The sequence below is a fragment of the Falco punctatus genome (assembly GCF_963210335.1).
Source record: "Falco punctatus genome assembly, chromosome: 14".
NCBI classification, from domain to species: Eukaryota; Metazoa; Chordata; class Aves; order Falconiformes; family Falconidae; genus Falco; species Falco punctatus.
In genome coordinates, this window is record NC_137594.1 from 3,744,682 (window position 1) to 3,866,577 (window position 121,896).

The 121,896-nt window shown below is 48.7% G+C and overlaps 4 protein-coding genes and 1 long non-coding RNA gene across 9 annotated transcripts; 3 read left to right on the forward strand and 2 right to left on the reverse strand.

The window, feature by feature from the left end:
- Positions 1 to 3,789: 3,789 nt before the first annotated feature.
- LOC308073061 lies at positions 3,790 to 46,407 on the reverse strand. Of its 2 annotated transcripts, none has more exons than XR_013931881.1 (3): positions 46,034 to 46,407; positions 34,460 to 34,597; positions 3,790 to 28,695 (listed from the first exon to the last, which is right to left on the reverse strand). It is a non-coding gene; the product is annotated as an uncharacterized lncRNA (long non-coding RNA). The 2 variants fall into 2 exon arrangements; XR_013931882.1 differs by lacking the exon at positions 46,034 to 46,407 and adding an exon at positions 45,747 to 46,002.
- Positions 46,408 to 47,134: 727 nt separating this feature from the next.
- Positions 47,135 to 51,356, forward strand: FOXF1 (forkhead box F1). The gene is made up of 2 exons (XM_080410727.1): positions 47,135 to 48,293; positions 49,876 to 51,356. The coding sequence occupies exons 1-2, from the start codon at positions 47,234 to 47,236 to the stop codon at positions 50,034 to 50,036; spliced, it is 1,221 nt and encodes a 406-aa protein (XP_080266853.1). The 5' UTR covers positions 47,135 to 47,233; the 3' UTR covers positions 50,037 to 51,356.
- A 5,098-nt stretch (positions 51,357 to 56,454) lies between these two features.
- Positions 56,455 to 77,062, reverse strand: MTHFSD (methenyltetrahydrofolate synthetase domain containing). Of its 4 annotated transcripts, none has more exons than XR_013931869.1 (9): positions 76,973 to 77,062; positions 76,663 to 76,766; positions 75,131 to 75,244; positions 74,421 to 74,534; positions 72,683 to 72,773; positions 71,673 to 71,785; positions 71,336 to 71,461; positions 60,646 to 63,166; positions 56,455 to 56,628 (listed from the first exon to the last, which is right to left on the reverse strand). XR_013931869.1 is itself a non-coding variant. In XM_080410751.1 (8 exons), exons 1-8 carry the CDS (start codon positions 76,998 to 77,000, stop codon positions 62,651 to 62,653), a joined length of 1,206 nt encoding a protein of 401 aa, XP_080266877.1. In that variant the 5' UTR covers positions 77,001 to 77,062; the 3' UTR covers positions 56,455 to 62,650. The 4 variants fall into 4 exon arrangements, 2 of the variants coding, with proteins under 2 accessions (XP_080266877.1, XP_080266878.1); XR_013931870.1 differs by having other exon boundaries at positions 56,455 to 59,234; XM_080410751.1 differs by having other exon boundaries at positions 56,455 to 63,166.
- A 5,759-nt stretch (positions 77,063 to 82,821) lies between these two features.
- On the forward strand, positions 82,822 to 85,673 carry FOXC2 (forkhead box C2). The gene has a single exon (XM_080410740.1). The coding sequence runs from the start codon at positions 83,498 to 83,500 to the stop codon at positions 84,971 to 84,973; it is 1,476 nt and encodes a 491-aa protein (XP_080266866.1). The 5' UTR covers positions 82,822 to 83,497; the 3' UTR covers positions 84,974 to 85,673.
- Positions 85,674 to 88,928: 3,255 nt separating this feature from the next.
- On the forward strand, positions 88,929 to 99,692 carry FOXL1 (forkhead box L1). Its single transcript, XM_080410770.1, has 2 exons — positions 88,929 to 90,169; positions 91,441 to 99,692. Exon 2 carries the CDS (start codon positions 91,593 to 91,595, stop codon positions 92,475 to 92,477), a length of 885 nt encoding a protein of 294 aa, XP_080266896.1. The 5' UTR covers positions 88,929 to 90,169; positions 91,441 to 91,592; the 3' UTR covers positions 92,478 to 99,692.
- Positions 99,693 to 121,896: the final 22,204 nt, after the last annotated feature.

Sequence of the window (121,896 nt, forward strand, 5' to 3'; positions counted from 1 at the left end):
TTATTCCGTGGTTTTAATTAGGTAGTTGGGAGCATACCAAGATGGAATTACCGCACATTTGGAAGCATCTCAGGCAGCAGTACAAATTACTTAGCTAAAACTAAAAGCTTCAGAACTCCCATGGATTATGTGGAGGCCCAACTAGAGCTTCACAGGACAAGTCAGACGAGGAAAAGCTGGTTTTATTTACATTTATTAAAGTGCTTATAGGGGTAGAATATACAATACAGCAGGATGATAGTCTTTTCATATTTTTTTTTTACATGTGTGTATAGATTATTTTTTTCCCAAAGATGGCATCAAAACTCTTGGAGTCCAAGACAGTAAAATGAAGAATGTCAGAACTGGAAAAGAAAGCTGGGAGGACTGAAACGAGCTCTCTCTATCCAGTACATCTTGGTTGTTTTCTCCCAGAGTTTCCTGTGATGTGCTCTGACAAACTGGAGAACTTCCCCCCCCATGACAGCATTCGTGAAAAAGTTGCCTGCAACTTAATTAAAAGACAGTTAATAAACAGCTGGGATGTCTGTGGATATGCAGGGTTTTTGTAGGTGTCAACAAGTGTTGTTTCTAGCTCCAGAGGTAAAACAGGGTGCACAGGTGGGAGGACATGCAGATGCTTTGGGTTAGGGCATCTTCTGTGGGCAAAGTGTGCAGATGAGCCCAGAGGCTGGACCCCAAAGTGTCTTTTGATGTCAGCTGAGCTTTCTAGGTTTGCTCATAACCACAGGCTTTTTTTTTCCAACCCATTTGTGTTGCCCATATTTTGAGGGATGCTTTTACTCTTTCAAAAAAGATCAGCCCAAAACCGGTTAAAATTTTTTAAAAAGGATAGAGAAAGACAAGAAAGACAAAATACTCTGTAGAAATTATATGGGCATCCCATTTTTCTCCACCAATAAAAAGGAAGGAAAAAGGAAAAAAAAAAAACCAATAAAAATCCATGCCCAGGGAAAGCAAATGACTTCTCCCAAATGTCTTTGGTTAGTCAAAGCCTTGTTGTCTTAGAAAGGGAAAAATGTGTCTTGAATAGTTTCCAGCTAGTTTTAATTGGGATATCACTGCTTACGTTCCTTAGAGGTTTATGTCAGGGTCACCTAGAGCAGATGGATGAGTAGCCTGTTGTAGCATCAGTTCGAGTCCAAGGTAAATAACAATGGATGTTAATGACACTTTGTTTCCAGCCCTGATGTGCTAGGGAGCCCAGCGCTCCGAGGAGGGGAGGGGGAGCAGCGGACGGATGCCCGCTCCAGGCACTGTACCATTTCTTCATCTTGACGTGTTTGGGTGTTTTCTCAAGCCAAGTTTCCTTGCTTTTGTCCTGCTCCCCTGCTCCTTTCCTGGTACAATTCACACACACACACACACACAAAAAAAAATCTGTTTATAGTGCCTAAGACACCTCGTAAATAAGCCAGGAGGTCTGTAAGAATTTACTGGAGCTTTGCCGATACCTGCCGACCTCTTGTGTTTAGATGTGGGTGTCCTCTGAAAGAATTTTTGGATCCTTTCAGGCACAGGGGGTGTTTGGAAGGACCCTAGAAAAAGTCCGGGTGACGGAGGTTTGGATCTCGATGCCTCCAGGTTTCTAGAGCCCAGCTACCTGGTTGCCCCCCAGCCTCCCTCTCCCCACTTCTCTGATTCAAGGTTCACTTTAAGTCATCTTTCACGACATATCGAGTCCCTTTGGGGCTGGAGCACTGCAAATCAGAGCCTACCTCTGGGCTTTATCATCTTATGAACACTGAGACTCCTGTGCTTAAGCAGTTGTGATAGCCACAGAATAATTGACGTTGGAAGGGACTTCTGAAGATCCCCTGGTCTGTCAAAGTGAGACCAGCTTTCAAGTTGCATGAGGTTGCTCAGGTCTGTTGAATTTCTTCTAGGCAGGTATCACACTGGAAAACCTTCTGCCAGAGCTGGCAGTGATCAGCTGCTTTCTGGCAGAAAGGCTGAGCACTTTAAGCATCCCAGAAAGCCAGATGGTTTCCTTAGTCCCCCCAGAGCAATCCCTCCAGGCTGCATTGGAGGTAGCTCAGCAGAAGGGCACGGTGGGTTGAAGCTTTCATTCCCGATTCCAAAGACTAACGCTCATAACACCTTGCCCTGCTCAGGAGGAGGGGGAAAAATTAAATATTAATAAAAAGCAAAGATCAGTTGGCCAGTTAAATCATCCAAAAGCAAAGCAGATGCAAAAGGATGACAGTTTCTTGTTTGTCTGCTGGCCAATTCTGTTCCTCAGGATTTCAATTACAAACCTCAATGCCTGGAGGTGGCAGGAAAGGCTTAAATTGTTCCGTGTAGAATTGCGGCTCAGATGGAAGAAAACATATTTATTTTTCCTGATGAGGATGGGGTCACGGTGATTTCTCCTTGCTGGGTTTCTCGCCATGAGCACGCTACAGGGGGAAGTGTGGGCTCTTGTTGGGCTTCCAGAGAATTTACTTTGAAACCTTTCGCAATGCTTCTGAAAGTAAGAAAAATGTTCCCATTCATTAACGCTCTGGTGCAAGAGGGAGGCAGAGGCAAAGGAAAGTACATGGTCAACTAGAATAAATGCAGCATTGCTGGGATTAAAGGTAGAGAAAAGGCAGGGGGAACATGATTTTTCACAGGGAAAGAAAAGAGCTGAACTTTAAAAGACATGTTTTTGCCAGAGCTCAGTGCTGCCTTTTTATTATTCTAACTGTTGTGAGTTGAAAGTGATCTTCGAAGATTTATTCTAGTCTGTGGTTTTGGATTCCTAGCTGATAGCTGACCACCTCTGAAACATGAATAATCCAGACTGGATCAAGCCTCTACCCATGTGCAGAGCAGTCTGTGCCGTTGCCGAAGCGGTTGTAACTTGGACAAAATGGGAGAAAAAACAGCCCCACCTGTCACAGCTCTTCTCTGCCCCATCTTTTCTCTGTCCCCTGAAAAGCTCTCTATCCAGACTTGAGGAGTAAGCTCCTGTTCTAAGAATATTTTTTAAAATAAAAAATTCAACCAGATCAGCCAAATTTTTGTCCTACATTGGTGGGTTCTCTGCTGGAAATGTGTGATGGCTCCAGTTTTTGTTGTGGTGGTGAGAAGCCACTGGCTTTTTGTGCGTGTGAGCAGGAGTTAAGAAACAACCAGAAAAAAATGATAGGGCCAGAGATGGGACTTTGCCTGGTGCAGCCAGGGCTACACTGCTGCGTCCCCTCTGCAGCTGCCTCTGTCCATCCTCATCACCTCGGTGAGGAAGGCAGACCGACCAGCCTCAGACCATGGCTGGCACTGGGCTCAGGCCATCTGCCTGGAAAAGTGCCTGGCAAAGCCAGCAACAAAATTAGTTTTCTCAGCTTGCCAGTAAAAGAAGAAGTATTATCACGTTCTTCGTAACCATAATTAAGGCAAGATTGAAAAGGACCATGTGAAGCTGTTGGTGTTGAAATTATATAAGGTCTGATTAAATGCCTTTATTAAAATCCCATTTAACCTGCACATGCAGGCAGGGGAAAGTTTCTGTGTGCAGAAATCTTATTTACCCCTCGTAAGCTGAACTTGGCATTTGTTTGACCATCTGCAAAGACCAGATTTTATATACATGTATTTATATATATATATCTTTAAAACATGTGGAGAGATTTTCCTGTTTTTCTGGCTATTGAAGCTTGCAGGAAATGTACCACCACATTAATTTATTCTTTTTTAACTTTTCAAAGGTCTGTAATCGCTTAGACTGATGCTGCTCCTTACAAACATATTCCCATCCAATTTTACCCTTGTAGTTCAATGTGTGTTATACCGTTAGACAGAAATTGTGAATGGAAGAGAGAGGACCTGGCAGCAGCATCTTGCCCTGGTTTTGCTTTCAGTAAACTCGTTAATTGTTGAACGAATCAAAGCAGAAATTTCCAAGAAGAATTAATCTCTCATAATAACATTATCCTGAGCACTCCTAAGGATCAAGGTATCAAAGAAGCTTTTATTTTTTAACTTACAGAGGAAGTCGCAGGAAGATGGTGATCCAACACCTGATCCTGAAATTGTCTCCGCTGTACTGGCCCCCAGCCAGCTGAAATTTTGTCAGCGGCAGTTCTTCCCATTGGGTTGTGTCCTGTAGGGAAAGTTTTACCGAAAATCATAGCGTACCTTGCGCCTGCATGAATCGCCAAACTGGATCAGGCACAGCCCTGCGCCCGTGCTATGGCCTGGAGTGACTGACACCTGCCAGTCAGAAAGGCAGTGACTTCTTCATTTGGGACTGGAGATATTTAGCTACAGATACAAGAACGAGGACAGCTTGGTGGGAAGAGTGGAGCAAGATCCTCTTAAAAAGAAGGCTGGCAGAGCTACAGCAGACCTATTTGTGCGCAGGGCCACAGGCACGCTGGAAGGGGCCGGAGAGCATGGGGTGATGGTGAGGAGATGGGGTTCCTCTCCAAGAGGTAGAGCTGGATTCTACACTTACTGTTACATACGTGCATGTTGTGCAATGTGGAAAAATGGGTTAGTGCCATCCACGTGCTTCTCGTGGCCCTAATTCCAACCTCTGAAGTCAGTGAGAAACTTTCCGCTGACCTTGGGAAGACTCAGGGAGGACCCTCTGGCTGTGCTGTGGTTAGGGAAATGTCTGGTCCCTTCCTTGACCCGCCGTGCAAACCTCGTGCTGGCCGTGCTAATGGGAAGGCAAATGCCCAGGGGTGTCTTTAACGCGTCTGTCACTGCTGCCTCCTGGCTGTTCCGGTAAGGGTAAGGCACAGAAAGGGATGCTGCTCTCTGATGACTTTCTGTGCTCCTGAGGTTGCATTGTTTTAAGTGTGGAATTATCAACACCTTTCACGTGGACCTATGTCTGCTCCAGGTCACGCTAGCAGGAGGCAGCAGGGGTAGCACCGCCGAGTGGGACAGTTAGCCCTGGGTGCATACTGCCATTTGGTTTTTGCTTAAATATCAACACACTTTTTTTTTTTTTTGTAAGTGGGAACATTGCAAAAACATAAAAGCTTAGAAATCAAAGGTTTCCTGTTATAAATAATCTTGTATCCCTTAGGCATTGAAGGGGAAAATATAGCCAAGATTAGATTAAAAGATTTTGGGGGCTTTTTGTGGTTTTTTGTTTTTTTCTTCTAATTTTTTTTTTTAAATCTAAAAATAACCTGTGGGTGGGAGGTCGAGGTAAATGTTTCTTTTCAATTGTTTCAGAATATGTTTATTAGTGTGGAGTGTCAGTTTGTCTTTCTGGCAAAAATGTTAGAAATACATATGTCTCCACCTCCAGGGGTCCCGAATCTCATGCTAATGGGGATCCTTTTTCTGGAATGAAAATTTCACTCTAGTAAACACACAGTAAAAAGCTGAAGTATTTGATCACTTCAAAAATCAGTTGCAAAACATGGGGAACTTGAAATCTGTGGTAACAGAGCTGAGATCCAAAAGTCCTAAGAGTTTTTTTGATACAAATACACTGATTTTATTCAATGCTACGTGCCTGTACTCAGATTTATAATTCTTTTCCCAGTGGCAGCAGAGAGGACGCTAGATTTTTGGATCCATTTGTACACTTGGTACCCAAAACAGCCACCGGGCAGGATTTTTTACAGCGTATAATGATGAGGTGTAAAAAAACTCCGTACTCTTACTTATTTCAGGACCACTGCCTGATCATTTCATTTGAAATTTCCAGCTTCTGAGCAATAGGGAGAAATTGTTCCTTATGCCCTTTGCCTGCCACTCATAATTAAATGTTTGTCAAATCTTCCTCCTCTCCTTTGAGCTTTCTCTTTTCCTAAGCTGTAATTCAGGTTTTTCTTCAAGTGTAAAAATTCAAGCTGAGTTACAGTGAATTTTGTCTGCCATTTTTTCATTCATTCATACAGTAGGATCTTTCTTTAATCCTCTACAAAAGCTATTAGTTTTGGGAATATGTTTGGTATCAGGAAAATCTATCACCTGGCTTATCTGTTTTCTTTAATAAAAATGTATTAAAACATCTGCTGATCTGCTGGTTTAAACAGCATCTCTCTCCTATCCCTTTAGAAATACTGCACAGATGAAGGCATGTACCCTCAGTTGGGAAAAGTGTAGTTGCATCCTGGGAAGGATGGGAGAATGGTGCTTGTTTATCAGTTCTGCTCTGGACTGTGGGGTGATGCTTCTGCTGATAGCCTAGAAGGAAGCATTTTGACAATTAATGAAGTAAATGTATCCACTGCCCCAAGGTTGTGTTATACCAGCAGCTGTGACGGCATGCTGAGGTTGGGTTGATCTGTAATTAATACTAGGAGAGAAAATTAAATACTTGGAACCTACGTAAAAATAAGTTTGGGTGTGAAAACCTGTAATCTGTGCAAGAAGAAAGAGGTAATGTTTCCATTTATGAAAGGCATTTTACAGAGCAGCAGTAAAAACCTGCACAAGCCCCGTTAAACCTGAGCTCGCTGAGGCACGGCGGCTTTATTGCCCGCGAAGGTCGCGGCACGTGCTGACACCATGCAGGTGGCTCGTGTCAAAGCAGAGTCCGTGACCTCCTCCTTTTGGGGAGAGGGGTCTCCTCCCGGCCGTACATCCTTCTGTTGTGCCTTCTAGGGTTTGCTGTAGATGACGGGTGCCCATCGTGGGGTGAGCAGGTTGGACTGGCATCAGAGGTCGGAGGCTGTTGCTCTTCCACAAAGGATGGATGAGGAAGCAACTGCTGAAGCTTCAATGAGAAACTCAGTGGTCCCATGGGAGGATGCAAAAATGTGGGTCCTTGGCTCCACCACTGCGCCACTGGGAGGTCTTGGGCATTTCCCCCTGGTTGCCAGATGTATCTATTCAAGGAAATTCTCTTGGGCAAGACCCTGTAGTCCTTCCGTGCTCACCCATGGCCGCCTCTAAAGCCTCCAGTTCGTGTGGCTGTACAAATAGTGCTGTGCTGCAAGGCACAACGGTGCTCCTCAGGGGGCCGTGATGGTTCGCAGGAACATTGCTAGGTGTGGCGTTGATCATTCAGAGGACGATTAAGCCTATTCCTGCTATAAATAGCATTGAAGATCTTTCTCTTTTTCATCTTGATCACCTGTAGAGATTCTTCATTCGCAGTCAAATACCTTACTGCCTGATCCCTATGGCAGACCTCACACCAAATATTCGTTGCCTTATGACACCCAAGAGTTATGTATGGGCAGGAGCAAGGCTTGGAGTCAGGAGGAGAAAAGGAGGAGGAAGAATTGGACTCAGGCCAACATTTTCGAAACTGCCAGGGTGACCGTATCCTCAAGTTCTCATATCCTTTACCTCAACATCTACGTAGCTTTGCAATTTCAAGGCACATGGAGATGAGACTTTTGTCATTGTAGAGTGGTTCTGATCCCCTCTGATTCCCACTGGCAGGAATTTTCATTTGTTACTGTTAATGGAAATGACTCCAGTGATGTAGATATCAGTAGAAACAAGTGCCCTTAGATATTTTTTTTTCTGGAAAACCTCCAAAACGTTTTGGTAGGATTATGTTTCTGTTTTATTTCCAGGTTTTATAGTCTTGTAGATAATATAAAGTTAAATAAACTAGTCTCGCTCCTTTAGTCTGCATTTATTTATATCTATCATTTCCATGAAAATCAAGAAAACACACACGCGTAGGATCAGAGGTTTGTTCCATATCGAATTTGCCTGAAGTTAATTGAATTGCAGGGAATATCTAAGAATGTTGCAAAAGTAACTTCTGGAGAGAGTAACCTGAACATGTCTTGAGATAAATTTTCAGTGGGTATAAAAAACTGTATGTTTGCTTCGGGAGACTATTTACCCTTTCATGTTTTCTTTTTTTTTTTTTTTTAAATTTCATATACACACAAGGAACACAGCTTGAATCCATTTTAGCAAGTTCTTCTCTGGTGAAAATTAAAAAATATTAAGGGCATGTGCCAGTTTGTTGGCTTTTTGATACTAGATCCAAAGAAAGAAATTCAGCTCGGTAAAATGACCTGGTGCAAATATTTTTAGATCTTGCACATTAGACTCGTAGCCAGCTACGTTACGATGTGATTCTTTATGACACAGCTGCAATAGCAAGTTACTAATAAAAGGATTAATGGTTAGAATAATAGTAATTCTCAGCAAACTATGTGATATGGGAATACTGGAATACGCAATATGAAAACGCAGTCGTATTACTGTAAAAAATCTTGCCCACTATGCACACATCCACACGCACACATGTGGTTTCATAATATCCTAGATTGCAAAGAACAAATGGAATTTAGGAATGATTTGGTTTACAGTTCCCTTAAGTAACATTATCTTGTTAAAGACATTAACCTCAGGCCTTTACTGTTATATATTTGCTTTTATTGTTTTCATCCTGGGGAGCAACCTGTAGGAGAGACACTCAACAGGAAAAGAAGGTTCAAAGGGCATCAAAACATTGATTTTCAAGATGGCTGAACAGCTGTCTTGGGAGCACTGTGCAATTATGAAAAACAGACATCTCTGTTTAGCCTTCCTTATTATTAAAAATCTTCACATACCTTGGAAACCCTAATAACTGGGGTAAGATTTAGCCCAGCATCACCAGTGTTGCTCCACGGGCTTCGATACCTCCGCTAAGCAGAATTTAACCAGGTGAAGCATAGTCTCCTGTGCGCTATTTACCACCGAGTGCTGGCAGGAAGGCTGAAACCGAGTCAAACAGCCCCTTCCAAAAAGATTTCCCCCAACACAACTGTAGTGATCTACATGGGATTTGTTCTTTCTATTTACCCTTGGGGTTTTTAGACGGTGTTTGTTTGCTGTAGGTTTAGGGGTTAAGTATGCACAAATCTTAGAATAAACTTTGGGAGTAACGTTTCCATTTAAGTTGCTTGACAAGTCCATTTTAAAACCCCTCTGGAAGCCTCTGCATATGCTTTCCAGAATTGCTCCTATTCCTTAAAACAGGTGTTCTTCCTTGGTTTCTCTTTTCCCTGCTGAAGGCCAAAGCTTTTTAAATGCCTTTGGCAAACCCTACACTGGCTAACATGCTGTCTAGGGACAAATTATATCGCGTGATGAGTTATGTCGTTTCCAGAGCATTTGCCACAGCTTCTCACCTGTGCTTTAAATGAGCTGGGGATGGGGTAATGCTGCATGCTCCCAATTGCATCATTCCTCATGGGCTCAGCTGCGCAAAATGCTCCGAGCAGAGAGGTCCTAAGCTGCCTCCCGTTTGACTAGATGTGCCCACGTGTCCAAATACCTGCTGGCTCCTCGGCTGCCCTCCCTGAGCACGTCGCCCAACGCGCAGCACCGTGCTCACAGGTGGAGGCAGTCTGCATCTCACGGGCAGGGGGTGGAAGGAGCTGGGCTGTCTGTGGAGCCCTCCTCCCTGAGGCAAAGCAAGTGAAACAGAGGTGACGCCAAAATAGACAAGACCATGAGAATGGGATATTCTGGGGAAAACCCAGCTGCTCCCGAGGGAAGGGGGGAAAAAAAATCCCCATGTAAAATATATACATTCTTTGAGTTCCATTATTCAAAGAGAACTCAAAGTCCCATTAATTTCTTGTGCAAGTAAAATAGCTTCCTCTGGAACATACTCAGTACGCAGATGCCCCAGACACAATGAATTCTGAGCTCTTGCCTCAAGGTTTCTAATCAGAGTCAGCTTATTCACGTAGTCACAGATTCAAAGGTCATTTTGAGCAGGCAATGCTTTTTTTTTTTCCCATTTGCAGTTGTCCTCTTAGTTAAGGCAAGGACTCTGTTAAGTGACATCCATTCAAGAGGTCACTGCACATGGTTCACAAGGACAAGCAGGCTCTTCAAATTTCTACCAGCTCTCATTTCAGGCTGCTTGCAAACTCAAGCACCAACCTCTTTAATCAGTTACAGCTGAAGGGTTATTTCTTTCCCACGACCACAAGAGATAGAAACAGAATTTAAAAAAAAAAAAAAAAAGTACATATGCCTGAAACTGTGGGTTCTGGAACAGAAAATAGCAGCTGAGAAGATGGATTGTCAGATGGTGTTGCTGTTACTGCCTCCACTGGTGTGAGTGCTTGGGGCTCTGTCTTTGCTGTTCCCCAAGGATGTAATTAGGATGCAGCGCCGTAGGTCTCCATTCATGGAGTTTCCTGGAGGCCAGCAGCTGTCCAAGGGCTTTCCCTTCTGTCTTTTCAATAGCCTAAGACTTGGGAATTTAGAATTATTCCTTACTGTCATAGCAATTTACTGCAGAGAGAAAATGAACAAATCATGTGGCAACTGACTGAGGAAAAATCAGTATTTATTCTGCATTGATTATGAATCAAAACATGTTTCCTAAAGCACAGATGAATAATGCTATAGTCAGATGCCGGCTCTGTATCTAAAGGTACACTCACAGTATTTAAGAACGTGCTTGCCTTTTAAACACATGGAATTGTGGTTTCATCAATGAATGGTATTATTTCTACCTTTAAAAAAAAATACAAAAACTGGAATACAAAGATTCAGGAATGGTGTATGTGAATGTGTGAAGTCACCAAAATCCATTTTCTCCCCATTTATGCAGCATGTCCCAATGATCTTTTCTCCAATGTGCTCAGAATGGAACTGTAGGATTGTGTTGTTGGATGCTGACTGGTGGAAAATTGGTTATTTAAATTCCAGGAAATGTCTGATTTTTCAACTACAACTGGTTTCTAATTAGGGAAGAATCCAGCTGTCAGGCAGCAGAGGAATTATGAAATGTTAAAATCACTGGGGGCGATGGAGAACAATTAACATTCTCAGCCGTAGCGTCGTCGTTGTGCTCTCCAAATGCTGGGCTGCTTACCTTGCAAACGCCCGTGGTCTGCTTGGCTGAGGGATCCTATGGGAGTTGCACATGACAAGAGAACAGTTTATTACTTAAACTCTTCTGGGGTCAGCAAAAGGTCATGGAGGCCTGGAGTTTCTTCTCATTGAAGTCACAATAATCAAAGGTTTAGAGCCAAGTGAGTCAGGTGGCGTGTTTCAGCACAGCCCCGTTGGCTTCGGTGGCTTCAGTGGGATGTGCAGCCACCAAGGACCTGACACACTGGCCTTGGTGGGAGTGGGATTATTGGAAAGCAGTTCAAGATTTCTCGTCAGTTTAGGCAAAGCTGCATGTTGTGGTCCAAAGGCTCAGGAACCAGAGCCAAGCTGGGCTCTTGCTGCTGTTGTGTTGGAAGGAGGAACTGGAGGAGGAAGGTGAAGGCAGAGAGACAGAGCCATGAGGTAATGGCCAGCCTTATGGTTGAGTTGGCACGAACAGAACAGCTGCAGCTGCTCAGCTAGAGCTGGCCCCGACTTGTGACTCTGCAAAGCTTTTGGTGGAACCACCTGGGTGAGGGCAGGTCATCTGCCCTTCATGCTTGAATTTGAGTTACAGCGGCTGGTTCCTTGCTGAGTCTGTGGAAACCAGTGAAAGGCCCCGAACTGTGGAGGTCCATCCAAAGGCAGCCAACCAACCCAGCAGGAATTTGTATGAGGCAGCTTGGGGAGATGTTATCTTATTCCGGAGTGATTGTCCTTGTTTTCTTAGTCCATACCTTCAGTTCGGATTTCTAACAGCCTAGTAATCAAACTGAATGTATTGATAATTTTGAACTGCTATTAATTTAAAGCTGCCTTTGTATTAGTCCAGGTTTGTGTTATATGTGATGTTTTGGCACTCTCGCATTGTGCCCACGTGCCTTGAGTGAGAAGCCAGGCTGGTGAGATACAAGATACATGCATCTCACTTCAGCTTGAGAAGGTACTGGCTGGAAGACAAAGTAGCTTGGAAGAAGTTTCGATGTTATCTGAAAAGTCAAAAAATCAAGAATGTGTTATAGTTGGAAACAATCAGCAGAGATAATGCTGGACTCCAGGAGGTGGAAAAGAAGCAGCCAAAAGGTGACCTTGAGGGAGCGCATATGTGTAAATACAGAAAGCACTGAGTGTTAGAAACTATGGTTGTTGCCTGGGACAGCGATGACTCTTTGGACAGGCTGGGAAAGGAGACAAAGTCAGGCAAGTTCTGCTCTGCGGTTCTCATTGCCCAAGCTGGATGTTACTTACAGCAAAGCTCAAGCCAACAAGTTGGATCTGAGCACCCTTGTCCAGATCCAAGTTTCATCTGCTTGATTTTGTTCTTGTTTATGTGGGAATGACTTGGCTAGTGTCAGCACTTTTTGCAATGTTGCAAAATCAGTGGAAGTGTGATCAGAATTTGGTCCGACCTGATCTATAGCGAGTCAATCCTACAATGTCGTGTTAGAAACTCAACGCTGAACTTGCAGTCATATCCCTTCCTGCTTCTTCTGAGATCGTGGACCACAGAGCACCCGACTAGTCACGCTCTTGGCCCTTGAGGATCTCCCACCCCACAGGACTGGCCCTACAGAGGGTGTGCTAGATTCCCCCGAGCCAAGCCCAGAGGCAAGCTTTTGGTGCCCAGGTCTGACCCTTCTAGAAAATGCAGAGTGAGCTGGGAACTTGGGCTCTAAACCTGGATGTGAGCCTTGGCTCAGATCTATTGATACCAGTCCTATCTCTCTTTTGGGGATGAGATAAATATTTAAGAGTGCTCAGCTGTGTGTTTTTGTAAGGAATATGTATATTCTTGGATAAGAAGATAAGTCACGTTTATGAGATAGTGCCTGGCTGTTACTGCAACACTGTAAAGCAGCTATGTTAAGACTATATTAAGCAACAAGTTGAATAATTATTTAAAGATGAAAAGTCACATTTCTCCACTAAATGAAAATGTTAAGAGCTCTGTGACTTACCGTCTTCTTTCCAACATGAAGAGTTTTACAGGAAAGGACTGATAACCCAAAAGAAAAAGAAAAAAAAAAAACAAACAACAAAAAAACAAGGAACGAGGCAGAAAGTGTGTCCCACATGCAGTGCCAGGAAATCAGATTACTGTTATTTGCTTATTAGATAACGCTGCCTTGGTAGGTAAGAGATACAGGTATGAATTAAGAAAAGGCATTTGTGGCCAAGGCTTGATACCGCAGAGCAACAAGTGTCTTGGTGAAATGCTGCATTCAGTCCTGTGCACGGAGCACAGGCTCGGTAGGCAGTGAGGAATGGCAGTGCAATCTCATACCAAGTCTGGTGGAGCAGGGCCTGGAAAGGCTGAAAAAGGTGGATTTTGGGAAAAGTAACCATATCCAAGGATCTATCTCCTTAGTATGGTCTAGAAAAATGTATAGAAGCAGGGCAGGTTAAGGGATGTACTGTACGGTGCTCGGAGGATGTGTAAAACCAAGCAGCATCATGCAAAGGACTGCTGTGACTTCAGGACCAGTCCAGTACGGGTGGTGTAACTGGAAAATGCTGAGACTCTAAAGGCTTATAGATTTATAGTTGGAAGTTCGGAAGGGACCATCACTGAGAACACCATGCCTCATTCTTCCCATTGCTGCAGACTTGTGTCTGGTGGAAAACAGGACTCGGGGTGACAGCACCAGAGTTTGCAAAATGTGCTTGGAGGAGCTGGCACAACAGAGCAGCCCCTGTGCGGGGATGCGGTGCTGCAGCCAGCACCCTTGTGGGTGCGCAGCTCCTTAGCGTGGAGAGGATGCTGCCGAGAAAGTATACGACAACCTAGTATATATTTTCTAGGCTTTAATTACTCTAATTTTTTGCACCTGAATAGGTTGTGAGTATTAATTGATGTGACAGTATACATAAAATACATATGAAGCAAAAGCCTGAGCATTTTTAATGTGGAATGCATGCAGAGGCTGCTGTGGGTAGATGGTGAACTGGGCACCCAGTGACCACAGACATTTGCTCGTCTGAAGAACAGCTTGAGTTCAGGTCATGTTGATTAATAATCACCTGTGTCGACCTGTTTGTTAGGTTAGGACCAAAAACAATCCCCTTAAAAAACTTTAAAAGTGAAATAACCCCCCTCCCACTTCCACCGGAACAGCCCTCCGTGCAGCCCGCTGGATTTCCAAGCTTGGAACGGGATTTAAAGCAGAGAGATGACATTACACACAGCCTGTCAGCACGCCCTTCCAGAGCCCAGGCAAAGCAAGACAGCCTCTCTCATTACAGGTGGAAAAACATTTTTTAAGCAAAGCTCTCTATAGAATTACCACCGTGTGCACGCAGCGGAAGACAGCGGAGGGTTTTGCACTTTATCAGCCGTGTTTCCGATGCGCGTGGTCCCACAGTGTCAGCTCGTCCGCTGGGATGGGATGTCAGATAAACAGGTAGTTTGTACTTTGCTGGAGCCTTCCTCATCCTCGGCCAGGGAAGTCGGCTGAAATCTGAGGTATAAAAAATAGGAGACCAGATTCCTGAATAGGTGTAAGCTGGCGTGCCTCCATGGCATCGGTGGAGCTGCGCTGATTTATGCAAGCTGAGAAATCTGCTCCACGGTGTGCTGGAATAGATAATTTTTCTTTGCCTTGCTCTTGGAGGGGTGGGAAAAGGAAAAAAGTTATAATGAGGATGAAATTGTCATGGTTTTGAACAATGGCTTTGGAAATTTCTATTCTTGCAGCTCATGGGGAATATCACTTCTCAGGGGAGAGGGGAATGGCTTCTGGAGGATGACACGGCTTCCTCCAGTTCCGTTTTGGAAAAGTCTGTGCTCGTTTCTTCAACACCAACCAAACAACACAATAAAACGAGTCATCGAGCACACCTACTGCTGATGTCTTCTGCATTTCACGGGAAGGTGCCAGACCCTAATAAAGCATCCAGCTGCGGACCATCCCAGGCTGTGGGCCTGATCCAGTGGCAGGACTGCAGGAGAGTGGTCTTCCATGGCCTCGATACTTGTACTGCTGTGCTCCCCGGGGGCTGCAGCTTCCAGGCTTGCTGGAAGCACCCTCAGAGTGGCTGACACCTGGGGCATCTCCTGGGGCATCTCCTGGGGCATCCTCCCAGCAGGCTCCCAAGATGCTGAAAGGTGCTGCCAGCACAACAGACTGAACCAGGGTTTGGGTATCTTTCATCTCTGCGCTGTTTTAGAGCTCATCCTGAAACCATGGCTGGCTGACAGGTGTAGGACTTCCCTGGCATGGTTCTGCTCAAGGAGCTGCGTGGTTTTGGCAAACGTTTGTGAGGGAAAAAAAAAAAAAAGCCAAATGAAAGGATATGACATAACTGATTTAGTTACCTTAGGTTGGTAATTAGCAAAGATGCGATGTAGCCTCATATTGTGGTAAGAAATACGTAATTAATCTGTGGAACTCACCACCGCAAGACACCACTGAAGCTGAAGGGCTTAATGATTTCAAACCCAGCCTGTAGGATTATGTGACCATGGTTGTGTTCAATTTGATTAGTTTGGGAAAAAATCAAAACCACAGCAGCTTGGATGAAATGAAATCCTACATGTTTTGGTGCAGGACTGAAACCTGAGCCAAAGGGTAGAAGATGACAGGGAGATTTTTTGACAGGTTATTCCATAACTTCCCAATTTGGGATTTCTTCTTGGAAGCGAGATGCCAGAGAACAGAAAAAACAGCTCCAATCCAGTTCGGAAGTTACCTAGGAATGTGGAGACCTAAACTCCTCGGTTTCAAGAGGTAGAAAGCTCTTCCTTGCTCCTTCCCTGATTTCCCAAGCAGAAACCATGGACATTTGCTAATGCTTTTGCTTATCGCAGCCTTCCCCCATCAGCAGATCTCTGCCGTGCACTTCAACTTGAACTTGACCACAAGTCAACAGGAGGCCTTGATAGATAGACAGATAGATTTTGCATGTCTTTTCAAGCCGGTTCCCTTCAACAGGTGTTTGCTGTGTCTGAGGTTACTTTGTTTATATAATCCTTGTTCCATTTGGAAGGATGAAAAATATCAGTCCATTTTATTGTAAACAGACTTAGGTTCTCTTAAACACTAAAAGGAAAGGTTACAAGATTAGTCATAGGCTTCTCCCCCCGCCGCCACCACCTTGCTTTGTTCCCCCCTTGCAAAATGCATGGGAGCCAGCAACCCTCCCCTCGCGCTGCCGTCGGGGTGCGTGGCGCGGCTGCTGGTGGGGGCGAAGCCTCCCCGGGCTCCAGCCCTGCGTGCTGCACCGTGCTCCAGATGAGGGCTGGTTTGCTACGTGGGGGGTCTTTGCGTGCCGCCTGAGCACTGGCTATCAGTTTCCAAATACAAGCTTGGATGAGTGTCCAGGTTTTATCTTCCGTTTGCTGCCAACAATTCTCATTTTGATTTTTTTTTTGCCTTTTTTTTTCCCCCCTCCTCTTTTTTTTTTTTTTTTCTTGACAAGCATCCATGAGTGAAAGCTCCATCATGGAAAGACAATCTTTTATAATGACAGAAGCAGAGCCAGGGATCTGTGTCAAAGGGCTGAGATACTGCCTTGCTGAGAAAGCAGAGCAAGGGCTGGCCTGAGCTTGGTGCATGTACAAGGTGCATTTGGAGAAGAGATGGGAAGGATGGAGCCCACTGGAATAAGTGTGGGATGTAGCAAAAACAGGCTAGCAGCCAGAACTGGGTGGCTTTACTGCGTTCCCAGTGAGCCTCATATATAACAGGGCTCCCCATGCCTTTCTTCAAGAGGTTGGCCCATGGCACAGCCATACCCCAACACCAGGACAGCCGGTGTCCGGGGCTCTGGTTTCCCCTGGGCTCTGCAGAAAGCCCCGGTGATGTGTATAAATGAGATCTGTGCAAAGCCTGTGCTCGAGTCCGTGAACTGCAAAGGGGCATGAGCATCTTGACAGGGCCTCCTAACATAAGGCATGTGTGCGTGAGCCATGGTATGAATCATTGGGGCCTGGAACGGAGCTTTATTTAGGATGCAGAGTCAGAGAAAATTCCACCCTTGTCCTGGGAGCAGGGGAAAGCAGGTGTTTTTTTCCATAAACTGTCCTTAGCCCTGAAGTTAACGGCCATAAATTAAACAGGGGAGGGGAACAGCAGATGTTACTCTAAGAATCCACGTGTGTGTGTGTGTGTGTCTGAAGGTGAAAGCTAAATATAGGGGGTTTATTTCTTTTTAAATCAAAATCCAAAGAAACATCCATACCTTTTTCCTTTCTGGCTTGACAGGTCACACAGTTTTGAGAAACGCACCTTTCCCCCCTCCCCCCCAGGACTGGCTCACCCCTCGCCCCCCGCATGGTCCCGTGGCTGAGCAGGATGCGGGCATCCCGCTGCCCCTGCTCCCCTCTGCATCTGCCTTCAGCCACCACATCACTCCCAAGAGCCAGTAGTGAGAGATCTGTTGCAGCCTTTTGGTTGAAAGAAACCCCCTGTATTCTTGATGAGATCTATTTCTTCCCTTTTTTCCTAAAACGGCCCAGTTCTCTTTCTCCCAGTTCCTCTCACCCGTGAATCCCTGGGGAGGATGCACTGGGAGCTTGGCACCCAGAATCACCCAGGCACAGCCCACTGTTGCTGTCCCCGCGTCCCCAGTGCCAACGCAGGGAAGGGCTGGTGGTGTCAAGGCTACCTAAGCTGCCTGTCCCCGTACCCTGTGCCTTCGTGGCTCAACCCCGGTGGGATGCTTCCATCCCAGCTACCCCTTCCTGCCCGGGATGCAGGCTGCAGCGCTGAGACAGCTGCCCAGCTGGACCTCACCATCACCTCCCATGCTTTTGCCCTCCTCCCCATGGCCGGTTTACCTAATGGCCTTTATAAACACAGGAAACATGGTTATTTTCTAAAAAAAATCTTTGCACGGCTGTTCACAAGAGGCACGCCATCAGGCAAAGCAGCGCTGATGGGGTGTGGGCAGTCCTGGGTTCATGGTTGGACTTGATGGTCTTAAAGGTCTTTTCCAACCTAAATGATTCTATGAAATACAGCAGGGGGGACAAGCCCACGCACTGTCCCGTGGTGGGGAGGGGGGGCACAAAAGCCCCAGGGAAGCATCTGAGGGCAGGATGAAGAGGGATTGCTGATGAGACAGCATTTAAGTCCTTTTCGGGTGTGTGGAGGGCTTTTGGGGCAGGTGGGGGGTGGGGTGGGGGGTGCTTTGCTATTCAGATTGCCTGATGGGCTGTGTGTGCACCTGGGCGAGGTGGGCTGCACACCTGCTGAATAAATAAATGGGAAAACTGAGGCACACTGGAGGCGCATCAAAATAGCCCTGTTCCCAGTATCCCCAGCCCCAGTCCTTGCTGGATCCAACCATAGCTCTTCACCAAGCCTTGCAGCTGTGCATGCAAACACCAGGCACCCAGAGGCCGGGGCGATGGCCTCAGTGTGTCCTCTCAGGCTGCCCTCTGCCCACTCACAGATGTCTCACAGTGAGTGAAGCTGGTTTAGGTTTCTCCAGCCAAGATGATTTTGTGCCCTGCAAGGGCAGAAGGGGATGCTGCTAGCCACAGAGACCATTCAGCCCAAGGTTCGTGCTCTGTGGCCACCTTGCCTTGGAAAAAGCTGTCCAAAGGATGCTGCTTCAAGCTGGGCATTTAGGAGCACCCCAAAACACCCTCGGCTTTGCAGTTCTCTGTGAATTGCTTTAAATTGTTTCTTTGCAAACCGGGCCAGGGATACAGGACCACTGGGGTCCACTCCCAGAGCTGGGAAGGGGCCATCTTCACCTACTCCTTTGGACCTTATTTCCACATGCTTTTCCTAGTAGATCTGCATCTTTCCCACGCGCTGCAACTCCCAACTCCTCCAAAGCAGGCAGGAGGAGAGGAAAGGAGGAAAAAATAGAAAAGGAAAAAAAAAAGGAAGAAGAAAAAAAAAAGCAAAAAAAAAAAGCCCTGGGGCTAAATTGAAGCCATTAGTAGCCTCGAACTGATGACAGCGCAATAAATTACTAATTAACCTTCAGGGCGAGTTCAACACCTTGGGGATAAGTGTGAAAACACGGAGTAATAAGCCCTGACAAAGTCAGGGAGCAGCAGCTCCTGCCGCGCCAGGGCATGGTGCACTGCCTTTGCTTTAATGGGGATTGCTGTGCGGTGTAGGGCGGACAGAGAGCAGCAAAGTGGGGGCACCACGGCTGGGACCTTGCCTGGCCTCAGTCCCAAGACCTTAAAAAAATATATAACCGCATTTCTGCCTTGTTTTTGCAAAACTGCATCTTACTCGGATGTCTGGTTTAGCGCAGCCACGCTTGAAAAAAAAAATATGCCACCCGCCTATGGGAAATGTCTTCAATTACAGAGAACAAGGGCTGGCTCTGGGGGATGTTGTTGCTGTTGTAATTGCACCAACCGATCAGTCCCTCGGACTGACTTTTCCAGAGCAGGCAATTGCCTTGAACCCCTTGGCCATCCCTGCGGGAGGTTTCTCTCGGATCTGAGAGCAGCCCAGGCCTGGAGGGCTCTGCCCGCGTCCACGGGGGATGGGGCACCCAGCACCAGCCCCCCTTGGCTGAGCCCTCCTGTGTGGTGATTTGCCCTTGCAGAGATTTCAGCACAGAAATGCTTACAGTGATTAATGCTGTGCAATGCCAACCTGATTAGGGCAATACACCTCATTAGGAGAAATGACCACATATTGCAAAGAATTATTATATATATATTTATATTTAGATATATATATAACAATCACTGTGTTGCAAGAAGTGGAAGGAAATTATAATTACCCCAACCTGAGCCTAGTCTCTGCAGGTTTCTGTGGTTGTTGTTTGGATTTTATTCTCTGGCAAGGGGGGAAATGCAATCCTGACCACCCATGAAGTGTGCGGAGCTCTTGGAAATGTGAATATGTTGGGAACAGGGAGCTGCAGTTGCTGGGGTCTGGGAGGGGGGGCTGTGGCAGAGGACAATCCCCACCTGGGTGAAGATGAAGATGTAACGTGTGCTTGAGGCAGCAAAGAGATTCACACATCAGGAAAAAAAATGTGCAAGCTTTCAGCTCTTGCCTGCCCTAAGGAGGAGCCCAAAGCCACCCCAATCTGTACAACCGAGAGCTCTGAGACACCACCACCCCCTCTTTAATTTCCCTCCTAGCACTGGAGCAAGTATTTGCAAGGTTCATTCTTTGGCATCTCGCTGCTGATCAAGCAGGGGACGTTGCCAATAGAATTGCATCAAGGTCTTTTCAGTTGTAATGGTGTATGACATTTCTGAGACCAGATATGGCTCAACTAATCATATTTTAATAGCCCTACCTTTTAGGAATGGACTGGCTTGGAGTGTACACAGTAATATTTTAATTTCTGAGCTCTGATGAGCATAATTTTGAGCAGGTATTCAGTTTCTGCATGTTCTGAATCGTGCTCCCAGATGTTCAATGCCAACGGACTATAAAGAGCAACTGCAAAAATATAATATTTAATACCAAATGTCAGTTTGGGTGTTCCACTCAATTTCCTGGAAAGATCTTTAAACTCGTCTTATTTAGCTTGAATACCCAATCAGTTCCATACTCCAGCCCGAGCTATGTAATTCCGCATAACTAAGTTCTCTAATTTCTGAGATGCAAATGTAGAGCAGATGTAAAAGGGGAGTGGAGGGAAAGGGGGATGTTCCTGCATTTTCAGCAGCACCGGTTATCAGTGCTGGTTGGATCAGAGGGAAAGAACTGTCAGGCTTTGCAAAAAATGCAGCCCCCAAATGCTTTGGACCTTAAACAAGGGCTGTTGGAGAGGGGGTGGGTCAACCAGATGGCCCTAGTCCTGAGAAATCAGCCTGTTGGGGTGGCCAGTTCAGAGCAGGAATGAGCCCACTCGGTGGACCTGCCCTGCTAGCAAAGCCCCATCCTGTTAAATGAACCTGAGCTGCTGAAAGGAGCACTGAGATTTCAGGGGACTGAGGATGAAGGTGAGCTTATGGCTTTCTTGGCACTGGAATGGGACAGAGAAGAAGCTGTGATCCTCCGCGGTAGACCCAGACTCACTTCTTGCTGATTGCCCTGTTGTCCCACATGTAGATACTCTGATGGTCTGTGGCCATCAATTTGACTCATTACCTATGAGTAACCCCTTTGGTCAGCTGAACATCTGCAATCACTGCCCGTACAGCTCCTAGCACTGTCCTGGCATTACTGTCACGAGGGGAATCAGTAACAGCAGAAGAAAGATCCTTTCCTTCCTTGGAGCCCTGGCCCCTACCAGCCAGCAGCTGTCCCCGCCGCAGTCACCACAGCTCTGGTCCAGAGGGTTCGTGCGTCAGACCCAACGCAGTTCCCCACCAAGCTGGTCCATGTGGGTCAAAATCTGAGCTAGGGGAGTCCCAAGGGAGCAGGAGCAGAGAGGCCACCCAGTCTAAGGGCTCACTGGTCTGGCAGAGGGCAAGGCGGGGAGCATAACCCCTGTGGCAGCCCCTGCGAGCGCTCCCAGGGCTCGAAACGGAGCAGCTGCCACTCGCAGCACTATCCATCACCACGGGCTCTTTGAGTGCGGTGAAGTTATTTGACCTTTTTTCTGCTTTAAAAAAGAAATACAATAAAAATGCGATTCTGGCTACAGCTTCTAAAGCAGAACTGACCAAATACCATATATAGTATCAACTAAGGACAGCCACAGACTTCCTTCCATCTTTTTAAGCCATCCCCCTTCCTACAGCACTATCCAAGTTGCATTAATCATGGGCTTCTTCAGAGTAAACGAGATTAATCTGCCCTCTCGCCATTTCCCTGATGTTTTGCAGCAAATCTTGGATGCATGCAGGATCCTGTGCATCTCGCAGGCTCGGTGGCCGTACGATGCAAAGGAAACAGTAGCTATTTCTATCAGGTCAAGCCTCACAGTGTTTCCTGCTCCTCCGAGCAGATCAGTCCCAGGTGGTCAGAGCCCCATACACAGTTAGGTCAAAAATGCTCACTTTCTCCATGCTTGCTTGGCAAAAATAAAAGCCTTTTGCTGAGTGACCCATCCTACTTCTTTGATTCAAAGATCTCAGCAGCTTCAAAGACTGCTTCTGTGTCCTGGTCTTTGGACATTTGTTTTGAAAAAAGCTCAGAACAAGCTTCAGGAATTGAGCTGGGTGAATGTTTCTAGCTACCTGTTGGTGTCTGGCTCCCTGGGAGTTTCTTCCTTTTCTTGTTCCCAAACACATTTGCCAAAGAACTCCCTGGAGATGTGCTCAGTGTTAAGCAGACATGTGTAATGTAATGCATGTATTCAGAAACCATTAAAAAAAAACACACCAAACCCTCCGTGCTTTATCTAAGCTCATCACAGTCTTTCTCTCACATGGGGGATACAGGTCCTTCATGTCATGTCCTAGTATTGTTATAAACAAAACTCTTTAAAATGTCTTTTTCTCTTCTTTCCTTTTATTATAATGGGAAAACTGCTCTTGTATTCTGCCACATGAAAGTAGATTTGCCTTCATTTGTGGCCATGCTGATTACAAAGCCTTGGAGATCTTTAATTAAATCGCTTGGGTTTTGTGTATTTCTTTCAAAGAAAACCATCAAAATAGCATTTGTGACTCATTACAATTATAACAGCGATGCTATCGTATTTGCCTTCTTATATTACTTATTTTGATCAAAAACGCTGCATGCCACGCATACCTTTAGCAGCTCGCGGGTGTGCATCCCTCCTGCACCGGGAAGGCGATGCTCCCCAGCAGCGCTGAGGCATGGCTGGCCTTGGCATCCGCCAAGGGGAACCGAGCACATCTCTAGCTGGTTTATCACTCTGCTGAAAGCCACGAAGTCAAGACATTTTACACATACTCAAAGCCAACACCTACAAGTGACTGGAATAAGCACAGAATTTATTCTTGATATATCTGTATCATTGGGGTGTCCTGAAAGCTGTTGCATGTTGCATTCAGTACACTGGTGCTAACCTGCCTTGCTCAAAATTGCTCTCCAGAGGGTTTATCTCTTGCCTTTTCCCCTGTTTTTTTTAAGAGCAACAGGGCCCTGGCAAGATAATTCAGTGTCTGCATTGCCTTCTCTGGCCCTTCAGCCCACCAGCTGAAGTAACCAGCTATATCGACCGCAGAGCCCCTGTTCTGCTGGAGATCGTTGTACGTGGGCGCCTGTGTTAACTGTGCTGAGTTTCTTGCTCTCTGTTTTTTTTACCCCCTCTGTTACATCAGTACAATGCAACTTTTTTAGACCAGGGATGGGACTCATTGACTCCTGCAGGGACACTGCATCCCAGCAGATAACTGGTGCCACGACAGCCCCCAGCAAAGGATAACATCAGAGTTACAAGCTTTCTGGGGAGATTAATCCCACCAAAACTAGCCATGCCCTATGACTGTCACTGTGAGGAGCCATCCCAGCTCCTGGGGCACAGACCTCTTCTTAAAGACAGAGGTTACTGTGGAGAAAGACCAGAAATGAGAGCAAGGCTTTGAAGGGCTCTATGATGAGGATGAGAAAAGGGCTATCTCCCACCCGTGGTAATCTGGGACACTTTGTGGGTTATATTTTAAGGGCAGACATGCCCTGGGTTTTACTCCTTAAGATGGGATCAGGATATTCCCCTGCTGTTGTTCCTAATGAAGTTGCAACAGAGGTCCCTCTGCTTTTGCCTGAGGTTCTGGGTAGGTCTGGCTGCAAACGGGGTGGACCATGAGGGCTTTTTAAGAGAGGACAGGGATGGAGTTGCTGACTCCCCAGCTGATCTCACAGGTCCCACCTGTGGGAGAAATTGCAGAGGGGCTTCATGACTATGCAGGCGTGATTTATCAAAGCTTGATAACCACATTGCTCATTTGTCCATAGTCCTTGCAGGACTCCTCGTCTGTGGTGGCCTCAAAAGCCACCCTTCATGTGATCATGTCCGAGTGGCAGGGGGGAGCGACACATCCCTTTTCCCACTGCTGCTTCCACTTGCTGGGGCTGGGGAGAAGGCAGTCCTGGCCCCAGTGCTGTCGCACTGATGATGATTGCCACTGGCACGTGTTTCCTCGTGTTTGGTTTCCGATACTGCGGGACATCCCTGCTGCCTGGCGAGTGGCATGTGGGTATAATCAGTCTCAGGCAATTTATTTTTACTACCCTGCGTAAACACTGTGCTGAAATTGTCACTGTGATTTAGGAGGTGCCAGATTTTTCTGTTAGTGATTTTTTTTTTCTTTTTTTTTCTCGACACCTTCCATTCCATCTCTGGAATAACACTTCACAAGCAGCTTTCACCAAGGCTTTCCCCGGTGATGGGACATGTCATTGAAGTCTGAGCTCTGCCTCTCCAGCCTTCCCTAGGCGCTTTCTTGGAGACTGTAAGAAGAAGAGACAAAATTACCTTTCTTTTTTGCCCAACAACCATTTTATGTGCTGAAAATAGAAGTATCATTTTAAATGAGCCACTCAGAGAGACATAATCACCCAAATACAGATGAAATCACTTAAAAATTTTGAAACTGGCAACCTCATATATTTTAATTATAGACTACAGTGATATTCTGCTGAAAGCAATTATGTTGTAGCTCTTCCCACACACAGGCAGTCCCAGTTGTGCTTCACAAAGACCAGCAGTTAAGCATATAAGGCATCATGTATGGGTTTGTTTTTTTTTTAACATCCATTTTTTTCAGCACTTTGAAATAAGGCAAGAGATTCAATGTCTGGACATGGCCTTATTGCATGTATGTGGGGTGCATTTAGGTAGGCGAGCCTAGGTGCGTTGATTGCAGCAGCAGAAACACGTATCTGCTGCGAGAACAAGTTTTTTCCCCCCACTTTTTGAAAGGCCTCTTGTTTTTGCAATGAAAATGGCCGTCCCTGCTTCGTCAGGACTTTTTAAACTTGCCACGGCCAGAAAAGATACTTCTGTTTAAAATCAGAGAAATGATCCACTAAAAAGCTTCAAATGAAAGATATCTATTTCACCGCGTTGGACTGGCCAACAAGCGTGGCTTGCTGAAATGTGGTTGAGACACTCAGATACAGTTCATGCTACTGATACCCCTTGCTCGCCCTTCAAAATTAGCCCAGATGAATGGGGCCTTTTGTAGTGAGGAAAGAAACGGGCAGAAATCACAATAATCTCTTTCTAGCCAGGCTTCTGTAGTGCGGGGTGAGTCAACGGCTCTGCCTGGTGCTGGAGAAGAAGGAAAACAGCAATTTCTCAGCGGTTTCCCTGGCATGTTGGAAACTGAAGGCGATCTTCTCACACGTAGCTCATTGCACCTCGGGCTGGTCGCTCCCGTTGACTCAGTTCCAGCCATTCAAGGGCCACGAGGCTGTGGAGCATGAACCACATCCTTCACAGCCCAGCACCATGGCTGAGCAGGTTTGGCCCAGCCTGGCACGCTGGTACACCTCGGTGGTGGGAGGTGGCGAGCATCTTCTGGCTTTGGAGCACGGTGGCTTTTGACTTTTCCATGCACACTTCCCAAGCCAAAGCCTTTGCTCTCAGTGAGAAGTTTTACTTCTTTCCTGTTATTCTAAAACTAAGTACTTTGCACATTTGGGAAGTATTATTAAGTAATAGTCTGAGTGACGGTCTGTGGTTGGAGTTAATTTCTTCCAGTTCTCGAAGTGTCTAATTACACTTTCTTCAATGCTAACTGTACAGATTGTTTCAAATGTGCAAAGACCTCTTGTTTAAATAAAAAAAAAAAGAAAAAAAAAAAAAAAAAGAAAGAAAACCCTCAGTTCATCCATCCAGAATGCAGGTCTGGGACTAGAGGCATAATCCAGATGTCTTCTGACTTCAACACCCTTCCGGGTTCTGTACATCTTCCCCCCAGTACCTTTGAAAGAATAAAAAAACAACAAGCCAGATGCTACCTGATGTAAATCCAGATCATCCCTTTTACACAGTTCCAATATTCCCCACCTTAAAGCTACGTCTGTCTTTAACTTTGATCCATGTCAACTGACGAGATGGTTAGGCAGATCTAGACAAGCCTGTGCCCCACTTCACTTGCGATCCCCGTGGTGAGGATGCTGTGCCTGGCTGCCTGGTCCTAGCCCAAGGCAATGCCAAGTGAAGTGGGCACTGGGAAAGGGCTTCGGGCTGGTGTGTTTCACCACAGGGTAGGAGAACATACATGGGATCTCTGGCACATTAGCTGAAAACATCAATTTGGCAAGCCACCATAATTTGGTTGTGCTTAGAGATCGTTTGAGCCTTCCTTTAATGGTTGATGGAAGAGCAACACAGCTTTTACGTGGATACATCTCTCAGAAGGAGAAATTCCCATTGGAGGCACATTTCTACCTCTTTGCTACGGCCACTTTTCAAAAACAAACACATCCTGCAGCTGATTTTTCTGATTACAGTTTAAAATGCATTAGGAGGGCGGCAAGGGGGAGATGAGAGGGACAGAGCCACAGGTGGGGCTGTGAGAAAAGCCAGCGATACCCATCGCCCTTCGGTGTCCAGGGGACAAGCTCCGGGAAGGCACCAACAGCTTGCTGCTGCCGATGACCTTCACATCAGCCTCGGCTCAGGCTGATCACAAGTTCTTGGTCAGTCCTTGACGTTGGCCATGCTCAAAACGAGGGTTCCATGGTGATCAGATCTATTTCCCGTTGTCAGATCATGAGGGGAAAAATAACACGGAGAGTTGGGAAGAGGGGGGTGAGATGGGCATCCAGCTCACGGCAACGCACGGGGCTTTGCTTTGCATGGGTGGTTTCACATGACAGCACGGGCTGATGCTGCTGATGTGTTTGCTGAGTTCTCTAAGGGATGGACACGTCCGATTGGAATGGTGGCCTACAGGACTAGGCATGGTATCCTTCCAGACTGGGCAAGCTCACACTGTGATTTATTTTTCTTTCCTGGGCTTTGTGACTGAATCAGACGGGAGAGAGGAAGTGAAGGTTTGTTCTTTCTAAAGATTTATTTCGTTACATCTGCAACAAGTCAAGAAGAGAACAGGGTAGAAAGGCTTTTGGTTTTGGGCCTGGAACAAAGCTCAGTACTTGAGATAAACAAATGGGGGGAAAGGAATTATCAAAGAAAGAGCTGGCCACAGACTTTGTTATGAGCTTTACTGTAACAAGCTGAGAAATTTTGGTAACTTAAACCAAACTGAAAGCGGACCGGACTTGCAGGGTAAAAGGAAAAGCAGATGACTGAGGTACCTCGAGGAAGAAAATGTTCTGTCTGCCTGCCTGCCTATCTGCCTCTCCTACATTGCTCGTATATGTAGATACCTGATATGGAAAATATCCCAAGCTTTGGATTAGAGGACCCAGCAGATTTCTGCAGTGTGTGAGTTGTCCTGCCATTGACTTTGATAGTCATGAACAAGCTCTGTTGACTCATCCATCAGATGAAGTAGTGGTGCTCTATTCATTTTTACAAGATACGGAATGTGAGACAAAATGTAGGTACTGATACGGCCAGGCACTGTGTACCGGTGTGTTTTACCTGCCAAGTGTGACGTGTGATTACACACACAGCCAGAAACTACATCTACACACAAGACTTGTCTCTGAGTTGGCTGCAAAATTTTCTGGTCTTCTATTGCAAGTGATCTTTGAAAAACGTTGCAGAACAACAACAATACCTTGTCCAAGTTTCTTTGGTAAGCAGGTGTTAATGATTCCTACCTAGTTCTGAGGCCTGTGTAGGAGCTGAATTACTTCGCGTAGGTCAGCAGAGGTGGTAAAAGATAACAAAAGATCTGAGAGATACCGTGTTTGTGAAAAAAACATAATTTATTTTTTTTTGTGGGGAAAAAGAAAAAGGAAGGGAGGGGGAGGAGAAATGATGAAACCTTCATTTCTAGAGTGTTAAATTAACAACAGCAAAAACCACTCAAAAGAACAAACTGCATGTTAAGTAAATTTAAAAGAATTACTATAAAATGAATGCCAGCTTGCTTTCCCAGTGTTTGCAAATTCTGAGTCACCAAAATCCCTTATAGCACCTCCTAAAAAGCTTTGAGGAGCGTGCCGATCGCAGCTTCCCTCCGCTTACCCTTAGGACCACCGTGTCCCCCTTCAGGAGGCCGGTGCCTCAGGCTCTCAGCAGGAGATAACCCCTCCAGAAGGCAGCTCACCCCACCGCAGGTCCCACATTCACCAGTTACCTGTGCTGAGTGCTCTTTATCTCACTGATACCCTATCAGCCCTGTTCAGGGCAAGGCTAGTGAGATAGCAAAGTGGCACAATTAGCAGTAATTAGCCTAGTGAGAAACCTGTTCTATAGTGGTTCCTGAGATGGAGCAGGTCCATGTCTCCTGGTCCATCCAGAGAAGCTGGTGGGGTTGGGTGGCCATTGGCCTGGTAGCCAGGATGGGGTTTGTGCTGCCACATCCCTGTGCATGATGGGGCTGCGTTTAGGGGCAGAATCCCCAGGCAAATCAGGGGTTGGTGCAGGTGCCTTCACCCTGGGGTGGGAGGGTGTGTGGGATGCTCACACCTCCACATGGGTGCACAGGCAGCCCACCCCATGGCATTGTAGAACCATTGGTCTTACTAAAACTGGCCTGGCTGATCTTGCACATGATGCTCCATAACCGTAAAGTACCTTGCTAGGACCTGCTGCTCCTCGCTGGGACGCCTGGGATGAGGAAATCTTGGTCTGGTGGCAAATTCAGAGAAGTGGAAAATGTGAGTCTCTCTAGTACAGTGATACTGGGGGTTTCTACAACAGCAAAGCCCTAGAGATGACCCAGCAATCAGTACACCCTAGAGAAGAAGAGGGGAAAACCTCACTAAAGGTGAGGTTTGGGATATTTTGGGCGCACGCAGCCTGATTTGCATGGCAGTCTATCTTGATTGCCCGGGGCTGGAGAGGGTCACCTCAGTTACTTGCTCCAAAAGCTGGCCTTGCCTACACTCCTTAAGCACTCACCCTTGAGGTGAGGGTTGTCCTGCCTCCAACCCACAGCTCAGTCCTGCAGCGTGGACGTCCTCCCTCCTCCTGCACGCACACAGCTCACGCATGATTAAAGCCCCTGTCCATGACATCTCCGAATTAGTGGCTTGGCCATGACAGTCATTGGTGCTGCTGGCCAGAAACCTGTAAAGCAGAAGGGAAATGGGTTTGGTGGCAGAACTACAAATACTCAATAAAACACAGCTTGTTTCGGTGCTTTTTTATGTGGTTCTGCGATGACTTTTCATCCCCTAATTCACAGCAGAAGTCAAGCAGAGTGTAGTAGAGATTGAGCATGAATCCTTTGCGCTTGGTTAATGGGAACAATTACAGAAGTTTCTTCTTTTTCTTTTGCCAAGCTGCGATATGAAATCATTTGCTGGGTTCCTGTTTCCATGGAAACAATTAGTTTCATACCCTCTTTCATATTACACACCAATGAAGTGATTAACTAAATGAAGGCCAACACTTCGTAAATGTATTGTCTCATGCAATAATCAAGTAGCTACCAAGTACCACAATTAAATGCACTTAAAATGCAATGAAACCAGCACCATAAAACGCTTACGAGTGTGTGAATATTTACTGAGCTGATACGGCACATCATTTACGAGCCAAAAATGCCAACAATACCAAACGTGGGTGTTTAGGTGTTGCAGCACTTACTGGCTTTTGAGTAAAGCCTCATTTTCTCAAAGGAGCTGGTCACCTTGAGCCATCTCCAGGAAAGGGTTTAGGGACCTGTTGTGTGATGCAGATGGACTTCAGCTGCTGGCGGTGCCGAGGGCTGCCTGCCAGCCACGGGTCCATCTTGCAGGCAAAGGGTAAGCCAAGGGCAAATGACTTGCAAGACCTCCTAGCCCTGTGGTTACTGCACTCACAGGGACGTGCCTGGTCCTCAGCCTTTCTCCAAGGACTCTCTACATATTTTCTCCTTAAAACAAAATATACAAAGAGTCCACCCGGCATGGAGTGGAATTCAGGACTCTGCCCGCTCCCTCCCAAGCACATCTGGGAGCCTTTCCTTCGCAGAGCTGAGCAGCTGCACGGTGAGAGAGGGAGGGAGGACAGGAGGGAGGGAGGGAGGAAGGGAGACTCCCATGCTCTGCCACAGAGGAAAGCGAGGGCTGAAGTCGGAATTTAATTCATGGATGCTGCAGTAGATGGCTCAGCCCGAGGCTCTTCTGTGGGACAGGGACAGGACGGCAGTGAGGTGCAGCCTGGGCTGGGTGATGGGCAGGGCCGACTTCCCAGACTTCAGACTTACAAATTCAGTTCTGAAAATGAGCCACTTGCTTAAAAGGCTCAGTAGGAGCTGGAGTAGCTTGTTTTAATGAGTAGTTAGGGAGGAATTCACAGTAAAATCCTCCATATTGGACCCTGTTTCTTTGTTTCACTGGGCAATGGATTGGAGTCTTCACTGGTACCAGCCCTTAGAGAAAAGGAAATTACATTTTCCCCTTCATTCACAAAGGATTTATACACAAGCAGTTGTGCAAAAAATAACAACCTGATTTCAGTTTAGCTACTTCAGAAAATCAGAATTTTGCTTGGAGCATTCTCTTTTTTTCCCCTTTCCCTCTCTTGAAATACATCCTGGGAAGGCACTGTGATGCCCACAGAAACAGTCTCTCCCTGTTCCTGACAGTCGGCCCACGTTCAGTGACCCCTTCCACAGCTACTTCTTGGATGAAGCCAGTTAGTTGGCCCTTCCAGACAAATGCAACAGAAATTTCACAGTGACGCTTCACATGAAATCATTTTTTGACCATAAATCCCAAGGATAACTTTTGCACAGGGGTGAATGGTTCATCGATGTGTACGAGGACCCTAGCTATCTAGTGCAATGGTATTTTCTGTAACCCTTTCTACTGACAAGCTAGCAGATGGTGAGTACCACAACATGGCACAAAAAGAAATGTTCTGTGATGGATGAAAGCCATAGACAGTGCTGCAGCTCCATCCACCTGAGATGGACACCCATCTACTTCCATCTGACAGAGCTGTTTCTCCCCTTCTCCTACGTGCTCCCCTGCTTATTTATACTTTCCTTTGATTATACCACAGCATCTCAGCTGCAGCTCGTGCTAAAAGCACCCTTGTTGCCCTACAAAAGGGTAAGATGATGCCTAGTAGGGCTGGCTGCCTTACCAGATCCGTCCTTGGTCCCATTGGACCAAGCTGCATGACCAAGGACCAAGGGTGCAGAGCACGCATGGGCCACCCTCATCCAGAAGACTCTGAAGCTGGGACTGCATCTGTGCCTGATGCATGTTTGCATGCAAACGACGCAGATGGGCAGCAAATCTGGAGAGAACAGGCTCAAGCCTGCACTTAATGGCCAGCGTAAACATCCCCCTGAAAGCTCTTTGCAGAGCCAGCCTCAACTCTCCCTCTGCTATTCCCCACTCCCCTTTCGCCACCCAACCTCCTGACCTTGCAAAAATATGTCTCTGAAGGGTCAGAGCTTGGGCCTGGAGCAGATGCTGATGCCTGGGATCAGGGGTGGGTGGCCTGAGGGCTGGACAGTGCAACATTCCTGTGCAGGGTCTCCGGTTGAGATAAGGCAGCCCCATGCTGTGATTTACTCCAAGGAAGAGGAGTCTGAGTCAGTCTTGCATGTTCCCTGGCAGATTAGGCAGGGGAAAGCCTTTAGAATAAAAACCTTTTAATCTGTCAGTAACAATTTTCTTTAGAAAAACATCTGATTATATATAGCTAAAAGCACCATGCTGGTCTGGACCACAAGCCATCGCTCCCATTCTCCAAGCCCAAATGCACTGGAATTTACCAGGGACTGAGATCATTTATTTCTGTTTTGGTTAACCCTGTGCCAAATCCTACTGGTTTTTCAATCTTCTCCTGGTTGGACTTCAGTAGCAAAGGTGAGACAAAGAGCAGCAGCACTTCCAAGTAAGAAGAGCCCACATGAGATGCTTAAATTTGAGGGCTTAGGGAGGGTCAGGGCTTTAAAAAAGGATCAACCTCTCCCCCACCAAGGTGAGCATACACCTCCTAGAGCCAGCAACTCCAGATGCAACTGTTTTGGGCCAGCTGGGAAGAGAGCAGTGAATGCTAAAAAACAGAATAGTGGCCTCCATCCCTCAACACCCTCGCTGAAAGCTGGTATTGGTGGCCTTTCTCCCCTAAAACTGCTCTGTTGCAGAGACTGAAGAATAGATCTGCAGTGGATCACCAACAGGTTCTCTCTTCTGATGGGGGTGTTCGAGTTTGCGATTGCCCCCACGCAGCATGGGCGCTTCTAGGTTTAGACAACAGGTAAACCAAGGTTTTAGGATTGCAGTTCTGGGCTGGAATGCCTTATATCCAATCTTTTTACCCTTTTTTTTTTATTATTATTGTAATCTCAAAATTACTGTCTCTACAGTATTTGAAAAGACATAACCCATTCACAAAACAGCTGGCTGGGATAGAGGGTGTGAGTTCCCAACTCAGAGACCCAGCAGTATGGAAAGATAACACAGACAGAGCCTGAATTCTCTCTCCAGGGGGAATTTCTTTGTGCAGTTTGATGGGAGGTTGGTGTATGTGTCCCCACTAGCCCAGCCTGCCATTTCCTTCACTTAATCCCTCACATTCCCACCGTGCTGCAGACACAGAGCCAGGGTCTGGGGAAAGGGGAGAGCCAGCCACACCAGTATGCGATCCCCTGGCCAGTCTCCATGGAAGGAGGAGACCTGCAGGAAGACTCTTCCAGCCCCATAACTCATCCCCACTGGAGTGCAAATATAACTCGAAGGCTCACAGCTAAGAAAAAGTGAAGATACTCATGGATAAGCATGGCTGGCGTGACCACCAGGAAAGCTCTGGACTGTGCACAGTATGACCACAAGATAAGCAGCACGTGCATTTGCAGAAACAGACGCTCTTGCAGTAAAAGCAACGCTGCAGCTAATGCCCTGCCTCTGGTCCCTCTACACCTGCCGTGCTGGCCCTTGGGACACCCAGTCCAGATGCCACCAGCCCCAGTGAGAACTTGGAGCTACCAACCAGCCACTTTTCCAGATGCAACTGGTTCCTCCTTGCATCCCTCTGGCTTTGCACCAGCTGACAGCTCAAGAGCCTTGCCTGGCCAATGTGTTTCCAGCACTGGTGGGTAATTCTTGAGAAATACATTCAGGGAAAGAAGAGTCCAAATTAGTCTGAATTATGACTCCACATCTAAGGTCACACTGAGGATATGACATCAAACCTAAGGCTGACTTCTTTTAATATATAAAAAAATGTTCATCAAGCAAACAAATGACTTTGGAATTTGAGCACTTACTTCTTTTTCCCCATATACTTTCTTACGCAATTTCTTCTCCCTAGAAGAACACCAAGTTCTCTTCTTAGTTTTTTAAACAAACCAAAAGAGGTAATACTAATAATCTGGTGCACAGCTTGCAACTGTTTCTTTTGCTGCTGCAGTGAGGACCACAAATGGTCTTAACCCTATCTAAGGAAGCTCATTTAAATGAATCAGGTAACAAATAGAAAACATACAGTTTATGCAACAGCATGCAACTAAGAAATCTTCCCTTGGCAAAACAATAGGGTCATTGTATTCCCCATCTGAGAAGTCGGTAAACTCCTACTAGTCCGGGGCTGTAATGAATTAAAGGCTTTTCTGCAGCAGATACAATTGCTGTTCGTTACTAAGAAAAGCAGGCTGTCTGGGCATCTGCAGCGCGCTAAATGCAAGCGTTCATGTTCCCAGCATAGTTAAAACTTGCAAAATAGCAGAGAGGAAGGTGATTACCAGGCTTGAGTGACTCAACTCTCTGCTGTCATCTCCCATTTCGTAGGATATTATTTCTCAATAACACAGTAGCAGGAATGCTTCTAGACAAAACAGCTGCTGCTTTGATAGCAGAGCTTGGCAACCTGGTGGGATGGACACAAGCGCACTGACAGCTCCTCTGCTACCTGGACTATCAATGTTCATGGTTGTTGGACTCTGTCCTTGGAGGTTTTCAAGGCTCAGTTAAACAAAGCCATGGCTGACCCAGTCTAGTGCTGGTGATGGACCTGCTTTGAGCAGAGGACTGGGCTAGAGCCCTCTGAGGTCTCTCTGGATGATGCAGATCCCTGCTGAGGCAGTGGCATCAGGACAGTAGGATACAGGATGGGGTATCAAGGCACCAGAGTTGGCTTTGGGCAAGGAACTAAATCTTCCCTTGGCTATATCTCCAGCTCTAGTCAGTCAGCCTGGACAATATTGGATGTACACTCCTCGTTTGGCTGGAAGGGCAGAGGTAGAGGGCAATAGGTATGAGACATTTCCAGCAGGCTCTGCACCACTACTGGAAAGCTGTAGATATTTGAACACCAGAAATGGTTAAAACTGATCTGTTAGCACTTCTGATATGCCTGTAGCAGCAATTAAGGCTTACTGTGAGACAGAAGAGATCAAATCCCGGTGGTGGAAATTAGGAAGTGAAATGCCAAGAACAATAACTAGAACAATGTCATGAATTTCCTCCACCATAGCACTGAAGGAGGGTGACAGGGAATATTTTGATGGGCCTAAATAATTCAGAGCATTGGTTTCACTTAGGAAATTCCAACTAAACATGTTTGATGCTCGTGTTTTGTTTTTAAATGTTAGTAGTGGTTTGAATTGTTACCAGGGGCACGCATCATTGGAGCAGATCCTGGGCTCCCATCTTGCTGCTCCATGCGCTCCAAACCAGTAAGCAGCTTAACAGAGCTGGGGAAAGGGAGCCGAGACCTGCGAAACTGGCTTTCTCCTGCATCCCCTTTCCCAGAGCGCACACATACCATGTGTCATGTTAAAACTGGATGCACCTGCTAGAGGAGCTGTGTGGGGGCAGACATTATGCACTAGTTATAAATCCTTAGGCTATCAACAGCCTTTAGTAAACATTTGGACAATCCTTCCTACCTCTCGGTCGTCCAAATATTTGCATCATGCAGGGCTGCTAGCCGTTTCCTGACATGCTGCATATCTAAGAATATCCTCAGATCGTAGGTCGGTTCCAGTGTGCTGTGATGGATAGTCTTATTGGATGAAATAAATGTCCTGGGGAGAAAGAAAAAAAAAAAATATCTGTGTCCTGATAATATATCCAGGTCAGGATGGAATGAAACAGCTTGCAGTCATGAATGGTATTTTTAGAGAGCTTTTAGGATCTGATCTGAAGCACCCAAGGGTTAATGATGAATAGCCCTGAGCTCAATTAGCGGGTATACTTCCCTCAGTGACTCGGACCACTTTGGACCAGGCTCTTGGAGAAATGGTTGAAGATGCTCCTGAAAGCTCTTCCTTCCTGCTGTGCTGAGCACAGGGCTGGAAATAGCCCGAGCCAACTTCGGATATAAAATAGGAGCCTGCTGCACCAAAGCCGGGTTTGGCAGCTCTTCCTCCAGACCAGAGCATCTCCCGGGTGAACCGCGGGAGGAGACCACTGCAATGCACAGGGTTTGTAATCTGTACGCGAACCATTTAATGCAGCAGCGTTGCCAAACAGAAACAAAAGTTTTTCTTTTTTTTTAATCTTAATGCAGGTAGAGGAAAGCAGCCTGGACTCTACTTCAGTAGTTAATAAGGTTTAGCAGTTAATTGGGTTTAGCAGTTAATAGTCTTAAACACAAAACTTGTGGTTTGTGATTAAGGCTACTGTGCTAAATAACAAAGTTTGGAAGATTAAGCCTTGCAACACAGTAATTTTAGTTTTCTACTCGATACATGACTGGTACTTTATGGCTAAATATGCACTGTAAAAGCCAGCGGATTTTCTGATAGCGTACTAAAGGAAATAATCGACCCACAGCTTAACTGCGGGATTAAACTGCTTAGGGTGTAACGTGGCTTTTCCACTGCAACTTCAGCTCAAACCTTTTGTTTTAATCTTCTCTTCCCTCTCAGTAAAACCACCAAAGCCACGATAAATAAAAGAAATGTGGCTTGCTGTCCTGCAACAGCTGAGACGGAGGGTGCCGTAAGCGCTGTTTCTAATTGCCATGTGGGGGTAACCCATGCAGAGGGTTTGCCCACCCCCAGGTGATTCCCCTCTGCCACCCCCACATCCCCCAGTTTCTCCAGCATCTCCTCTGCCTGGTCATCACTTCCTTTTGGGAAGCCCAAAGCTCCGACCCCTCTTTGGACAGACTAAACAACATCTGCAAAGTCGCCTCTCTCCCCCGCCAGCCTTCCCCGGGGAAAAGAGCCGGTCCCAGATGGACAGGAGAAAGCCGGTGTCACCAGGGAGGGCAAGCGGGGCTCCCGGGGGGTGCCGGGGAGCAGGGATGTGGCGGAAGCATAAAGCACCTGTTGGGAGGCTATTTAGGGATTAGCCAAGTGCTGACAGACAAATTGGCAAGATTAATAAGAGCAATCAAGGCTGTGTGGGCTCGAGTTGTGAGTTGACATTAATGTGACATCACTTTCATCTGCTTTTGCCTCACACCGCATAGCTGGTCTGCGGCATCATTAGTGCTTCTAGAGAGCAGCACAGTTGGATGGGGGCTTGGGGGGGAGGTGGTCTCGGAGCATGTGTACGTGGGGGTGCGTGGGTGCACACATGTTCGTGGTGGGGTAGGGGACAGCCCTGTGTGCCCGTCCTTAGCTGGTCCCCAGCGCGGGCTGCCCGCAGTGACCAGCGCAAGGTCCCTGCTACAGGGCAGGCACCAGTGAGGGGCTGTGTGGTTGGGGACCCCTGGACCCCCTGCCCTGCTGACCCTCACCCCCAACATACACAGGGCCTAGCTGGCTCTAACAGCACAGGGTTACTTTTGGTGACATTTTCTCCAAAGCCATCTGCTCTACTGGGTTTGGGTTTTTTTTTTTTTTTGTCCCGAGAATCCTTCCTACAGAATGGCTGAATGTCACTGGGACAAAACAATGTTCCCCCCCGCAGAAAAAAAAAAAAAAGGGGAGGGGGGCAAAGAAAAGCATAATTGAATAAAGGCTAATTCCAGGTGTGAGGAGAGAACAAAGAAACTCCTCTAGGTTTCACTAAGCCCCATGCTGGGAATCTCCCCTTCCCACAAGGTTTGACCCCCTAAGGATATTTTTAAGGGAGAAAAAGCTGTTTTCAGAGCACTCCTCTGCCTCCCAAACCTGGCAAGAAGTCCCCTGCAGCTCTAGCACAGCACAGCCATTACATGGGGAAAAATTTGGGTAGGGTTTTTGCATTTTCTCATTTTTCCTTTGGTTTGTTTTATTTTTTTAATCCCTTCCCTGCTACATTTTCACTCACCCCAATTTTTTTCCCATCCCCTTCCAACAGCAACTTGTTTACACTCTGATTTTCTTTGTGCTTGAGTCAATGAGGAATCATAACAGTAGTAAAACATCTGAACATACAAATCCTCCAGGTCCGCCTGTCCCTGCAGAAGAGGCTCCTTCACCCAGAGCTTTTGCCCACAAAAGGAAAGTGTTGAAAAGGAGGGAGATGCCAAACGCTGCGCACACATTTGCTCCCAGAGCTCCTGGGGGGAGAAACCCGCTCCCAAAGTGGATCCCTCCATGCTGGGAAATTATCTAGTAGGGGCGGGAAAAAAGTCTGTAAAAATCTGATCTTTTTAACTATCGACAGTTCAAGCATGCCAAAGCAGATGGGGATAGAAATAGTGGGGGAAGCAGGAATAATTTTGGAGAGAGGGGGTTTTGTTAAGAAAGCTAGGAGACTGACGCCAAAGTCAGATCCTGAAATCAAAGTAATGAGATGGATAGCTGCTTCCCCCCCAAAGAAAAAAAAAACTTCTGTATTTTTCTTTTTATGTAAATTGACTAATTGATTCATGCTTAGTTAGCATTTAAAAGGACTGGAATTATATTATATATAATTATCATTTTTTACCATCTCAAATGGTAAATTACATGGGGTTTTGAAGCAAATTTCAGGTTATGCCTGGCTCCACCCGGCAAGGACAAACCCCTGAGCACAGCCGATGTTTGTCCCCCCGTACAGCTGACATTTTGGGGGACATGCCCCGTTTGCCACCGGGAACCCCTCTGCATCCTTGGGGGGTGCTCGGGGAGGGCGAGCTGAACGCCCCCTTCCCCTGCCCTCCTCCAGGAGCCCAGGGCTCGTTTTCGTTGTTTTTTACGGCTGATTCTTAGAGATGCTTTTCACTGCAACCCTCCTCCATCCCTCCCCACCACACCGAGAAATGCAGCCCTGACACCGGAGGGAAGGGGCAGCACAGGGTTCCCCAAAGAACCCAAATGTCTTTCCACTAAAAATAATAATTTTTTAAAAAAAAGTCGTATTTGCTTCCAAAAACTGATTAGGTTTAAAATACACAGCTTAGACCAATCCGGCAGCAACATCCCGGGCATTCAGTGGTCTGTTTGTAATCTCAGCCTTTTTCATTAACATAAACACTACTTCAACAAAAATATACACGGCCACCTACTAAGCCGGTGAAGCAAACGCGGAGCCGGTCGCGCCGCGGGGTTGAGCCGGGTCCGAGGGGCGCGGGGCGGCCGCGCTCCCCGACGGGCGGCGGGGCCGCAGCTGCGCGGGAGCCGGTGCTCAACCGCGGTCCCGATCGTGTCCCTGCCCCGGGGGGCGCGGGGGGTATCCAGAGCCGTCCCGCACTGCCAGTTCCCCTCTCCGGGGAAAGATGAAGGGAACAATAAAGCATTGAAGGAATCCCCCCTGGGCAGAGGGGTGCCGGGCCGGTACTCCCGCCGTTCGGCGGCGCCCGGGGCAGGGCTGGCGGCTGCGGGCAGGGCTGCGGACAGGCTGCGGGCAGGCTGCGGGCAGGGCTGCGGGCATGGCGGAGCGGCCGGGGCGGCAGGTACCCGCGGCCCCGACGGGGCAGGACGGGCAGCGCCCGCAGCCACGCTGCTCTACCCGCAGGAGCCGCTCCCTCCCGGCTCAGCCCAGCTTTCCAGGGAAAACTTGGGTTGTCGATGTCTCGTTATTGGTTTTGCAGGAAAATAATTTCCCTTTTCTTACTTGCTTTCTTGCGTTTGTTTGTTTTTTTTTCTCTTTCGTGCTCTCTCTCATTCTCCCCTTTCCTGCCGTTCTCTTTTCTTTCTTTTTTCTTTCTCTTTTCGTCTTTCCCTTTTTCTCATTTTTCCCTTTTTTATTCCTTCCTTTCTCTACCCCTTTCTCCTTTCCTTCCTTCCTTCCTCCCTTTCATTCTGTCTTTCTTTTTTGGTTTCCCTCTTTGTTTCTGTTTCCGTTATTCTCCCCTCCTTTCTTCGTCTTTTTCTCTTTTTCTTTCTTTTTCTTTCTTTCCTTCTTTCCAGCTTTTCCTCTTCCTATTTTTTCTCTTTGCCTCTATTTTTCTCTCTTTCGTTCTTAATTTTTGTTTCCCTCATTTTTGCCTCTCCGTTTCCCTGTTCCTCTGTTTCTTTCCTTCACCCTTTCTCTCTTTCTCACTCTTTTGCTTTTCATGTCTGTCTTCATTTCTCTCTTTTTCTCTCCTGTTTCGCTCTTTTTCATATTCTCTGTCTTTCTTGTTACTTCTCGTTCTTTATCTCTTTTTCTTTCTCTCCTTTTCTTTTTTCTCTCTTTCTCTCCCTATGTCTTTCTTTCTGCCTTACTGTGTGTAGTTTGGTCTGTTCTTTCTTCTTCCTCACTCTCCTGTTCTCCCTCCTTCTCTCCCCTCCAGGACACACACACTCTCTATATACCCATGGATCTATTTCAGTGTTTGGGGGCACTTCTATTTTCCGGGGCTGGGGGACAAACCAGACCCCGGGCTCCGCTCCAGTCCTGCTCTGGAGCCTCTTTCCGATGTAAAGAAAATGTCCTTTCCCGCCATGCCATGCCAATGTCACAGCTCGCCTGGATTTAGTTTAATCCCCGCCGTTTGACCCTTACCGAGAGGGTTTGAACACCCCCGGGGGTCGGACCCCCTCCCTCCCAGCGCCGGGCTGCGCAGACACGTTTCGAGCGGGTTTAAGGGCTCAGCACCGCGCCCCGACGGCACCGCCCGTGGCTCGCCCCGTCCCACGCGTGGCGGGGGGGGGGGGGGGGGGGGAACGGGCGGCCCGGGGCTGCCTCTGCCCCCAGCACCGACAGCTCCGCCGGCCCCACGGGACCCCCACTCCGGCAGGGGAGACGCGGCTGCGGGGGGACAGAGGTCCCCGAGCCCGCGACGCTTTGCGTGAAGCGCTCGAATTCGATCGTTTCCAGAGGGGAAACGAATAATCCTGCGAGAAAAATTACTGTGCTGCAACCCAAGCCCTCGGGCAGCATCTTTCCTCGCAGGTAGACCGCAAAATCTGCTGGAGAAGGTGATTTGCCTCCAGTGCCTTGGCGGCCAGGCAGAAATTCCCTCATTCATCGATTTTAAGGGGGTTAGATGTAAAATGATTTTGTATATTTTAAGAACTGGAATTTAAGGGAGATTAAGGGCGCGGAGCTGAGGGTGCTGTGAGAAACGCGCTGGGGCGGTTTGTAATTCAGCGAGCGACTCTGAAAACAGGAAAAGCAAAACCATTGCTGGATTCGTTATTCGAATTTTTCGTGAGTTCTACGCCAGTTTTGGTGGGGTTATTTTACAGATTTCTTCCCCTTTCCTCCCCGGCTTTCGCACACGCACATCCCCTTCCCCAAGAAACCCAGATGCGCAAGGGGAGGGTGAATGCGCCCGTTCCCGTTATCAGCCCGATTCTCGCAAAAAGCAACCGTTTTGCTGCAGAAATCGGTTACCGTCGGGACATCACCACCAGCGCTGCGGGACGCCTTCCCACCTTGGCTCGGGGATTTCAAGTATCCACTGAGCATCTTTCCCGGGAATGCCAACCGACCACGCTGTTCCCCGCAGAACATTTTTTAAAGCCCCCCCAAAATCGCTTATAATATTTAACTAGGGACCTGTTGTGCAAAAGGGATCGTTTTGCTAGGCGCTCTGCTGTTTTGCTAAGGAGGTGGGAAAGATGATTAACCAATTTTTGGTGTCTTTTAACTCTCCACCGGTAACTGCGAAGGAAAGGGGGTCACGAATCTGCAGCACCCCGCGTAGTGTGGCTCCACATCATTACTTGGGTGTTTACTTATTTAAAATAATAATAATAATAATAACAACGATGTGAAACAGGTTTTGCCGGGGCAGCTTCCAAGGAAAGGCATCCCTAGGTCTCTGTAAGGAGGGGAGCAGGGAGAGAAGAATTGCAGTTATTTATAGCGGGGATTTTTCACAAAAAACGCGAGTCCCGAACCCCCGCTTTGGGATGGGGAAGGGGGGGGAATAGAATTTAGATACGGGATTTATTCTAGAAAAATGTTTAAAAAATCAGGAGGTTGCCCTGGGACACAGGTGGTGGCTGTGCGGGCTGAGCTGGATCCGGCCGGGAGGTCCCGCCGGGATGGGCAGGCAAAGCCCACTGAAGCCCCTCCGGCCCGGGCCGGGGGCCTTTGCCTTGGCCAGTGCAGTCCCCCCCCTCCGCCTGCCGCGTGCTGCCCCTTAGCCCAGGGGCTGCAAGGCCGCTCTGAAGCCCAGCCCCTCTCCCTGCAGCAAAAAACTCGGGGAAACGGCCCACGGGTGAGTTTGGGGTTTTTTTCCCCCAGAGGGATGCGCCAGGGGTCCCTCCAGCGAAAGCCGCTTTTGCAAGCAGCGTGGGAGCTCCGTGGGCACAGCCCAGAGGGACAAAGCCCGTCTGCTGCACCAGGACCTTCTCGCACGCCAGGACCCTACGGGGGCTTTCCTCCCCCGGGCAGGTACCTGGGTGGGCCGGTACCTCCTGGCAGGTCGCTGTCACGACCCGGAGATGGTGCCAGCCTCGCCCGGCCCTCCCGGAGGAGCCTTGCCCTTAGCATCCTTCGCTGGCAGCCGCTCCTCTTGTCGCATCCCTCCCCACGGGGGACCGCCGCGTCCTGCGTGGATGGCTCTGCCACCGCAACCCCCTCTCCCCACTCTACAGTTGACAAGGCAGAAGGGGCGGTGGCTGCGGGGGACCCCAGGGACACTTGCCCTGGGCAACCCCCGGGTGCTCGCACCCCCTCCTCCCTCGGAGCCGGGTGATGCTCCTGCCTCAGGAAGGACCGTGCTACACAAGGTTCTTTTTCCTCCGAGGAGCCCACCCGCAGCACCAGGGACCCACTGGGGGCTCCGCACGGTGGCAGAGACCGTGCGAATCCCCCCTGTCCCGGGGTTTTCCCCTTAGGGATCCCGCTGCCCGCACCCCCAGCCCGGGGTACCTCGCCGCAGCCGGGCGGGCCCCCACGTCCAGGCACTGCTGTGCCCCGGGACTGAGCACCGAGGGCCAGCACAGGGAGGCCAGATCCTTCCCCAGACCCGGCGGGTTTGTTTTTTCACATCTCTCCGCGATCTTTAGTAGACGAAGCCGCCAGATTGGCTGTTACTCAGCCCGGCAATATACCGTCCCCGCAGGGTTTAGTACCCGTGGAAGAAAATAATCCTTTTCTCCTTGATTTGGGCTATTCCGTTTTAACTTCTCGCACCTCTCCGTGCAGACGCGTTTTGCGTGATACCCCGAAACTAGGCGGCCGGGGGCCCTCGCCTGCCCGCCGCTAAAAATTACGCACACACACCGCTCCTCTAGCATCGGCACGTCGGTGCGATTTCGGCGGGGTTTTGGTTTAAATTCGGGAAGAAAACAACGAAAATGTTCAGTCAGCCTGGAAATAAGGCTGAGCCCCGGGGCAGCACCTCGCGCTCCCCGTCTGGAGGGGGCTCCCCGGCCCGGCTCGGCCCGGCCGGGCTTGTCGCTCCTGCAGCCGTCGGGGGCTGGAGGGGATTCCCGACCCCAAAAAGCTCAGCGGATCGAAATGTTTTTCCGACCTCGCTGTCCCCATTTCACCGCTAACCCGGGCTCTGGGGCTAGAAAAGCTGGAAATGGCTACTAATTTTATTTGCACGCCACACTGCTCTGCCAAGGAGCTGGGTGAGGGTGGGGGTGTGTGTTCATTCCCAAGGGTCCTCTTTGGGGTTCGGGGGCATCCCCAGCACCGGGCCCTGTCGCTGGAGGAGCCCCCAGGGAAGAAAACTTGTCCGAGAAAGCACGGATGTCTCAGCAATGCCAGCCTGGATTTACCTCTGGATTGACACCTGAATTTACGATTCGAGCTGTCTTTAAGGGCGAATTTGTTGAGGGATGGCCGGGAGCATCCCTTGCCTGGTCCCAGCTCTACTCCGGCTCAGCCCCGCTGTTTCTCCCGGTACCCAGGTCGCTCTGAATCCCAGTTAGTCCAAAAGCATCCCTCCCCCCTTCACCCCCCCGGGAAACCTATCCGTCCCTGAGCAGGGATGTAAATACTTTGATATGTTCAAGATCTCTGTGGGAAGCGATTGTGCCTAAGTGGTAGCGCTCGGAGCTTATTATCGCTGGAACCGATTTGTATTGCTGGGACTGCGTCCTGCCAGAAAACTCCCAAAAAATCCAGCGCTGAAAAGGGCTGTAAATTCCTGTGCTGCAATATTTCATCGAAGGACGTCATGGAAAATGTGGGCTGGGGGGGGTGGGGGAGCAGTCTCGGGACGGGCAGAGGGGGGAAAAGGGTGACAAGGGGGGGGACACGTGTAAGATTTTTCCTTTTTTTTCCCCCCTTTCTGACCAAAGCCTGAACTTCTGCCTGAGACACGACGGCTGACAGCCAGCCCGCACCTCCCCGCAGCCGCCTTAGGTGCTTCGGCAGCTCCGCTTCGCATCTGCTCCCGATTGCGGCTTCTTCTTCCCTAAAAGCTCCCGCAGGTCCCGCTCGGAGCCGGCGGCTGAGCTTTGCCCGCGGGGGGTGCCCGGGGGCCGGGGCTGGGCTCTGGCTGCCACCGGGAAAGGGCCCGTCTGCCACCGGGCACACGCACACGCGTGGGGCAAAGAGTTGCCGTGTGATGGACTCGCAAAAATGGTTTGGGGGTGCGTGTGTCCCCCCAGATCCCACTTCTCTCTCGGTCCGTTCACCCCCTGACACCCACCCACCCCCAAGCGCCTATGTCCCCAGCCTTGAGCCCCTCGCTTGAACGTACCCCCTCGGCCTTAAATAAACCTTTAGGGATCGTTTTGCTACGGATTTGGAGCCAGCGGCCACGGGGATGGTCGCGACTGAAAGAAAAAAAAGAAAGAAAGAAAAAACAACAAAAACCCCCCAAACAAACAAACAAAAAAAAGAGCCGAGGGAAAAGGGATGGTGCTGGGCAAGAGGGAGGCGGGGGGGTGGGGTGGGGGGGTGTCCTGCGGGTGGTGTTAATGCAAAGCAGGGGCAGCGGGGAGGGGGACATGAGGCGGTCACTCCCCTCGCCCTGGGTGGTCCGGGATCGCAGGAACACCCCGGCCCCTCTCCGAGCAGCACCCAGCCCGCCTATAACAATACCACCTATATACATTTCCATACTCGGATTACACCCGGCCTGGTTGCAAAGTTGACTTCACTTAAGCAATTAGCTAGTAAAAATACCTTCGGCGCAGGAAAAGGAAGAAAGCTCGGATTTGTCTATTTTTACACAAAACACTGCCGAGTTTCGGGGGGTGGGGGGTGGGGGGGTGGCGGTTGGGAAGCGTGGCGGGGCTCGGGGGTGGTCGCGGGGAATATGCGGGGCCAGGGCGGCAAAACGGGCTCCAAACTGTGCCAGGATTAGCAGGGCTAATTGCTCTAGATGATCTTTTATTGTCGTCTTCTCCTCATTTTTTTCCCCCTTCCCTGCATCTCTCCCCTGCCGGGGGTGGGGGGGGGGCAGTTAGGCCACCCAACCCCCCTTAACCCCAGGACAAGCGGGTCCCGTCCACCCGCACACCATCACCCCCCTCGAATATCAGGCACAGCACGGCTTCTCTTCCCCAAACTCGCCTTTCCCCGGTTCAGGGGCTCGGTGTAAAACCCTCCAACCTTCCTGCTATTCCCACGGCGAGGCCTATAAAACCCGCAGCGATATATTTCCATTTTTAACGTTTGCTGGCTATCATAAATATAGAGGAAACCAAACCTTCGCACTCCAAAAAGATACTGCGAGAGGGGGAAAGGGGCACTGGTGCAGGGGCTGGTTGTCTGTGAAGGGGAATGGTTTGATTTCCACGGAGAGGTTTTGGGTTTTGTGCTCGGAGATATTTTATTTCCAAGTGGAAACGCTGCCGGTGGCGACGGTTTTGAACGCGGGTTTTACAGGAGCTCTTTACGTTGTGTTTCGAGCTCATCCCCGGGTGTTTTGGGGACAGATCGGGAAGATTTCAGTCGCAGAGAGATGTAAAGCAAAGAAACCTACCCTTCTGGCGTCTTGGGGAGGGGGGGGATGCTCGGGGAATTCGATGCGGAGCAAAGCTCAGGGTCAGCGATGCCCTCCCTCCACAAAAATAAAAAGAAATACAGCGAGAAGCGGAGGATTTATTCTGCACCAGCTGCCCCGGAGCTGTAAGCAGCCAGGAAAGGTGATCGCTTTCCGAAAAAGCATTTTGGGTGTTTTTTTTTTCCCCCCGTTGACGAGCAGCCGCCCCGCTCCGCGCTCTGCTCCGCGGCCCCGGACGGGAGGGCGCAGCGGCCGCCACCTCCCCCGACAGCCCGGGCGGCCCGTTCTCCTCTTCCTCAAAGGAAAAGCTCCAGAAATAACTCCCCCACCCCCTCTCACCCCCTCCTCGGCTACCTGCCCCTGGTCTGGGGTTCGTCCAGGGCTCTTCTCTGCCTGTCCCTGTCCCCAAAGCCCCCCTCCCCCCCTTGCCCCGGGAACAGGAGGGCCGGTGCTTTCGGCAGGATTTATTTTTCGGAGAGGGGGCAGAGGATGGGAAAGGGAAAGAAAGACGGGGAGGAAGGAGAAAAAAAGGAGAAAAAGAAAAGCCCCTGATGTGGAATCCCTCTTGGTTGTATCACAGATGTGACAGGCGCCCCGGAGGCTGCTCACAACTGCTCGCGAATAACGCGGAGGGAGTTTGGAAACCCGATCGGTATCTATCTTTCTTTTAAAAGGTATTAAATTGTCATTAAAAACTTTAAAAGCAAATCTGGAAGACGGGGGGCTTGGGGGGTGTCCCCCGCTCGCTGTTTGTGCAGAGGGTGCAGGGGGCCGGACTCACAGCACTGCGCTGCGGCCTGCAGCGGGGCGGGGGCGGGGGGGGGGGGGAAGTTTTTCTTCTTTTCTTTTTTTTTCTTTTCTTTCCCCTTCCTTTCCCTCTTCCTTTCCCCAGTCTTGCAAGGGAGTACTCTGCGGCAGCCAGCAGCCCTGAAAGCTCCTGCAGCCGTGCAACCCGCCCTGCCGCCCCCCGGAGCGCAGGTTTCCACGCGCGGTTCACAAGAAGGTGACAAAGGTTTCAAACGACTTACCTTAAGTGACAGGTCTCCTGACGGGACGAGGTTCAAAAGGGTGTGTTTTTTGGGGGGGCAGGGTAAAGAAGGGGGTCTTTGCCTCCCTGCCTTCCTATTCTCCTTCCCCCCACCCCTTGTGCGTGCCCGTGGCACCCGCCGGAGCTGAGCACCAGGCTCCTAGGATTCAACTGCAAAACTTCAGCACAGATTTATATCCACCCCCCCGCTAAAAAAAAAAAAAAAAAAAAAAAAAAAAAAGCCCAAAACACACCCAGCCGAAAAAACAAACCGAAACACCAACCCACCCTCATCCCTAGAGCAGCCTCGGAGCAGGCGAGGGGTCCGACGCCTGCTCTCATCCCCGGCGCGGCGGCGCAGGCAGAAAAGGGCATTTCGAGCGGCAGCGGGAGTTTTCGCCGATTTCTTTTTATTAAAGCACCCCCGAGCCCGTGTTTACATTGCGCAGTATAAACATCCTGCCCGGGCCCGCCGAGCTTAAAAGAGAGCACGAAGAGGGGGTTTGAGGTGGGTGAAGCTCCGCGCTGCGCGGAGGCCGCGGCCGGGCAGCGCCTCCCGCCCCCGCCGCCCGCGGAAGTTGCGCTGCCCGCAGCCCGGGCCGCACCGCCCGGCCCTCCCCACCCCCCCGCCGTGGTTCTCAGCAGTAGGTGGCAGGGGGATGGGGGGGGGCTGCCCACGCGGCGCCGCGGTCACGCGTGGGACAGCCCCCCCCCGCCCCGTCCTGGGCAGGGATGCGGCCCCCGGGGCGGGTAGGGCGGCGTGGAAAGGGCTCTTTAAAAGCTGCCCACCAGCTGGGAGCGGGGAGCGGAGGGGGGCCGGGACAGGGCGGCGGAGGGGGCCGCCCGGGAGGGCGTGGGGGAGCGGGTCGGGGCGGGGATCTCCGCTCCGCTCTTACGTCTGTCAAGGAGCGGCAGACGCCGCTGCGAGAGATAAAGTACAAGGCGAGCGGCGGGGCCGGGGGCAGACTCGACAGCCACCGCGATGGGAAGCAGCTCCCCGCAGCACCGGCAGCGCCGGCCCAGCTAGAGCCGGGGCGGGGCGGGGGGGCACGGCGGCGGCGGAGCCCGGCCCGCCGAGGGGCAGCGGGGCAGGCGCAGGCGGCGGCCGCCGGCTTCTCTCTCGCAGCAGCCGAGCTCAGATCGCTTCCACCCGCCCCCCCATCCCGCCTCCCTGCGCACCCCCCTCCTCCCGACCCTCCGCCTCTCGCTCGCCTTCTGCAGCCGGGCTCGGATTTAGGGATAAAGTGGGAGGAGGAGGGAAAGCGGAGGGGGGGGGGGTTTGTCGTCGTCGCTTCCATTTGTTTATCCGCGGAGGGGTGAAGTCTCCCGGTGGAGAGAAACCCCGCCGGGGGGCCGGGAGGAGGCCGGGGGGGTGGGGGGGTGGGGGGTGAGCGGCGGCGAGCCCCCGGCAGCGTGGCCTTTTGGGGGGGCGCCTGGGGGAGGGTGGCGGAGGAGGGCCGGGGCTGGCCGCCGCGGACCTGGCCGTAGATGACTGCAGAAGCGCAGCAGGCTCTGTCCTCTCAGCCCCCTCCTCCTCCGGTGCAGAGCAGCTACGGCCCCATGTCCTCCGTGGCCGAGAAGCAGCCGCAGAGCTCGGCCATGGACGCCGCCTCCGCGGCGCCCGGCGGGGCGGCCGGCAGCGCTCCGGGCAGCGGCGGCGGCCCGGGCAGCGGCGGTCCCAAGGCGAAGAAGACTAACGCGGGGATCCGGCGGCCGGAGAAACCGCCTTATTCCTACATCGCCCTCATCGTCATGGCCATCCAGAGCTCGCCCTCCAAGCGGCTGACCCTCAGCGAGATCTACCAGTTCTTGCAGAGCCGCTTCCCCTTCTTCCGCGGCTCCTACCAGGGATGGAAAAACTCGGTGCGCCACAACCTCTCGCTCAACGAGTGCTTCATCAAGCTGCCCAAGGGGCTGGGCCGCCCGGGCAAGGGCCACTACTGGACCATCGACCCGGCCAGCGAGTTCATGTTCGAGGAGGGCTCCTTTCGCCGCCGGCCCCGCGGCTTCAGGAGGAAATGCCAGGCGCTGAAGCCCATGTACAGCATGATGAACGGGCTCAGCTTCAACCACCTCCCCGAGAGCTACGGCTTCCAGGGCTCGGCCGGCGGGCTCTCCTGCCCCCCCAACAGCCTCTCCCTCGAAGGGGGCTTGGGGATGATGAACGGGCATTTGTCCAGCAACGTGGAGGGGATGGGCCTGGCGGGACACTCCGTGCCCCACCTGCCCGCCAACGGTGGGCACTCCTACATGGGCAGCTGTACCGGCTCCTCGGCGGGGGAGTACCCGCACCACGAGAGCTCCGTGCCCGCCTCCCCGCTGCTCGCCGGCGGCGGCGTGATGGAGCCCCACTCGGTTTACTCCAGCTCGGCCTCGGCGTGGGCTCCCTCCGCCTCGGCGGCCTTGAACACGGGCGCATCCTACATCAAGCAGCAGCCCGTCTCGCCCTGCAACCCCACGGCCAACCCGCTCTCCTCCAGCCTTTCCACGCACTCCCTCGACCAGTCCTACCTGCACCAGAACAGCCACAACACCGCCGAGCTGCAAGGTAAGGCGCGGACACGCGTGGGACACACCGCGATGGCCGCGGACACGCGTGGGTCCCGGCCCAGCCGCTCCGTGGGCAGCGGCCGTGCGCTCCCCGGGAGGAGACCCCCGTTCCCCGCCTCCCCTCCCGGGGGCAACTGGGAGGCCGTCAGGGCTCGCCGCCGCTGCGGGGCTGGTGACCGCCGGACCGGGGCTCCGCTCCCCGGGGGCGGCTGCTCCGCCGCTGGGGCAGCCCTGGGCCTAGAGCCGGTGGGCTCCGGCAGGGCGGGAGCTGCGGGAAGTCGAGGCCCGGGGGGTCTCACGCCTCCGCCGGGACCCCGAGGGAGGAAAGGGGGAATGTCCGCTGTCCGCACCCCACGGCCCGCCGGCAACTCCGCTCGGGGTTGTGCTTTCCCGGCCCATCGCCCCCCCCCCGCCCTCCGCTCCTGCGGCTGTCGGTGGCCCGGGCCCCCCGCGCCCCCCAGCCCCGGCCCGGGGATGGAGCTGCCGGGGGTGGCCATGCCCCGGCTCTCGGAAGGGGGTCACGGTGCTTGGGCTGGGAGGAGGCCTGGGGAGGGCCGAGGGCAGCGCTGGGCTTCGTCCTGCCGCCCACGTTCACCTCGGGGCGCGGGGATAGCCCTGGGGGCCGTGGTGGGGCGAAGGGGCAGGTTTGGGGGGGTCCCTGCACGTCACCCCGGGCCTTTCGGGGGAGCGGGAAGCGCCTGGCAGAGGCGGGTGTGAAACGGAGCGTTAGCGGGGCAGAAATGGCAAAGCGAAGCGGGGCAGAAGCGTCAGGCGGGCCGGTGGGGAGCAGCCGAGCCCGGGCCCAGCACCGAGGCCGGCCGGGGGTCAGCACCCGCCGGCGGGCACCGTGCGGGCCCGGCTCCGGGGGAGCACGCCCGCATCCGCGGGAAACCGGAGGAAAAATCCCTCCCGAGGAGCCACCGGGCCCGCCCGCGGCCTTCACCGAAACGCTCCGGATTAACAGCGGAATTGCGGGCGGCGCAGTGGCGGCAGCGCGGGTCCCGGGCGAGCACCGCGCCCCGTCGCACCCGCGTTCACCTGGGGTTTGTGCCCCGGGGTGGCGGCGGCAGCAGCGGCAGCGGCCCCGCTCCGGTGCCGTTTGGGCCTCTCCGCCCGGGCTCTGCCGCCGGCCCCGCTGCACGAAGGCGCTTTCCCCCGCTCCGCACCCCGCGGACGTTGCGCCCGGGCGGAGGCGGTGGGAAAAGCACCGGGGACCTCCGGGGGCGCAGAACGGGCAGCAAAGCCCTAAACCCGGCGCGGCCGGACCCCGGCTGCTCGGAGCGCCCCTAGGCCGGCCAGGGAGCGCCCGCGGCCGCGGGGTTCTGCCACCGCACCTGTCCGCGCCCGTGGAGCCCCGGCGGTGCCCGGGTGCTTGTGTGCGTGCAAAAATACACCCAGCTCCGCGCTGACACCCGGGGGCCGCGGGGGCTGGGTGGGCTGGTTATTTATTTATTTATTTATTTATTTATTTTACCCCAGACGGCGGCTTTCTCTTTTCTCGCCCCCTCCGCGCTCAACCTCCTCTACTAAATGTAATTCCCATGGCTGACTATCTTCCCCCCCCCCCCCCCGTCCCGCAGGCATCCCGCGGTATCACTCCCAGTCTCCGAGCATGTGCGACAGAAAGGAATTCGTCTTCTCTTTCAACGCCATGGCCTCCTCCTCCATGCATTCAGCGGGCAGCGGCTCCTATTACCACCAACAAGTGACATACCAGGACATCAAGCCGTGCGTTATGTGATACGGGGCGGAAAAAACACCTCCTGGGGCCGGCAAGGCCTGACCCGGGCACCGAGCCCCCCCCCTCCAGGACCTTCTCGATGGAATGGGGGGGGTCTCTGCAGACTGGCTTTGTTCGGGAGGTATAGACAGGCGCCCCGGGGAGCGGCAGGGGACGTGGCGTGTGGCCCCGGGGCTGAGCCTGCCCGCAGCTGAGCATCGGCCGGGCCCGGCCGCCACCACGGGTCTGAGTCACCGACGGTCTCTGCCTTCTTCTGCTTCTTCGCTTGGGGCTGGGTTGAGAAGAAAGCAAAAGCAGCCCCCTCTCCGCCCTGAGAACCCTGACGGCGAGTTTGGGTGAAGAGTCTGACAACTGAGGTTTTGATGCTTCTTTAAAAAAGGTGGGGGGGGAAGATAAAATTAAATTACTAGTTCAGTTTTGTAATTGGCATTGAGCAGTGCCGCCATCACGGTTGGTAGGCGGACAGCCGGATCGGGCTGGGGATGGGGGGTGTGTGCTGGAAAGGACCCCGACCCCAAAGCCGGCGCATCCTGCGCCCGCGGTCCCCTCCGCGCTGCACCGCGAGCAGGAGCAGGCCCGACATCGGGGTCCCCCGCCCCAGGCCCGTCGGTCCCATCTCACTTCGAGCCCCTTCTTAGGAGAAATTTTTTTGTTTTGTTGGGGTTTTTTTTGTTGGTTTGTTTTTTTTTTTTTTTTCCGGCAAACACCCAGGGGGCAGAAAACTGTCAGAGGGATTTTTTTTCTTTTAGCTATTAATTTTTTTTTTTTTGCCTGCATAAAGACTGCAGGATCAGACCCTATGCAGAGAGAATAAGGCACTTTGACAAGAGACAGCCATGCTCATTCTGTTATTTATTCTACATATTTTTTTTGTTGTTGCTAATAATCGAGACACGAGTAGTCTCAGTTGATCAGTATTAAATCGGTGAATCTCTGTTGGCAATATTTGCCATATAGATTTTTTTTTTTAGTTAACCTTTGTAAATTTTAAACCGATCATGGTCTCTGTAAAGACAATCCTCCATATGTTTTTATAGAAATATATATATAATGAAGGATTATTCCCCTCCCTCCCCTTTCTATGGTTTTTTTTTCGCCCTGCCTTTGTACAGTTCGGTGACACCTATTTTAATTCTTTCTGCACTGTATAAAATTGTAATTATGGGGGTATTTTTTTCGCCCTGCCCTTTTGTGTACGTTTTGTCCCCAAAGGAAAAAAAAAATCGAACCGAAATAAAACATGTATGTTATTTGTACATGGGCTTCACGATTGTATGAGCATCAAATAAACGAGCATGCGGTGTAACACGCGTAATTATATCTGAGGAGTGTGTGAACTCCGCCGAGCTGCGCGGAGCGCTCCGCACTGCGCGGGACGCCCGGCCCGGCCCCGCAAACCTCCCGCGATCGGTGCCTCAGTTCCCTGCCTCGGTGCAGGCTCCAAAGGGCCCTTCTTGGGGTTCGGCTGCGGCTTCCGAGGGGTCCTCCCGCGCCGGGGATATTTAAAATGCGGGTAACGAAAGGAGGAGGGAAGAAAAACCGGAGGCGGTTTTTATTTTTATCTTTTTACGGTTATTATTATTTCACGTTGTTCCCCCCAAGGAGAAAGCGAAAGGCGGTGTTTCACGGCTCTTTGCCTGTTTCTTGGAGAAAATACAGCGGGGACGGAGCCTGCGCCTCCTTTTCTCCCCCCCACCCCGGGAGGGACACGGGCATTTTTGGGGCAGCCCGAGCCGCGCATCCCCGCGGATCCCCGCCGTGCTCCACCCGTGGAACCTCCGCTGAGAACGGCACGGCGCTGCGAGTTCCCGCGGCTCCTTCCCCTGCGTGAAAGATAATAATAATAATAAAAATTAAGCAGATCATCTCCTGCACCATCACCATCCCATGCTGTGGGATAAATGCAGCGAGGGGACAGCAGGCAGCGGGGACTGGAAAAAAAAATAGTTTTTTCCTTGCAAAGTTTGGGTTTATTTGATCTAAATGAGGGTACCACCATATCCAGGAAATTTTGCTTTAACCCATGGGCCAGTATATCTATATCACCACTCATACTATGAATATACACATACAAACCAGCAGGTGAATTAATCTGATTAGTTGGCTGTGTATTTCTGTCTTTATATAGGGAAATTAGGTTACTGTACACTAATTAGCCCAGCTGTGTGTGATCAGCTTAATTAAAAGCAAAGTTAGCTGGTAACAACAACAACTTAATTATTCTTTTAATTTAAGCAGGTGGGAAAGGCTTTAACAGAGTTGGTGGAGGCCTCTCTTAGAGAGTATTTTTGTTGTTGTTTTGGGGTTCTTTTGGGGGGGAGGAGAGGGGTTTGTTTTTTTGTTTTTTTTGTGTTTTGTTTTTTTTTTTTTTTTGAGAGTTGGTCTGTAGTGGCAAGCAGCCTGCAGTATTTATGGGGGTTTCCTTGTTTTTATGCCTTTACGGGTGGATTTTGTTTTCCATCGTCTGCGCTGCTGCCCGTCCCCGTTGGAGGTGAGCCGTGTTGTTGCCATCCTTTCCATATACCAGCTGAGGACTGAGGGTTTTGCTCCTGAAGCACATAACTGCGCTAGGTGTGGCTGAGATAAAGGCCCAGGGTTAGGAGTTCAGTGTTTGCCAAGTGGTTCTTCCTTCCTTGAAATCTTGCTGTTGCTCCTAAGGCTCGTTTTCATCCTTCAGATTAATTTTGGACTTGCTCGTTTGTGTGCAGGACTGGTGCCTTCACAGCCTGGTCTCCGCCAGGCTGGAAAGGGCAGAGCAGGTACCTTGCAAGCCTGAGGTCCAGCTTGAAGGGGGTTGATATCTGGTCCCCAACAAAGGTGTACATGATTTATTTTCCTCCCTCCCATCGGTTCCTAAACCTGGAAAAACAGAGCCACCGCATACCACGGACGCCACATATTCCTCAAGCCAGTGAGCGCAGTCTAAACAGACAGCTCTCCATCTCAGACACCTCCACCAGGGAGGAGAGGATGAAACCCCGCAGGCTCCTGCCCCCAGCCCTTCTGCACAAGACAAACTTGATTTTTCCCCCTGCATGTATTGTCCCAGAGGATGGCAAAACCCCCAGCCGCTATCACAAACGGTGCCTTTATGCAGGCTCCGCGCCTGTGTTTGCAGGGTTGGTTTGGGCTCTGGTGGGAGGCGAGGAGAGAAGCCTGCTCAGAAATGCTGTTGGAGCCCTGTAACAGGAGATGAGACATGGGTTTGCTCAGAAATGTGGTATTTGCTCACGTAACGGCCCAGATCTGAGCGTGGTCAGCTGCTGTGGCTGCGTTGGGTACCAGCAACCCGCTCGCTGCTCCTCGGCACCCACTTCCCAGTCTGTGGGTGCTACACCCCCACCTTTTCCTTGGGGCTTTGGATTTCTCCTGGAGGAAAGGTCTCATTGCAGATGCAGGCCCATGAGTTTTCTACAGGGATGAGATTTTGAAGCATGACGAGAAACAGGGCCTGGTGTCTCCAGCTGGGTTTGATGCAAAGCGAACCCCTGGCTCAGGGGACCAGGGGTTCACAGGCGAGCTGTGCCCCGGCCGTGCCCTGCCATGGCCAGGAGCTGGGGACCTCGACCCTTCCCTCTGCTCCTCCTGGCACGTCCACCACCCTCGCAGGGCCACCACGCATCTGCCGCCACCCTGTCACCCTCCCCCCAGCTTGTGTCCCCAGGCATGTGGATGAGGGGCGCATGGATGGTCCCGCGTGGGGACACGCTTGAGGGGCGTGGGGTCACGCAGGGACCCCAGAGCAGGAGCGCCCACCGCTGTGACAGGAGAGACGGGGCTGGGCCCCCCCGGGGGGACACGCACATCGCCGGGGGGCGTCGGGGCGGTCTGCGGGTCGTTTTTTGGGGGCAGCATCCTGGCAGGGATGCCGGGGGGGGGGCTCTCGGGGCGGGGCCGGGGGGACCCCGCAGGGGGAGCGGGGCCGGGGTGGGGGGCGCCCCGGCAGGGGGCGGGCGGTGCCGTTCCCGTGGCGGCAGCGCCACCTGGTGTCGGGGACCGGAACCACCGCCCCCCCCGCGCCTCGCCCCCGCTCCCCGCCCCGCCGCGGGTTCCCCCAATTTGGGCTTAAGACCTGGCCGGTTCTGGGGATTTCTGACCTTTTCTCCAAGGGTTGGGTGTTAAAGGTTTGCTTTATTTTACTTTTTTTTTTTCTTTTTGCCCCCCCCTTCCCTCCGCCCCCGGCTTCTGGCATCCGGAGCTCTAAAGGTGAACGTTCCTTTATCACACCTTCAGATGTAGCATCGTGATAGTGGTGGCTGAACATGCCACACCAAACTGGTTTATGGGATGCTTCTGATCAGTGCCCGGGAGGGACAGAGGGGGCTATTTGGCATGGCATAGCATGAAGTAGCCCATAAATGCCGACACTCGGCCCATGATGCTCTCAGGTGGGGTTGGTTACCCAGAGTAGCAGAAAACTGGGTACCCTGGAGCCTTAACTGAGGGGAACAGACACCTTGAATCTTAAACAGGATTTGGAAGGCCAAGTTCTGATTTTGGTACCAACTTGTTAGCAGGCAAAGGCTCAGATCCATCAGAACAATTGGATGCCTGATTTCTCCCTCAAAACCAGGAGTCTGGGACTTGTGTACAACAGGGCATCTGAGCCACAGTTCTTGTCACTTTTGAAAAGGGGACTTGGATTTCTATGTCACTGAAAAACTTTTGGAAGACCACACCTGAACATCTGTTCCCTTTTCATGCATATTTACGAGCGTAGCTGCTGCCTGACACTGATCTCCTCAGGACAAGACAGTGCTGGGGTGCTCCTGTGGGCTTTGCATTTGCAGATCCCTGCCAAGAAGTCTTTGTCACTGGGAGCCATCCTTGGGGATAAAATATCTGATGCAGGTGAGTGTGACTGGCCAAAGGAGACCCCCCCCAACCCCCCGATGAGCAGGAGGTGCCCTGGGCACTAGCAGCAGCTCTGCAATCAGGGGCTGATGTTATTCATAGAAACAATTACCAGATCAGATCAGCGAGGGAAGGCCCACAGCTCAGGGTTTTTTAAGTAACTTGCACCGTCAGTATCCATCCTACCCGATAAGAGCTTAACATCAGAATATTGCTGAGGAAAGACAACGCAACGAATAAACCTTACTGTTACTGAGCTTCTGGGTTGGGGATTTGTCTGTTTGCACAGTTTTGCAAAAAGCTCTTTGAGACCAATTCCCATGATCAATAGTTGCTCTGATCCATCAAACTTCTAATAAATGTTTTAACTCCAATCTTAAAAATGAGCTAAATTTTTGCAAGGGAGATGCAGATCCTTCAGCAAATGTCACTGAGGTGAATCACTTTGTCATAAACATGAATTTCCTCTTCTCGGACACTTCTCACAGGTCTTCTGAGAGATCCCAGGAAGCCTGCAGGCCACTGGTACAAGCAGCAAAGAGCAAATGACAATTCTAGAGGACAAAGCATCTCTACCTGATCATGGAAAGAGATGCGGGGACACTGGCAGTGCCACTTTACTTCAGTGGCTCTTACATGGGTGTGAACGTGTGAGCCTGAACATAGGCGTTTCTTTACTTAAAGCAGCAGGAGTTGAAAAACCCAAAGTGGTGCAAAAAGGCAGTTCTGCGGCTCAGCCCAGCCTCAGGCTAATTACTGAAAAAATAAGCAAACACACCTGGGAAAGCAGGATGACATGGCCTGGAAAGTTTTGCAGGGACTTACAGTACCAAGAGTTCACTTGCCATAGCAATGGTGTTCCTCTGTGGTCAAGAAAAGCCGCTGCAGACCAGCTACCCGAGCAATCGCCGCCTTCAGAGAGATGGAAACACTATGCTGCAGAGTCTGAGCAGTGCAGGTGCCTGGAAACACTCCGAAAACATGATATCCCTCTGGAAAAATGTAAGTGTTACTCTTGTCTGACTAATTATTCACTTAAAAATACTAAGGAGTGGCAGCAATGGATACACTAATGCCTAGAAACGTAGAAGCTTTTGCAGCATTTCATGTTTCCCTTCTTTCTGTGCCCCCTTTTTTCTTCTCCCACTAACGATCCCATATGTTTGCCTTATTCCTTAAAGGGAGAAAGTCACCCTGGTCTAGCTCCATGTGCTCCTGCATGGGATGGCTGGACTGTAACACATGTATGTGACTAGCTAGACCTGGGGAGGAGGCGTGTTTTGGAAAAAATTATCTCTGTTTCTCTCGCACGTCTGGTCTCACAGGGCAAGAGAGCTGTGGTTTGTCCCTGGGCTGGGAAAAGGCTTGTGCTGGGTGCCCTGACTGGAAGGCGCTTGTGGATCAGGATGGGCAGAATGGTTCCCAGCCACAGCAGGGCTGGCCTGCGCGTGGAGGCAGCAACCACAACACTGCGGCTCTCCATTGGGAAGCAGCAACAAGGTGCCCATCTGGGACATCAGGTACCTGTCACATAGAAAAGTCCAAAGGCTACCATGCTATGGGATTTTATTTTTATTTTTATTTTTATTTTTATTTTTATTTTTATTTTTATTTTTATTTTTATTTTTATTTTTGATGAGTTTCTAGTCTGTTCCCTCCAGTTGTTTTCCAAAGTGGTTGGAATTGCCATTTGCATCTAGTCTATCAGGAGCCATCTCTGTCTTCCTCATTTTCCCATCTGTAAAACGTGGATGTTACTGGGGCCACTGTAAAGATTGACTAGATAGGTCCGTATCCTGAACTCATTTCTCCCAGTGACTTCAGTGGGATGCCCAGCCCAGAACAATGGCAGGATACACGACCCTAAACATTTCTGCAGTGCTTTGAAAGATGAAAAGCAGTGACTTTTATACCTATGTCAGTGTAGGAGCAGGCAAACATTTCATGATGTTTACAGCAGACATCACAGACATTACACATGAAAACATGGGAAATGGTGCACTTTTCTTGTAGGGAGATAATCTTTAATAGATGGCAATGAGGAAATAAAAGCATTTGTACACAACAGCCTACCTCACGGAGGGGTATGTTTGCCTGAATAACGTGGCTACAGCCACAGATGTTTCCTCTAAAGCCAGAACTGCTGCACGGGGCTGTTCCTTCTGAGGAACCGGAATGAGAGAAATCCCAGCACATGCTTTTCTCCCAGCTCCTCACCTCTTGCTGCAGTTGTGGATGCAGACACAGCCCCAGTGCTAGATTTTTCAATGGAAACATGCCCCTAGAAAACATTTGTTTCTCCCTTTGGAGCAGCAAAAGACGATGAAATCATAAAAAAAAAAAAATAACCCAGACATGACTTGAAGACAGTATTTAACCGTCCCTTTTCTGCGATATTTTATTGGTCTCCAGAGATAATGGGATAAAACTTCTGTCCTTAAGGACTGCTTTCTGGAGGGGGGACCAGGGACTGATGTGCATGGAGATGCTGGAAGGGGACCTGGCTGCAGGGCCCAGGGGAGGGCTCTCCTCCCTCCCTACCCTGATGAGGAGATATTTTTTTTTTTCTTTTCTCTCTCCATGGAAACAAACAATCTGAGTCCTGTCACTCAGAAGACTACACAGCAACATGGACTTGTTTACCCGCTGTTGTCTTCGGTGTATTGAAGCTGTGTGGCCTTGTCCTTGTTCCAGGAAATGCATGGACGTAGCTGTCTGAAGGAAAACCCTAATTATTGTATAGTTTTCAGCACTGAGTGGCAGTTAGCCACCTCGCTTTTATTGTTAGCAGATTACAATGTTGCCTCACTGCTCTGTGCCACACACCACGCTGTGACTAATATCATTCAACAAAAGAAAAACCCCTCCAAAGTGACCCATGTTCTCAAGTCTCGTGGATCTGGTAGAGGCTCCATTCATCCGATACTGTTTTCTCTTCGCATCTCTCCCATGAGCGAGGATAGGAGGAAGGGCCAAATTGCCCTGGGAAGCTCACGTCCGTGATGTGACACCTAGGGTGGTCGCTGCTGGATCCCACACCCTCCCGGCTGCCATGAGGGTGGAGCGGGGTTTGCTCACACCGACCAGCCTCCAGAGCTGTTCAGCATCTTTCCCCGCTGAACCCTCAAAAAGAGGGGTGTGCAGTAACAACATCCTAACTTGTTTGTGCCATGAAAGGAGCTGGAAAGAATGCACTGAACCACATGACAAGCGAGGACATCAGGCTGTGCAGAGAATAGAAAGACCTCATTTTTAATTACTTCTGAACAAAAGTTGGCTCAGTAAAGTATTTCCCATTGTACTGCTGAACTTTTCTTCTCATCACACAGCAGTGAAACACAGGCTCCTCTGCTGCTGCAAGTGAACTCAAATCGAGCCTGGTTAGGGATCACTTCATTCCCTATTAAAAGCAGACTACCCATCCGTCACCAGCGTTTCAGACTCTCCTGCAGCATCCACACGCTTCTTTGCCACTGCAGATGTTTTTATCATGAGAGTCTTAAGAAGCAAGGATGTCCCACCGTCCTTACAGAAGGAGTGTGGGGGTTCAGCGCTTAAAAGATACCTTCTCCCCACTGCTCCAGGCATTGGCGGTCACAGGAAGGCCATTATGGAGAACTGGTTTGAAGAATTGAGGCCCCCAAAGTCTTAGACCGGTGCTTCAGTCCTAGGGAGGTAAGGGCTGGCATCCACCCGAGATGAGGCACAAACTGCATCTACATAGATGCAGCCAAGTTCAACCTACACACGCTAAAGGCAAGGCTAAAACTACAACAGGTACAAACCCAAGAATTCTTACTTGAGTAAAGGTTCTCATCTTTAAAGCCTGTTAATTTGGACTGTAAATTCTTCAGGGCACAGGCTTTACTGTTTGATTGTTGGTACGCTATCTTGTATAGTCTTGGTCCAGGCCAAAGTAAAACATAAGCAGCCTTCAGTGCCTTGAGTTTCATGATGAGATCAGAGTCCAAGGATTCACTAAAACGTATCGCATTTCAGAGTTTTGTGGATTTAGAGAAAAGTCAGAAGTGACTCATGTATAACTGATGTCTTCCTGAGCATGCAGAGAGCCTGAAACAATAGATCTAAGAGATGCAGGCTGCCCCATTCACTTTTTCTTCAAAATCTGCTGTTTCCTCAAGTAGGAACTTGGTCAGCCCACAAGAAAAAATCCACATCTTACATCTAAAGGCACCAGAAGGCCTTGTAGGCGTCTGCCTTGGGCAGTCTTGCATTATATAATTAAATAGCAATTTAGCATCTTGCATTGAAATGTCTTTTAGCTAAAGATGAGCAACTTCTCAAGCAGCAGGAAGGGCCCCATCCTTGTCACTGCTTCCCTCGCTGGCCAAGACAGAAATTGCATTGACTTCAGGGTGCACAGGCTCAAACTCTGGCTGCATTGGTACATGCCACTTCAAAAAGCACGAGCTATACCCTCCTCTCACAGGAAGCTTATAGAACAGCTTTGCTGCAAGCCATGCTGCTTTTTTTGCAGAATGTAACTACGCAAGTTCTTGTTTGTGCTGTAGGGACCCTATAGCAACCCAAAGGTGATTTCTGAGGAGTACTGTTTTGCCTCCACGTAACCCCTTACTCCTAAACCTCTGCAGAAGCTCTGAACCCCGGTAAGCCTTCTGCAGCTTCAGTCTCTGTTTTTAACAGCTGCCTGTTTCCCTGCAGGTTATTGCTGTTGAAGCAGAGACGACAGAAATGAACGTGTACCTGTGTGCCTGCACTTCACTTGCTACTGATTCGCCAAAGCTGCTGGTGCAGATGGGTTTGCAACAGGCTGCCAAACTCTGACTGGGAGCACCTGCTGCTTTGAATTAAACCCACTTTTTTCATGGAATCACAGAACAATGTGGGTTGGAAGGGACACTAAAGCCCCCCCAGTTCCACCCCCCCGCCAGGGGCAGGGACACCTGCCATAGCCCAGGCTGCCCCCAACCCCGTCCAGCCTGGCCTGGGACACTGCCAGGGATGGGGCACCCACAGCTGCTCGGGGCAGCCTGGGCCAGCGCCTCGCTGCCCTCACGGGGAAGAATTTCTTCCTCATCTCTAATCTAAATCCACCCACTTTCAGTTTAAAACCATTACCCCTTGTCCTATCACTACAGGACCTATGAAAAAGTCTGCCCCCCATCTTTCTTATAAGCCCTCTAAATATTGAAAGGCCACTATAAGGTGTCCCCAGAGCCTTCTCTTCTCCAGGCTGAACAACCCCAACTCTCTCAGCCTGTCTTCATCTTTAATGACAAGGCCCAAAAGACCTTGCCATTTACTAGTAACCTGGATCAAAAATGACTACTTAAGTTGGAAATCCAACTATCATAGCATCAACATCACTATTCCAGGCCATTCAAAATGCTAATGAATGGTGCATTAGCTTGAACTTAACAGTAATTCTTCTTCTTCTCTCAGCCCAACTACTGTTACATACCTCTGTCTAGTTAGTAACTTCTCTGTAGCGTGGTTTGGACAGTTAATTGCCTATTGGGAAAGTAACGAGGTATTAGCTAGCACTGTGAAATGTGGCCTCACAATACATGATGGAAAAAAGTGATGGGTCAGCAGAGATCTGCCCACCTGGATACACAGCTCACCCTCCGGGTTACACACAGAACCACAACTGCAAACAGAAAACCATCTAGATATGTTTGTCTGAACAAAACTGGCCACTGACTGCATGCAATGTTGAGAGCAAAGCAAGCAAACGTAACACATTTATGTATCACGTAACACATAAACATACCTGCACTGAAACTTCAGATGTTAAGAAATCAAATAAGGTAAGGAGATAACATTCCCAGAAATTTGACCAGAAAAGATTGGTTCAATCTGCGAAGCAACAATGGATGTTTGAGATGCTGGAAGTTTTCACTGGCAAAATAACCGCTTTTTAACTGCTATGGTCACCTGGGCATCCTCACCAATGCAAGCAGCATTGCAAGAGTCAAAAAGAACATCACATGATCATGTTACTTATTTGCCCTCATTTGGAAGGGGAAGGCAGTGATACATAATTACTGTTTTGCTTTTCTTGCCCAGGCTTTCTAAGCTCATGATGTAACCTGTATGTTTAAGTAGTAACATAACACCTGACTCATCCTTGAAATGCACAACTACTGAAAAAAGACGCAGAGGACTTCACAGTGCTTATATTTTAATTCAGACTAAGTGATACTGAAAATAATTTTGAGTCAGAGAAAAAGAGAGCATTTTAGAGCATAGTACTGCTTTTTTTCCAGAAACCTTTCCTTTGTTGACCTTACAAGAAGCTGAAGCAATGCTTTCCTTCAGCCCCTCCGTACAGAGTGCTTGATAATGACGAGAACTTTTTATTTAATACTTTATGAAATGCCTGACCCTTGAGGCATAATAATGTGCTTAAAATATACTTAACAGTACCCTCTGGCTAAAAAAAGTTTCCAACTCATACTTAAAAAAAATATCCATTTAGATGCTTACTTTGACTATGTGCCCAGCATCAATGGCAAAAGTGCTTCTGTTTAGAAAGGATCGTTCGGCCAAAATTCAACTTGTTTTTCAGGAACAGGAAACCATAGAAAAAAAAGAAAAGTAATAAAAGCCATACCAAATAAATCCTCATTTGCCCTTACACCCTAAGTGAATGTTCACGTGCGTACAACTCTTACTGTTCAAGCTAGTACTTGATAGCACTTTCACAATGAAAAGCTGCCAGTGCTGCTGCCTAAGCCTCCTCGCTGTCTGATGTTGCGGGTGCAGGAAGACCACACTGGTGGTGACAAAGGCACAGCAGGAACAGGCATTGCTACTATCTCCAGCAACTTTTCAAACAACTCCATACCAGACTAGTCACCCACAAGTTTTGACTGTGGTCTGTCTGCTTTTCATTTCCACTACAATGATTAATATTAATGTCATTTCACAGAAGCAATGGAATCACAGCAAGTTATGAGACAACCAGGAAAAGCATCTATTTTATAATTTTCTGCATCCATGAAAAGGCAGCTGAAGTGTTTTGGGGAAAAGCAGAGCAGAAAACTGGTCTTTACTTTGCTCTGCCAGACTGAAATAAGAAATATAAGGTTTACAAAGGGCTGAATTAACCCAACAAAGCTGAGAAAGGGGCTACCATCTCTTCCACCTGATGTTAACAGCTGTTACTAGAACTCAGTGGCTGAGCCAGTGTTTCCACAGCCATTCTTCAAGAGCACAAAAAATGGACAATCTCTCCCCCAAGCCATTTTTATGAACAATATGCTGAAAATTCCCAATAGGCAAAAGCCGTTTTTTAGTAAACAGAATTGTAACCCTTAAGACAGATTTTCCACAGCTGGCTTTTAAGCTCACAAGTACAAATTTGCAGGTACAGCCTTCAGATGACAGAACATAGCCACCTTGCTACATGTGGCTGCATGCAGCTACCAAGGGGCAGGTTTTTGATCCAGGCCTCACAAACGTACACACCAAATGGCAAATCAACCTATGGCCAACAAAAACACAAATACACAGAATGTAGGTACTTTGTGGATAACTGTTTAGAGAAACGGCCCCTCTGACACCTGTCTAGACAAGTACACTTTGCATGTACAACTGCAGGATGAGGCAGGCAAGTCAGCTGTGAGATGTATGCCTTGTTTGTGTGAAAAGTTGGCCTTGCGCTTTGCTGTTCAGCCTGCAGAAATCAGAGGATATACCAATATCCTTGAAAACTTAAGGTTGGCTTCTCACAAAACAATGAAAACACGCCCAGTTTTTTCCTCTATTCATATTCATTTCTGACTATTGATTTCTACTTGCCCTTTGTTTCTCTGATTCTTGGCCAGCTCGACTCGCAAAGTATTACCCCCGAGGCTCAAGCCTTTCAAAGAGGATACAGCACTCTCTGCGGTTGCTTTATCCTTGTAATCGAGAAAAGCCCTATGCTGTGCTGCTTGCCAATTCAGTCGTAAAGGAGTTGCATGGAATTCCCTTAAAGCACATTTCAGCTCGCTCACTCTTAGGCTGGGAGGTATGTTCCCCACATACACAGTAGCAATCATGCCAGATCCCTCTAATCTGTGACTTAGAGAATCACTTTCAGCACAATGTTGTCCTATTTGAGCTGAGCCCGTAGCAGCCTGCGGTCGTGTATTTTCAGCCACTACCTCCTCATTTAACGCTGCTGGTGTGTTGGCATTTGCCAAGTCTGAATGTTCGTCTTGGAGGGTGACATCCTTGCCAGCCTGCTTCTCTCTGTATCGAAGACTCTTTAGGATGGGGATTTTTCCCAGCATCTCATAGCTGACCTAAAAAGGAGGAAGACAGATACAACTATGAGATTTCTCGCCTTCCAGAAAAAGACAACCACCATCAGGACCCATTTGTGCCATAAAAAGAGAGGAACCTTATTACATTGCTACATTCAGAGTGCCAGAGCATTCAAAATGTTACTAATTGCTGGCCTGATTCTGAAGCTGCTCCCTAAATACACATTGCAGGACAAAAATAAACATTAGTTACTCTTTAAGCAAGCAGCACAATGTAGATCCAGCAGGAAAATCAAAACCAAACTCAGAACCATCCGATTTTGACATTTATTTATCAGAGTGCTTTCAGATTCGTGTTCTCATTGTTATCCCTTAATGATTGCTTTGACCAAGGTCCTGTGCTCCTGCTCTGGCAGAATCTTAAATGCTTACAATTCATCAGACCATCAGTTACTTTCATTCTGCAGACCTCCTCGCGCTCTTTTCTCTCAAAACAGGATATCCCGTAGGCTGGATCATACAATGGGGAGGGACGATGGTGTTGAGTTTGCAGCTGGGGAGCGTGCCTTGTAGCAGGGCTCCTATGAATGTGGGCCCAGCTGGAGGCACGTTCTCTGGTTGTGGCACATCAGCACGGCCTCGCTCTTGTCATCTGACCTCACACACCACCTGCAGCTACTCATCAGATCCCACGTCAGTCTGCTGGGTTGGATCACAGAACGGAAAAGCGCCTGGACACTATACTTCAAAACTGAACCCTCTATCCCTTCCACCCATCCCCAGCTCACAAGCAGCTTTTCTGGAAGGGCTCTTCCTCTCAACAGCTGAACCCTATCCATCTCAGGCATGAGCTGCCCTAGGCTGCACTCAGTGACTGGCAGGAAACGCAGTGGTTCCCTAGCTAATGTGGTCTAGCTCTTGGCTTGCAGACTGCAGTTGGAAGGAGGAATAATTCGTACTTGGCTGCTGGACAAGCAGAACATCCATCAACACAAGATTCAATTCTTAAATTTAGGGAGCAAAACAGAGCCTAGGGAAGCGATGCCTGAGCTAGCAGAGACCCAAGCTAGTAGCCCACACAGTGTGAGCAAGCCACTTGAGCAGGGTCACTACTCAGCAGGCTGTATGGGACTAGCACCACCATATCCCGGCTAGAATATGCCTGCAGATCTCCCAGCTCAGATCTCTCATCTCAGAGCCCCTGAATTCTACAATTACAGTCAGATTGAGTTTGGATCTGCCTGCACCACTTCAAGGCTAAAACGTACAGGAAGAGTAGCCCAGCTCTGAAGTGACCTGAATAAATCAAAGATGGGGTGGGGGCAATGCTGGGTTTAGGTAACGGGAAAGCCAGTCAACAGAATTATCTTAAACATTCCCAGGGCTTCTCTTCTGAGAAGCACACAAGCAAGTTTTATTTTGGGCTGAAACTAAATAAAAATACAATTTACATAAAGTGGGTCCTAGCTCTGTCTTGTTAATATAGTATCAAACAGCAGAATAGGACTAACCAGTATGGGCAGAGGCCACCTCCATTCTGCCACACTGCAAACCCAGAGTCAAGGTGTTTGGGATCAGACCCTTTAAACTTTATGACTGAGAACAATTTCTGAAGAAATTTGGCCTGATCTGGCTGCCAGTACAGAGAGGCAAGGACTTCCTCTGGGGCTCTGGGAGCCTCTGCACTCTGAAAGGTACATGCCATTTTCAGATTTTGAAGAGTTATTGCTCTGTGGATTCCTGGCCTGATTTGTTTTTCTCAGCCAAGAATTCAGACTGCTGTGTTTGACAGCAAACTCCCCTTCCCTGGGTGATACAACATCAAACCAATGGCTGAAGCCATCTTACTTTGTTTTTACTGGCCAGCAATTAGGAACATTTGTTGTCCTCTGTCAAATTTCTATGTGAAACGTAAGCTCTATGCTAATTAAACAAAACAGGAAAAACATTTTTCTATCCTCATGCAAGTAATCACTCCTGGGCCCAAAGCACAGCCTCAACCTCTTACCAAGTGTATGTACAGTTCCTTTGACCCTGAAATTAAACTTGGTTCCCAAGGCATGGACTGGGTGTTTAGTTAGAAAGATCAATGCCACCAAGGGCAAACCCTCACCACTTTGTACATCAAGGGAATCAAAGAGGTGGGCACTGAGAGGATGAACTCTGGAACTCTCAGTCTTTCAAGGACAAACCAAGGAGAGGATTTAGATGATCCAGGGGCCAGCATACTCTCTAAGAGACTCCAGCTGGCCAGGCTCAAACATGGCCTCTCCTCTCACTAGAGTGCCCAGTAGTTTTCGGCATCTGTTTCAGGCTCCCAGCAAACTCAGGAAGATGTAGTTACAACAGCCCCTTTGTAAGGGCTAGGAACTGTTGTTTTCTATAAAAGCTGAAGCTCTGATCAAACACCACCACAAAGTGAACCCATCATTACTTTAAGTTCAGCCCTACACAGGTATAAGAGTACGTAGCCTTTACAATACCAAAGCAACAAAGGCAGATGTTTTGGCACTTGGATTTTTTTGTAACAGAAAACAATCCATAAAAAACATACATTAGACAAGTTCTGACACTATCAACTTACATCCTTCTGCCACAAAAGAGAGCCAGAGGATTTACCTTAAGGGTTGTTTTCCCTTGGGTCTAGGAGAAACTTTCAGCTGGGCCAAACCTTCTAAATCTTCCCCTATTTTTCCCCACTTTTATGTAAATGAAAGGCAGAAACTCGGTTTGGGATTTCAGAATTTTGATTCAACAAACCAAGCCACTACCTTTTCTGGGGTGCAGGGGGTGAAAGCCAAAAGGGCAAAGGGGGCAGTGGGTGGCAGAGGAGAGGAAAAAACTTGCTCTGCTCTGTTGCAAAATAACAAACAAAAGAACTCTGTGGTACTACAATGTGTTGCTAATTATGATCATGCAAAAAGTTTCTTTTGTCTTGTGAGCTGTGGAGGATTGCAATGATTTATTTCCATGTGGAGAGAGGCCAAAGATATTCCTCCTCTCTTTCAAACAAGCTGCACTTTTCTTGGTCCTGTGCCGGCTGGTCACTCCTCCCTAGCCTTGCCTAGTGCTTTAGGCTAAGCCAGGATGCAAAGGACTTGATCCCGTTATGTGGACCTGGGTAAACCCAGTGGTGGGAAGCTTCTTCCCTTGCTCCCTCTATCCCTACAAGGTCAAGGCCAAACCATTTATTGATGTTTGTAAACTTCTTATTGAGTGTTGGGATTTAGCTAAATGATTGGCTTTGGCAGTGAAGCCAGCTGAAGAAGTTTCCTATTATCCCTTGACCACCAATTCCCAGGCCAGTTCCATACTTCAGCCCTCTGGAGTTGGCCAACAAAAGTGCTTGTGGGTCTGCGCTATGAACTCAGTAACTGAAGTGATTCAGGTTAAAAATAACTCCACCAAAGGCAATTAATCATTTAACAATCCTGCCTACTCCCTGCCATAGCTGGGAGAGCCTTGGGGAAAGAGGACAGCAGGGTAGATGAATTCTTCTGGCACACAATTACCGGGCTATGAGAAAGGAGCTGAGAAGGGAAATGTGGCCTCTTTCTGACAGAAACCTGAAGAAAACAGCGCCTTGGATGCTGAGTGCCAATACAAATCTTGAGCACTTAACCCTGAGCATCCACTCTTATGACACCTGGTTTGGTCCCAAAACAATGAGGTGGCAGATGGACTTACTGCAACGTCTCTGCTGCAACATCAGAGCTCTCTTCAACCTCTGTTATTCCAGAACAGTGAACACAGCCACTTTCAATATTTTGATGGGGAAAATGAAAGATGTGTTTGTCCTCTGACAGAATGAGTAATGCTGACCCCTGATACAGTACAGGCCAAGCCAAACACCACTTTGATTTCCCTGGCAGCAGAGGCAGTGCAGTTCTGATCTACAGCAGATGAGGGAAGGACATATATTGGAGCTATACGATGAGGCAGATGAGGGAAGCGATATATTGGAGAGCATGCTAAGTCCACTATTTAATTCTGCTTCACACAGCTACCCATCTGCACACACCAACTGGTAGAAAAGCCCATGGCTCAAGACGGAGACAGAAAATGCTGCTGGCCCTGCTGTGGAAGGCTGCAAAGACCACCAGTCTTTAGTACAGCACATCCACCAGCTCTTCCAAGTCCTGAGGCTGGTAGGCAGAATGTGTTTGAGAGATTTATCTTTGCCCACCTTGAGGGGTCTCTGACCCAAGACTGTTCATAAAGGCCTCCAGGACTGAGCCCACTCTTCACGTTGCCTCCTTAATCAGTTGCTTGTTTCAAGGAGCACTGAGCTCACAGGGGTTTAAAACACAGATAAAGCCAAGACAGCTAGGACAGGCCAGCACAGTTGAACTTTTTATCATTCATTTGCACAAAATGTCCAAATATGTGCACACAATCTGAGGGCATATTTCTGGGAGCTGGCAGCCCATTAAGTCTGCCAGTGTCCCTCAGGAGAAACTTATGCAATCCACATTTGGAATACATCAGCAAAAACTGACTCTGTGGACTCTGCAGCAAGGGTCACATTTGCAAAGGTGTTGAGATGTTTAGCCATGCATGGAAGCATGCCCTGCTCATGCCATCCCTCCGAAAAACAAAACCAAACCAAATCAAACCTTGGCTTAAGGAACAACAATTTTTTTCTGATGGCAATGCTGTGTCCCTGGTAAAGGTTTTACCAGCTTGAATATGTGAATTTTTTTGAGCTTTAATACAACATAATTTTGCTTTCCAAATATTCTATCACAGACCTGAATCAAAAGCTGTTTGTTGTCAGATAGTTTCCACCTCTGCCACTGTGTACTAAAATTTCAACATTGGACCCAGGGATTCCCCCCAGTTCATTTCATTTCGAGAAAAAGATTTTCCTACTTCTACAAGATTCTCAGCAAAAGAATGATTAAAAAAACAGAAGGAAATGCTTGCTAGAATATAGTGATTTTTCCACCAACTACTCTCATTTCCCTCTTCATGACCCCAAATATTTTAATTGGTCTGTACAGTTTCAATTTAAAATAAGCACAGAACAAATAACTTCATAATTGCAACAAATATAATAGACAACGTCACAGATAAAGATCACAGCTACCCATGCAAAATACTAAATGAGAAAGTAAGTCGTTTCATGAATTTACAGTTCCCAGAAACAATGGGTTAGATTTTCAAGACAGATGAAGCCAAATAATTCTCCACTGGCATCCAAATAAAGTTTTCCAGAGTGCTCAGCTCTTAGCAGCTCTTGCTGTCCTCCAACAGCACACACTGATTTCTCAAAACCCTGAACTGAGATGCAGAAAAGTTATCCATATACACACTCCAGTACTGCCTTTGTATTTAGAAGCGTTTCTAGAATGCCTAGCACTAATATCGATAATGCTTCTTCCATATTTATAATCTTGTAACTTTTATTTCCTTGGAAGTATTTAAATCAGCATTTCCATGACAAAAATCACAGCTAGTGATTCACATATTCCTGTTTGGAAAACCTTAATACCTCGACAGCAAGGAATAGCTCAACTGGAAATTATGCACCAAGAACTGAAAGAAGGCAACTGAGGACAAGCCATGCCAATTATCCCAAGAAGTGAATCATTTACTCATAGAGGAACACCTGTGTACTCCGTCCCCATATCTGATGTACTACTTCCTTCCTACATAGCACATAAACAGAAAGACTCCAGGAGAATGCAGTACCTTTTTGAGCACAGAAACTTAGCCTGGAGACGTGCACTTTGCTGGTTGCATAAGTACCTTCTTACCTTTTTGGAGATGAAAACAGACTGCATGTATTAACGGCTATTTATCCTAACAGCTTCAAGAAAACACATCCTTTACAACAGTGCTTAGCTGTAATCCCATGTTTGCAAACACCTTTAATTTAAGCTCTTAAATCATTGTCTTGGTTTGATCAGCCATGTTCCTGAAGAATGAAGGTGGTTTTTTTTTTCTGCAATGTATTTTATACATGGCACATTTTAACAATAAAGTTAAGCTACTTTTCTGTTGACAAAACACTGCATTTTAGAAGTGGGTTATTTATTTACTCACTACCTCTTGGTTCATTTAGTTTTGCTCTGAGGAACATGAATGCATCAGTAAAGCCAGGATTTGAAGGAGAAAAGGATGCAGAAGCAGCCAGGAAAAGTCAAAGGACAAACACTTAAATAGCCTGTATCAAATCCTGCATTTTTAACACCCTGTTGATTAACTAGACCTCCCACCTCCAAGATCCTCTGTGCAAGAGTTGAACATACAGTTACCACCAGAAGTACAAAACAAATATACATGTGGTTCAGCTCCCTGTGAAAGAATAATGCTAATTTCTATCTTCCTGATATAGATGCAACACTTGTCCCAAATGGACATAAATGTAATGATTATCCCTGCTCTGGCTAGTGTTCTCCAATATTCTTAGCTAATCAATGCATGCTCTGATCAACAGCCAAAAGCAGCTTTAGGCATTAAATCAACATTCAGCTATTCAAATAAAGGGTCAACCAGGTAATGTGCTTCATTCTTAGCGAACGGTGTAGAAAATTCAGGGAGAGCTGTATTTTTTCAGACACCACCACTCATGTAGAAAACCCTTTAGAAAAAGTTTCGCTATCTCATGCAAACTGGCTAAAGTCAGTGTGGCGCAAGCTTTAGACAACTCTGCTAAACCTCTCTCCTCAAGCTTTAGAAACAAGCGCAAGGGAGTTGTGGCAGAAATTTCATTAGGTTATCAGGCATGTATTATAATACTGATCTTGATGTTTTCCTATGAAAAGCAAAGACAGGCCAAGGTCACATCACATTTGATACATCGCTTGAGACTAACTGACTTATCCCGAATGGCAAAGTTTCACAAAAACTCAATGGCCCTTGCAAGAGACTGTTTCCCCAGACTTTTGAAAAATGTTGCTGCTAAAGGGAATCAGACAGAAAAAAAGAAAAAAAGTGTTAGCAAGGCCACTTACTGAGGCTGAAGTCTGACACTAAGATAGACAAATTGCGATCAAAAGTATGTTGGCAAGATGGATGGACCACGAGGGGTAGGCCTTCAAAACAATTACATTCAATAATATCCTTAAAAAATTATGATTCAAAAATAATTCAATGGAAAAAATGCACTAGTACAGACAGAGCTTTTATTTATTTATTTATAACCTCAACTCCGCAACCACATGCAGGGTAAAATACTCTCCCACCATAGGAATAAAAATAGCACTGGCTAGAATTATTTGTTGTAGATACATCACCTTAACAAATTTAACTCTTTTTGCTAGTCGGCAAGTGCTTAGCAAACAACTCTTGATTTCCCTAGAAGTATTCAGTAACAATTCCTCAGCGGTTTCTGCAAGACACGGGTATACTATTCCTCATGTGTGCTCCTACTGTTACTCAATCATGCAGGATTGTGTCTGCTCCCTAACTGCATGACTTTAGGAATGAAAATCTAATGACAAAGAAAAAGTTTTCCCAGCATGAACTTCCAGTAAAACAATTCACTAAATGCTTTTCTGAAACCATTTGTGAAGCTGCTGAAGTTTCTGACAATCTTGGGCGGGAGGGGGGGAGGGGGGGGGGGGCAGAGAGGCCAAACCCATAAAATAATAATTATCAGTAAATAATGATTCATGATTTAAGGCTGTATAAAGTCATTATTCCTCCACCTGAAAACAAGCTCCAGCCACAGATTTCTCTATTCTTTGAAAGTTAACCCCATACATCCACTACATAAACAGCAACGTACCAGCCACTAGGTCATGCCTTCCTTTCACAATCACAGCAGCACATACTCTACCCATTCCACACAGCCATAAAGTTCTGCCTATGGCATGGTCTCCAGAAAACAGACAGAGCCAATTCCAAAGAGCACTGAGGAATACAACACCTAAGGTGCAGAAGCCCCTCAGCTTCCACAGGCTATTATAACACAAACAACTACAAGAAACAACATTTATCTTAAAAATCTACAATGTTTCCAGTGACTCTTGCCCTATAACCCATTTGATACAGCAACACCAGCTTCAGGAATATACTTCTCACTTCAAAACTTCACTTCAAAACACTGAACACAGATGCTGTAGTTTTGTTTCATCTGACAAACACATCTGCTTCTTTTACAAGTATTTCTAATACAACAAATGTGTTTATATGTAAAAAATGGGGGTTTTACAACAGAACGTCGGTAGCAACAAGCCACTGTTACCAGAGTTAACTTGCCTTATGCCATATTATTCCCTGAGGTTTTGGTCGTTTGCAATTAGTCTTGATAGTTCTTGTTGGAGTAAGTATATAATCCACAGTTAAATCATGATCATCAAGAAGCTCTTCTGCTATGTCAACCACCTACAAAGAACAAGAGATTTGCTAAATAGTTAAAAACAAGTTCACTAACATTGCCTGTGTTTCAAGACATCAGGAATGGTGCACAATCTGTCAATGCCAGTGGAAACAAAGTAAATGACACACCAACATAATTCCCTGTCTCTTCTTTGGACATACCACTCAGTATCACACAGTTATGACTCGTCACTCAAGAGTGGATATTTTAACTTACCTGACAGTCATGCACAATAGTAATTACAGGTGTATCCTCCTGCACTGCACCCATTGACACCATCATTGCATATTCCATGTCTGCATAACCTTCCCCTTTTCCAATTCTCCATCCTAAAATACATAAAAGTGAACAGTGATAGTAAATGCAGAAACAGCAGAGTGGAAAGGCTGGTAGCTGTCAAAAGCACGCAATTAAGCTAAGCAGTCTGCAACAGATAAACCAAGCACAGACTTGTAACTCGGGGAAAATTCAGATCAGTATTTCTCACAGAATGCAACTTCCCTTGTAAATCACCACTGAAATTAAAATAAAACATTAGTTTCAGTGAACTAAGGGATCCCAGGAGCCTCCCATTCAGAATAACCCAAATTTAGTCCAGTTCAATTAACATAGAAACCTATTTTTGTAAAAATCACCATTGTAATTAGAACCCTTTACTCATGTCAAACATAGGTTAACTTCATGTGGGTAAAGAGGAGTCTGGGTCACATACAAAAAGCACATTATTTTTAGGCAATGGATAAAGCCAGTGGAACATTTTTCATCACCAGCAGGTCTTCAAAATACCAAAAAATGCAAAATCTGATCCCCAAATAGGTACTGAATCAGCAGCCGTTAACACATGTCCTTTCACACACACTGTGTGCGCAGAGCAGATCCTCTGAACAGGGAGCCCTCCTTGATTCTTTAAAAAAATAATATATAACATAAAAAATTGCTTGCTTCAATTCTACTGAAGGCCAAAAACACTGGCCCACATGCTCTAAACTGGACTGCTGTCTGCCCACTGAAGTCCTGGCAGCACTGTTGTAAAGCAGGCACTGATTCTTCCTGGTTGGATTGGGATCAGCGGCTTGTCACACAGAACAGACAAAAATGCAAGACCATAATTCAGTTCCAAAGATATGTTTGGGTCTGCCAAAAGGAACAGGACAGCATATCCTGCTGACATTGTGCATGGTGACTTAGGACCCTCCTCCTGAAAAGCTTACACGGCTTTATCTTACCTTTTTCAGAGACGGCCACTGATCCTACAACAACCAAGTCCACCCGTGCTTTCCCATCAAGACCTACAGGCACACTGTATTCTTTTATACCCTGCAAGAAAAACGTAGTTTTAGATTTGCAGAGTGCAGTCTTCCAACCAGTGAGGCAGAGATCCAGAATATTTTGATAAATACAAGTAACTCCCCACATTTCAAAGTGTTTCTTCCATGTATAGCCAAGCTGTACATGTCTGGAAAGTTGTCCTCTAGGGAATCCTAGAATAGATTCCCTACTACAGCAAGAAGAATTTTGGCACATTCAAGGAGAGCTAAGGGAGGTGGGCACTTTTTAAAGCAAGGTTACTTATTTAGAATGACAAACTCGTATTTTGAAACCCTTTATTGGACATCTATTTTTCAAAATGAGCAAATTACACTTCCTACCCTACTACTACCTTAAGTCATAATATGTAAATTCACACCCATGAGGAGTACCAGAGCACAACAAATTCTTAAATTCATTCTCATGTACAAATTACTAAGTTAATTTAGACAAAGACCACTACAGCATAAAGTTGTTAAGCTGCTTGCCTGAAGTCACACAAAATGCTTTACTGCAGCACAACCAGGTACACAGTGTAATGTAAATCCTCTTGACAACAATGCAACTTTGCACTAAGTTAATCCTCACAATAGAAAGCCAAACGTTTTCCATGCAGAGCACAAAACCAGAGAGATCAGCAATCTGTGACTGACTATCAGTAATAATGCTCATTATCCACTTCACAGCAGCATGGTAAGAATTGTTTGCACAGTGCTTTGTAAATATAAACTGCTAATAGCATCTATTCATAGTAAGCCTGGTTGGGGGAAAAACCAGACCATGGTGGTAAGATCACAGATGAGATATGAAGGCTGAAGCAGGTCAAGAGAAAGGTCTCTTTCAAAAGTGCTCTTCAACCCTGAAAAGCTTAATTAGTTAATGACTGTAATAGAACTTCCAACAAAGAAAGTCGCTACTAATTACCATCCATTTACAACCCTCAGTTATATACAGGATTAGTGTGGAACTTTATTGCCCTTAGCAGGAGATAAAGAAGGAAATAAACTTATACAGCTGGCCTATTTATTTTTTACAAGTTACATTTTCATATCAAATAAAGACACATATAAACTAACACAGGCGTCTCTGCCAAATGACTTTAGCTGTACAGTATGATATTTTAACACCAGAGGGCAGCAACATACCACACTTCAAAATAAAACTGTTAACACATTTCTGAACCTCGGTTGATGCAAATGACTGAATTAATGTTATTTTAGACTTAGGATTCTAAAAGAACTGATCTTTCCTATTTACTAACATCTAATATTCTACCGACGCGATTATGCAAAAACTGTAAACACTAAAATAGTCCTCATAGGGTTCACTAGCTCAAAATTGCAGAATATAGGAGTACTATTTATTAGAAACCTAAAGATCTAACTCACCTATGAAATTTTCTCATAATGTTCGAAAAGCATTCAGAAAATACTGATACCATTCTGTTAAGAAAATATAGTGAAAACTCTAAATTTCCTCATGATTTAAGTACCAACAAAAAAATAATTAATGGTGGTTGCGTACACAAAACCAGGAGTAACATACTAGCAGAACAGTATTTCAGGTAGCATTTGGTTTTCCAACTTCCAGTTAGACTATCATAACACAACACTCTTCTACAAGTTAATTCAGACCTCCCCCATTCTCCATTCCTACCTGGGACGTAGCACATACTCGCAGGATCTCCTTAGTTGCACCTGAAGGGGGAACGATCTTATTGAACAGGCCAGTTCTCAGACGTGGTGTGGGAACCAACAAAGTCTTCCTTGCCTATGTAACAAAAGAAATTATCACATTAAAAGGAGGTGGGCACGTTTTACACTAAAGAAATATTCTTACCATCCCAGAGGTCTCCATGTGGTCAATCATCTTATTTGCTATAGAGTAGTTCGCATTGTTGATTGTGTAGCACTTGTAGGTGAAACCCCTCCAGTACAGCAAAATTCCAGAGAAGGTTTTAAGAAACAAATGGCAAGAGACACCTATTGATTTAAAGGGCACATCAACGAATGAGCTACCCACATAAGCAAGAGCACGTGCCAAGGTCCGAGGTAAGTCTGTCACACATTCATCTTGCAATAAACACAAGGCAATCAGAGGCAAGGCTGCCTTAAATGTTTTGGGGAATAAGAATACAGTAATGGTGAAACAGCTATTGCTCTGCAGAAACATATTAATATCCCCGAGCCCCACCTGCACTTTTGGTAGTTGCCAAAAAGGCAAAGACATCCTTACATAAGCAACCTCATGAGGCTTGGGACTGGTAAAGCTCCCTCTGGAGAAAAGGCTGGCACTGACCATGAGATGCTGCCCAGCGCTACACTGCTCTACCACCCTCCTCCTTAGGGGTGAAAAGGTGCTGTTACCTGCAGCGCAGCTAGCCGAACACCTTCTAGAGGTTTGTCAGGATCCACTTTAATCTCACGTGCTTTGTTGAACACATCCAGCTCTTTAATAGAGCAGCAAGCCTGGTAAGACCCCTGCATGAAGAAAGGAATCAGGAGAGAACTCGTTCACTTACTTCCAGTGTTAGAAAGCGAGCATTCTTCTGGGGAGCATCAGGATTTACTTTTACAGTATTGGCAGCTTTGAACTCCTGTAAACCCAGAAGCCTTGTTGCAGCATGCGAGGCACCCTGTTTTCACAAGATATCAGTGCATCACCAAGGAGTTCACAGCAGAGATGGGCAATTTACAATCTTTCACACTATAGAGAGGCTGATTTCCCCAGATTTTGAATATGAGTGACATAGTGTTAATTTTGTGATGTCTTCTATGGGAAACTCTCACATGCCAACAGATGCTGAGCGCTCGACTAGTATCTCACAGACTCAGAAAAAGAGGGGATCCAAGTACAGTCACTTTGCCTAACTTCACCCTCTTTCACAGCTAACTGAAAGCAGAAGACCAATTTCCCTTTTTAGTCAATAAATACAGATTCCTTCAAACACAAGCCATAGTTGGAGACTCTCTGGATGAAGACTTTCTGGACAAGGCACTCGCTTTAGAGACTATACTGAACTCACAAGATGTGCTTCTTAACTGAGTAAGGTGCTCGAGCTTAGCAGCGCACGCACTCCTCTTGTAATTTAAGCTGGTATCCCCTTGCTTTAGTCTCAGGCTTCCTCCACCTGCTTCAGCGCCCGTTTTACCTCAGCACCAAAGTAAGGTGCAACACTTCTGGCAGTCCCTTGAGCAAAAGCAGAGCCCATCTCCTAACACTACTCATGGGCTAAAACAGCCAATGCACATCCCCACAACGCTATTTTAGTCATTGTTTCTTCAGTGCATGGCAGATACATGGCTACACACCTTGAGCTTAGATTAAAACAGGCAGATGACAAAGCAGTGGCCTGACCAACTGAATACTTGAAAATCCTCTTATTTCTTTCTCCCAACCATCAAACTAGGGACACAATGAAGCCAGAGCAGGAGGGAGGTTCTGCCAGCACCACTTTGTCAGCAATAACTCGGCCACCATCCACATTTTGGCAGCACACAGTATGTTCCTACGTCAAGTCCCACAAGCTGTGTGACCTCAGCTTTCCAATCCCACGGACCTACTTAAGGCCCTGAGTGGAATCCAGTTCTGAATGCCTCAGCCTTCCCACCCATAAATATGTTTACTGCATTCACAAGGTGAGTGTGTATCCACCAATTAAAACACCACACACACCTGACATCTTGTCAGGTACAGGCACCTGCATTTCTTTACTCGGTATGAATTACACAGGCGTGCTGTTTGCATGGTGGTGTCTGTTAGAGCTCTGCCAGCCTGGGGGGCACAGGCAGGGGAGCTGGGGGGCCCTGCCGGCCCGGGCTCCGGGCTCCAGAGCCCGGCGAGGCCCGAGGCTCTGACGCAGAGGCCGCGGCCCAGCCCCGCAGGCGGGCCGCCGTACCTTGAAGTTAGGGATGCGGCGGTGCACGGGCCGCGGGAACTCGGCCAGGCCACTGGCCTCCAGGTGGTCCCACACCTTCTCCCGGACGTCCCACTTGGAGGCACCTGGAGGAGGGCAGAGCTGAGGGCGCGGCCGGGCGCCTCACGGGGGAGCGCCGCGCCCGCCGCCGGGCCGCCCACCCCGCCCCGCTCCCTCACACCGACGGTCGCCCCTCAACGGCCACGCTCACGCTCACGCTCGCGCTCCCACCCGCCCTCCCGCCGCGCCGTGACGCAGCCCGCCGGCCCGCCCCTCCGCGCACGCCGCTCACCCGCGCGCAGCCGCACGCCCCCCGCCATGGCGCCGCGGCCGGCGGCCCGCGACGGGGGCGGAGCTTCCGCCTTAGGCCCCGCTTCTGCGTCTACGGCGGCGCGGAGGGGTCAAAAGGGCGCGAAGGCGGAGCGGGAGAGATGGCGGCTGTGGGGCCGTTGGGCCAGGGGAAGGGCCGCTCGGAGGCTGTGATCGCCTGAGCGAGGCGAACCCCCAGGGAGGGGAAGGCCCGTGCTCCCACCAGAGCCTCCTTTTGCTGTGTGAAGGCCTAATGGAGGGCCCTTTCCTCGGGGTGCCGGGCCTGGCGTGTGTGAGGGGAAGCGTGGCTGGGCAGGAGCTGGGCCTGTGGCGGCCTGGGCTCCCCTCGCTGTCGGCGGGCAGCGTCCAGGCTGTGACGTGGCGCCCTGCTGCTGGGGGTTGCCAGCGTCTTCCCTCCGGGGCCGCACAGCCCCAAATCTGCCACGTGTCACCATCCCTCCTGAAGCCAAACATGCAAAGGGACGTGCCATATCATTCATGCGAGGGAACCCCCAGCATTATAGAAATACTATGGAGTTCCAATCATGTGCTACAGCTGCAGTAGAAACCCACCCCACTTTTCACAAACTCCCAAATCAGTTATTTTTCCCTTTAAAATCGGCTGGTTGTGAGTAAAGCAATATCCAGCCTTTACGTGGGATTCCAAGTCTGCCAGCTTTCAGAAAGTACGCTTCTCGTGTGCGTTTAATAGGGCGGTAAATAATTTGTATGATTTATTATTTATGGAATTAATGTATTTGACAATTACCCCAAGAAGAGGGAGGACATTGAGAATCCCGACATTCCTGAGCAGAGTGGGATGGAAGGGTCATGGGAACAATGAAACGGAGGTTTATTTTAAAGTGTGTTGGAGAAGAGGGGGAAATGGCTTTTGAATTTGGTTTCTAATCTGCTTGGCTTGGATGCTACCAGTACACATCGACTGTCAGAGCTGACTGTTACTCTGCCAACCAAAAAGCGGAACAAATTCGGATGCTCTTCTCTGAATAGTTACAGATGTAGCTGGGCAGATGCAAACGCCTTTTCTCTCTGCGGCTGCTGTTGATTGCTGGACTGTTTTTTTCACAGTGCAAATCAAAGGCCAGGACTCCGCTGGGTTCAGGAGTCTTCCCCCCTCCAACTATGTGTGTTTTTCAAACTCATACTGGACTAAATGCTGCAGAGCAGCTGTGGTGAGCCTGAGGCTTCACCTTTCCAGTGAAGTTCCTCCTAAGCATTCAAAGAAAGTACTTAAAGCCCTGGGTCTGCAATGGGGTGCATTTAGGAATAGCCTTTTCACTACCTCGGAGTGCTGCTGGAGCCAGTGGGAATCCATCCAGGCATAATAGACCACCCATGTGGAGCTAGGCCTAAATGTTTGAAGCTCATTCCTCTACTTCCTACTCACGGAAAACTCCCAGCGACTTTGATATCTCTGCGGGGACTTCAGGATCGGGCCTTTGGTGAGCAATTTACAATCTCTCTGTAATTCAGTGTTGCGATTTGCACTCACTCCCAGGCTGTGAGTGCCAGCGCTGTCTGTCTGTCGGCTGTCACCCACAATTGCCACACTGCAGCTTGTGTGACCTGTTTCCACTCCAACACACTCTCTTCCTCCTCTCCTTTGAGGAAGGGAAAGCGAATGAGGTAGCAACAGTGCCATTAATTAATACATTAACAATCAAGGGGGGCTGATATCCTACCAGACCACCTACATCTCCATCCAACCTCCATGCAAGATGCTCAGTAAAACTGTTCCTTACATGGATTTGACTTCCAAGAAAGAAGGTCTGAGCTGGCTTTCCAGAAATCAGGGTACTTTGCCTTAAGCAAATGAGGAGTTTGCTAATGGGTGATGTCTTTTCTGCTGGTCCAGCTCTCTGCTTTGATTCTACAGGTCTGAAATTTGCTCCAAATTACTTTGCCAGGTTCTCTTCTATCACGTGTACTGCAGACTTTAACATTCACTCTTGCAGCCTGATGTGGCTCGTATGGATGCCCCTGGAAAGCCTTTCTTTTGAGTGGGAAGCACACAGGGCTACCTGTATAACTTATAAATGGAAGTAGTCTATTGGAGGTGCCTGATTCACGTCCAATATCCCTTTTATTCCAAATTGAATAAAATACTCTAGTGAAAGAGGTTAAAAAGGGATCCTGGGCTTTCATACAAAAGGTGGAATGCAGCTCTTGCTTGAAACACCCACAATTTGGGAAAACACCTAGAAAAAGGGAGTGCCAGATTAGCGCAAACCCTGTGAGCAATGCAGAAGGAAACTCCTTGTGCTGTGGGAATAATTTCTCTGAAGTGCAGGCTGAATACACAGGGGCAGCCACGGGAAACAGACAAAATGCACCCAAAGAGGAGCACTAAACTAGTGATACTGCTCTGCTTGGTTTTCAATATGGAAAATTGAAAATAGGCTGCAAATTTTAAAGACAACAGGCTTTAATGAGGTTTTCATTCACACAGAATATTAGCTGGGTACTAGAAACTCGTCTTTTGGACCACTGTGAAATGTATTTCCGTGTGTGAATAAACGGTGTATCACCAAGTTATTGTGCTTACGAAAGAACCTGGCAAAGGAGGCACATTAGGGCAGGTGGGGCTGGCCCACGCTAACCTGTTTGAGCCCAACAACATGGCCTGCTGCTGGAAAATAGGTGTGGGTTTGTGTCAGTTTGTGTACTGGCCCTGTAACCAGCGCTGGGTGCTCTCTCCTGCATTGGTCACCAGGACAGACACAAAACTGGTGAATGAGCAGAAAGCCATGTGCATCAGTGGGTCTTAGCTGGACTGATGCCACTGTTTGCATTGCCTTGGCATAGCTTTTCCTTCCTTCTTTCTTTCTTAAGTTCTTTCTTTCTTTCTTTCCTTCTTTTTTCTTTCTTTCTTTCCATCTTTCTTCCTCTCTTTGTCCCTCTCTTTCTCTTTCCTGCTGTCCTTTCCATCTTTCTGTCTTCCTCTCTGTGTCGTTCCTTCTTTCTGCCTGTCTTTTTCTGTCTCCTTCCTTCTTGCCTTTTCTTTTTTATTTCCATCTTTTCTCGCACTCTCTCTTCTTGCTTTCTCTTTCCTCCTCTCTGTTTCTTTCCTTCCTTCTCTCTCTGTCTTCCTTTCCACCCCCTGGCACTCTTATGCCTTCTTTCTCTCCCGTTCCCATTCTCCATTCTCTCCCTCTCACACACTCCTTGCTCGCTGGTTTTTGCCTGCTCACTCATTCGCCCTCTCTTTCCGCGACCCCATGTCTCATTCCCCCCCCCCCCCCCCCCCTCCCGTTTCTCCCCTTCGCCTCCCTTCTGCCCATCTCCCCCTCCCTGCCCCCGGCCCCTCTCCCCCTCGCCGCGCCGTGCTCCCGCACACCCGGGGACGCGGGCCGGGCCCGGGGCGGCCGTGCAGACCCCCCGGTGTCCCCTGGGGGGCAGCACACGCCGCGCAGAGCCCCCGGGGCGGGCAGGTGAGCGCTGCGCCCGCCGCCGGCACCGACTGCCGGCACCGGCCCCGCCGAGCACCCGCCCGCTGCAGGGCCCGGGCAGCCGGCGCGGGAAGAGCCCCCGGGGAAGGGAAGGGGTCAGGCTGTTGCTCTCGGGCGCTCGCCAAAGGCGAGTGAGGCTGCGGAGGGAAGCCCGGGGCCAGTGGGGCAGCCCGGGCCGCCGCCGCTCCCGCGTCCCGCGCAGGAAGCCGGGGAGAAGCCCGCCGTGCACGGGGGACAGCGCGGCTCCCGCTGCCTCCAGCTCCCTTGCTCGGAAGGACCCCTCTCCTTGCGCTCCCCCCTTTAGAAGCTGGCTATTTTTCATACCGATCCTTTTTTTCCTTCTTCTTTTTTTCCTTTTCTTCCTGCAATTTGAAATTTGGGCTTTCCCGAGCCCGTTGATTTACTCTGTTCAGTTCCCAGCTGCAGCAAGCAAAGAGCTATCGCTGCTCCTTGGTTTTCTGTAGAAATTCATCTCGGTAAAAGTTTGCAGCCGAGGAGAGGTAAGATTCAGGCAAGGTTATTTCTCGAGAGCGTACAGGCTTCTAGGAAGGGACAGCTCTCGGACGCCGCAGGGGTGGCTTTGGTCAAACTTTTGCTTTTAAAAATTCCTGCCTTTTAAAAAGTTATATCGTTTAAGAAATTCCGTGTGCTTGTGTACGCTAAGATAACGTCCTAGTTTTTATGAGAAATATGATTTCTTTGAAAACCGAAGTAAAAAATGTGAAGTCGTTTTCATATTATTCCAGAAAAAAATAAATAAAATGTTTTCTCGATGGTCCTACATTTACGTGAAAAATGCCAACGGACCTCGCAGAATTTGCTATTTGTTTTTGTAAAAAAAAATTCCCGGACGTTTGTTCGGTCGATGAAACCCTCCTAGAACGTTTTCATTTATTTCCATCAAAATTAAATAACAATTTCGAAGCGTCCGGAGAAACTTTCCAATCAATTTTTCCATCGCAGATAATTCTTAAACATACCTCCTTGTAGAGGAGCTCCTTCTTTTTTTCTTTCTTCCCCCCCCCTTATCACATAAAATCGTTTCCTTTCTTATTAAGAACGCCCCCGGTAATTAGTAGCACAGCCGAGTTCCCACGGCCGGAGCCGGCTGCGGTCTCGTCCCCGCCGCCCCGGCAGGGAGCGGGGAAGGGACCCTCCGTACCAGCAGCCAGCCCAAATCCCAGTCTGACTTTTGATGGCGTGTGTGTGTGGAATAGCTTTGTTTAAAGCCCTACGAAGCCACACAAATTGCCAGGAGGGAAAGGCAGAATTACAGTGTAAGAAACCAAAAGATCACCGCTTAGACATCAGAGCAGGAGCAGCCGGGCTCGGGGGAGGCAGCGGCAAGGAGCCCTGCCGAAGTGACAGCTAATTAATTTCAATCTTATCTTGGTCTTTTCGGGCTCGAATCGATTTTGCAGTGACTATATATATATATATACACACACACATTTATTTTTTTTTCGGAGCGGGGAGGGGGGAATCCGCTGTTTCCCACCTTCATTTCTTCGCTGGGCAGATCCACGCTTCTCCCGGCTGGGACAGGGCAGCGTGCAGCAGTTTCCCCAATACCTGGGTTTACACTTGGTCACCATGCGTCCCTAATTGTTCCACTCTGATTGCCTGTAATGAAATCATTAGAGAAAAGGCAAAGGGGCGGATTTCACATGCAGAAGAAAATCCGCCTCAATGGCCGGAACGAAAAAAAAAACCCCAAAACCACTTAAATGCCCTCACTTCTTTCTTTATTTAAAAAAATAAAATAATAATTAAAAAATAGCCTCAAAGTCCCCCAGAGCGGCAGAGGAAGCTCCCGGCCCCCAGCCACGGCGCGGCCGGTGGCCGCCGGGGCCCGAATGCGAGGGACACAGCGGGGCGAGGTGCCACTCGCCACCGGGCGAGCGGCGGGGTGGGAACCGGGTGACTTTTCCCGGCGCTGGGCGAGGAACCCCCGGGCTCTGGCACTTCAAATAAATACATTTAGAAAAGAAGGCAGAAGGACCTGCCCGGCGCAGGGGCACCGTTATGTCGGTATTGCGGGGCGATGCGGCGGTGCGCGCGCTGTCGCGACTCAACCTGGCTCCCAAAAGTGCTTAAAACCGTGGGGGTTTGGTGGAGCGGGAGGGACGGTGCCGCGGGCCGGCAGAGCCCCCGCCCGCAGCCGCCCCGCGCTGGCTCCTTTTGGGGCTAAACCGTTAAAATGATAGAAAAAGGGGGGACGGGTGGGATGTATGTAATTGTTTAATGTGCGTCTATATGATTTTAGGGGAAGGCGAGGCGGGCGCGCGCCCACGCGAGTGTGTGGGGCGCGCGCCCGCGCGCGATGCTCGCGAACGCCAACCCGCATCCCGCCGCCGCCCTCCCATTGGCTGCGGCGGCGGGTGCGCGCTCCGCCATTGGCGGGCGGCGGCGGCGGGGGGCGGGGCCAGCGGGGAGTAAAAGCGCGTCGGCGGCGCGGGGCGAGTTTTGAAGCTGCGCAGCGCGGCCGAGGAGCTGGGCGGCTCCGCGCACCCCGCGCACCCCGCGCACCCCGCGCCAGGACCCGGCGGGGCCCCGCCGGCGCCGGAAGATTTCGGGCCGTTGTTGTGACAAGAACTGGGTTTCCGCAAGGCTGCTTTTTTTTTTTTTTCTTCTTTTTCCCCTTTTTTTAATTATTATTACTTTTTTTTTTTTTTTTATAAATCCCTTTTCCTGCGAGAACAGGCCACCCCCCTCCCCCCCGCCCCGCTCCCCGCCTCCCGCTCCGCAGCAGTGCCCGCCGCGGGCCGTAGGTGTGCATACAAGAATCACAGTAATAAAGAGGGAGGGAGAGGCGGCCAGAGACCACCCTGCCCCCGGCGACCCGAAGGATGCTGCTGCTGCGGTGCCGCTGCTAGAGGACACGCTGGGATTGAGCTCGCTTCTGAGACTCTCTCTCCCTCGCTCTCTCCCTCTCTCCCCTCTTCCTTCTCCGCAGAGGGGTCCCGGACGGGGGTGAGATCCTTCATCCTCTTCCTCCTCCTCCTTCTCTCCTCCCCGGCCGCGGGAAGCCCCTCTCCATGATGCAGGCTCGCTACTCCGTCTCGGACCCCAACGCTCTGGGAGTGGTGCCGTATTTAAGCGAGCAGAACTACTACCGGACGGCGGGGACGTACGGCGGCATGGGCAACCCCATGAGTGTCTACTCGGGCCACGCCGAGCAGTACGCGGCGGGCATGGGGCGCTCCTACGGCCCCTACCACCCCCACCAACCCACCGCCCCCAAGGACCTGGTGAAGCCACCTTACAGCTACATCGCCCTCATCACCATGGCCATCCAGAACGCCCCCGACAAGAAGATCACGCTCAATGGGATTTACCAGTTCATCATGGACCGCTTCCCTTTCTACCGAGAGAACAAGCAGGGCTGGCAGAACAGCATCCGCCACAACCTCTCCCTCAACGAGTGCTTCGTCAAGGTGCCCCGCGACGACAAGAAGCCAGGCAAGGGCAGCTACTGGACCCTGGACCCCGATTCCTACAACATGTTTGAGAACGGCAGCTTCCTCCGCCGCCGGAGACGCTTCAAGAAGAAGGACGTCTCCAAGGAGAAGGAGGAGGCTCGGGAACGGCTGCTGAAGGAGCAGCCCAAGCCCCCCGGGCTGCCCGGCGCCGACCTCCCCAAGGAAGCCTCCTCCTCCTCTTCCTCTTCCTCCGCCTCGGCGCCGGCCTCCGAGAAGAAGGTGGTGATCAAGAGCGAGACGGCATCCCCTGAGCTGCCGGTGATCACCAAGGTGGAGACGCTGAGCCCGGCCAGCGGCGGGGCCCTGCGGGACAGCCCCCGCAGCGCCGCCTCGCCCCCCGCCGCCGCCTCCCCCGAGGCCTCGCTGCCCGAGCATCACCCCGCCGGCAACGGGCTGCCGGGCTTCAGCGTGGAGAGCATCATGACCCTGCGGACTTCCCCCGCGGGGGACCTCAGCCCGGTGAGTGCCGCCTCGGGCAGGACGGGTGCCGGCATGCCGCTGGGCTACCCGCCGGGGCAGCCGTCGGGCTACAGCGCGGCGTGCAGCCAGGCCCTGGACACTAGTGGGAGCTACCACTGCAGCATGCGGGCCATGAGCCTCTACAGCGGCGAGAGGCCGGGCCACATGTGCGTGCCCCCCGCACCGCTGGAGGAGGGTCTGGCCGAGCATCCCACCGGCGCCCCGTCGCCCCTCGGCACCCTGAGCCTGCCGTCGGGGCAGGAGGGTGCGCTGGGGGCCGGCCATCCCCACGGCGGCGGAGGCGGAGGGGCGGCGGGGGGGCAGCCCACCGCCTCCTGGTACCTCAACCACGGGGCTGAGCTGAGCCACCTGCCCGGGCACACTTTCGGCTCTCAGCAGCAGACTTTTCCCAACGTCCGGGAAATGTTCACCTCGCACCGGCTGGGGATGGAGAGCGCCTCGCTCAGCGACCACCAGGTGAGCAGCAACTCCGCCTGTCAGATCCCCTACAGATCCGCGCCCTCCCTATACCGCCACGCCGCCCCCTACTCCTACGACTGCACTAAGTACTGAGTAGCCGCGACCCCCCCGCCTAGGGCCATCCTCCAAAAAATATTTTTTTTAAATATTATAAATAATAATAATTATTAAAAAAAAATCAGGAGAAAGGAAACCACACCAATCGTTTCAGACGCAGGAAAAAAATTAAATCTGACAGCTTCCCCGTAGACCTGGCAGCCACAGAGTTTGTAGGTCCCAAGCCCCGTTTTGGGCCTCCTTAAATTCCAGGCAAGTAAAATTCTACTTGAAAAAGGGGATGTCTCCTAAACAAAAAAAAAAAAAAAAGGAATACTTCTATATATATATGTCTATCTAAAAGTGGCAAATTTTATATGCTAAAGTATAGGGGGTCTCAGAAAAGTAAGTTATGGACCAATATCACAACGACCATTTATACGTTTTAAAAGGAAAAAAAAAGTATATAAATATATATATATAAATATATGTCCTGGGTATTTTTAAAGTTCTCTGTTGTGCTGTAAAAAATGTGTGGATTTCTAATCAGGCTGATTTTCAGAGCCATTAATATAATATTTAAAGTTGAGTTCACTGGATTATTTTTGTCTCGCCCAACGATTCCTAACTTCCAAATTAATCACAAGTGATTTCTTCTTCTTCTGTGTACAATTATGCAATAGAGTTTCTTTCGTTTTAGAGCTGTACTTTTCGCAAGACGAGGAAATAATTTATTTTTTGCTGGTGGATTTTTTTTTTTGAAAGGAAAAAAAGACAAAGTCTCTAATACTTTTTTATTATTATTTACGACGTGTGATGTTTTGTATAATAGATTTCACCTTGACCATTCCTAAGGACTATTTGCTTTAACCTGCTTCAAAGTTCGTTTGTCTTATGTGGTCCTAATTGTTGTACTTACCTTAAAATAAATCCATGCTGTTTTTTTCTGCTCCAAGTCTGGCGCTTGTCTGTGTATATATGTGGGGGTTTGCAGGTTTTTTTTTTTCCTCCCTTCACCTTTCCTTCGTGCGGAAAACGTGGCACTGGTTGTTCTTCTAACAAAGTCGTTTTCCTGGAGCCTGAACGTTTATTATGGTGATTATTTCGGTGAGAAAAGGTTTCGTTCAGGTGGAGAGCTGGGCATCGTACAGCTGCGGGGGGAAAGGAGTAAGGCACCGCGGGGGCGAGCACCGGCTTTCTGTCTCAATCCCAAATCCCTGGCCAGCTTGAAATGTAGGGAAATTTCCCAGCCCGGCGGTGGGGAGAAGGGGAAGAAGAAGGAGCCGGAGGGAGGAGGACTCCTGCTTCCCCTGCCCCGTCCCTGCGAGCGCAGGCCTTGTGCGGTGCTTTGCGTGTCTCCGCCGGCTCTTTCCACCACAGAAAGTAAACAGAATCCCACCCCTCCGTTTTTTTTATTTATTTTTAAAACAAGCCCCAAAGGCTACGAGTGGGTGCCGGTGCTGAGAGCGGTCGTTTAAACCCGGACTCGCTGCGGAGTCTAGAACTTGGGCATCATTTTACAGGTTTTTAATACTCTTCCCTAGGAAGGCTGGGCTGATTTTTTTTTTTTAACCACCTCTATCTATTTAAGCTCTTATTTGCGACACCGGGCACTGACAGAGATTGCGCCTTCCCCCAGGTCACCCTTCACCTGCTGAAGCAGGGAGCAGCAGTGCCAGAGGCAGGGAATGCCGGCCCTGACGAGGCGGCCCGTCGGGGGGGCTCCGCCGCTTTGCCCGCCCAGCTCGCTGGACCCCTGCTCCTTCCCCGGCTGCCTAGACCCCTCAGAGGCTCCGAGCCGTCCAACAGTGCCCGGCCGTGCGCCCCTTCCCACCCGCCGCAGCCCCCCGGTGCCCCGCTGAGCTTATAGAGCGGCTATACCCGCGGTAGGCTGTTAAAATCCGTGATATCAGTTGGGTTTGATCGGGTAAATTTCGCATGCACTGAAAAGCTGGCAAAACCCACTGAAACTCTCGGTTTGAATGCGAAAAAATGTCCGAGCCTCACTTGATCTTGTGCTTTAAGGAACATTCTTGTAAAGCTCTTTGCCATTTTTCCTGGCTTTTAGAGGGTGTTTTGTGGTTTGTGTTTTTTTCTTCTTTTTTTAAATTTTTTTTTAATGCAACAAAGCCTAAAATGTTATTTTAAAGAAAGAAAATACGTAGGGTAGAGGGTAAAAAAAATAAGGTAAAAGGATAAAAAAAAAATCATAGGGTAAAAGGGTAAAAGGAAATAAATAGGGTAAAAAAAAAAATCAAACCAAAAGGGGGAAGAATTCTTCCCCCAGTCCAGTCCCCCTTCTTCCCCGCGGGTTTCCCCCCCGCGCGGAGCCCGGCGGCAGGGGAGCGCCGGGGGGGTGCCTGCCCCCCCCCCCCCCCCCCCCTCCGGAGGCGGCGGGGCTCAGGTGCCTGCCGTGGGCTTTCCCACACGAGAAATCCCGGGGCCGCTGGTGCTCCCACCCCTCCCACTCCGGCGAAGGGTGCTGGGCGCACCCGTCCCCTCGGCGGCGGGCAGGGATGCCGGAGGGTGCGGTGCTGGGGCCAGGGCCCCCCCCGGGGCTCTACGACCTCCCCCATGTTGCTGCTGGACAGTTCCGGGGTGTGTGTGTGTGGGTGCACAGCTTGAGCCGAGCTTGAGGGTCCCCTCTGCTCCCGCAACCCCTTATCAATGGGGTTTTTCCCACCCCATCGGGTGGGATGGTCCCGGCCCCTCTCCCCCTCCCCGCACTGCTGCTTCGCAGATGTCAGGGTTTCAGGATTTCAGGAGCTTGACAGGAAAAGAAAAACCTTCTATCAGGTGCTGGGAGCAGCGCGGGCTCTGAAGCCGCAGGATCAGCATCCAGGGCAGGGTGGGCATCCAACCGCCCCCTCCCAGGGGCTGGGAGCGTCGTTCCTTTGCTGTGCCCCCTCCCGTGCGGGGGTCAGAGCCCATGTGCAACCGCGTCGCCCCCCATCGCCCCCTCCACCCCGAGGGGAGCCTTGTGGGGGGGCTGGTTGTGCAGGTGAGGCGGGAGCCAGGTGCGGGACGCAGGGATCTTTTCGAGGCTGCTCGATAACGCGATAGGAGCCTGTCGCGACAGGTGACTTCAGCCTGGCTGGGGCAGAGGGGGAGGAAGAAAGGGGGAAGACCCAGGGTAACTGCCGCACAGCCGCGGCAGGATCGGGCCCCGCAGGCCCTCGCAGCTGAAGGACCAGCATCAGCCCCCCGCAGCAGATCGGGGGGGCAAGCTCGGCCCCGGGGGGACTGGCTGAAGTTGCTGCATGGCCGGTTGCATGGAGCCGTGGCCCAGCGCAGTTCGAGGCAGAGGATGAGGATGGTGGATAGGGGTTTTAGTTCTATTTTTTCTTGCCGCATCACCATTAACCTATGAGTTTTCAAACCTGTCTGAAAGCCCAGACAGCTCCGGGTTTTGGGGGGCGGAAGGACCTGCGGTTTTCCAGCTTGTCCCCACCGGCAAGGTCCCGCAGCCCAGTCAGGGAGCCGTTCCCTGGTGTTGCAGGACCCGGGTAAAGCACGTGCCTTTAGCAAGCCCCCCAGGCCTCTGCATAACCACGGAGCTGCCTGGTGCCCCCCCTAAGCCATCCCGCCCCCCTTAGAGCTCGGCAACTGCCGTGGGAAGGAGCCGGACAGGAGGCTTTGGGGGGAGGCCGCTGGCGCTGCTGTTACTTCAGAGGGGACTTTGCAGAAAATCCGTACCAGGCGCTGGGGGGCCGGGAGAGACGGGAATACACCCCCAAGCCCGGGCCCATATCGAGCCACCTCGAAGCTGTACAGTGAGGGGGTGAGGGGTGGGCAGCTGCCACCGGGCCCCTCCGACAGGTCGTGTCTAAGGCAGCGCAGGCCGGGATGCAGCAGGAGTGGGGGGCACTGATATGCACCCCTACTCCTCCCGAGCAGAGCTGCGGCAGGAGTGGGGGGCACTGATCTGCACCCCTGCTGCCCCCAGGCAGAGCTGCGGCAGGAGTGGGGGGCACTGATTTGCACCCTGCTCCCCCAGGGGCCGGGATGCAGCAGGAGGGGGGGGCACTGATTTGCACCCTGCTCCCCCAGGGGCCGGGATGCAGCAGGAGTGGGGGGCATTGATTTGCACCCCGCTCCCCCGGGGGGCTCGGGCGGGAGCTCTCCTCGATGATGCTTTAAAAGGGGCCTGTCAGCTGGAGAGGAGGGGAAACGCGGCCGGAGCGCTTCCGTCGCTGGCTCCGCGTTTGTTTTTTTGTTTTTTTGTTTTTTTTTTTTTCTTCTTTTCATTCCGTTCAGGGGAAGAGCGACGGTAACAACAACCACAAGCACAACCACAACCACAGCCCCCACCTCCGCCGCGCCCCTCGCTCTCCCGGTCCCCCCGCAGCCGTCGGAGCCGCCCGGAGGGCTGCTCCCGGGCCGGTAACGCGGCGAGCGCCAGCGATGCCGCCGGCAGGAGCGGGACAGTGGGCAGCGCATGAGCTGGGAAGAAAGAGCAGAGAGAAAAGCCGCATCTTTTCCTCCCAGGATTTCCTACCGCCAAGAGGGGAAAACAAGGAGGAAGCAAGAATTCTACTGGGGGAGGGAGCTCAGGGAGCGAGCGGGAGCCCGTGTGTCTGTCTCCTGCCGTACACGCGAGTATTTATTGTTTTAATAATCCGTGCTTGGAGTGTCCCAAGGAGGGGAGGACTCCCCGAGGTGGGGAGAGGAGGAGGTTCGGGGGGGATGACCCTCAGCCTCAGCAGGCTGCCCTGAGGATGCGTCGGGCGGGTTAGAGCAGCCGGGCTCTGCTCCATCCCTCCCCAGCAAGGATGCTACCGGGGGACGGGGGGCCTGCCCGGGGATGCTGGTCCTCAGTGTCGAGGTGAGGGGAACACCCTCCCTCCCCACACCGTTCTTTTGCCTCTTTTTTTTTTTTTTTTTTTTTTTTTTTTTTTTTATTTGGAGGCTTATTGCATTTGCGGCACGCCGGCTGGGTCCTGCAGCTCCCGGGGGCCGGCGGGTGTGCGCACCGCGGTGGCGGGATGCGGGATTACCGGCAAGGGCAGTGTGAGAGGGGTGGGCTGCCCCCTCACGCGTGGGGCCAGCCGGTGACCCTCCCGCCTGCGAAGCCAGCTCCCTCGACACCCCGGCTGTGTTTCCCAAGCTGAGAAGGCAGTTTGCAGCTGTAGAGCCCATCTGCGGCTCCGCAGCCATCGCGGTAGCTTCTACCCCAGGGATGAAAACCCTTCGCCCGATGGTTTGCGGGGGGAACGGCAGGACGGGAGCAGAAGTGGGTGAGAAACCCCACGGGTGAGCTTGCAGGGAGGTCGTGGAGTGGGTGAGGGGGCATCGCCAGGGCCGGGCGGTGCTGGGGGACACCTCGGAGCCCGGCTTTTACATATTCCCCTCCAGGTAAAAGTCCCACCACGGACGTGGGAGCTGCAGTGATAGGAGCTGCTCAGGCCTCCTCTTCCCTCCTCCAGAGAAACGATGCTCCACGGAACAGGGTCTCCCCAGGGTCCAACGCAGGTCTGGGCCGTGGGGGGCTAGGGGAGCAACCGACACCTCCAACTGCATCGGAATCCCTCGGGGCCTCGGATTAAAGCTGTTACATAAGTAAATTAAAAAAAAAAAAATCCAACAACAGAAAACACAGCCCCAAACCTGGACGTTTATACAGAAAAAGACCATCACAAATTCCTAATGTAAGCACCGGCCAGCTGTGTGCACTTGTAAAGTTGTTATAATCCCCCTCCTTGTTATAAACAGGAAAGTACATAATATAAAGCAACAGGCCCGCACTCACAAATACCCACCCTCCTCCCCGCGCCTGCCAACCCCCCCCCTTTACGGAGCTCGCTGCAGCACTCCCCCCCCCCCCCCCGCAGCCCTGTGGCTGGGCCGGGGGTCGCTCTCTGCCCGCGCCCGGGTGGCCCGTGGCGACGCGGGGCGGGGGGGCCCGGCCGCCGCTCCCAGCCGCGACCCCGCACGGGGGACCCTCGCCACACCTGAGCTCCCCCTTCCTCGGGAACCCAGACGGTGCCTTTGCCTCCCTCCCCGCCGCAGCGGTGCCTTCTCCTCTCACCCATCCCTCTCTTTTCCTTTCTTTCCATTTTTTTTTTTTTTTTTTTTTTTCTGCCGAGCGCCCCAGTGTCCTGCGGGGCTCCCTGCCCGCTCCTCCGCGCTCCAGCAGTGCACATCCTGCTCTGCTCTGTGTGCTTGCAGCGTCAAAGGGTGGACGTGATATTTCAAACATCAGATCAGTGCGTTTATATATTGGGTGCCCGGAAATTTTTCCAAATAAACACAGCTTGATTCGACTTGGGTGGGCAGACTTATCAACAGACTAATTCTATAAACAAATGAAGGAATAAGCTGGAGACCATTGGCTGGTACCAGCAAGACACGTGGAGAGAGCTTGGAGTTTTGTAGCAATGAAATTTTAATTAATGTGGGTGGGCTGAGAACACAAACGACTGTTTATCAGAGACAATTTATTTTCCAGTGCTAAGTCAACATATAATAGCAAACTTACAACAATTATTTAACTTTTTTTTTTTTTTTTTTTTTTTTTTTTTAAGAGCTATGAAGCAGGGACAGAGGCAGAGCGAGCTCCTTCAGGCAGGGCTGGGATCTGAGCTCGCACAAATCGCTCCCCGGTGGACTCGCCCCAGGTTCCTGCCCTGCTCCGTCCCTTCGCTGGGCTCCGAGAGGAGCTGAGAGCCCGCGGGCCATGAGCCACCTCTACGGCAGCCCCCTCTCGCCCATGGGCAGCCCCTCCATGCTGTACCTCCCGGCCGCCCTGGGCTTTGCCCCCAGCGGGGCCATCTCCCGGCAGGACCCCCCGCAGAAGCCCCCCTACAGCTACATCGCCCTCATCGCCATGGCCATCAAAGAAGCTCCGGAGCAGAAGGTGACCCTCAGCGGCATCTACCAGTTCATCATGGACCGCTTTCCCTTCTATCACGACAACAAGCAGGGCTGGCAGAACAGCATCCGCCACAACCTCTCGCTCAACGACTGCTTCGTCAAGGTGCCGCGGGAGAAGGGACGGCCCGGCAAGGGCAGCTACTGGACCCTGGACCCCCGGTGCCTGGACATGTTCGAGAACGGCAACTACCGGCGGAGGAAGAGGAAGCCCAAAGCCCCGGGGCCGCCGGAGCCGAAGGGCGGCGCGACCCCCGCTCCCGCCGGCCCGCCGGGGCCACCCGCCCGCCCCGACGAGCCCAAAAGGGCCAAGGGGAGCGCGGGGGGGGACTCGGGCCACCAGGGGGTCCCCAAGCCGGCCGAGGGGGAAGCGCCCCCTCCCGGGACCCCCGCCGCGCCCCGGCCGCCCGCCGCCGCCGCCCCGTCGCTCAAGGGCGGCCCGCGGGGCCGCAGCTTCAGCATCGAGAGCATCCTCGCCCAGGGGTTGGGGCAGCCGCCCCCCGGGGCGGCCCTCAAGGCGGCCCGGGAGGGTCCCGGCGGCTCCCTGCTCGCCAGCGGCGGCTTCGGCCCGGCCCTCAACGCCTCCCTCACCCTGGACTCCCAGGTACACGGGAGGCTGTACCACATCGGCATCCCCTTCCTCTCCTGCTTCCCTCTCCACTTCTCCGAGGCGGTATTTAATTTCCAGTAGTTGCCCCATAACTGTACCGCCCTGCCCCGCTCGGTGCGGCGGGGGCGCGATGGGACAGACCGGACTCAGACCTCACCAAGCGGGTAAAGACCAACACCCCACCCCCCCAAAAAAAAAAACCCAAAAAACCCCGAAAAAACCCCCCAAACCCCACGATGTTAAAGGTGAGTCAGGATTTCAGGGATTTTCAAGGCACGTCTTGCTGTGGAGATCTCCTTAGAGCTTGCCTCCCACCCACCCGCCAGATCGACTTTTCAAGGTAAAACCAGTTTTCTTTTCCCGTGGGTGGTGGAGATAGAGGCAGGCGGTGGGGGGGTGTCCCACGCTGCCCTCCAAGCCTCGCCAGATTTGCTCTGCACCTTTAGTCTTGCATCCCTCAGGTTCCTCAGACCTGGTTTCTGGCTGAATCCTTCAGGTCTCCAGTTTTCTTCTTTTTTGTTTTTGTTTTTATTTTTATTTTTATTTTTATTTTTATTTTTATTTTTATTTTTATTTTTATTTTTATTTTTATTTTTATTTTTATTTTTATTTTTATTTTTATTTTTATTTCTTTTGGAAACCAAAACCGCCCCTTCCATTCCTGGGGGAGGAGGCTCTAGTTTTGTTTTGCCATTAATACCCAAGGGTGCCTGCACATAATAAAGCCTGATATCACCCCCCTGGCCCAGTCCTCCGAGTGGGAAAAAGGGAGGTAACCAGAGCTGAAATAAGGGCGAACCAGACAATCCAGGCTCATTCTGCACAATTCTGCTTGCTTGGACTCAGCACCATGTATAACTTGTGGCGTTAATGCAAGCTGCTTTCCTGCCTAGCACTTGAGCTTCTTGAGTATAGAGATATAATTTGTCTCACTGTTGTGGCCAGAGAGAGGGGGATGGATGAGCAAACACGTTGTGAACATGGGGATGCGGCTGGTTTCCATGTCTTGCTGGAATCAGTTGCTTTGGACCAAAAAAGACTGAAGGAGGGTTGTGGAGGCTGGTCTTGGCATTTTGAAGGAGCTGTGTTGACAACCTCGACAACTACCAGGATAAAAAAAAAAAAAAAAAAAAAGACATCAGCTGTGTTTTTAAGGTTTTCTTTTTTCTTAAAGAAGGAAGAATCCAGACACATTACAAGCAATCAGGATTTTTTTTTTTTTTTGTTCCCCCCATAAATAGAGGCTTTTTGTATATTAGTGGATAAATGCCCTTTTGGAAAAAAAATTCTATATTCTCAGTTTTCATTATGAAACCAAACCTATATCCAATAAAAGTATTTTGTTCAGGATTGTGGCTGATGTGTTGTGAAATCCCCTTGGCTCGTGCGGCCGGAGGGCCGGGGAGCAGGGCCTGCCGCGGGATGCAGCAGCAAGCTCTGGTGCAAATATTCTGGTGATGGCACCATGGACCAGGCTGCCAGGAGAGGTAAAATGTGGGAGGGACTAAAAATAGGGTCCTGGGAAATGACCCGTTCCTTGCAACTGAGATAATGTTTACCAAGATGATTCTGTTTCTCCTCTCTCCTTCCACCATTCCGCCCCGTCTCACTAGCAAAGCCCATCCTTAAATTGGCACCTGGACTGCTGGAAATCTGCATTTCTCAGGTGAGTTGTGGTTCAGCTTTTGCAGAGGAAGGCCAGCATCAAAGTGGCTTGACCTTTGGACCAGGAGCTCAGGGGAGCTCATTTCAACACTAGGCAAAGAGCTCTTGTGTGGGGAAGTACAGAAAATCTCCAAAAGGTGGGAAATGATGTAGAGTTCCTCAAAAGAAGGATACTCATAGGCAGAGCTACAGCTTCTTATTGTGAAAAAAAGAGAATAAAAAAGATGGGGCTTTTTATATAGATCTGCAAGATAGACTTTATTTAAATAAAATCCTTTATATGCTTCCTATTTCTGACAGTTCCTGTTTGAATATCCATTGAGTCCATTCTTTAAAGCTATGGCACTGAATTAAAAAAAACCCCAAACCCACTATCACTGCCCAGTCAAAGCCACATGTGTCCCCACCATAATTTAGAAGGCTGGGCGAGTGCTGAGAGGGTTAATGCTCTCTGAGTGAAACCCCATGTCCCTACAGTGCCACTCCTGTGTGTAATCAGAGACAGGTATTATAGCTGGTTAAATAAGTGGCCATCCTGTTCCAGGCTCCGGGCTGACATCACCATCTTTTTGGCATGTGTGGTAACATCACTCATGGGAAGGTGCAGGGGCAGGGAAAAGATCCAGCTTTGTTCTTGCCCAGCAGAGACCCCAGGTCTCTCCAGCCCCAGCTGCTTGCCTGTGCTAGGACTTGGGGCACGTGTGTGGAACGGGAGGTTAACGCTGCCTCCAAGGACTTCCGAAGCTGGGTCTCCAACAAGCTCCAGAGCCATTTCCCACCGGTGGGGATCCTGCATCCCTGCTCTCCCTGCAGCCTGGCCCACAGAAGGGTTTAACCCCCAGAGAGTAGTTACGCTCTCAGTTATGAGGTGATTTATTGCTAGAAAACTCTTTTTGCTTCTTTAAAAACCCTCTCCTGAAGGAGCAGTGGATTTTCCCATCAGGCACGCTGTGCGGGGCAGGGACCAGCTGAGCAGCCTCACCATCCCCAGGTGCCTGCACCTGTCCGGGAGGTGCCAACAAGCAACCACTGTCAGCGAGGGCAAGTGCTTGTTTCTGCACATGCAGAGCATGAGGACAGCCCCACGTGAAGAAAACCCCACTAAATCCTGACACCCCCCCCCAGCAGTTTTAACCGTGTCTTCAGGCTCCTCTGCTTCCTTTTCTCCTAACTTGGCACCTTAGCTGTGACCCCCACTTTTGGCACCCTTCAGCTCCTATTCCAGCTCCTAAAGTACCTTTTTGGACCTGCAAACAGGGCTTTTGTTCCTTTCCTACTCGTACGTGTGTACCCCCCCACCTCAAGTCCCTTTCATTACAAGGGCAGTTTTTAGTGGCAGGTCCTGGTCAAAAAAATATCATCTGAAGGAGTAAGTTTCACATTAGGAGTGTGGTTTGGTATGCACATGATGTATATTTTTAATCACAGGCACTTTTTTTGAGATTCAGCTTTTCCTGTGCAATGGGAATTTATTTTTTGTGAAGCTTTGCTCATGGTGACATTTGTTTTTTTTTCTGTTTTATTGTAGTGGAGCAGGACCAAGTACAGCTGCAGTATTTAAAAGCCACACTGGGCTTGATTTTGGTTTCACTTGAGAGGGTAAAATTAGTAAACTTAACACGCTCTGCACAGAAGTGTCACTAACTAAAATGAACTCAGAACTGAGTGAATAGTTACGAGTGGCAATTTGGAATTAATTGGGATCAGGCCATTGATGTAATTTGCAGGGGATGAATACTGAGAAAAAGGGTCCTATTGCCAGCTCGCGGGATGACTAACCGCACACGGCTCTTGCGCGTCATCTGTTTATATATAGAGAGGAGAAGAAGTAATGGTACAATAAAAACAATAGAACCAACGGTGCTTCAATGTGGAGACATAAGCATGCATGTCAATACACCAGTACCAGCTGTTTGGGTGTCACTGAGCATCTTTTAATTCTCTCTACATCATGTAAGTTTTCGTGCTCTGCAGTACAAAACAGACGACGTGTTGTACAAATATCCAGGACTTGACAAGCTGCAAATAATCGATGCCCATGGTTTCACACCTGTTTCACAATCCAAAAAAGCAGCTGCCAAACACAAACCTGCCACCCAGTATTTAACTCATCCCTGGAATCTTCTGCCTCCTGGCTTTCCCAACCTCTCAGGGCTGGCTATAAACACAAGCCTGAAATACTGTGAAGAAATGTAGAAAATAGCCTATGATGCAGTATAAACAGCATGCTTCTTGTGTGGGCGATATATATGCCTTTCCGTTCCACTGGAGAGGAATGACCTCTCCAAACTGAGCAAGGTTTCATGTCTCCGAGGTCTGCAGCCAGTTTTAAATCGCAGGAGCGGAGAAGAGCACACCGTGGACGAGGCTCACAGCGGAGTCATTCAGTTCGCAGAGCAGCTTCGCTCCAAACACAGGTTTCTTATGAGAGGAACTGAAAATCTGGCATATTAAAATAATTCAGGAATTTAATTTCTCATAAATGGGGCTTCCAGTCTTTAAATACACTCAGTGTGTGTTCTCTTAAAGTTGGTCCCGTAGCATACATAATAAATGATCGAGTATTTACACGTGAGCAGAAGCCGCTTTCAGGACTCGTCACTCGAAGTGCATGGCTGTCCATGTCTGATTTCAAGGTGACATGACTCTAAGGGACTTTGTAACTGCTTGTCATGTCTGTGTCATGTCGTCCTCCTCTCCCCGCTCCTTTGAAGAGTTAATTCTCTTTCCATCCTTTACCTGGGAAAACCCATAATGGAGAGAGCATCCCTCTTCCCACCAAAACCTGCTGGCCTCCTGGTAATTGCTCCTAAGCCTGTTATGAAGAGCAGCCAATTCCCGAAACGAGAGGGGGAGAAGGATCTGCTTCCTTCCTTAATTCATAGCCCCGCACACCCAGAAAACAGATCTCCTGGGAGACAGCACTGGGATGTTTAACAGATCACATCTCTGATTTTAAGAGAGAGAGCAAGAAGACAAGATCACAGAATTAGAGAAGTTACAGATGGAAAAGGTCTATGAGGTTATGCAATCCATCAGTCTGGACATTGCATAATTGCTCCCCACAGTATATTTTTAGTGCTTTATCCAGACAAATCATTAAGTGCTTTAAAATGGGCCAGATTCCTCAAACGCAATGCGTGCTAAGTCACAGCTGATTTCACTGAGGTTCGTAGCTTGCAGCATCTAACAAGACACCAGGAGAGAAAGTTTTGAGTGGTCAAGGAGAACAGAACGGACTCTTCCAGAAATAAATATGGGTCTGATTCAGTATTCCTCATAGGAATCTTTCCTAAATCGGCTGAATTAGATCTCTTAAATCTCATTTTCGGATTATACCAAATAATACATTATTACTTATTCAGATGTTCACTTAGTCCAAAGTAAAACATTGTTAACGTTCATGTGAGTGCAATTTGTTTTAAGCCAGCTTCAAAGCCGGTTCAGTAAAGCGTAAAGAATGTTTATTTAAAATATAGTTGCTAAATTTAGCATGAGCTCGGTTAGCCTAAATCTTAGCGACATTTTTAGAGAGCACATTGCAAATCAGGAATGCATGAAGAAATAAATAAACTTTCCCACATTTTTGGAAATTGAGTAAGAATTTGCAAGTTATTTCTTGCATGGGCAATTTCTGTGGATTGGAAAGTATTGTGAATCATGCAAATTTCCCACTAAACAGACAGTTGAAAACACAATGCTAATAATTTTCATTGCAATTTCATTTCAAATAATGCTCCCTCAAGGAGGAAACAATAGTTGTCAGCTATTGTAATAGAAATTACGCAGAGCATCAACATGTTTCAATATTTACTCAAGCTCTTTGTGAGGCACCAAAAAGCATGAGGGAGCTGTGGTTGGCTACGAGCCACGTTCAAACCCCTGCAAAGGAAATCTTATGCTTGGATTAGGTCCTGTGCCTCTTCCTAGTAATTATGATACACCAACCTCTCGCACATCGGTTGTCGAAGTCCGCTGGCCGGATCCTTAGCTGGGTTAAAGGCCAGCCTGCCTGTGGCTTGGGCATTTAGACAGAAGGCAGATGGTTTTAAGTTCCTCCTTTTCATTTTTTTTCTTTTCCTTTTCCTTCCTGCTTGAGTTTACCCAGGTAACAGAGGCGCGCCTGGGCCACCCTTACAATAAGTGACATTGACTTAGAGAAACAAGCAAACCCATGATGGGAAGATGAGCAGACGCGATGGTGAGCAGTTAAATCCTCTTTTATTGAGTCGGTATCAGAGCACTGGAGCCTGGAAATTATGCTGTTTTCATCATCTCCCTCCATTCTTTCCATCCTTTGGCTGGTGCGAGTGTAACACCTGTTTCTGCTTCCAAGGTGGGAGGATTGCAGCTCACAGGGCTACAAAACAAAAGGGACATGGAAAAGAGTCCCCCTGTGTCACCAAAGACACCTGTGGATTTCGGTGGGACTGGGATGAGCTCCTCACCAAGCAGACAGGTAAAATAAGGAGACATGAAAGAAAACACAGAGGGTTTTTTTTCTTCTTCTTTTTTTTTTTTTTTTCTGCAAAGACAGGACTCCTCTGCTTCCGCTGGTTTTAGGCAGCTTCAAGCATCTCCATCCTAATCTGAAGCCCTTCATGCAAGTGCCAAGTCCCACCTGTAGCCCCCTCCTCCCCAGCCACCTTGGCTCTCCCTCAGCTCTCCAGATGAAGGTCTGCAATATACTGGCCCAACACACTAATTCCTGAATCCGCAGCAAGGTGAACTCCTTAGTTCTGCCCTACCTATCTTCAGTTGCTTACTAAGTCGCTGTTTTCATTAGAAAGCAATATGTAATAACGGTTGTTAAAATAATTGTATTTCTGTTTTTACATCTGTAAAGATTAAGTTAAACAGTATGAAGCCCATTAAACTATTTCATGTCATGCTGCCATAAATTTCCTCCATTCCCATTGCTACTATTATTCCAGAGTAAACTCTGAGATCAAGCTGCTGCCACAGAGAGTTATTTATAGGAGCTCATTCATCAATAAAAACTTCAAAAGAAATCTGTTACTCTTCTATTGGGAAGCCAAAGAAAACTAACATAAAGACAACCCTGTTAAGAAACAAAGCTAAGGAGACCACAAGACATTTAGTTAAGGAAAATCCCGATTTCTAACAAATACCATGCAAGGAGGAGAAGAGGGAAAAAAAAAATATTATTGGCAACAGGAATCCTTTTAAGTTATTTCATTCTCATTGGATGGTTAAAATAAACTGTTAAACAGTTGTATTTGTTCTGGCTCAGCCCCCTCATTAGGCTTCATATGATGGATTTGTGATCTCGCAGTGCGTAAGGAGCTCTTCATCTCTTGCAAAAGCTGGTGTTGTCTTTCCACTTGTCTCAGCTGCTCGCACGCCCATCCATCAGCGTGGCAGAAGCCTGATGAGCAAGATGCCGAGTAGGCAACTAATAGCATCCACCTCCCTAAAGGTAGATCCGTAGAATAGCAAAAGGTTGTATTTCATCATCCTTATTCTCTCTTATTTCTTATTGTGCCTTCCTCTGTACTTGAGCTGTGCAGCGTTGGTTTTGATGGTCATGATAGTTAGTCCTGCAGGAACGGAGATGTATGAGTGGTCTAGTGCTGGTCTTTCCTGTACCAGCACCGGTCCTCACAGAACAGATCAGGTCTCTTTTTTAGCCGGACTATTGATCAGGTCTCTTTTTTAGCCGGACTATTTGGAGCCACATCAGATCCAAACACATTTCATTTATATCCTAGCAATTAACCATAATCTGAAAGATGGTCTCTCTGCTTTTTGCTAAGAGCTCCACAGGGATAAGGTCTTCCTGGAGGTTTTTGCAGGAACATGGACTCAGTGGTCAGTTGTGTCATGGCAACAACATCCTCAGACTGTTTTTTTGAGCTCAGCAGTCAGACCCACTTGTTCCATCACAAGGATCTGAGTCCTGAAAGCAATATGGACCTCAAGCTCCTGGTATGCATTGTGTAAAAATACTGTACTCACATCTCCAACCATTGAAGCACAGAGGTGGGGATACTGTTTCCCAGAGATCTCTTTACATCTTTGCATCACTCATGCAAACCTGGGCAGGGCGTTTTGCATGGGATGAATCTCAGTCAGCACTAGCTATCTAACAACTCACTGCCTGGTCTAAGTTGGCCAGCAAATTTATCTCCAGAACCTGCTGGGACACAAAGCACCTTCAGAGGGCTGAACTTCTAACCACCTGAGGCACAAGCTTTAGGGTGGATGGAATCACCCTTTGATTACACATGGAGGAGCTGGATAAGGTCTGTGCTTTAGAGAAGGAGGGGACTGAAATCTGCCTGCAGCAGTTTGCATCTTCCAGACCAGCTGTCAGCTTGCTTGGCAAATGCAACCTTTGCCTAAACAGTCTCTTCTCTAAACTCACCCAGAAGGCTCCTTTATTTTCCTTACAAGCCGTTCCTGGTTGGGTTGTGCTGCAGTGGAGGTAAGACATCATGGGTTTCCTTCTCCTGAGGGTTTAGAGCAGGGACTCCCCACGGGTGATGTGACTTAAAAGTAGCCCAGTAGCTGCTTCCCCAGAGGTACTACATAAAGGCATTCGGAAACTCACCAAATTATGGGCCAAATAAATCCTATTCCCCATAAGATCTGAAAGCATTGCCTTCACTTTGGTCCATCTTTGAGAAGTTCTGAGGGTCATGTACCCAGTTTTGCACTGCTGTAACTGCAGCCGTTCAAAAGGAGTGGGAGAGCCACGTCAGTTATGCCAATGAGGAAAATTTTTATACGTTGCTATAGCTTATATCTGGAATTGGTCTAAACACTGTGGACACAAAGTTTATTAACAAACATGAAATGTCTTTATATACAAACCAGATTTATTCCCATTTAACTGTACCTACTGTTAAATATAATTGCTTTGTTATGAGAAGGGCAAAGAGGAGCCCTTAACTGTGGTGTCTGCTTTCAGATTAGATGCTACATCAATTCTAAGAAACAGTAACAGCAGTTGTGACCCACTTCTTATGGAGTATTTTTCATTGATTTCTCCTAAAGTGCTTTGCAGGGAAGGTCAGTAGAAAGCCCCATTATAAACATGGGGAAATCTTCTGATTATTTGTTTTGGATGGCTATAGAGGAAACTGCATATGCTTTCATGGAAAAAAAAAATCCTCTATTATTATCCCCTGTCCTAAAAGGAGGGGGGAAAAGCCTGGTGACTCTGATCCTACTCTAAATTATCCTAAAGTAAATTCCTGGCAAACCAAATTAAGCCAGATGACTCTGGATTTAACAAGAATAAATGGTAACAGACTAAGTTAAAGCTTAAAACAGGGCACCTAACTGCTCTGGACTCCTTTGCAGCATGATAGGGTTCTTGAAACCTTTGATTGACCAGTTGAATTTTCTTGGCTTTTTTCAGAGATATTTTACTTATGGCTTGAGCATCAATAAGGAACAGCAGGTCAGTTGTTAGCAAAACAAAGCAGAAAAAACTGTAGCTGTAGTTTATATAAAATTAAGAAAATTGTGTTTAGAGTGTGAAATGCAATCATGCAGCAAAGCATGCAGAAATACATTTGTCTGATAAGGCTTGTGGCTGAACAGAGACAGCCCAAGACCAGACTGAGATGTGATTCAGCCCTTTGAAGTCTCATAAAATAATTCTTTTCATATCCATATATGATTTCTGTTGTGGAGGAAAAAAACAAAAACCCAACAACTAAAGCCCTTGACAGAAGGAAATCTGTGTATTTTAATTAGAGGTGTCTCTCAGAACCCAGAGATCAGGTATTTGGAGGGTGTGTGCAAAATACAGAATCTGAGTTTTGGTGCAGAGCAAGCAACTATCCAGGTCAATGCTTTGTCAGGAAAGGACTGGGAGCTGGTCCTGGAGGTGCTCTCCTGCCACTCCAGACATGGGGCTGGGTTCCTGGCAGCAGAAGCCCCTGCTGGTGTGACTTCCTCGGGGCCCAGAGACGAAAGGAGTGTCTGGAGGGCCACTGTCTCTCCTTGTCTCAGGGTTCAGGCAAGCTTCACTGAGTGCTTAATTTGCAATGCTCAGGCTCTGCCTGGACAGGCATCGAACAGGGCTTTGTTGGATTGGTCGCTCAACCTTGCTCTACCAAGTGCTTTTGTTAAGTCTTTAGTCAAGACAGGACTAGTCATCCTCCACCCTGGTGGCTCAGCAGATGCTGAAGGCCTGTTGACCTTTCCTTGGGTTTCTGAAGGTGTAAGCATGTTGTGAGAAAAGTTCCTGGAGAAGTTGGAGGGTGGGAGGCTTTCATTCCCATTCCTGCTCCTTAGCAGGACCACCTGGTGTAGGGCATTTGTCCAGGGTTTCCAAGAACTCAGCAGCCTGGACAAGTGGTCGCTGCCCACAGGTACTTGTGAACCAGTCGTGCCAGAGTGGGTGGACAGATGCACTGGGGCACGTGGACAACACACTTGAGCTCCCCAACCCTGCCCCACGCCAAAAAGGAAAAATAGTTCATTTTCTCTCTACTCAGGTGATTTTAAGGGATCAGTTCTGCACCAAAACTTGCTGGTCTATCCAACCATAATGAGGAATAAGTGACTCCATCGCCTTTTCCAGTCACTCGTTAAGATTTGTTCGTGCTAGGACATTAGCATCAAGTGTCCAAATGAGATAATGCTGCCTCTGCTCTTATCCTTGTATATTCTTGCAGCTTCCTTTAAAAGTGATCATCTTTTCTTCAATTAAGAAAATAAATCAATAGGGAAAAAATATCTTTCAAACGCCTAAGAAAGGAAGTTTCTCATCGAGTGTGTTAAGCTACCAGAGGAAACATGAAGAATCAACTTTGACACACATGACAAATATTGAAAGGGAGCTAAAGCTAAAAGGCAACTCCTTGAAGACTTTGGATCATTAAGAAAGTACATGAATGGGTTGAAATTCTTGAAAGAAAACCTGTCCCAGACTTACTTGGTTGGATCAGTGCCAAGGGCTGTGCGTTTGCCTCCCAAACTCCATCACAGTAATGATGTCTAAGGAAAAATCCATCTCCTTTTATTTCCTAAGGCTGGGAAGGATCTGTGAGCCGATGAACTGGGGGTTCCTGTGCGTGCCTGCAGCGATTAGAGCAGCATCTGTGAACCCGTAGATCCTGGCTCACTTTGCCCCAGTGAGGGTAAGGCCAGAAGCTCTGTTTTGGCCCAAAGGACAAGCACGGGAGAGCCAGGCTGGGCTTTGCCAGGCTCAGCTTCTCACAGGGCTGATTGCTTTGCATCGATTGAAAAGTGCTCGGATGCAAAACTGAGGTCATGGCTGCACAGGGTCCTGTGCAAAGTTCTGCAGTCCCATGTATGTGACATAGGGGTGTGGATGCTGGATGTTGTGGATGGTGTTTTATAATGTCAGCAGGTGATATTCCCTGATCTTAAGAGAACGGAGCAGCTTGCCCTGGCATTGAAGGTGAAGTCACCTCGTCTTCTGCCAAGGGCAGCTACCCCCTAGCCCCTCCTTAGCTAACAAGGGAATCATTTGGGTCCTGTAAGCGATGCATCTCTCCTGGGTGGCCTGAGAAGAACCTGGCTGCTCTCCATCAGCTCTCTCTGGCTTAGTCATGGTGGCAGGCATAGCAGTGGAGCCCCATGTGGATGTCCGACCCAGAGGGTGACCTTACGGACCATGGAAACTTCACATGTGAAATATTCAAGACCGCACGTCTTCCTGTGTCTCCCCAGAGCCCTCACACAAAGGGTCCTGTGTCCCGGGCTGCACACACCACCCCAACAACAATTAGGTGACTCAGCTCCACCGGCACGGAGGTACGTACCCGGCTGAGCGGACCACACTTGGCTCTGCACGGAGAGGGCGAGGGGAGGCTCTGCGGGGAAGCGGCTCTGCGGGTGCTTTGGTGTGGGCGCTCCGTGGAGAGCTCCATGCCCCTCGCAGAGGAGGGAGGGAGATGCAGGGTGGTGGAGCTGAGCTTTCCCATGGCGGTTGCAATGACTGCAAGTCATCTCGCAAGATCGGGCTGCGCCTGTCCTGGCATTCACGCTTTCAAACTCATTTCCAGCTAGTTTACTCGAAATAACCTGTACAGCCCTGGATGTGAAATATCCCAGGCTGGCGAGCTCACGTCTTGTGCGAGCTGCGAACTGCAAGCTCTGAATTTCACAGCTGCGGTGAGACAGTATTTAAAATCTCAGAGACAGAAATGGCCCTCTGTAAAGCAGAAATTATAAGTTTTGGCCCCGTCTCTAACCTTTGGAGGGTTGCCCAGCTTCTGACAGTCTGTGATGATGTCTCTGTGGAGGAAATCCTACGCTGAAGGAAAGCATGTTGCTTTCTCCCAAAGTTATATTCTTTCTTTCATTCGGCCACCATAAAGGACACTTTGTCATCTTGGCAGATCCTAAATAGTTCCTCCTAATTTTACGGGAAGCAGATATGGGGACAGCAATTAAGGATTATTCAGGAGTCTTATTTATGGCTGGGGATATAAGGGATTTGAATGGAAATAACAATTAAACTCGAGAAAAAATTCACACCACAGGTCACTGCCATCCCAACTTTTCCCCTTATGAACTCAAGCTGAGGAGGTTTTCTTTCCCTTTGTGATTTAGGCTTTGCTAAACTTCTCTGAAAATAGTTCATATATCATAGAGAAGAATTTCCATGGGGAACATAAATACATCCGTGGAAAGAAGGGAAAATTTTTCCTTTTCTCTGGGAATGGATGAGAAAGAAAGACAGTTGACGCCAAATATTAATGATGAGTGGAGGAATCCATCCAAAGAAGCAATCTATTGAGAATACTAAAACTATCCTAAAGTCACAGACATATAAAAATCTAGTATGGAACAATGGCTTTTCCACTAATATAGGCTTAAATTCAAGAAAATATTTAAGCACATGCTTAAGTTGATCCTGTTCAGAACAGCCCTTAAGTGAATTGTTGAAGCTTTATTGATGTGTTTTTCAGCTCTGTGGATACCGGCTGGCGTTAAACATGCCTACGGTTAAGTACATGCTTAAGAACTGTCTGGAGGGGAGATGTTTTCTTCTAGGGGAGCACGTAACACCGTTTTCCATTTCTGTGCTTCAGGAAGGGTTTGTATTAAATTTGTAGTTGGGAGGTCAGCGCTGAGGACACTCAGAGCTTACAGATTTTGATCAGTAGAGAAGGAAATCAGATCAATCTAAGGGAAATACAAACCACATCACTCAAATACTGGGTGATTCATACACTGAGATATATATACATAGGTCCGTTGCATATATGGGTATACATGGACACATACATGTGGACACAGCATATGCTGTGCTTCACAGGCTTCTCACTCACATCCAGAGGGTGACAGCCACAGATAATGATAGAAGGACATGAATAGCTGGTCTTTTCTGGTAAACACCTCTGCAAAACAGTGCCTTGGACCTGTGATCCCTTTGCAGAAAGAAGCAACGGAGCTTCCCAAGCAACTGAGTCAGACAGGGAAACATTCCTACCTTCCTTTGCTGGACGGGAAAGAAGAGACACAGTCCTGTCAGCCGTGCATGGGCATGTTCAGGCAGACCTGAGCCCTCAGCCCGCTGCCTGCACGTAGCCGCAGCTGGTGTGGTAGGTGCCACGTACACCCTGCACCGTGCTCTACCAGTGGGCAGCTGCTGGGTTGTCCTGCCATCAAGGCAATGTCCTTGCTGCAGCATTTAATTGCCCAACTTTGCAGCCTGCTTGCCAAGATCTTGTGTTGATGCTTCCCACCTCAGAAAGCCACGACCTACTCCTGGGCACCTTCTGCCAAGTGTCACATGTGATCTCACACACCTGTGTGCCTTTGCCTCCATCCTCACGATGGGGAGGAAGCGGTTGGCTAGTGCAGGTGGTGTTCATACAAGACAACTTTAGATGTTAGCACTTCACTGCCTAATATTCCATGAGTTCCTGCTGATGATGAGCTGGGGCTAGCTGTCAGCTGCAAGGACATCGCTTTTGCATGCTGTAACGCGGTACAAGAATTACAAAGCAAAACACACAAGTCTTCCTCAAGCTATTGGATTTGACATAGCTGGATGAACAGTTTAATTAGGTTATTAACACATCTCCACACTGACATCAAGAGAATTAAACGCTGTGTAAATAGATTGGGGCAAAGAGCTCTGCCAACGTGCTGGAGGCAGGTGGGAACGCCTCTCCCGAGTCCCTCTGCGAGCTCCGTGGCTTGCTGCTCTCTTCGCAGCTGGGCCATCCTTGGGTCCAAGAGGGCAGGGCTGGGAAGGCAGGAGGCAAACCTTCTTCAAAAAAAAACCCAACAAAAAAACCAAGTTCAGGGTCCACACCAGCCTCACCTGTCCTTACTTCTACAGAGCATCCTAGCAGCTGTATTGAGGTGTCCTAAAATAGTACAGACCCCGCGTTCCTACCATAATCTTCTCTGATTTCGTCCCCAGGAGGTTAGATTGGCTTCATAATTATCACCAGTACTGGCTGCTTCTGCATCCATTGGGGTTATATTCTCTGGTGGGATTTCTCCTTTTATGCTCATAGTAGAAGCAGAGGGCTGCCTGCCTGGACAGGGGGTTTGGGCCACTTTCTGTCCATGAGCACAGAGCTGTCCTGAGGCAGCAGTTCCTCCACCACCTTTCACTGGGGTGAATCCATGTGGCTGTCACTCTGCAAACCTGTGCCTCATGTCCCGAGGGAGCAAGAGGATTAGCAAGGCACTTCAAAGCGTTGTGTAATTGCACTTTCACTCAACTCACACTTTTTTTTTCTTTTCTTTTTTTTTTTTTTTTAAATTTTTAAAAGAAATGTCAGGCGAGCCTCCAGGGACAGGCGAAAGGATCCCTCTCTTGGTGACAGTGGGTAAAACAGAGCCCGTGCCTCGTCCCCAGGCTGGACTGGCTGGATCCGGGCTCATCTAGTGCCTGCAAAAGTGAGGGGAAATAAATCAGCTTTGCATTCAGTCCCTTTAGTCTTTTGAGCTTGCAGCAGTCAGCTCTCGCTGCTGCTCTGCACTCGTGTGCTGGAGCTCCTCTCTCTGGCTGGCTCAGTGGGCGAGAGCCGGGTCTCCTGCATCCTCCTTGCCCTCCAGCCACCCCACAGAGGCATGCTGTGGTGGGCTCCAGGAACTTTCCTGCCTCCCTGACCTCACATTTGGGGGTAATGTCTCTCTCCTTGCTCACACTATATTAGTTAAGGGAGTAAATCCCTTTAGTCTGCTTACCGTGCTTCTTCTGAGTGATGGAAGCTTGGTCTCACCAGCAGCTGAAGGATTGGTGCCCACCTCTCCTCCTCCCTGCCTTAACGGAAGAGGATGCTAAAGGTGATAGATGCTTTGCTTCCCCTTGAGAAGCACACCAGAGAAGAAATCAGAGATAGGCGATGAATTCCCCTGGCTACGATCTCATGGCACACCAGCAGTGTCTGCCTTTAGCAGATTTACCCCTTGGTGCAGCCGTAACCTCAGGCTCCTCTGCAGAGAGGCGCTCAGTGGCAGCGTGCTGGTGCAGTCCTAAACTTTTCATCCACACGCACCTGGGTTTTCACACGTAACACAACTGGGACCATGGGATCCCTGATGGTGCACCCGGCTGCAGTAGGATGCAAGTTTTTGCAAGCTCTTAACATGGAAACCAAACCATCTGCCTTTGGAGAAAGTTTTAGGCTTTTCTTCAAAAGGTGAAGATTGTGCTGAAAATGGCAGTGGGCGATTTCACACAGTTCATGGAGAGAAAAATTTTTAATTGCCAAGTCAAATTCTCTCCTAGCACAATCAGCCACTTCATGTGATCTTTTGCTTAAACAAGTCAACCCTATCTTAACCTTTCCCTGTTTTTTTCCCCCTCTTCATCACTGTGGAAATGCTCTGACTGCTAGAAATCATCCTCTGCCTTCTTTCCATTGATGACAGTTCATCTGCTAACTAGATACTGGCTCTGGGGATGTTCTCTTCTCCTTTATTTAATCAAACTTGAGACCACAGACGGGAACAAATTCAAAAGTGCAAAGTGGGTTTTGAAAAGAGAATGAGCTATTCACTTAGCAAGAATGAAACTGGTGCATCACAGAAGATAAATATTGGAAACTGGTTTATCTGGTTTGAAAGTATGTTCTGATTTTCTTCTCCCCCTGTTCCTGGTGAAGAGTGAGCTGTCTTCTCTGACAGTGCTCTGGGCTTTTCTCATTCTGGTTGGGACTTAAAAGTGCAGCAAATGAAAAAAAAAAAAAAAACAACCCAAAGAAAAACAAAGGAATGTTTTGAATGTTGAATCTTTTTGGTGGGATGCCAGTTGGAGGTGCTGGGTGAAGGCATGCGATTAAGCACGCTGCCTCGCTCACCCCCAGACATATTGTTCCTAGTAAATCAGCTTTGCTTCTAGTGAGTGTCAGGCGAACTCAAAGCTTGTCTGTCTTTAGAAGTGTCACCAAACCTTCTCATCTGATAAAGACTTTCCTTGCTAAACGGAATAAAATTCATAGGATCAAGCCACTGACATCAACTCTTGCTATTTTTACTTGTTCAGACATTGGAATTTTGGATCTGTTGGTGCATTTAAAGGCTCTCTATCTGCATGGAACATCCCTCCCAGCTGTGGATCCTAAACTAGGGGTCGGGACACCAAGTAGGTTTGTGGCATTTAAAAGTGGGCTTGCCAGCCCAGGCAAAGCTTAGTCACAGAAGTGGGACCTGCTGCCAGAAGTGTGCTGAATCAGTGAAAGGATTTGAGAAGTCTGATAGCAAGAACATACTTTTTTACGGTTTCTATCTTCTATTTTCTCCTGCATTTCCCTTTCTCTCTTCCTATATACTTACCCTTGTTTTCTCAGCCCTAGTACCAATAAATCAGATTATCACTCACTGCAGAGACTTTCATCCTTCAGAGAGCTGCACTGGAAGCTGCAATGCAGGTTTGTGATTTTCTGTAAGACAAAGGGAGAGGGAAATAATTTGGTTCTCATTCTTTTGAAGACTCTTGTTTTAAGAAGTCAGAGGGTTACATGGCATTTTCCTGATTTCTCCCCTTTACATGGGAACAGCAGCAGATCAAGCATTACTCTGAGAGCCAGTAAAAGACTTCTTAACATTTCAGACTCTGACCAAAGTGTGTGTGTGTGGGGGTGTGCAGCGGGAAGACATTTCCCCTTGTTTTTCTGGCTTGCTGTAGTGCACAGCATTTGGGAACAGCAAGGCAGATGACACAAAACCATCACCCTGCAGTTGCTACTATGCAAAATTCCCTGTCAGGGTCAGCTGCTTTCCTTCCCCATGCCCTGGGCTCCCCACCCAGTGTGTCGGAGCTGCTTCCTGGGATGCATGGGGCAGGCGAGCCCACGGCTGCCCAGACTGGCCCTGGGGAGATGGGGTTCATCACAGCATTTTCTCACCAAACAGATGCTCAGGTCAATAAGCAAACACACAGTTTTTGCTATCTGAGCTCCTATGAAATGCAGAATCCATCAGTTATGTAGCTTTGTCAAATAGATGGGATACTCTGATCCCATCTGATAAGGTAAGAGTCTGTCCAAAACCAACACTGCCAGGTCCATGATCTCCTCCACCCAAACAGGAACAGCACAAAGAAGTGAAAAATGAATATGAAAAGAGAGAGAGATATATCCAGGAGACAGCGTGAATAAGCCCTCAGTAACCCAGGAGTCACTGACAGTAATAATAAACCATGAAAAAACAAAGCTTGCCATTATGTGAGTGCTGATTCTGCTTTCACTTATATCAATAGGAATCTGGCAATCGGTTTTGATGGCAGGAAGGTTAGGCTCAGGATGGAAATAGTTTTGATCTGAACTTTTCACCTTGCAAGAACCTGTTCACGCTTATAAGAGAAAATTGCATTGCACAGACGTGACGTTCACGTGGCTGTGTCACCTGCATGGAGAGAGCACTGTGCCGCGGGGGCTGAGCATTGCAGAGCCCGTGTGAGCGACGATGAGATGGTGGATGTGCTGAGTAATGAGGATAGCAACAACTCTCCCTTTCCCTGCGTGGAAATATTTTTTTTCTTTTCCTAACCAAAATTTGATATAACAAAACAAAAATTAGCATTTTCACATTTTGCACTTTTGAATTTGTTCCTGTCTGTGGTCTCAAACTGCTTCTTGTGACATAGGCCCAAGTTTATGGTTGGAGGGGAAAGTGGAGGATAAGGAGATGGAAAGACCCAACCAAGGCCACACAGGCAATCGGTAGCAGAGCTTAGAAAGCTGAAAGCTTTCAAGGCTGAAAACTCGATTTCATTAATCTGAGTGACAAATTCATCCCTGCTTCTGTGCTTTTGAAAGAACAGCAAGTATTCTTGCTTTCAGAGGGGGGTCACGAGAAACAACAGCAAACATGACAGTAGCAAAATTACTGAGACCCTTAAATATCTTGCTAATCCTGCCCATCTTTGCCACCTCTGAGGTTCCTGTTTAGTGTAAGGTTTGTGCCATTCCTCCTAGGTGTAGGGAAAACTGCAAATAACCAAGTACATGTGAATACAGAATAAATGAGACTTTCTAATGATGTCCATTGTATTTTTCTAGTGTTTATATTCATCTCAGAGATCCAGTCAGACTCTGTGGATTGTAAGTAATCTCTTGCTTATTCCTGGTGCCTACCCAACAGTCAACAGCAGTGGATTGTTTTTGCATCTTCAACAGAGATGCTTATCATATTTGCTAAAAGGATTGTTGTACCATAGAAGGAAACAGAAAATTGACATGTTTTAAGGCCTTTTGAACACAAGACAGAAAACAGCAGGAGAAGAAGGGTGGAAAGTTTATACAGAAATTACTTCTGAGAAACTGACACCAGGAAAACGAGAAACACATTTCCCTGGTGGAGCAAAGATTTGAATTTGCAGAGGACACATTGTGGGCACACCAATTGTAACAAGCGGTGAGGAAGAAAATGGTGCATTTCCTGAAAAGAGAATAAAACCAAACAAGAAACCTCACTGCGACTTGAGTGAGTGGAATCTAAAAGCAACCACAAAAATAAGACATAATGTGAATTCCTCACAGAGCTGGGGATGGGATGGGGAGGGAAGGACAGCTGAGTCCAATCAGCCTGGCCAGGCTCTTGTGCTCCTCCTGTCACGGGCTGCTACTTGATGTCTCTTATCATCTGCATCGGCCCCATCCAGACGAGCTGTGTTCTTAATGAGCTGATATATGAGACAGTGATAGCTGCAGCTTAAAGCTAATATTGTACCTTCAGAGACGCGATTTTTCAAACTGAACAAATGGCCTCTGAAGCTGCTGGTGACTCAGAGTAACGGATGATATGTTTGAAGGCATTTTGGGTTTTTTTTAGGTGCATGTGTAGAAATGTCATGTTTTTAAATGAGCTCTAATGGGGGTGCAGGTATACCGCCGAGGCAGCACAGACCTCGTGCTGGCAGGCTGGCCCAGCGTCCCGGCTGATTTCCATGCCTCGCCTGGGGATGAGCATCACTCCGTGTCTGGGGATGTGTTCCACTGTGGCTGCTTGTGTTGGAAGCTGTACAGGAACAGGGACCCTGGGAGGGGTGGGGTAATGCCATGTGTCCCCCGGCTTATTGACCTGCTACTTGAAATCACTAATGGGCTTTCAAAGGACCCAGATCTTCTGCCTTGCATCTGTGCAGAAATATTTCAGTATCTGTTTTGGAGTGGACTCACTCCAGGTGTCCACCTCCCTTCCAGAGCACCCAGCCCTCATGTGGGTATCCCCACCAGACCAGAGCAGCCTTCCCAAACTGGGTTTCCCTGGAGCAAATGTGGATTTTAACTCTTCTGGAGCCCTTGTTTCTGAGCTCATGGACACAGGGAATTCTCCCATACTGTCCTGAAATATTTGAGCTGTGTGGGTGAAGAATTACAGACTGGTGAATATCTCCTTCAAAACATTGTGAGGCTTCACCCAGGTGGTGGAGCAAACACAACCAAAAATCCTCTTGTAAGACAGTTACAAGGCAGAGCCTACTCGAGAGGCACAGCGTTATGAACACAGTTAATTTCATTCCAATCCACTGAATTATTGCAGTACTGGGTTTGAACAACGTTAGGAAAATGATGCAATGGATACAACAAAAGCTGCAGTTATCCTGAAGGGATTTCGATGTAATAATATTCATGCCGACATAATCAACAATCTCTGAACTGTTCAAGTTTCAGCCAGCATTGGCAATTAAGAAATCTTACCAAGAAATGTAACTTAACTCCTTATTAGCACTTGGATTTCTATCAGGAACACTGAAAAAAAATAAAATAAAATATCCAAGAGCATTTTTCAAATTAGCAGCCTTGAGGGCAATATAATATAAGTTCAGCCAGAGCAAATCGAGTAGGAATAGTTAATTTAGTTCTAGGAAACTTAAGAATCCCTCATCTCCTCATCAGCAGTAACTTGCTTGTTAAAGGAAGACAAATGAAAATGTTAATCAGCAAAGATTCACACTGGGGGATTGCTTGGAATGAATCACTCCTACCCGGCAGCCTTGGCGAGGTCATGTGTGTGTAACCGGCTCTGCCGACTCAAAAATGCTCCGAGCTGGAGAAATTTGACTTTCAAAGACTTGTGCCACAGCCTGCTTGGCAGAGAGCATTTGTCACATCTGGACAGGACGGCTCCAGAATCGTGACCAAGGCTCAGGGCGTTGGCAATGGTCTGAGAACTGTTTCTATTGCTGTATTTTTTATCCAGCTCTTGGTTAGGAGTGATGAATATGCCCTATGTTGGATTTGACATTGGGTCCTTGAGTGGGTTTTGGCTGTGTTGGGAGCATGTTGGGCATCTTGGGGAAGGGGAGGCAATGCCCTTGGTGGGGGACAGGCACATAGCCAGCTGAGCAAGTCTAAGGAATTGTAGGGTATGTAAAATTTAGTTAGTTTTTCTTTTTTTTTTTTTTTCCCTTCTCTTTTTAACAGAAGAAACAACTCTGGCTAGTTATATGGACCATAGATTTAAAAATAGCTGGGTTCCTTCCTGTCTGAGGTAGAGAGAAAGATATAAGCCTGATTTATTGGCTGTCCAGTCGACTTTATATTCAATTTCCTCTTGTCACATTCCTATCAAGTAACTGCATGAGTGTAGCAGAGACAGGGTGAGCCTTTACAGAATAAATACATTCATTTACATGATGAATACCTGTATTCACATGAATAAAAAGTCCCTCTTCAAACACGCCAACAAATAAATAAGGGCCAAACATTGTTAGCAGAAAAACGGTGAAGAAAAGCCATTGCACACACTTGAATCCAGCTGCAGGTTGGAGTTAGCAAGTGCGTTTGTGAATACTCTTTGCGAAGATGTGATGCACTGAAGTGAGTGTCCTGCTACCTCCCATGTAATAAGGGACATATCCTGTTTCCTGGAAGACAGCCACATCTTTCCTCCGTTTGCCTTGCGATGCCGGCAGAGGCTGATGCTGCACAAACGGTACCTCAGTGTGACGGAGCAGCCTGTGTGCCTGCGCTGCCTGGGGAGGGGTCCTGCTTGGGGGGAACCCTCCGGGGAGGGCGTTCCTGGGGGCAAACACAGGACTGTCCAAGCAGTGCTTGCTCACAAACAAGCCTGAGAAAGGAAAAAGGGAAAGAAATGCCAAAAAGTAAAATAAATTAGGTTTAAAGCTTCTCGTCAAGCCAGCATCATAGTTGGAGCCAAGGTTTGCTAAACTGCTGCTGGGCTGAAGGCAGAGGTGGGTTTCCCTGGTGGGATGCTTCCACTGAGAGTAAAGGTTGGTTTCAAGTTCAGATGATCCAAGCATTTTTCCTCAGGCCACCAAGCAGAAGCAACACTGAGAGCTCCATTTTAGATCTCCATAGGTTCCAGTAGCTGGCTGAAGCTTCCATAAACCTTGCATTACACGTACAAATAGCTATTATTTATCACTTCCATCATACATTACAAAATATCTTCTTTTCAGAGAAAACTTGGCCTTTTGAAAATAGGTTTATGAACTCACACGTATTTATGGAACTGGGACAGAGAACTGACACAAAACGTTTTCAGGAAGATGGACGCAATCCTCTCTCCAGGGAAAAAATCAGGAACCCAACCAAGGAAAAACACTCTGGAAAACTTCACATCAAGCAAGAAAAGGAAGGAGTGAGAAGAAAGGAAACAGATTTAAGATTATGGAAAGGGGTTTAGTTAATGTCTGGGCTCTGTTTGATGCCCTGGCAATGCCAATCAGTGAAATCGGCATGGTGGCCCCGAAGCCAAGCTCAGGATACGGCCCCACAGAAGGCTCATTGCAATGGTCAGTCCAGGGCACCAAACTGTATCCAGCTTGATCTGCTCCAGTGAATTCAAAAATACTTTCCCTGTGTTGTATTAAATATAAAAAAAGCATTTGCTTCGATTGCATATTCTCCTGTATAAGTATGTTATTTTAATTTCCCCCAAGAGCTAAAAAAAGAAACTTTTTTCTTTTTTTTTTTTTTTATTTTATTTGATATACATAATGTAGGCTGGCAGTATTAGCCTAAGTGTTTTCTATTCATGGTTTTCTGAAACTTTCTATGAGAAGTCTTTGAAATCGAACACCCTTCTTTTTATCATATATTACTTCCTCCCCTGGAACTATTCCGTCTCTGTGCAGCGATCCCACTAGGCTTTTAACTTTCATATGAAAAAAAAAAAACCCAAGAAACTGTGATAAAAATGTATTGATGTTTGAACACTGTCCAAAACAGTCAACTGCAGAAACAACACACAGACACACAAATTTTGTGAATGGAAAATGGGAGCTTGATTTACTGGGAGGGGAAAAAGCTTTTGCATAGGCAGTTACTATGTTTAATGGACCATCTATTGACTTTGGGTATATGCAGTACCACTGGTGTTTGCAACAGCATTTAAGACAAGATTTACAAGAGAGTTGACCATGCCTTTACACAAAGCACAAGTGACACCAGTGACTTGTAGGCTGGACGACATCTGCAGTATTATTTATCCTTGCAGCTCTCAAGTAGTCCAGGATAGCTGTGGCTCCAGTTGCAAACTTAGAGGTGACATCTAAGAGGAAAAAATAGATTTGAAAGACTTGAAGCTATCGTACACAGTTAAGAAAATGAAAAGATGACTTCAAAGGGATTTTTTGCTGTTCAAAATACTACTTTGGGTTAAATGTTTTCAAACCTTTCTTTTCAGCTCCACTCAGGTCCCTTCTTTTACCATCAGCAGGTATTTTGAGAGACTCAGAATATCGTGTTCAACCAGTGCTTTCCACATGTATGAGATGAGCTGGTTTCATAGTCACAGCAGTGTTGTAAAGCCAAAACCATCGATCCGGTCCCTCTGAAATCAGACAGCTCCTCACCCAGAGTCTTGTGCATTCTAAAGGACTGGGTCAATGTCTGGGATGTAACAGAAAAACAAGGAGGAGGAACGACAGAGGACCGCAGGTGCCCAGCTTGAATTACCTTGGTATATGTTTATTATTGAAGCACAGTGTTACGTTCGGCTTTGATGGATCATCCACGCAGCTGCAATGAGAGTTGTGTAGGTTATCCTGGGCTGAGACTCTTCATTTCCAGACCCAGCTGTGTAACTGCCAGTATTCTGCTAGGGATGATGAGCCCAGTGAGACCTATCTAACCCCTCTCATTGCATCCTCAATTCACTTGATTTATGAATATCCAAGTTGCCTTTTCATCTGCTGGTGTTAGCTGGTTCCCACAGGGCACCATGCTGGGACGGCAGGTTGCGCTCCCCTACTCCTGGTCTCGTGTGGCCACTTCATTTTTGCTTGGTCCTGCATGGCTGCTCCATATCCACCAACTAAGACATACCGGCCAGGTAGGTCCTGTGATGCTGTTTCTGTTCCTTGTCTGGAAACACATCCAAACGCTGCCTGGAGAAGTACATTAAATCCAGTTAATTTCACACATCCCTTTCATGCAAGTGACAGCCACACCTGCAACAAAAATCATGCAAACACTTTCAGTGATAATTTAGAGAAAAACTAAGTTCAGGAACCTCAGAAGTGATTTCATTAAAATCAAACAAACTGCTAGCCCTTGACACAATTAAGGGTGTTTGATTTGGCTCTCGAGCAATGAAACAGCTACACACAGAAAAGTGGTTGCAGCTTTTGTCTTAACAGATATGAAGCATCATTATTCTCTACCAGCTCAGTACCAGTCCTCTTCTGTTAAAATCTTTCAAACATTTCTTATTTTTCACTTTTCCTGGCACTGTAAAGTAAAAGAAATGTTTGACAGGTATTAACTTCGAAAACAAACGGTAGATTTTCAGATCAGCCGCTGACGAGAAAACAGGGAAAAAGCAAATTACAGATTGTTTTAATTGCAAACTGGGAATTTTATAAACAAAACACACACACGTATCATTTATAATCATGATCCAAGCCAGAGCAATAATTATGATAAATCCTTTGTCAACCCTACTAAGAAGTCTTTTATGAAGTAGTAGGAAATTAATTCACATTCTAGACAATGGTTCAATAAAATGCTTTCCAGCTTCTCTGACATATGGAATTCCACATGGGCTGCAATCAGATGTTCCCCAAATCACACTTTTTCATTGCTTAACTCCTTGACAGTTTAACATAAACAAGCACTGAATTCATTAAGCTGCATTTTTTAAGCTTTCTAATTAACTGAAACAGCTGAAGTTTGAATCTTCAAACATATGCTAAAGGCTTAATTTTTGAGACATAAACCACTGTAAGACCTGCAGTCTGTTACCATTTGAGGTGTTCAGCAGAGCACCTTACCTTGTGCTGTTCTTCATGGATCTGCACAATGTAGTCTTTCAGTATTTTAACATAAAGTAATCGACAAAACAACAAAATATGTGAATTTTATAGAACCTTTTTGACCATGACCTCCCCGATTACTTTGCCCAATCTTATCACACTATCTTCATTGCTCCATTAAATATCCTGTGGTTCCCTAAACAGCATGTACTTAAGCAATGTTCCTCAAAAACCAGGCATGTCCCTGCTCTGTGGTTCATGCCACGTTCAAGAGACAGTCCAGTCAATATTCTGGATACAGTCTTGACCCCAGAGAAGGGTCCTTTAAAGCATTAAAGTCTTTTAACCTTTGCCACAACCTGGGAGATGTGCTTCTGGAAGTATCTAGGCTTTACTCCTTCTACAGTTTAAAATATACTTTATTGCACAGCAAGAATTGGGTAGGTCAGGAGACTGGTAATATGGCATCGTCCCCTGGACCTGTATGACCCTTGCTTGCAGCCAGGTGGGACCACAGAAATGACCCGAACACTGCAGATATTTGGACCACAGAAATGACCTGAACACTGCAGATATTTGGTTGCTCCAAAGGTATTTTTAATTGCAACCACTCTGACCTTGAGACAATTAACTTTTAATTCTGAAACGAAAGTAACCGTGGCAACAGCATCACTTTAAGTAGGGACAGACACAGTACCTATATGACCTGAGAACCACATGGACCATCATGACAAAGATGTGTATCGAAGCTAACGGAGGGGAGAAAGCCCTTTCAGCTCTTCTTGCCCCACCAGTAATTGCTATGATGGAGCCTAGCCAAAGCAAATCTCCATGACCCTCTGCCATTTTAGGAGGCATTGAACTGAGCCGTGGTAGGACTTGGTTTACTCAGCATGGATGATGAGTTGTACCCCTCTTCTTTCAGATGAGAGAGTAAATCTGACCCAGGCACCAGGTGCTCTGTCCTGCTGGTGGGTTGACGTGTGAAATGTGAACAGAGGAGGAAATGACGGGAAGTAAAGCACCATCAGCAGAACTTTCATGTGGGTTTTGTTCCCAGGAAACCACTTCCTCTGTTTGTATGGGCTGGAACGGGGATGGGACTGCATGGGGACTCTCGCTCTCAGCTAATTCCACCAAGCCAGAAAAGCCATGGCACCCAAGTAAAATTAAAGGAGGTTCCTTCTTAATTATTTGTTTATCTGGATTCTGCTGTCATGGAGTTTTTGTTGTATGGGAATTTCCCGCCTCTTCTTTTTCATTTCTTTCCTGCCTTTTATTTTTTTTTCTTACCAAAACTGATTACAGTGAAGTAAACTTTGAAGAGTTAGTTTGGACTACAGAAAAAGCCTAAACTCTTGTGGATGGGGAGCCAACACATGGATTTGCACTGGGAAAAAGCACAGTGATGCACGATTTTGCTAACACTTGGATAAATGGCATGGTTCCTTGGCGATCACTGATGTCAGGGATAGCTGGCTTACCAGGGGTGGGGTACATACCGAAGTTAAAAAGCATGATAGCTTTCTGGCAAAATGCTCAGGTAAAAATGCACCTATATCAATGTACATTAATATCTAGTAATGGTTGGACGGTTGCTTTTATTTCCATTTTTGAATATAAAAATATCTCTAGTAGGAGAAGATGAAGAGATCTGTGCTGTTCCAGTGCAATTTGATTTCCCACATCACTGTGAACAGTGTATCTCATGCTGAGCACACCCATGAGCTTGTTTTTCCCTTGGTCATCCACCTGTCCATGCTTCCAAAGGGAGAGATAACAGAGGGGCTCAGCTTGATACAATTTGATTATCACCATTTCAGCTTCTGCAGTAAGGCACATGCCTCCTGGTACAAAGGTACAAAGCTCTTTTTAACAAATACACGCCACCATAATGCTACCGAGGGAAATATTGACTGTCACCACATTGCGATGACACAAAGACCATAGAAGCCAGAGGAAAAAAAACCCCTAATATTGGCTTTATTTTCTATATATAGGCAATGGTGCAGTAAAGACTCTAAGCATATGCTTAACTGTAAGCCTGGGAGTGGTTTCATTGAAATTAAAAAGATTTCAGCTTGTTGTTAAACTTTTGCATCTGCTTACAGGCTTTGCTAAATCAGCACTTCTGTGCCACTTGAGAGGCACTGAGGACTTTTGCGCAATGGAGTGGGAAAATGAAGGTTAGAGTGAGCTGGGTCCGAGCACTGGATCACAATTTGGTGTGCAGGTAATTAGTATTAATAGATTTTCCATTGTGGAGAAGCCCTTGATGAAAAAGCTCTGTCATCTCAGAACATCTGCAATGGAAAATGTATGGGCGACAAGGTTTTAAGTGGATGCTCTGAATATGGGGAGGTTCTTATAAATCCCACATGATTAAAAAGAAAGAAGTGAAAATTGTTTAAATATAGTAGAGCATCACTCATTATCATAAAAATCCTCCAATGCAGGGGAAGGTTCTAGCTGTTTCTGAATGAAAGGGAAAATACTTTTTGTGGGTGACCCTTCTAGCAGCCTTGCCTTGGTTCCCACCGCCACCCACAAATCATGCACTTTTAAACCGGTAAAATTCCTTGTTTCTCCCCACATACAGATGTTTGCAAAGGCTTCAGGCTGGCTCAGTCTCTAGCAGCTCTGTGACAAGGGTGGCTGCAAGGGTCAGCTTGGGGATTGCTGGATCCCCTTGTCTTCAGGGGGGAGGACCCGGGTGGGTTCATGGGGAGCAGAGCGGGTGGGCTGCTGTTCCTGTGGCATCCCTCAACCAGAAACTGGCGGAGGTTGTGGGAAGAAGAGAAGGAAGAAGAAAGTCATTTTATGGGTCTGTGACTAGTGAACTTAAAAATATAAAACAAAAAAAGGAAACCTTTGAAAAGCTTTCATCTGTGGCCAGGGGTCTTGCCTCTGTAAAGCCTCATTCGAGCTGATAACGCCCCTACATGACATCAGGAAGGCGAAAGGAGAAATGATCCTTAAATACAGCAGGAAGCTTGTTAAATAAGAAGCACAGGGAAGGTCTCCCTGAAGCCTTGTGTCCCAGGTGCCTCTGGAAATGTGCAGTGTGGAGCTGGTGCTCTGGCAGGATGTGGTGCTGCCCAGGGCTGGGAACCGCTGCCTTTCCCCGCTGAGCAAGCAGCCAGCCCCTGGTGTGGTGTGCCTCAGCACAAAACCTTCCTGGGGTGGGAAAGGCAATTGCAGCAGCGCAGTGTCACCTGCCAGCTTGCAAAAAGCAAAATCAAGCCAAGATGCATCCTGGGGCTAAAGGTTTAGTGAGGTTAGTCACCGGTGACCGGAGCATCCCAAAATAAACATGTACGTGCATTTTGTTCCTTGGTTTGATGGTCATACCCCATGTGCAGGGACAGGCTGGAACAACCTCCCTCGAGCCACCCGGGATTTGGTTTGGAGTTAGAAGTAAGATCTTAAGTCAATTAGCAGCTGTTGAAAAAAATGCATGCTAGGGAAGGCATAGGCAAAGTGTGAGCTCGCTTCGATCGAGTGAGCTGGGGAAGGGGCTGCGGGAGGCGAGTGCAGGACCCGAGGCTCTATCTGAGAGTGGTGCTGGCAAGCACAGAGCAAACCAGCTTTTAAATTGCCACTGCCCTCTCCTGTCCCATTCTGCTCCTCTCCGTGGGGATGCACCTTCGCAAAAGATCACCAACAGCTTTTTTAGAACACAATTTTAACCTCTTTTTCTGTTCAGAAATATTGCCAGGCCAATTACTATGTTCTCAAAGTGCATTTGAACAAACTGATTTATGAAGTGCTTCTTCAAGTCTTTCGCTGAGTGTCCTGATTGCAGACGGGTAAGTGCACTGGACCTGTTTATGTTCCTCAGCTGGACGAACGCGGGGCATTTCTGGTGTGAACAGTTGCACTTAACAGCATGTGATTTTATTTCCCTGAAAATGTGCCGATGGAATGTAGAAATCATCATTCCATGGATATTTGCTCTGGAGAAATCCAAAGCAAAGGGGTTGGGGTTGCTTGTGACAGCAGAGCAGCCCTGAATGCCAAGGGTGATGGTGACACTGCTGTCAGGGGAGGGTTTGGGATGCACAAAGCTTACCTCCTGCTCCAGACCTGCCCCAGGTCTCCAGCATTTCATCCCACCCTGTTACCAGCACCATTTCCCTTGTTTCTTCACTGTGACATGGAAGAAGAGCTCCTGATCCTTGGGACAGCAAAATTTGGTTTGCCTAGACCTCATCCCATATTTTCCATCATGCACTCAGTAATTGTTTAGCCTGGTACTGATGCGCAGAGGCATTGATAAAGTTTAAAGTTTAAAAGCTAAATTGTCCCAAGGAGCACGGGCTTTCCCTGGCTTTGTCTGTGGCATTGCTGGAGATGGCTTTGCTCTTCCCCACCACCCGTGCCCCCTCCCCACAGGCAGGCTGAACTTCTACCTGCAGAATGGTTTCAGTATTGTCACTCATTATTTGCAGATCATTTGGGGCAAAAAAACCCACCCCTATGATGCTGAGCCTGAAATTCAAACAATGAAAAGACACTGCTTGCTTTAAAGAAAACAAAATTTCACTCAACTCTCCTCTCTGTTGTGCTACCCCCCCAGGCTAGAAGCATCCTGGGTGAGGCTGCTTTAGTGAGGTCTTGTGGTTTTGCTAAGAACAACAGACACGGGATAATTACACAAATAAGCCCTGACCTCCAGCTCTGTCTGACCTCCCAATACATCCAAGAGGTCTGGACCAGCACCAGTGCCGTGGCACAGGATGAGGTCCTCTCATGCAAGCTGAGGATGGGGTTTGTCACTTGACTCTGTGCCACTTGCAGTTCTGCAGATATTTTTATAAGAAGATGCTTGGTAGGAGTTTTTGAAATCACTCGCTGACAGAATAAGGGGAAAGCAAAGAACATTTCTGAGCTCTAATTAATTGTTTATTAATAATGACTTTCTGGAGGAAGAAAGTGCTTTAGGAAAAAGATGATAGGGAGGAAAGTACTAGCAAGGGCTCTTAACATCATGCTTGGTTTGCCTACCTAAGTTCCCTTTCACCTAGGGCTTTCTCCACTGAGCCATGAAAGTGCAGGTGGTGGACATCACTTTGGTGTTCAGGGAGAAAATGGATGTCTATTATACAGCTATAGGCCTGATCCAAATCCAGTGAAGTCACCAAAGCCACAGATGTCACCAAATGCATCTGTAATATCTTCTGAAGAGAGGTC

Excerpts from the sequence above, each read along its gene's own strand:
- MTHFSD (XM_080410751.1), bottom strand. The coding sequence starts at position 77,000 with ATGGCGGGGGGCGTGCGGCTGCGCGCGG. Across the intron at positions 75,245-76,662 it reads GCCGCATCCCTAACTTCAAG|GGGTCTTACCAGGCTTGCTG; the intron begins GTACGGCGGCCC and ends TTCTTCATGCAG. Across the intron at positions 71,786-72,682 it reads AGTGGCCGTCTCTGAAAAAG|GATGGAGAATTGGAAAAGGG; the intron begins GTAAGATAAAGC and ends TATGTATTTTAG.
- FOXF1 (XM_080410727.1), top strand. The coding sequence starts at position 47,234 with ATGACTGCAGAAGCGCAGCAGGCTCTGTCCTCTCAGCCCCCTCCTCCT. Across the intron at positions 48,294-49,875 it reads CAACACCGCCGAGCTGCAAG|GCATCCCGCGGTATCACTCC; the intron begins GTAAGGCGCGGA and ends CCCGTCCCGCAG.
- FOXL1 (XM_080410770.1), top strand. The coding sequence starts at position 91,593 with ATGAGCCACCTCTACGGCAGCCCCCTCTCGCCCATGGGCAGCCCCTCC.
- FOXC2 (XM_080410740.1), top strand. The coding sequence starts at position 83,498 with ATGATGCAGGCTCGCTACTCCGTCTCGGACCCCAACGCTCTGGGAGTG.